Here is a 144,179-nt window from a genome sequence, read left to right on the forward strand (position 1 = left end):
CAGGCAGTCCAAGATGTAGATGAGATTGTTTCTTCACCAGAACAGATTTGGAGAAATCACAATTATCCAGTCCATCAATTTAAATCTTGTGATGTGAAAAGCTGCATTTTTGTAAGAAACAAAACATTGTTTATTATAAAATGCAGCTTTTAACTTCAAAAGACATTTACTGATGGACTGGAGTGGTGTGGAATACTTGTGGATTATTGTGATGATTTTCTCAGGTGTTTGGACTCTCATTCTGACGGCACCCTTCACTGCAGAGGATCCATTGGTGAGCAAGTGATGAAATGATACATTTCTACAAATCTGTTCCCATGAAGAAACAAACTCATCTAAACCTTGAATTTACCTGAGGATAAATAAATTATCAGCAAATTAAAATTTGTGGATGAACTTTTCTTTTAACGTTTAAAAAGTATTGGGATTTTGGTAATTAAAAAAAAATAAAATAAAGAACATCTATGGATGTATTATTTTGACCAATTGTGCTTTCTATTTTCAACGGAATTTAATTTGGGATGCACAAATTTTCTCTTCTTGTCAAATTTGTATAATGCATAGTATACAGATTAGGATGCAGACAAACAAACCAGAACTCAGTCCTGGTGTTATAGTGAATCTAACCATCTGACTTTATAGTTTATAGGCTATAAAGAAGAAAAGCCAAAATGGGAATATTCAGGTTTCTGGCATAATCTGAAACCATTTAGATCTGTGTATTGCGAGTTTAGAACAGTTAGAGATTTCAGTACCAGATGTATATTAATCAACATAGTTATTTCCCAGAGTCAAGTTCATGGAACCTGAAATGAAGCCAGACAGGTTCTAGAACACTTTTGATGCAAATGTTCTTTGAAGCATTCTGATTCTAATATGAAACCTTGTGAAATATTAAATGTTCTAGAATATGGGTTTTCGTGGCATACTTTTACCACCTTCACTGAAAGAGACAATTATTGTTCCTCCAAAGTCGTTTGCAGTAATTCTACAGTGCACTTATATTTTACCCATACAAAGGGGATCTTCTGATATATGAAATGTTTAGTTTCCTAGATGTTGGATTAAAAAAATAAAAAATAAGAAAATGGATCCGTATGTTTACATCATAATTCAAAAGAATGATATAAAATAACTTTTCAAATATATGTAAAATAATGGCTGACACACAAACACTCTCATTCACACACAATCTCTTTGCAGTTCTGGGTTTTTGCAGTGTGTAAATATTCTCTAGTTTAATCAGTGGACGCATTTGTTGCACTATGGGAGTGTAACATAAGCACATTGGTGTCCAAGTGTGTGTGTGTGTGTGTGTGTGTGTCTTTTGCACTCAGTGTTGCAGTCTTTACCTTTTCTAGTATTTTTATTTTAGAATGTCAAAAAAAAAAAAAAATGAAAAGACTATGCTTATTGTATCACTGTTTTTCTTTTTAATCATTTACAGGGTATGACGGAAATAAATACATATGTTTTTGCATATCACTGTTATATGTCTGGTCATTAACATTTTTGCAGAAACTGTGATTCCTTTTTCCCCCGGGATACTTTGTTAAATAAAAAAGTTTAAAAGAACAACATTGTAAATATATTTTGTAACATTATACATTTCTTAAAATGCATACATGTTAACAACAGAAATATGTGAGAATCTACTAACCTTGTCTGGGCAAGAATTATTCCATATTTCATCTCCAGTCATAACCAGAGCAGGTGTGCCAAATCTGCTGAGATGCTACTCGCTGACTAAACTTTATTCAACAGAAAGCCAACAATTTTACTTATGCAGATGTGTTGTCTTACCCAGTAAAATTACAACCATCCTTTTAGAATTAGGATAATCTTGCTAATTAGCCTTTTAGCATACTGATTTTAGCATCAGCCTGCTGGTTAGTCTGATTTAAGTCACATTAAATGAAATGCCTGATTGAATAGCAATGATGATAAGCCCAGCTTTATGTCACTAACACACAATGCATTATTATAGAAGTGTTTTAAATTATGTAAAAACTTTACATATTTTAAACCCATATGATTTATAGCCTATATAAATTATTATATCAGTTTATCCACCAGGAGCGTACATTTAAACAATGTTACTGCTCAGTACACCTTTTAAAGGAGTAATTAATGTAATGTATTTAGCTTTTAACCGACGAAGGCACGTAGGCTACCCATTTACTTTCAATGTATGCATGAGTTTTCTTTTGTATAATGTTTTGGGGCATCAACACTGCCAAAATGGAACACAAGATGGCACTGTACTTTAAACGGCAAGCTGTTATTCTCAATATCGCCTTAGAACAGAAAGATGCACGTTAAGGGCGATGTGTGCGCTAGTGAGCGTTCGTGCGTGCAATCCAGTGCAGATACGACCATCAGGTGTAGGTTACATGGAAAATATCCTGTCAGCAATCACATACCAGCATGCACGTTAACAGCACACGCTTATTTCCCTCCACAGACCGCCTGTTTCCACTGTAAATGCAGAAGGTGTGTGCGCTGTCCCATCAAAAGTGCTTAAAGAGTGTGTGTGACGGCCGCTACCTCAGGGCAAAAGCCTGTTATTCACTTTATAAGAGCATTCCATCGCTTACACCTCCAGCAGGAGAACCTATTATACATTCTTCCATATGTTACCTCTCTTTCTCATCCTCGCTTCCTTTCTTTTGCTTCTGACCTCTCATTATAAATTCACAGCAAGTCTGTTTCTGTCCCTTTCTTCTATTATTCATCTCTCTTTCATTCATCACTCTTCCCATTTTTTACTTTTACTCCCCCTTCCAAGTCCCCAAAAGGAACCCAGAAACCCCATGTGATGTAAGTGATAAAAAGTGATAGAGTTTGGGGCAACGTGAGGCAAGGGACCGTTTGCCCCCTCAAATTTCAGTTCTACTCCTGAACCCACTGACCCCCTCATACTACACCCACACACACACACACACACACCCGGCGGACTAATCCAGGCATTTATAGAGGCATAGCTAATCATTCCACCCCCATGAGATCACCTCACTACCACCCCTGTGAGTGTGTGTGGATGCATTTGTGTGTTTGTCTTCCCCTCGAAACTCAGAGCACCACGCAAAGGACACAGGAAAAGACACGACGTCTCCCTAAAACAGAGCACGGGACCTCCAAATGAGCCGTAGACTCCTGTATGAGTGAGACTATAGAACAAAGACATGGCTTATTCACTGAGAATTGCAGAATTCTGGGTGTTCTGCAGAACAGACACATTATGAAAACTATCTGTACTGCATGGATACAACCTCACATTTGTTTTCCAAGAAAAAAACAAATATTTATAACAAGCTAAATTTAACTTGAATGCAAAATTGCATAAGATATTACTGAGACTTTTCAAAGAGATATAAGTGATTTGAGTAGCAAATATAGTGAATTTTGTCCTGATGAGTCACAATATCTCTATTTAATGTCATTGCTGTCAAAGAGAAATTGTATATATAATATAATAATTATATAATATATGAGTGTATGAGTGGTGTTTGTAGTAAATGTTTTGTTTTTGTAAAATGTTTTTGTTTTTGTAATTAATATGATGTTTTTAATTAAATTCATTTGAATTATTTATTTTTTTCAATTTATTATTTATTTGTATAATTGCAAATATCTTGAATTGTTAATATTATTTATATTTATTGTTTTATTTCATATTTATTTTGTTTACTTTTTTATTATAACGAATAATACTACAGTAACTCACATCATAACCATTAACAGGCTACATTTATTTCACAGTAAATCTAGACTTTAAACATCCACTAAAACTGACCTTTGGTTAAAAGGAATTGTAAAGATGACTCAAAAATGTAACTGAAAAGATGGTATGATTAGCAACAACATTCATACATTTTAAGCTTCTTAATTTAATGTTTCAATTCAATGATATTGCTATCAAAGAGAAATAATTTAGATATAAACAATTTAGATACAATTTCTAATTTGATCATTTTCATAATGCACTTTGTCTTTGAGTTGGTTCCTTTCTTAATATTCTCATTCAATTGTAAGATTTGTTTTTAAGCATAAACCCTACAGTGTTGAACTGTAACCTCATCAGATGCATCGAGTTTGCTTTTTTCGAAATATAATGTAATATACAAAAGACATTTTATTTTTATAAAATGCAGAAAAATAGTTAAGTTTATTTTACATTTCTTGTAATGATTAACTTTAATCCTAACCACAAAATGCAGTTGTTTCAACCTCACTAAAGGACATTTGAACTTCAAACCGGCACTACAATTTACCCTGGGACCACCTGGTTTGCAACAAAATTAAAATTGAAGTGTCTTAAGTGTCTAAGTACTTCTTAACCCACTGTAGCCACTGGTGTGAACGGCTAGCTGAGGAAGGGCTATAAAACAAATCAACTCTGGACAAAAGTCAGTGAGACAGTGAGCATGTGTGCATGAGTAAAACGATTGAAGCAAACACTAAAGGTTTTACTTCCACTCAAACAAGTCTCTCTGTCGCTCATAAACACAGACGGACACTTACAAACAAAAACACTCAGCATTGCCAGCCAGAGAACTCTGTCCTTTGTAAGTCCTGTCTGTCATCTGTTGGCGAGCTCCCTGCCACAACATCACATTTTATTAGACAAAGCTGACCCCCCTCACACACACCACACACACACTGTTGAATGGTCTGCCTGCGCTTTGATCTGTTAGGCTGTCAGTGCCACTTGTCCAGGGTTATGGGTGGAAGTAATGACCACAGAGAGTTCCCTCCAGGAAGGGCACCCCTCCGTCCCATCCACACACACTCACATCAGCGGGGTCATACGGGACAATGGGGTCAGCCCTACCACATCCACACATTTCGACTTCCAAAACATGGAACTGACTCCCTGTGGAAGAGGCTGCAGGCCGTGATGAGGAAACTGGTCAAACACTTCCAGACACTGAGCATCTCATCATTGGATGCTCTAGGTATACGTTTTTACCTTCATACTAAAACTGCAATCTAGAATTGTCTATGCTTTCAGTGAAATCAGGAATGAAAACACGATGTAGAAAAAAATGGATGACTGTTAGTTACTGAAACAAAGTAATCCAATATTATTTAGATTATTAAGATTAAAAAAAAAACGAATTACGAACGAAAAACAAAAAAACTAGCTACAATAATTTAAAGCAATATGTTTTTTAAATCAACTCATTTTGATCAATTCCAATAATAATAAAAATAACAATAAATGTTGCTAACAATATAGGCAATAACTAAAAAAATATATATTAATACTGATGAAAAAAGGTAAAGACTAATCAATTTGATTATTTTAAAACACTAATACTGACCAATACCATGATTTAAAAACGCTTATTTTGACCAGTTCAATATTTAAACACATTAATATTGACCAAATGCAAAAGCACTCATTTGGTCCAATACCAGTTATTTTTAAAAAGCACTAAAACTGACCACAAAAATTATTTAATAAAAACTGATATTTTGACCAAAATGAAATTTAACATCAATAATTTTAAAAAGCACTAATATTGGCATAAACATAACATAAATACTGACCCATATGCTATTTAAAAAGCAAAAATACCAATAATTGTGAAAAGCAGGAATATTGACAAATACATTCATTAAAAACACTGCTATTAAAATATAAAACACACAAATGCTGACCAGTACCAATCATTAAAAAAAAAAAAAACACTAAATGATAGAGTGATAAATAATTAAAAAAGACAAATACTGACAAATATGATCATTTTAAAAAAAGAGTAATATTGACTACTACCAATACTTATAAAAATACAAATTCTGACAAATACAATAAATTAAAAACTTAAAAATATGACTCTAAAAAGCAGGAATATTAAACAATATTGGGGAAACTAATACTGATCGATTACATTTCTGCCAAATTCCATTTCTTGGCATAGCCCCCACTGATAAACTCCTAAATTGTATATATAAACTTGAATTTTCAATGAAGTTGCTTTGCAACAATGTGTATAATGAAAAGCGCTATACAAATAGTACTGTATATGTCCATGAATATTTCATGTTTCTCTTCTCTTTGACTTATGAAAACTGCAGTTTTTCCAGAAAAGACACTTTCTCCCAGGAGAAAGATCTAAGCAGGAGTCTTCAGCAACTGCTTTCACGGAGAAACAAATGAGATGTCAACTTTTCTCTTTTTCCATTCCTTTCTTTGTGACCTTCTTTTGTTCAACAAGAAGAATCTACTATTTCAATATTGTCCCTTTAATCTCTATACTGTAGCTTTTACCATGGTCAAAATCTTCTTACTGGTATATTTTTAGCATTAGCCAGAAAAAACACTCACAACTATCTATTTTTCTTTTATGCCAAAAATCATTAGAATTTTAAGTAAAGATCATGTTCCATTAAGATATTTTTTAAATTCCCTACCATAAATATATCAAAACGTAATTTTTGATTAGTAGTATGCATTGCTAAGAATTCATTTGGACAATTTCAAAGGTGATTTCTCAGTATTTAAAATGTTTTGTATCCTCAGATATAAGATTTTCAAATAGTTATATCTCGGCCAAATATCGTCCGATCCTAATAAACCATACATCAATGGAAATATTATTTACTCAGCTTTCAGATGATTTATACATCTCAATTAAAAACAAAATGGACTCTTAAGACTGGTTTTGTGGTCCGTGGTCACATTTGTCCTCAAAAGCTCTGTGATTCATGTGTTGAATTACAGATATTAGAAAACACAGACACACCTTCACAAACACACATAAATGACTTGTTCCTGGACTTTCCGTATCGGTCACACATACACACCCCCACCCATTGGATGCTCTAAAGTAGTGTGTTATGTAAGAGCATGTGTGTGTATGTAGGTCAGTTGTAGCCCGTCTCCACACGGCGTCAGACTGTGTAATGAGTCCTGCTGTTCTGTCTGTATTGGGCATTACATCATCCCAAGCTAAGCGGCCACACACAAACAGCTCTCCAAACAGACTTGCTCATGTCTGCTGCACATTCATACGTTCAGTAAACAGGACAGCATTTGTTGTTTTACCTCTGAAAGAGTAATGTTTGCTTTTAGGCCTCGATTGGTGATTACGCCCTGACGCACAAACGACAAGCAGTCATGCCCGCATGCGTGTTAAGGTTTATGTGTATTTATTAGTAAGAATCTGTAATGAAGGTTGTTGTGTGTGTTTGCGCATATATATGTATGCATGCATGGCTACTTTGAAGCAAAACGCATGAAAATGAATGTCAGAATTAGGGTCAGGGTTCAGAGGTCATAGGTGATGGGGCATGGCAGGTCTTTGATTAGTGTTTCTATTTGAAGCACCATATGAAAACACAAAGGAAACTCACACATACACACACACACAAACACATTCTTTTCATTGTGGAAGAAAATCACTTAATAAACAGTTTCATATAACTGGCAGCAGTCTAACGCTGCCCTGTTTTCAGATGCTTGTTTGTTTATTTATTTTTTATTCTTTTAATGATTTTAAGATGCTGTATGAAGTTTCAGTGCTATTAGTGGCAGTGGAATTGCACAAGAAAACATAACAAATATGTACTCATTATTGAATTTGCAGTAATACATATGTAAAGTGCACGTTTTCTCAGACACACATGTTCCAGACAGTATAAAAATCAGTAAATGTAAAAAAAAAAAAAAAAAAGATAGATAGAAAGAAAGAAAAAAAACCAATTTAAGCAAAAATTCTAACATTTACATTTCTAAGGGAAAAATTTACCCAAAACTGAAATATTGCAGAAACTATACTAACCTTAAGGTTTGTTTGAGTTTGTTTCTTCATTCTTCAACACATTTGGAGAAATTTCGCATTTCATCACTTGGTCGCTTATGGATCCTCTGCAGTGAATGGGTGCCGTCAGAATGAGAGTCCGAACATCTGATAAAAACATCACAATAATCCACAAGTAATGACGCAAGTACATCAATTATTAAAACTACATGCTTATCTATTGCTTTCTCCAGTGAAAAAGTTTAATCTGAATCAGGAGAGAAATATGCAACCCATTCTCACTCCAAAGGCGTCAAAAACCGAAGCATGGTCAAGCGCCCCTAGCGTCACTTTTATGACGCCAAATGTGCCTCTCGGCGTCGACTATCGAAGCACTACGACCTTCATTGCTTTCAGTGGGAAAATTTTGGCGTCAGAATTCGACACGAGGACATGAGATGTTTATCGCTATGAAATCACGTTCAAGAAGTCTCATTCAGCACACATCGCGCGATACTTGCTATCAGTTCCACAGTTTGGGTGAGTAGTCGTATATACGCTCTTTTAATGCCTTTTATCAAATGTATTCTGTCTTCTTTATTAATCAGATTAGTGCCATATGTTTAATCGCTGTATTATATCGGTCATCCGCGGCTGTCTTTGAGTTTTATTGCGTTTAAATAAATGAACACAGCTGCTAATTAGTGTGATTAAACTCTATCTGTCACGTGACGTGCCATAGACCTTCGATCCGTTTTATATTATTATTAATTTCAGGATCAATGATGTAAGTTGTATTTGTAGTAAAATCATGGTAATCACGACACAATAGTAATAAATGAAATGTGAAGTTAAAACACAGTAAATGGGACATTAGTAACTGTAACTGTAGTTTTACTATGATATATTAATAATCAATACAACAATACAATAATCACCAAACCAGCTATGTTTGTATCACTGTAATGTTAGTGTTTTTATGTGCTTTTATATGACAGATATCACAGTAATCATGTGTTCTGTACCATGCTTTTAATACCTTTTAATGTGAATCAAAAAAAAAAAAATCAAATTAAAAATAAATAATAAAACATGTATTTTTCCATCTTGCAGTTCATTCATATCAGTTTATATATATATATATATATATATATATATATATATATATATATATATAAATATTTTGCTCACAGATCATTATTAACATTCTGTATATAATTCAATTTTATTTTATCTCCCCTTTTTTATTATTTATATTTTTAGCTGAAAAGACGTAAAGGCAGTCAGCCCAGTGGTGTTTCTGGAGAGGGATTCCTTCAGAAATGGAGAAGACAGAAAGCTGCGGAGGCAGATATTTGCAGCAGTAAGTCTGTGATAGTTTGTCTCTTTTATCAAAAATTCCTGCTGTTATAATTTGTACAGCATTTGTTGTTTCTTAAACTGTTGCACTGTCCAAATACCCACACTTGCCATCTTTTCACTTGACCACTTGATTACTTATTTTAAGTCTTTCCTGTATTTGGCCTAGTGTTCGAGTGAGCATGATGACCACGAGTGTGTGTCGAACTTTTCATGACCTGATGACTGTGTTTCCCAATCCTGATCCTGGAGAACCCCAGCACTGCACGGTTTTGGTGTCTCTCTTATCTGCCTTGGACTCTTCACTGATGAGCTGATGAGTTGAATCAGGTGTGTTTGATCAGGGAGACATCTCAAATGTGCAGTGTTGGGGTTCTCCAGGACCAGGATTGGGAGCCACTGCCTTATGGGACACTTATGTGTTTAAAGAGATTTTTAATATCTAATTATCAATATTTCACATACTGTACTAAACACATCACAGTCTTAATAATCCAGTTTAACACTTGTATGATATTGTACAAGCCCCAGGACGGTCTCATCTGACACTATCAAAAGAATTCATATGACTATAGCTTGTTATTAATTACTTGCTTTCAATAATGGATTCATTTAACATTTAATTTTACAGCATCTTTACAGAGGCTGCTTTTATGGTCTAAACAAAACACAGTGTAATGTATAAGTTGAATGTAATGTAATATTTCTGTTTTACAGGATTGTTTGAGGATAACACTGCAGTTCTCCATCATGCACAAGGACTCACCTCGTTAACTCTTTATCCCCCACACACACAGATATGGTCCCTGGATCAGTGATTAGACTTTGCAGTGGTTTGATTTTTGCAGAAGATGTAACTTTGTTTTATTTATAAGCTCATAATGAATACATTACAGAACCAGTGATGAAAACAATAGTTAAAAATAGTATTTTTCGTATTGATAAAGCATTTTGTTCTCTTTTTCAAGCTTCATACAGTGAACTTTTTAGACTTTAATTAAGAGTTTTAGTAAAGGAGATATTCATACACAGTCATCCCCTAGCTCCAGTCATGAAGTGAATTCATGATGTTATTGTCAAAGCTAGCAGGTGTTTGTTTTCCTGAACACTTTCTCTGTCTTCCATTGTTCAGACAATCAGTGTTTATTTGATGCTGTGCTGATTGAGTTTTATAGATGATATTGCACACTTGACATGCATGTCTTCATGGTGTTTTTTTGTGAGTTTGAAACATTTACATTGTGTTGTATAACATTTTGGTCAATTTATTTTTTTTAATAAAATTGATCTTTTTCCAGTGTTCTCTGAAAGACATACTGTATTTACTGTTTTGTTTTTTAATAAAAGCATTTTCATTTGCATACTGAAAATAGTTAATGTTTACAACATAACTGCCTTTTTATTCTTTATGGTGGCAAAAACGAGCTTGGTGACAGAGGATGCAGTGTAGTAATTTGGGCATGTTGTCTTTAAATGAGTTTGACATATCAATAAATAATGGAAGATCCTTACAAAAATATGCATGTTTATTATGCTTTATGTATTTATTTATTTGTTCATTCATTCATTCATTCATTTATAATTTCTGTTTTTATTCCTAGGGTTCAAATGGTAGAGAATGGTAAATCACAGAAACACAAATGTGAACAATTTTAACTTTAAAACACAATGTAATATACAATGTAAATTTTAGAAGCACGTCATTTGATTAGTAAATATATTTGTCTTTGGTCAAAAAAAAAATATACAAATCTTAAAAATGTGTCTTATATTTAATGAGAGGAATCTATCTGTTGGATACAACTGCGACTGCTGGGCATGTGCACATCAATATTGCCCAATTTTTGTCAAGCTGAACAACGGAGGAAGGTGAAGACGTTAATAAAACAGAATCTAATAAGTAGCAAGCTAAATCTATTGTTAACCGAATCTATCCTTTCAGCCGAAAAACGAAAGACATCTGTCATACATGGATAAGGAAGTGTGACGCTGCTGCTCAGCTTAGATGCCATTGGCTATGACTTTTCAGGACAGTCTGTGGTTGGACTATTTTTTAACCCATATTAAACAGCGCATCATGTTAAAAAGTATGTTTTGCTCCTATCATCACATTAGTAATATATTAAGTCAACAATGAAGTGTTGCTATCTTGAGAAAAATGACATCTTTAGCGAGATCCTAATCCTAACCCTAAGCATAACTTCAATGAACTACAAAAACAGCCCCCTAGTGTTGCCTTTCTATAGATAGAACGACGGAGGCTTGTGGGTAATGTAGTTTAAAACTTTTTATTAACGAAACTAAATAAATTATTTATTTTAAGGTAAACTGGATATCTAAATATGTTTATTGTGCAAACCTCTATGATATATTTGAGAGGCAGGCTGAAATGTGGTATTTTACAGTGAGCAATATTTAAAATGCTTTTATGCCAGCTTTCCACTTATTTCTGAAAACTGAGCTCAACATTATTTTATCAGCATAGTATAAGTAATAATCCTGCCCATTTTCTCTTTGATATGTTAATTGGACTCTGATTTACAGCCATTTGAAATGTACAGTTTTGGGCTCTTCCGGGGGGTGCTACTGGGCCCCTGGGGGTAGCAGGGCAGTAAAACCTACATATATGTATTCTCCTCATCATGAACAACAAACTGAGCTGAGTCACATTTATATCTGACAGTTTTCACAGTCCTCTGTTTTCTATTCTATTCATCATGGCTATTATACCTTTTGACAGGACATTGTGAGGCCATCTGATGAAACATGGAAAAATTATAAAGAAATGATTTAATAATGAAAATAATAGATTATTTCTTTGATTTTTGAAGTAAATGGCAAGAAATATAATGGATGAACCTGCAACAACTTGCCATTATCTATTCCCCACTGTAAAGCAGTAATCAAGGACAATGTATACACATTGTGATACTTCACTATTACACAAGGACAAATTCATGCAGTGCTAAGAATATTAATTTATATATATATATATATATATATATATATATATATATATTAGCATTATATATAACTAATTAGCCGAAATCAGTGTAAAAATGTCCTCCTCACCCTCACCTTATCTTGCTCCTCAGGTGCTGGACATCAGTAATGTGCGTGCTCTTGGTTTTAATGCAGTACAAGATCCACGTTGATCATTCCTGCTACATTCTCAGTTATCCGTCAAGTGCTTGTAACAATAAAGCCCATGGCACCATCTTGTAATGCAGAATAATTAATCTTGTAACTCCCTGTATTTCACAAAAAATGTGCATATTTGTTACTAAAATATAAAAAAATTACTTTCTGGTGTACTGATGTCCCAGATGTTATTAATCCGATCAAAAATGTTCATGTCTTAAATAAAAAAATAATCCCAATAATTAATATGTCGTTTTTCCAAGTCTAAAATAAACACATATGAGCCTACCTAGTAAAATGATGTATTTACCAAGAATCTTCAGAACACAATATTCACCATTTTCATTTTATTGAAGCATAGACTATAAAGTTGATAAAGTAGCATCGAGACAAATAAGATTCAATGAAAATAATTATCATCAAAGATACATTAACCTCATATATAAATCAGTTCACACAGATGAGTGATGAAATGTCCTTAAAAGTCACACAGTCCAATCCAGTCAACTGTGATACAGATCATGTGATACATATAAGACATGTGATACTGTTTCAGAAAATAATGATTCCCATCATCACATCTAAACTGGTTTCATCTCCCCATCGTGATCTTCTTCTCTCGTGTCTGGAAACAGTTTGTGGTTGATGTCCAGCACTGATGAGGTGTAGCTTGTTCTCAGCCAGATGATCTCTCAGTCCTAAGATCCCAGACCTGGTCAAAGTGAAACAAACAATGCAGAAGAAGTTGTTTAATGGACAGAGAGCGCAGCTTATGTTCTGTGTGGTTTTAGCAGGGTGAGTAACTATGACCCTTGTAGTACTGTACACTTACCATTCTTCAAGCTGTTTTAAGATCTTTTGAGAAGCTTTTCTCTGAAGACAATTTACCACATCCTCTTCTTTCACTCCTTTCAAGAGCATCACTTGGTCAAAACCCCTCATTTGGCTGATGAGATCATCTGTACAAATAAAAATACTGCAATAAATATGTCATTCTGCAAGAATTAAGAAAAAGTTACAGAAGCAAAGGTCTTGCTCATGAGACATTAGCATGTGTAGTTCTCAGAGACTCTAGAATTCATCTGTTGTTGCAGTAAATGTGTTTTTTTCCTCTAGAATCTTTCTCCAAAGTTCCTGACTTCTCTCACAAATGTGTTTTAGTCTGTGCAGTGTAATGCCTGGCTTCAAACCAATCAACTATCAATTCACAATTAATAACATAACATTTACAAAACAATGAAATAATGTCAATTGGTGTTTATATCAACTAAACCAATTTCATGACACTTGTCTGCTAATAAAACAGGTGGTGTGTTTTTAAAAACATAATATTAAAAATGTCCAGTCACACTTTGCTAACATGCTGTAATTGTAATAGTATAAAACGAAATCAAGGCTGACATGACCAGTTCTGTGAGAGATCATCATAAAATGTTGTATAACATTGCTTCAACACACACATACCAGAGGACTTCTGTTTGTTTGAGCTCAAGATGGCCATCTTCATTCCTCATCCTGAGCAAATCATATCCTTGGTCTTCCTTCTCTTCTGTGAAACAAGATAATCTCTACTTACTCTCTGTGCAATTAATATTGCTCATTAAACATAATTAAGTTAATTTAAAGTAAGATTCAGACCAGAGCATTTTTGGAGTAAACAAATGTACCTGGGAAGAGCTGATCATGGCAAGATTCGCTGAGACTCAGTAATAGCTCTTTTAGGTTTTAGGAAGGTTTGTGAGGGTTGGCTCTTAAAATAGCTGTTGAGCTCGATATTTTAGACCTGAAAAAGAAGAACAGCATTATCTGGAAAAAATCCTGTAAGACAGAAGGAAGGACATATTATTAATTACGTGCAGCTTGTACATTACACCTCTGTAAAGATGCTGTATAATTAAATGTTAAATGAATCCATTATTGAAAGCAAGTAATTAATAACAAGCTATAGTCATATGAATTCTTTGATAGTGTCAGATGAGACAGTCCTGGGGCTTGTACAATATCATACAAGTGTTAAACTGGATTATTAAGACTGTGATGTGTTTAGGGATCATTTTTAAGACTTTGACCCTGTCCAGATACCCACACTTGCAGTCTTGGCCACTTGAGAGTGTGTGTACGTGACAGTGTGTGCACAAGACTGTCCCCGGTCTTAATAATGCCAAAGCACAGCGTCCTTAACACACACTAAACCTCTCCAATACTGCTCTGGAGCGCTATACAAAGCTTAGTGTATCCCATCATGCATCATGTTTTGGAATAAATCGTCAGACTTTTTGCCGAGATCTCACAAGAGGTCATGGAAAGCTGTCCAATGTACAGTATGTGAAATACTGATAATTAGATATTAAAAATCTCTTTAAACACATAAGTGTCCCATAAGGCAGTGGCTCCCAATCCTGGTCCTGGAGAACCCCAACACTGCACATTTGAGATGTCTCCCTGATCAAACACACCTGATTCAACTCATCAGCTCATCAGTGAAGAGTCCAAGGCAGATAAGAGAGACGCCAAAACCGTGCAGTGCTGGGGTTCTCCAGGATCAGGATTGGGAAACACAGTCATCAGGTCATGAAAAGTTCGACACACACTCGTGGTCATCATGCTCACTCGAACACTAGGCCAAATACAGGAAAGACTTCAAATAAGTAATCAAGTGGTCAAGTGAAAAGATGGCAGGTGTGGGTATTTGGACAGTGCAACAGTTTAAGAAACAACAAATGCTGTACAAATTATAACAGCAGGAATTTTTGATAAAAGAGACAAACTATCACAGACTAACTGCTGCAAATATCTGCCTCCGCAGCTTTCTGTCTTCTCCATTTCTGAAGGAATCCCTCTCCAGAAACACCACTGGGCTGACTGCCTTTACGTCTTTTCAGCTAAAAATAAAAATAATAAAAAAGGGGAGAGAAAATAAAATTGAATTATATACAGAATGTTAATAATGATCTGTGAGCAATATATATATATATATATATATATAAACTGATATGAATGAACTGCAAGATGGAAAAATACATGTTTTATTATTTATTTTTAATTTGATTTTTTTTTTTTTTTTTTTGGATTCACATTAAAAGGTATTAAAAGCATGGTACAGAACACATGATTACTGTGATATCTGTCATATAAAAGCACATAAAAACACTAACATTACAGTGATACAAACATAGCTGGTTTGGTGATTATTGTATTGTTGTATTGATTATTAATATATCATAGTAAAACTACAGTTACAGTTACTAATGTCCCATTTACTGTGTTTTAACTTCACATTTCATTTATTACTATTGTGTCGTGATTACCATGATTTTACTACAAATACAACTTACATCATTGATCCTGAAATTAATAATAATATAAAACGGATCGAAGGTCTATGGCACGTCACGTGACAGATAGAGTTTAATCACACTAATTAGCAGCTGTGTTCATTTATTTAAACGCAATGAAACTCAAAGACAGCCGCGGATGACCGATATAATACAGCGATTAAACATATGGCACTAATCTGATTAATAAAGAAGACAGAATACATTTGATAAAAGGCATTAAAAGAGCGTATATACGACTACTCACCCAAACTGTGGAACTGATAGCAAGTATCGCGCGATGTGTGCTGAATGAGACTTCTTGAACGTGATTTCATAGCGATAAACATCTCATGTCCTCGTGTCGAATTCTGACGCCAAAAGTTTCCCACTGAAAGCAATGAAGGTCGTAGTGCTTCGATAGTCGACGCCGAGAGGCACATTTGGCGTCATAAAAGTGACGCTAGGGGCGCTTGACCATGCTTCGGTTTTTGACGCCTTTGGAGTGAGAATGGGTTGAAATATGCGCAGACCAAGCACTCTTTACAAGCTAAAACAGTTCTAAGCATTTTAGTATTTTAGCTGGAAGCAATGATTTAAAGTTAAAAATGCCTTAAAGTTGGATTTGTTTAGGTTTTCACGTCAACTTTTCATTTTTGCATAAACTATTCCTTTAAACATTTAAGGGGGGGGGTTATTTAATACAAGCTTCAAGAAATATATCAATGTTGAAATTTAGGAGTAAAAAAAAGCACACAAGCACTTGTGTGGGCCTATATACTAATAAATCATGATAGCAAACACCAAAATTTATTAACAGTACTTAACAGTTTTTGTGCAACTGCTTGAGTAAAGAAACATAGTGAAACCATTGTGTTTTAGTAACTTGCTGACCGTGTCCCTCCAAGGGTTGCGGTCCTGCATGCATTAGTCCATTTATTGAATTCTAACTGTGTATTTGTTTGTATGTGTGTGTGTGTGTGTGTGTGAGGGTATGCTGGAGAAAGTGTCTCCACCAGGAACGTGTTAAAGGGTTAAAGAGCCGGACTGTGTTGTTGGCATGGAGGTTGTCGTGGTAACAGGAGTGGAATGTTGAGACCCGCTGTCCCTGGTGGGGCCGAACTCAGAGCAGCCGATTGTGTGTGTGTGTGTGTGTGTGTATGTGTGTGTGTGTATATGTTACTGAAGTGCGCAGGCCAGGGTTAACACATGCCTGGCGGTCGTCCTGGAATTCGTCCCACCATCCCGAAGGACTTAAACACACATACTCATTGATATTGCATTCATAACACATATACACTTACAGTTTAGGAAAGAAAGTATATTTAGTATTTCCTTTTGTACTTTTTAATATACTGTACCTTCCTTGAAAATAAATAAATAGAGATTACTTACAAAGTTAAAACATATGCAGAAGTTTTTTTATTTGATTTAGTTAGTAATTACCTTGCTTCCACTTATTTGTGTATTAAAAAGTTTGGCTAATTTAGGTTTTAAACGTCCTGCTTTAATTGTTTGTAATTCCACAGATTTTCCCAGCACAGAAAATATGAGACAGTCCACAGTCGAGATTAATCATGTCGAATAAGAGTCCAAAAACAATCCCAAAACAATCCCATAACAAATCCAAACCATGCAAACATATCTAGGTAAAGATAGGGAATTATTAAAAACAAACCAGTGATTTATGTTATGTGCTTTGCTGTTTGTGTGTGTATAGACTATTGCAGATTCTGAGAAAACATGAAAACAAATCCAAATTTCACTGCATTTTCTAGATGAAAACATATTGTATGAAATATCAGATTTTCTATTAAAATTTGAACTCCAATCTCTCTTTTATTTTTTACTTTTACAAAGACAAATGATCATACACTGTAAGAAGAGATATGTTTGCAAACTTTATCACATATTTACTTTTGATTTGGAAAATATGCAAACATTTCTATTATATTCCTGTAAAGATTTAAGATTTCTATTGAAATCTTGAACATATGTTGATCATTATTCTGAATATCACACCATATTCATTTTCCTCATACCACAGAATGGCAATTATACAGATTGCAATTATGATTAATTATGAAAATGGCATCCAAAAACAGGTAAATAGAACACAAATATAAAAAAGATGTACAAAGATACTGAAACAAAATAATAATCCTAATATATTTACATACAGCTATAAAACATTCACCATGTTCAAGTGAGCTGCATTACTCCGGCAACATTGTTGTTTGCTCTATTCTTTGTACTAGCTCCTCCTTTCCCTGAGGGCACCATTAAATGTTTCCATGTTCCTTCTTGTTCTCATGACACTTTTTTACCTGTCATAAGCAGAAGAGCTTGAACTGAGAATTGCTATTGGCATGCACTGCATGAAGGAGAATGTAGAATAAGCATGATTCTTATTGCTAAAGACTTAAACTCCATGAAATCAAAAATGTTTTTGTTGTGTTGTGTTTAGACCTTGTTTTCTGTGACTTTTAGACCTCTTCTGTTAGTTTGGAGGTCAAACTAGTGTAGTCTTAAAAGGTTGTTAAAATAAAAGTTCATACGCTTCAGAATATACGCATGTAAAATCGATGGTTTTTGTCTTCCAAGAAAAATGGACCATAATATTGATGATTGTTGTATACAGAAATGTACAAATATTTTCCAGCGGAGTGTTCTCTAGAACACTAGCATTAGCAAGGACATGCTTTTTACTGATAAAGCTCACCCCAAACTTTCTGTTTTAATGGGAAATACATCAATACGGGAAAGAAAATCACATTTACATATATCTTTACTTTTAGTAATTTAACAGACACTTTTATCCAAAGCGACTTACAAATGAAGTTTGGCAGGTCATTCCACCAGGAAGGGAACACTTAATGAAAAAGTCTGTGAAAGTGACTGTGCCTTTTTGAGATGACACGATATTGTGTAATTCATTTGCAGAGTACAAGCTTCTAGAGGGACATAACTCTGAATTAATGATTTTAGGTAAAGGGGTGCAGAGCCAGTGATGGTTTTGAAGGCAAACATTAATGCCTTGAATTTTATGTGAGCAGCTGCTGGTTCAGTGCAAACTGATGAACAGAGGTGTGACATGCGTTCTTTTCGGCTCATTAAAGATTAATCTGGCAGGAGCATTTTGAATTACTTGGAAAGGTTTAATAGAAGTGGCTGGAAGACCTGCCAAGAGAGCATTGCAATAGTCCAACCTGGAAAGAACAAGAGCTTGAACAAGCATGTTCTCAAAGAAAGGGCCTGATCTTCTTAATGTTGTATGAAGCAAATCTGCAGGACAGGGCAGTTTTAGCAATGTCATCTGAGAAATTCAGCTCATCGTCAATCACAACTCAAAGGTTTCTAGCTGTTTTTGAAGGAGTTATGGTTGATGAGCCTTATTACATAGTGAAAATTTGATAAAGTGATGGGTTTTTGAAACCACAAGTAGTTTTGTCTTAGTCAGGTTGAGTTGAAGTTGATGGTCCGTCATCCAACAAGAAATGTCTGTTAGACATGCTGAGATGCGAGCAGCTATTGTCGCATCATCAGGATGGAATGAGAAGTAGAGTTGAGTGTCATCAGCATAGGAGTGATAAGAAAAGCCATGTTTTTGTATGACCTAACCTAATGATGCCATGTAAATTGAGAAGAGAAGTGGTCCAAGAACTGAGCCCTGAGGCACTCCAGTAGTTAGATGTAGTGACTTGGACATCTCACCTCTCCAAGATACTTTGAAGGACCTATCTGAGGGTAAGACTCAAATCACTGGTGTGCGGTTCCTGAGATGGGGTTGACAGGAGAATCTGGTGGTTCCACATATCAAAAGCAGCGGACAGATCCAGCAAGATAAGTAAAGAAGATTTGGAAGCCGCTCTTGTCAATAATAATTTAAATATCATATGTGTGTGTGCTGGTACTGTATGTGCTCATGGTGCTCACCAAGGCTGCATTTTGATAAAAAATACAGTTCAATACACTTGGCAGTTTTCTATTTTAATATATTATAAAATGTAATTCATTCCTGTGATGCAAAGTTGAATTTTCAGAATCATTACTCCAGATTTCAGCGTGATATAATCCTTTAGAAGTCATTCTAATATGCTGATTTGCTGCTCAAGAAACATTTTTTTTTATTATTATCAATGTTGAAACTAGTTGTGCTGCTTAATATTTTTGTGGAAACCATGCTACTTTTTTTCAGGATTATTTGATGAAAAGGACATTCAAAACATCAGTATGGAATATACAGTCTTCACTGTCACTTTTAATCAATTTTATGCATCCTTGCTGAATAAAATTAGTAATTAATTTAAATCCTACTGTAAACTTTTGAACAGTACTGCATATACTGTAATCTGAAAACTAATCTAAAAAATCAATCTACAATTTTCGTGCTATTTATATATTGATTTATCTCATGAAACTAAACCTATCCAGTGTATGAAACAAAATCTTGCTGAAGTGTTTTGCAAGCGTGTGATATATAAAAGCATAGCTTCTGCTGGCCTGGCTTACCCATCAGTGACTCAAATTACCCTCATGCCGTTTGACCACAACCGTCAATCAAATACACCCACATGCTTATACTAAAATTCCCATCTCTTTCTTTCTCTCTGTCTCTCTCTCTCACACACACACACACACACACACACACATACATACTGAGGTGTGGAATGTGGTTTGTGATCAGATCAAAGACTTTACACTCTCCCTTAACAACACACAATACAGTGCTGTATGTGTTCACTCATATTTCTTTACTTTCTAACATCATGACCCAGAAAACGCAAAGGTCAGTAGATCACATCACACTTCAGAGCCGTTATACAACACACAGGCAACGTGTTTATCAGAGCATGCATGTAGATAAGTTCATGAAATGTCAAAGGCAGTGTAAAGTATCCCAAATGTCACTGTGCGTGTGTATATGTTTGTTTGTGTAAGCTCAGACTAAATGTTAAAGTAATATTTAGCTAACGATATACAGCAACCATAGTGCCAAGAATAACAGCATGCATGCTTTCAGATACACTCAAATGCGTACACTGTGATTTCAATCTCATGCCTAGCTTAGTAAAGGAATCTTGATGACATCACTAGGGCACAGGTCAATGGTTCTATTGCGTCATAACTCGAAAGGCAACAACAGCCTCACTTGTGGTTTTGTAACTTTTAACAGTGGCTACTTATGCCTGTGTATATTATAATATAAACAAAACTAGCTTATGGTTCAATCCAACGTCATTATCCAAGTTACATAACAGACACATGCATCAAACATAAACAGCTGTGAATGTGCAGATTTCGGTTTTAGCTCTAACTATTACTGACGATCTCTTTCTCTCGCCCTCCTATTCTGTAAGCAATTGTGTTTTATTGTGTCTTGGGATTCGGTTGCTTGTTGTGCCATGTTGCATCCAGTGTAGACACCATAGATCACTGATCATAGAGGATGATACAAAAAAAAATCTCTTGCCTAAAAGTATTTCACATGGTGTTTACATCTTATTCTTAACGGTAATGGAGCCGTTACCATCGAGGACATCACTGGCATTTGTACTGCAGCACAAACACATTCACACAGATGATTTACATGGCCTAAACTCACCCTGTGTGCCCGGTAAATCTCAATAGCTCACAACTGCCGAGGAATCCTTTGACATTACAGGTCTTGGGTATTAGCAGTAGTACAATGTTCCTTCAATGACCCTAAACCAACTAAAAGGACACATATTCAGTAACACAATTTTGTGTTACTGAAATATTTAAAACAAAATATAATATTATTTATGAAGAATTACAATCATATTTTGTAGTTCAAAGGGCTTTCTATACAATGAACGTGTTGTACGTGTTTGTAGGGTAAACATTTGAATTTGGGTAGGTCAAATTTAGGCTAAAATGCACAAAAACGCCCCAGAGTTTAAGGGGTTAAATGAACCATAAGTCTTGTTTATGGTCCTTTCTCAAATCTGTTCCCCTTTAAAATGTAAAATATTAATAATAATAATAATACTGATCAAGTGGAAGTAATAAAATAATTATTTGTTCATTGGACTACCATGAGATAGCCAACAACATTTTATTCAAAAGTGCATTAAAAATGTAGAAAAAAAATGTATGAGGTGCAAGTCATGTACAAAACTTCAAAGTTTATATTGGTGCTGTACACCAATCCTTTCTTTCAAAATTTGAATGACCTCTGTGTGCGGTTGCCTTTTTATCCCTCGTGATGAATTAATTTGTCTAATATGTCATACAGCAGGGGTTTGAGGTCAGACGAGTCTCCAGCTTCACACAGGATATCTTGGATTAAGCTGGATCATTTTGTTTCTCTGACCCTGAAAGGTGAAAGAACATCCCGTCTCTAATGAATAAGCGTCTTTTCAAACCCTGTCCTCAGTGCAATACATATTACCTTTTCAGACTACGCACTAATCCAGTGTTTACGACTTGAGCTGAATGCTCGCATTCTACAGCGTATCCCATACCTAATCCGAGTCACACACGCTGAAACTGAATTACCCCCGAAACGTCCCGCGTCCTGCTTCAGATGAGCGCCGCATGACCGCTGCAGTATTTCTGGAATGTTTGTACCCAAAACGTGCCTGATTAGGATCCAAGTTTACTGAGCTATATTTAGAGACAAACACACAGAAAAGGGAGTTTGAGTCAAAGATCCCGTATGGGGTTGAGGGGAAAACAACAGTGAGCGAAAGAAACTTCGCGACCCACCCCTCCTCTTCTAAAACCACATCTAACGTCCATTCAGAGAAAAGCAGCAGGGAAATTATTGGCGTGTGCGCAGCTGTTTCAACTCGATGTATCAAAATGATTTAAAACACTTGACATCGTGGGCTCGGCTTCCAACCAAAATTGTTTTTGTGCCCACTATTGAAGTGTACTTTGAAACTAGCGGAGGCCTGCCTGCAAATACGTCTGATAATTCCGAAGATTGATGTGGCTGCAAACCGATCGCTCCAAACGTTTTGATTCTTAAAGCTTGCTAGGAAGCTAGCTGTCAGTGCAGAGATCGGGCCTACAGACACCGCTCACTCAAAGCTTAATGACTGTTTATCAGTGGTTTCGGCCTTACTGTTAATGAAAGGGTGGCCTACCACCTCAAGAGCCTTGTCATCTCCTCTTGGCCTCTGATAAAAGCACCCGACTCCCTGGGCTTTGATCATTTTACCCAAAAAAAGCTAAAATGTAGGACTTGGCAGTCAAAGATGCTGCACAACAGACTTTGTCAGACCACTTGTTGTGCCTTCAGGCTTGAAAAGCGTTTTAAGAGGCCAGATACTTGGCTGAATTAATGATGCGTTTGGTGTCGAGCCTCTGAGGTGACCCACCGACTTACTGGAACTGCCCCCCCCCCACACCCTTTCACATTTAATTAGCAATAAGCACATTGGGAATTCTTTGGAATTTCGGTCAGATGTACTTATATGTGAAGCCTGACCCTGAAACGGTCAGTTGCTCATAGACATGTGTGCGCATGCAAGCATATGGTATAAACGTTCTCCTCTCCGTCTGAGTTCAGTGCTACCCTTCTCAGAGTTAGATAAGGACACATCTGCTGAGTATTATCCCCCAGACTGCCATGGGGCCCCTTTATACATCAACCCCTCACATACTGCACACACACGTGCATGGACACATGGATACACCTCCTTGTGGTTTTCTTCCACACTTCCAGTCTTTGCTCTCTCCATTTCATTTTTGCTTCCAGTGCACTGCTCTACTTTAATCTGCACCTTTGTCTCTTTTCAGCCTTGTTTTTGGCTTATCAGGTCTTCTGATAGTTTGCTACCTTTTCTCTGTTTACTTTTTATCTTTCATTCATATCTCTTGCCTCCAGGCCTGCAGGCCCAGGATAGACCTGGCCCACCCAAACATGAGTTTGACCCAGCCTGACAACCACCTCCAACTCTTTCAAGAGACACTGTACTGGTGGTGATGCAATGAGAGAGAGAGAGACAGAGAGAGAGAGAGAGAGAGAGAGAGAGAGAGAGAGAGAGAGAGAGAGAGAGTTGAAAACAGAAAGATGATTTTTGACTGTGTTTAGTTAAACAGTTGGGACCCTCTGCTCTCTGAGTGCTTTAAAACTGGTTTCGGCAGAATAAGTGTGAACTCCTGTGATGGAGATGAAACGTTACCACAGCAAAGCAGAGAGATCCGCTTATAGCACCCTACAACAAAGACAACACTGAGAACATGCGCTTTAAAAAAGCCATTGTCTGTCTGCATGTTCTGGTATTGGACCTCAGTCATTCTCTCTGCCTAATGAGAGACCATGACTACATGTCTGGCATTCCTGTCAGGCAGCTACCTGGTTACCTATAAACACTTTATAAACCAGGTGTGTATGTGTCTGTGAGGAGAAGGGGGGTTTATAGACTTTAAAAGCTTTCTTTGTTACTGCATGCCAGCTTCAATGTTTCAATATTGCTCGTTGTTCTTTGTCAGATGCATTTAAACATTTTTAGCCATTAACCGTCCTGTGCCATTTGTGCAACAAAGATAAATAATATCGCAATTTAATGATGACAAAACACTTAAACTGGAAAATGTGTGAATGGGCTTTAAACAAATGCATAGCAACACATACAAAATACAACCTAGCAGCTGCATAGTAACTCACTAAAACCATCCCATCAACAAAATCCACTCTGTAAGCCACTAGCAAAAAGTGAGACCCTGGCAACCACCCACAACACCCTAGCAAGTGTAGTATAAGTGAATATCGCACATTAACCAAGCCATTTAACAACAGTTATCAATTAGTCTGAATTGCATCAGTTTAGCTTCTATTCATAGTTGTTTTAATATGTCGAAACCTGTGCATCACTAATCTGAAACAGAGAAAAGCGAGTTTACTGAGGCTAACTGAGTTAAAGTGGGGTATATGAGGACACCATCATCAGTGAGAGCACTCACAATCTGGGCCGGTGAAAGCAAGGACACTGCTTTCTCATGCGGGACTTTTTGCCAGGCAGCATGTAACAAATCTCATTAAATACTAAATACAATCAGGGTAAAATCCCAGCAGCTAGCAGGTTAATTGACCCCAAACACACACACCCAGAGTAAGGAGATCCTTTTGTCTGCTGCTGGCCAGTCACAGAGCTCCTGCTGAAGGAATGTCTGTGGAGAACTCCATTGATGAGGTACGACCTCATGTCCTTCTTTGCTTCTCCACATTCTGAAAGACTTTCCATATGCTGCAGGCCTCTAGAGTCCAGTCTACATGCCACAAATCCAGACTGTCCCGTTGAGTACCTGAATATGGAAACAAAAGCCAAGATGTAGTAAAATTCAATTAGAGGACAGACATACTGTATAGGCAAAAACATTATTCCACCACCATTTAAAAGTCATCTTTAAGATTATTATTTATTTTTCTTTTTTTATGTTTCTGATAATGCTTATCAAGGCCCCATTTCTTGGATCAAAAAACCAGTAGAACAGTAATATTGTCAAAATATTTAACTTCAAAATTACTGTTTTCCATTTTAATAGATTTTGAAATATAACTTATTCTTGTAATGCAAAACTGAATTTTCAGCATCATTACTCAAGTGTCAGGATTCTTCAGAAATCACTATAATTTGCTAAATTTGCTGCTTAAGAAATTATATTTTTCTGGATTCTTTGATAAATAGAAATTTCAAAGCATTTATTTGAGATTTAAATATTTTGCCACATTCTAAATGTCTTGACTGCATCAGTTTAATGCATTCTTACTGAATTAAAGAATTTATTACTTACTAAAAAGCTAAATTTCTCAGACTCAAAATTTTAAATGGCAGTGAAGCTTATTTCAAAAAAAGCACAAACCAAATACTTAGTACTTAGAATACAATGAACAATACCTTAATGACAAGTAGCACCTGTCTTCTAAAGTTGAGATATTTATCGCATAAGGCTACAGGAGAAAAATATATATGGTTAATTAAATCAAATCTGTGCCAATAGCACATATAAGTAAATAAATAAATAAAAATGCATTATCAATTACTAATATATATATATATATATATATATATATATATATATATATATATATATATATATACATACACTCAAAGCCATACTACATTGTGAATATGATGATGATGGAATGGGCTGCATCAGTTTACAATAAAGCCACTTGTGTTGGATGCATTGTGTCATAAAGAGCACAGGAAACAACAGGTTCAGAAAAGATAAGCGCTTCTACTTTATTACACTTCAAGGTTCCAGAAGATACCATTCTTCTAAATAGGGGGAGGGGAGGGGTTTACACAGCCCTCTCCTTACTGCTTGTCATTTCATTCAATTAAAACGAACATATTTGTTTACAGGTGCATACATCCATTCATCTGTATAAACACTCACATTGTTTACATGTTTCAATTCATTCATTCATTCAAGAAGACCAATCATCTGCTTGCTTTGAGTATGCATAAAACCAAACATCACTGGTCAGTCCAATATCCACCAATCATTGGTTTTCATTTCTACAGTATTTACAAAGGAGAACAAGTTTGGTTGAGATGTTGAAGGTTTGGCCACATAATCGTGGGAAGAGTGATGCCCCACACCCTGTATCGCAATACAACCGCGGGGTGCTAAATCGACAACTGCAACCTATCGAATGACAGGTAACCTTTAGAACGGCCTATCAGGTTTCAGGAACACCACTGTTACAGCCAATCAGAACTAAGGAAAACACAAGTGTAACAGGTTTCCAAAAGCAATTCCATCCAAAGTTAGTGGGGGAAAAACGGAACTCCCTGATGTGCATGATTCATTAATAAGCATCATTTAAAAAATTAAGGAAACTCTAGAGAAGCGTACCATTCTCTTAAAAAGGTTGGATTACACATTTTACTATAAAAGCAAATATTCCCCACAAAAAGATTGCGCATAAGAACAGTAGACACATTTTAAAAATATGTTGAGATTATACAGGCAAAAAAAATTATAAAAATTGAAACACCAACCTTGAAATGTTAAATACTTTAACTGTCAAAAGAGAACCAACATTTCTATTCATTCAATAATTTACAGATTGTTCATCATATATTTAATTTCAGCAGCAAACATGAGACATTGAGTTTATTTATTTTTTTACTTTTTTTTTAAACCGGTTACTGTGAACTTACCATCGCCCCAGCAAGAGTTATTTTAAGCAAAAATAAATCTTATGAAATTAAAGATAAATCTGCAATGAAATAAAACTTTAAAATAGCAACTTTGACTGGCTTCCAAGGTTTAACAGCAGAATGCTTAAAAAAAAAAAAAAAAAAAACTGCACTGCTGCCTGTAAAATCGACTGTTTACGTGAACTCTTACAGCAATTGTTCAGTTTGATACAATCTGATCAGAAATGTTAGTTCAGTCCTGGGATTTACACACCCATGAATGTGAAGCTCTTTATTGAGCCCAACCAGGACTGTAAGGCCTCATTTGTGACGATAATGATAGAATAAATAAGTAAAAGTCCGCCCCTCATCATTCACAAAATCTCTGTATTGTTCATCAGGTAATCATTTAATGTAAAAATTTAAATTATGGTAACCATACCTGTGCATATATCATTGAAAACTAAAAATTAAGTGAAAGAAAATTTGTACCAAAATGTATATATAATTTTTTCTGTGGATGGGTTCTGTTTGCAAGCCAAAAAATATCTATGAGATATGCTTTAATTACATTAGCATGGAAACAATAAACAAACAAAAAAAAGGTTTTAAATATATAATAAATGTTTTTAAAAAGAAATGAAATAATTTAAAAAATGAATAGTACCAAGATGATTCATAGTTCTGTTTGGAAGCCATATATACTCTATATGAGATATACATTCATTATTAAAAATCGTTTATTGATTTTTGTGCTAAAAAAAAGTTTTTAATAATAAAATAAAAATAGAAATAAAATGATTTAAAATAATAATAAAAAAATAATGGGGGTGAAGTTGTGGTTGGAGGCCAAAATAAACACCACGGGATATAATCTGACTAAGTATGAAATGAAACATGGGTTTGACAGACATCACATTGTGTGTTTGGCAGCATGAGGGTCAGTCATGGCTCACAGCTCACAGTGCTGAAACACAGTGTGTGTGTGTGTGTGTAAACTCTTGTAAAATCCTGAGGTGATGTCGGGGGGTGTTTGAGGTTCTCTGTACTGAGTGTATGAACGTGTCTAACTGAGAGCTGTATCACAACATGTAATTCCAGATGGAATGGAAATATCTGGCAGAACTGACAGAAACAGGTACAATCAACACTGTTGGGGACTGTCGTACAAACCCAACACAATATGGCTGCTTCGTAAAGCATTCCTGTACCAAAAAAAAAATTGTCGTACATTGGCTACTAGTGAAGTAACATCATTTACATAAATATTATTAATGGAACATTGCTTGAGAGGCTACACTACTACTGCAGTACCATTGGCCTTTATCTCAAAAGGTGCCGTTTTACCATGTTTGACGGTAGAAATTGATTTGTACCGAGTCTGTAACAGTTGGACAGTAAAGTCTGGTAATGTCTGAAGAGGGGAGCACAGCGAAAGTCCGCTTGAGAGAGATTTATGGTTAGTGGAATCCAGCACTTGCTTGATCCGGATACGTGATGCTATGAGGTCTGATTGTCCATATGGTTTTGGTAGCGTCTGGGTGATAATGTGGGTCTGGAAGGTTAGTGAGTTTATCGAGGTCCGGCTTTTGGTGAACAGGGAGAGATGTTGAGTCTTGACGCTTGAAGATGCGGCGGCTTTATACTCTTCATTCTGGTGGAAAAAAGGAGAAACGAACGTTAGTCAGACGATCAAAAGCTACAGACAACACAAAATAAACCCGAAAAGCACTATTTAGAGTAGAAACACACTGTTAATCTGCTTTTTTAGGAACACGCTCGTCTATAGCGTCCTCTCACACACAAAAACAAAGAAATCCTCCCTTTCTTCGTTTACTTGAAAACATCTCTCCTTCTTGGATCCTTCTTTCGGCCTGAGGAGTAACTGACCTTGACAACGGTTGATAAACAAGCATCATTGTTTCCCTGGAAACACTCAACACAAATTTGAACAGCTTGAGAGGAGCCAAAAGTTTATGACATCATTGCTTGGCACAAACACAGAGAGAGAGAGAGAGAGAGAGAGAGAGAGAGAGAGAGAGAGAGAGAGAGAGAGAGAGAGAGAGAGAGAGAGAGCACAAGACCTGATGCAGACAATCTGCTCTCTTTCTGTTTGCCTCTCTTTATCCATTCAAAAGTGTACGTGAGCCTCATCCGAAAGTGGCGCTCCTGACTCCTGCCCTGTTCAATCGCACGTCTAATCCACTCAGACGCACACAAACAACTGCAAGCTCTTCCCATTATATAACACTCTCACTGACTGTGATTAAAAGATCAGAATGTAGACAGGAAGCATTAGTGCACACACACCTGTTCACCATCAACAAAGTGACGGCATTAAGACGTCACTCATATGTGCTGTAATTCTGGGCTTATGATTGGTCGTGACTTCAGACACGGGTTTAAAGTCGACATGAAAAGACATGCGCATTTCTAATGTGATGTGAAACTGGATATTTGATAACCAAAATTATGCGGTCACTTTAACTGTTGCTCTGTGAGATTTTGCAGCCGTACCAGATCATGGACTCAGTGAGTGGAATTCAAGACCGGACTCATTCAGTTTTTGTGAAGTGAATCAAAAGATTCATTAAAAAGATCCAACTGAAAAGAGTGAGCCGCACATACTGTAAAGCCTTCTTTGATAGTACATTTGCATCTTGCATGCTCTCCTCCCTCATCTTTTTATTTATGCATCACAGCAGAAAGAAAGAAGTACAGAAAGTAAATGAGGTCAACTGTGACGTTCACTTTTACTAAGTTTACAAGTGTTTATATCCGTGTACATGTGTTCCTGTACAAACCGCTGCCCTCTTTCCATCCAGCTGACATTATTCTGACACCAGCTGGACCCTGGAATACACAACCTTGCCTGTATCAGAGTGAGCTTATTTGTTTAGACTGGTCTGATTATGTGCCCAAACCTTTTACCTGAAGCTGTCGTTGCTTTGGACACAGTGGTCATGATGTCATACATGAAAGAGAACGAGCCATTACAACACGGAACGACTGACATGATTTGTTATTTACATTCAAAACAAATACAGATTTAATTCCTCACTTAACCTCTGAAACCAGTTCTGGGGTACTTTTCCATTACTTACTTTAATTGCACACAGAAAGCATGACAGTAGGCCCTGTGATGGAGCCGAGGAGAAGTAGGCCCCAGCACGGAGCTCGTGGTCATGATTAGGCCCCAGTTTAAATGTACGGGAAGGACCAGGGCTGAGCTCAGAGCTGAAGAGGCAGTGGCTTGAGACAAACCTCAGCTATAAATACAGCGCTGTGCAGCAGCAGAGCAGAGAGCCGCAGGTCTAATAGTGCAGCGCTGAGAACATGAAAGCCCCCTTACATCTCTGCAGCAAACCCGACGTCAAGCGTTTTTATAGTGCAGACATTTTTAGGGCCTCCTTTCTCTTTACTTAGAAAACCAGACAGATGGAGAAAATTGCAGAGGGTGAAATTATAAACTGCCGGACTGTGCAAACACGTAGCGTGGGAAAAAAGAGAGGGAGCACCACTCAAAAATGCCGCTACCGGATGTCACAGCATCCCGGAATAAGGGGCAGGAACTACTGGTAGTATTCTGCATTTCCAGAATTCAGATTCTAAAATTCTGTACCAGGAATTAGCGCACCACAGCATGCATGATGTGTCAATCCCAAAATAATCTTTATGATGTCAAAAAAGACAAGACTACAGAACTATATAGCCATTCATCTATGAACTTGATTCCAGTGTATGTTGCATCACATATGAACAAAATTGCAGAATAAGAACATGTTCTATGTTCCATGACTTGACCAGGTTGTCCGGTTATATGCCTTTTAACATACAAATATCTGTCAGACATTTTACACAAATGGAAATCACAGAATCCACTGAAATGCAAAAGTAATACCATGACTACAAATATGTTTTGTCCAAGGTGGTGGACTAAATTATAAATTTACTCTACTCAATACTGAACTCTAAAAAAGATAAAATAATAAATAGCATTTCCATATAATTTAAAACGTACTTAATGAATAATGTACTTAATATACATATATATATATTCACACACACACACACACACATGCATACATACATACATACATATACACATATATATATATATATAAATAAATTAATTCAACAAGGATACATTAAATTGACCAAAAGTGACTGTAATTACATGTTTAATGTTACAAAAGATGTCTTTGTCCAATAAATGCTGTTTACCAGAATAAATTACATTTTAAAATATATTTCAACAGAAAAAAAGTTATCTTAAAATTGTAATAGTATTTCACAAATATTACTGTTTTTGCTTCTTTCAAAACAGTAAAAACTTCTCTACTCCAAACTTTCGAGTGTAGTTATACTAAATAAAAATATCTATTAATAAAGTACCTGGAAAACACCTTTTAAAAAAGGTAAAGTGTGTAATTTCTCTATCACAAGTGTCACAAAACTGAATTACAAAAATGATGTTTCCAGACAGGTTATCCCAAACCAAATCTCACACCATTGTCTAAGCTCAAGTTATATCTGGCCCAACTGGGGTACTTAAACAGACCATTTCCATTTGGTGCTGCGAATGACAACTGATATCTCATGCTTCACCTTCTACATCCCCTCTTACACTTCACGGTTTTCCATGATCGGGACTGTGGGAATATTCAGGTCTCTTTACAGCACTGATAAAAAGATCAACAACTTGACTTTCCCAAAGCTGGGACGTGTGCCTTTTTCAATGCCGCCAACATATAACATGCATCACATGCATGTGTTAAAATAAGCACATGTAATAGAAGCCCGCATTACAGCGTACTGTAACATCACACACCCCACACTACAGTAAGTTATCTGCACACTCATACAGCGTCTGAAGCAGTGGGATTTGGAGCTTTACTCTGCAGAGAACCTTATAAGGCCGCGAGTGAGGGGTGGTGCTCATCCACCATGAGCTCAATGAACTAACGTCATTCAGCCTTGTAACACACACACACACAGGCATGCTGTGCCAGGACCTGGGAGAGTGGAGACATTTTTAGCCCGCTGAAACTTCCACACACATCCATCCCCACGCGCTGCGAGGGATACTGTTACAGATGTGTGCCACAGTGTGTGCGGTGATTCGGCTCAGCTGACGTCAGTACACAGGTCATATTCGCTGAGCGAGAACATTCAAACGCTGATGCCAACACACATACACACACACACACACCACAGGCTCTTGTTGAATCCCAGACTTCTGAAGTGAGAAATGCTTATTTAAAGAGATAGTTCACATTAAAAAAGTACTAATTGTCATTAACTCACCCTTCCAAACTCATAAAACTTTAGTTAATCGTTAAACTTAAGCGGTTTTTAGTGAAACCTGAGAAAGTCCTGGTAACCAAAATGTAAAAGATTCAAAAAGGTTATAAATAGGGATTCACCAATACATAGGCCCACAAACGATATCGGTCGATAAAAGCAATTAACCAAACTATTTCAATTGGCTGATTGTTTAAAAAAGCTGAGGATCAGGGTAGGGCTGTGCAAATAATCAAATGGGATTGTCATGCGCATCTCATCGGTAAAGTCAGTTCTGTGATTGGTAGTAGATCTCCAGAACATGCTTTCAGATGGAGCGGCATTTACACACAGAGCCGTAGTTCATTGACAAGCTACGCAATATTGTGTTTAAAAATGGAATGCGATTCATTGGCGAGATGTGGATTTAAAAAAATATATATATAATATAAAAAAAACAAACGCATTCCATTTTTTGCACAGCCTTAGATCAGGGACGATTATATCCTGTAAATCTAAAGGGGAAGAGAAACGAGTCTGAATGTAACTTTTGTGTGAAGAAGACCTTGTGTAGAATTTAGGGCTGTCAAATGTTAATAAAATGATTATACAATCTAATTTTAAAAAATAGCTCAGTTAATGCAGGTTCAATTTGACCCTATGAATCACCCATAATTCAAGCCAAGGCTTCCAGGTCAGTGTTTTTTTCTCTTCACTGAACATTATTTACAGCACAACTCCCATCCAATAGTCATAAAAAGCTTTGTGCTTTGTTACGCTGATAAGAAACAAAATATGTGCTCTAAAATTATGTAAATCTTTATCACAAATTCAAACAAAAAATGCCATTTTGATGCTCTTAAATGTGGCATGACAGATCGCTGAACCCATTTAAGACATTTTCTTTTTTTTACTGCAATGCACATCCAATGGACACTTTACTATCCCATGAGGCCAAGGGAGACGCCTGGTAGGTGAATGACAATGAAAACATAGCGAATACAGTACATCTGGATTAAATTCATGCTATATAGAACATATATTTTTAGTAATTACCACTCAAAGAGAATGTGATTTTGAATGCAGCCCATATGTGTAAGAATGTATGTGTCAATCATTGTGCAGATGTAATAAATAACCTAATGTAATATTGAATCATATAATGAAATCATATCTCTTTACAAGACTTGGATAAAATCACTCGAAACATATGGATGTGTTTATAACCTTTTTGGAGCTTCTAAGTTTTGGTTACCTGGACTTTCATTGGAGGAACAGAAACCTCTCAGGTTTCATAAAAAAATATCTTAATTTGTGTTTTGAAGATTAACTTCATGGGTTTGGATCAACACAAGGGTAAGTAAATGGCAGAATATTCATTTTTGGGTAAACTCTTTAAAAACCAAAACACACTGACAACCCCCCACTCATACAGTAACAAAACGATGACTAGGAACTTCCCGGCTGCCTCACGATTGGGGAACTTCACGCTCCCACAGCACTGGGGGAGACACCACACACAAAACCACATCAGAGGTTTCCACAACACACCATGAAGGAACACACCAATGCAGAATTTAGATGCAGTTTGATTATCAGAGAAAACGACTGATAAAATGAAAAAAAAAAAAAAGGTTGAAAACATTCCGAAACAAAATGGGGATTAAAATGTTGGTGTTTGTGACAAGCAAACACATTGGTGCAGCCTCTTTAGGGGCCAGAGAAAAACAAAGCGGCTGTATCAGCTCTGTGTGTGTGATGTGGAAGAGACAGTCTGTGCCAAATACCATTCCCTTTAGCAAAGGAAAAACTTCCATCTCCCACACACACACACCAGATGTTTTGCCTACTTCAGCAAGTTGAGACACACACACACACATTGGGTTTCTCCTCCCCTCACCGCCGCACTCATCCTAGGAGCTGTAAACTACAAGACTCACAGCAGATTTTCCCTCTGCCCAAGATGGCCATCCACCGCTGGCCTCTTTTGATATGGATGTGAGGTGAAAGTGGCCGTTGCTGTTCGTTGTCTCGGACTCCAAGCATTTCCTCGGACGTGAGAAACGGCGGATCTTCAAAAGAACTTATCAGAGGAGGCTTATGGAGACCCACTTCACACTGCTCACAAAGGCTCTCTTTGGTTCGGTCACACTTTGAACATGGTTACATGTTTTGATAGAAGAATTTTTGAGGGGGAGAAAAGATATGACTTATGACCTTCACAAAAAAACATGGTAAAATTAAGTTCTTTTGGATATGGTATCCAAGCTACTTGCCACTGTATTACCATGATACGGTGTCCAAGAAACATTGAAATATTATAGTACTTGCACATTTAATTATCACATAAATACCATTATATTTGAATCCAGCAAATATATATATAGTTAAAGTAGTAAGTTAAGTTATATATCAAAGTAATATTTGATACATGTTCATGTTTTTGGACATGGTGTACAATGTTTTTAAGGCATTACCATGATGAAATACTAAGGAATATATTAACATACAAGGATATTATCGTTCAATGCCACAGAATGTTTTTGTGAGAAAAGACTTTGAAAGTGGTAGCTGATGTTCTAAAGAAATAAAGTCTTTGGACTGATACAAAAAGTACCATGTAAATACCATATTATGCTTAATACCATAACAGTAAATATATACAGGATTTGTTGAAGTTTGGCATACATGGAATTACAAATATCTTAAAATACCCTGTGAATGAGAATATATGGTTATGACACTACCTTTAACAGCTGTTTATAAACATCTAAATAGCTAAAGTCAAATCTCACTGTAATTAGCACAAACTGGGCTGTGTGCAGCAGAAATTGAGAAAAACAAATATTGAGTTATGTGTGGTTAATGAAAAACGAAAAATATGTTAAATCAGTTGAATAAGGCCATAAAACACATACAGAACATTGGTTCCCGGGACTTTTGAGAACTGGAGCTTGAAGCCTAGAATTGTTTTTTCTAAATTATGTGAAAATCATTTTGTTTACTCACTCACAGAAAACAATATATTGATTTAAATTTTCAAAGACACTTTTTGTTTGTAAAATTCATATGCGAGTAGGTGTCAACTATCATGAATATCATTGTGATTTACATCTGAGAAGACAAAGGCCCGTTTATTTAGAATATATTTCATTATCCCACAACATAATTTAATTATATTTATATTCTCTTGCGAGAGCAGTTAAACAGTTTAGGAACAATCAAAGCTGACTTTGAAACTGATTTTTTTGCATCATTACTCCAGTCACACAATCCTTCAGAAATTCTTTTAACAATCCGATTTTTCTACAAAAAATTTACATTTATTTGTTACATTTATATTATTTATATCAAGCTTTTGAATGGTATAGTAGTGTATGTTGTTATTGAAACTTCATAATGTTTCACTTGATTATACATTTAGTCAGGAATAATAGTTTGGAAAAAGTCTAACTAGTAAAATGTTTACACGTTATGTGAAACCTAATACAAGTATATAAATAAATAAAAAGAGACTTACTCATGTTTATGATCACTGCTGAATAAAGCGCTTCATTCTTTTTTTCTGAGGATATCCAAATCTCAAATCCTGCGGTAATCCACATCACATCTTTTTGGGGTGAATTATGTCTTATTCCTTTCATCGCGAAGCAATCAGTAAAATAAAAATAAAAGAAGAACAGTCTCGCTGCGTTGTCTTCAGTTGTGTGGGCGTATTCAAGCCGCGCGCTTCAGTGAAACATTATAATCTGAATAGCGTGTTCAGCATGGTCCCATCAGAAGATAATGAAGGGAGACATGAAAAATGGAGATTGCGTTGTTTTCATATGGATTACTTTACCACAGTCATTCTTTTAGAGATCTTGACTGTAATATTTAGTGGTTGGACGATATATCGGCCAATATTTGGCATTTTGCAAATATCAGCATCGGCCAATAAATTTTTCTGCTTGGCCAATGTGTTCGAGGCCTGACTTTTATTTGACGGCGTGCCTGCCTTTTATTTTTAATACGCTGAGAACAGTACATTCTCCCTCATTTGCTCAGTCTTTGTATGACTAATGAACATTTAATATCACAAACCTTGCCTCCAGCTGTGAAATCTTGTGAAGTGTGCATTTTTATCCAGCATGATCGCGTGTTGTCTGTATGACGGTCGGTCCATGTTAATTGAATGCTTTAAACGTTAAACTCGTGATTTCAAATTATGCTGCGCTTTATGCATTCGCCCACTGTCATATTCATGTCATCACTGTGTGCTGTAAGTAAAATGAGAGTTACCCTGGCTTTATTTGAAAAATATGATTTCCAATGCACACAAAATTCCCAGAATACTGAGTGCCCTGTTGGTTACTGTGTTTACTTCCTTTTTAATTATAGTTTTATTCAATATTTATTCAATATTTATTCTATTTTTATTCAATATTTATTGTTTATTTTACAAATTTATTTGTAATCCACTGTCAAATGATTTCAAATATGTCAAATATGAATACATTTTTTTCAAAATAATAATCAGTTTTATTTCAGCTTTCGCATGATGTGCCCTTAAACAAAAGGCAACGGATAACAATGAGATTGAACACACGACTCTAAAACCATGTTACACAGGGGGTGAATAAAAGAGAAAGATGAAAATAAAAGGTAGCCTGCTTGAGGCGCAGGCATGCCTGAGTGGACTCACTTGATAAACTTTCCACTGACGCTCTGACCTCAGCGACAAGGTCAGACCTCTGACCTCACACACAGAGAGAGAGAGAGAGAGAGAGAGAGAGAGAGAGAGAGAGAGAGAGAGAAAGAGAGACCTATAAAAACTCATACAGTACGTAAGCCTCTCTGTGAAACATCCCAGAACATCGTTCGGCTTCATGCCAAGGTCATATTTACCGCCAGAAATGCAACACAAGCAAAAACAAATTTCAGTCTGTGAGTTTGCCACAGCTTCATTTGGATGGCGTCTACTATGTTGTTGTGGGGAGAACTGAGAGGAGAAATGATTTACTGCCACCCTCTAAAAGCAAATATACCGCCGTAAAGAAGAATTCAGAGTCGTAAATATCGCACATCACCTAAAACAAGCGCTCTCGCTCACACTGACGACTTCTCCTGTCATATCTTTATGAACTCTCTGTTCTTGCATTGGCCTTGCCCCAACCCTGACCAGAGAGAGAGAGAAAGAAATAAAAATGAGTGAGAGAACGAGTGTGTGTGGCTGGGGTGAAGTGAGGACATGAAGCTGAAGGATCCAACTGGGCCATGAGGAACTCGTCCAGACCAACGGAGCTGGGCGGAGTGGAAGAACAGTACTGCTTCTCTCTCAAACACACACACACACGGGCTAAAATACAGATCCAACTTACAAACAAAGACTCAGCACTTTTGCTCAACAGGACTACACAGAAATATGAAAGACACATAGAAACACATACTAGGGATGTCAATATACTAAAATGTCAGTAGTCAAAACTATAAACAACAATTAAAGCAATCAATAAATCATACAGGTTTCATACTTTTCTGGACCTTGACAGTGTAATTTACTTGGCAGTTAATGGGACGGTCACAAGCCTCCCGGTTTTCATCCAAAATGTCTTAAATTGTGTTCCGAAGATCAACAAAGTATTTACAGGTTAGGAACGACATTGGGATAGGTGATTAATGACAACATTTTCATTTTGGGGTGGAGTATTTCTTTAAAGCATTGAAGCATTTGACATCCTTACATGTCTTGACGAGCACATCTAGCATTGTCAAAGAACAAAGTTTTTTTTAAAGCTACAGATAGAACAGGTTCCACTTTTACCTCATCAGTCCAGACATTGTGATCTCCTATAAACAGACCCATTTGTCCCGTTCAAGAGACCATACCGTTTCAACTTGCGGCTGGCACCTATCAGTGCATGACAATGCAAAACACTCCACTTTCATTCAGTCAGTTCAAATGCCTGTCAAGCATCGGTGGAATAGCGGCACAGATCATTCCCTTACAAACCCATGGCTTACGTCCACCTGTTCGATGCCAAGTCTCGTTGGTGGGGGCTTGAACACTCTGATACCTGGCCAAGCTCACCACATCCTTCCATTCTGACCCTCACCCTAAATAGTCAGCAGCACATTAGCAGTGCGAGTACTCTGTGTGAAATTACTGACACACTTAGAATGACTTTGAAGAACAAAACGGGATGTGGGAGTTTATGTGGTTCTATCTCTGGCGGATAAAGCTAAACGCAAAGCTCTGATGTGGAAATGATACAATAACCACATAAAATTCAACATTAATGAGATGAGCAAGAAGAGTAATCACAAGGATATTGGACTTCACAACACTAGACAGAAACGGAGATGTATTGTTACTTTTGTCGACATTTCTAAGAAGGCAAAAACATTTTGTTCTCCATTTATTTCAATTGAAATGAAGAATTCACTCCAAATTCAAATCCTGTCATTACTTTCTCACCCAAAACTTGTACAACATTCTTCAGATGAATATATATCTATAAAAACTTAACGTACGGTGCATATCAAACTGAATGAAGCCAAATTATATCTTTGTGTGAAGAATATTTCACAATTTCGAAGCTTACATTCAATGAGTGCTGCTGCTGACATCAAACCCTGGAAGTCTAAATCAGTTCCTGTGGTAAACATATTTGGACATTTTGTTTTACAACATAAACTGCACACACTCATACAATCTGATTTTTGTAACCGTATATGTACTTTGTACATCTTAATTTCTACTTTTGTCTTTCTTTCATGGAACAAAATCATATATGTTTGAATTTTGAACTAACTTTTTCATTTAAAGACATTATTCAATACAAATTCTTAATTATAGTTACACGCGATATCAGATACAGAACTATTAAGTCTAAAGACAAAATCAGTATGAAACTAGACAGAAGTATAATAGAATACTTCAAATAGAGGAATCCATGCATTTCACATTACTCAAATATTTGTCATTTCGTTGGCATTTGTGCTCTATAGCATCTGCCAATATTTGACCTTGGGTACTGTTAACAATTTGTATGGCTGAAAGAGGCAGGTTAACCCTATTAAGCAAACATTTTACTTGCTGTCTTAAAACACTTCAAAGCAAAAACTAATTCTTTGTGCTGTATGGATATAGATGATAGGGTTGTTCTACATGAAACACTGATTGGAGAAATTCTGGTTCCTCTTATACACAGCCTTGATCAGTTAATCTCTTAAACCCTCCATATTTCTCTCTCCTTTTCCTGCTGTGTGCCCCTTTCTACCTCTCGCTTTACTTCCTCTCCATCCCTCCATATCTCTGCCTGTGTCTACTTTAACAAGCGGCTCTGTAAAACAGGCCCAAAAGCTGCGGTTACATTCCAACTGTGGAGCTACTCTCTCTCTCTCTTCCTCTCCCTCACACACACACACCTCATTTTCCCGTTCACACGCATTCCAAGGATCTCATCAAAGAACAGAGCACCAGACCTGCCAACCTCCTCCCACTACTGATGACCTTGACAGCGATCTCTAATTTAGCCATTTTCATGAACATGCATCCTGCCTGATCTCTCTTCGCTCATGTATCAACTAGAGATTTTCATGAATTTCTATATCCAGCTGTAATATAAGGTCATGATCAATTAATTTAGCATAAATTCAGAAAATGCACTATTAATACTGATCATATTGAGGCATTAGAAAAGATTTAAAAGTACATAAAAAAGATGCATAACTGCATCATTTGTACTATAAACATGAATAACAGCAGCTCAAAATGTGTCATTTATTGAGGAAAGGTGTGCTTTTACTTTACTTTTAACTATACATTAATAACTAATATGTTTGCCTGGTCAAGGATAAAGTATGGTGATTATTTTAAAACAGAAATTATAAAATAAATAAATAAACAGATTTACATTCCTTGGGATGATTTTCAGAATATTTCAAACTATTGGTGTTATTATTAATAATTTTCTGAAGGTTGCTACTTATATTTTTTATAAATGTATATGTGTTACAAAATTTAACAAAAAAGGTTCAGAAATATATATAATATTGGCATTTTCTCTTAATAAATATTCAGACATGCATTTACACTACCATTCAAAAGTTTGGGATCAGTAAGATTTTGTTTTGAAAGAAATTATTTATTCAGCAAGAAAGCATTACAATTTTTTGACAGTAAAATGACACTAAAAGACATTTACATTGGTGAAATATATTAAAACAGAAAACTTATTGTGGAATGTTATTGCAATTTAAAACATTACTTGTCTTATTGTATTTTTCTATTTATCAAGTAAATGCAGCCTTGGTGAGCATAGGAAACATGAAACAAATCTTACAGGCCCTAAACTTTTGAATATTAATATATAATTTGCATTGATTTAAAAATGTGAACATGAAATTATCATTAATATAGATTATAAAAATTGGGGTACAAGTGACTAAATCAGCCATTCATAGGCTTCAAATTAATCGATGTCAATTAAACAATAGCCTATATTCAACTCAAAACATATCCTGAACTGATGCTTTCGTACTACCCCGAATACCCAGGATTTCTTTCTTATCTGATCCCAAAGCTCCGCCCCAACCGATCATGCTGCTGCACAGTACTTGGCACTTCAAATCTCCTAAAGGATGCAAGAAAGGGAGGGAAAGACAACAAAGAGGAAAACGTGGTTGAATTGGAAAAGGAGGGAGTGAGAGGGAGAAGGGGACAAGAAGCCACTCTGAAGGGTGACCCCATCACGGTGGCCTGAGGTGGGCTGGGCTTCTAATCGTCTCACTCTGACCAAACCCACCAAAGAACTCTATCACCCCGCCCCACCCCACCGCTGCCCAATCATAATGTGGCTTTCTGAAGCCCCCGGCATCTCAGTCTGTGGCCCCTTAATTCACTGTGACATGGGGAAAAAGCACTGCGGCAATAGCATTACCATAGAGATGGGTGGCACTGGCACGGAGCCACACAGAAGCATGCCATGAGCAGAACATGTGTCAGAGGAGACAGATGAAATCAGGAACTGGAGCTTTAGATAGACATCCTGCCAAAACTGACAACAGCACATGCAATAAATGCACCAAAAGTAACCCCTGCATCAAGAACTACATCACAAAATGCACAAGTACAGGTGAAGATAAGCATAGATAGTAAGAGGAAGCGTTTCCGTTTTTGCAGATGTCGACATCATCAAAGCTCGTCTCCAGAGGAACACAGGGGGCTTTACTAAGGCGCGTACACACACACACACAGGGCTTCCCAGAGTCAAAAAAAAAAATAAAAAATTGTTACGCAACACTGAAGCCCCTGTGCTCTCTCTCACCCCCCCTAAATATCTCAAGCCAAGCTCAAAACACCCTCACACAAAGCGACCAATCCAAGCCAAGAAAGCATATGGGTACAGGTTCTCACCCCATCAAAACAAACGCCTCCTTAGACCACACTAGGGCAAATTTACTAAACAGTTGCGCAGAAACAGTCTGACTGAAATGATAATTCTGTCATCACTTACTTATCTTCATGTTGTTCCAAACCTGTATGACTTTCTGTGTTCAGTGCAACAGAAAGAAAACATCTCTGAAAATGTCTCTGTGTTTTTAGACCCCATTGACACTGTACGTAAAAAAACTGTATTCTTACAGAATAACAAAATAAATCATGCAGGTTTTTTTGGATGAACCATCCATACCCATATCCTCATTCATTTTAGTGAAAACAACATCTTAATGAGCTAAAACAACAAAGACAAATAAGAATGGATGCGAATAAGAAAAGCTATTAGCAATTATTTCATTTCTGTTCACACATAACAACAGGAACAATGTCTATAAATCTATCCATATGCTATAAATTCTTAATAAATATGAAAAAAATGGCATTGTCGTCTATAAATAAATGTGCACTTTAGTATCCACCTAGGTTTGTCACTTTGCACACATTTTTTTCTGAAATTGATTACATTAATGTTTTGTTCCCTTAAATGAAACTGGTAATAGAAAATACTATCAATAGTAGTAGCATTGTCATCACTTGGGCAAGAAGTTTAAATGCATCATGGGAAACCCACACTGCTCTGCTAAAACTTGATATGCAATCATTGGGATACAAAAAAAATACAAATAAAATACAAATAAATTCACATTTCGGAAAAAAAAGAAAGGGTGGAAACCCTACACTTGCTGAAAGGCAAGTAAATAAACTAAAACAACGGTAATACTCAGTCAACCAGGCATGACACACAAACCCTTGGGCAAAGTGGAGAATGCACAGAAGTGGCAGCTCTGTAGACTTCTCACAGCATTTGCTTAAAATCAAAGACATGAAGAGTTGACTCACATACTAAGTAAACTTCCATCCAGGAAAAAGACATCCTAGAAGCTGCTTAGTGACTCACAAATACATATATGTGCTGTTTTTCCTTTTGTTGCATTGAGAACAAGTGTAGACATGCTAACCCTTTCTGCCTCCATTCACAAATATGTCCATTTATCAGCCTAAAGAGGGCCCAGTCATCAGTGGGAGGAAATCTAAACCCCCTCACCTCTCTTCTAAGATTTCAGAAAGGGATTTTCCACCAAAGACTCAAGCTACACAAACAAATGGGGGCTGTTTTTTATCATTAATAACATGATATTCATGTTAACAGTTGGCTTGATGACAAAAAGACACTAAGAAATGTATAGCTCACACATGCCAATACTCAACCATTCTTAAACAAACACTTGGTCTTACCTTCTCTGCTTGTGAGATTGCCTCTGTTCTCACCCGATTTCCGGAAGTTTATACTGGCGTAGGCACTGAGCTCTTCTATACCTTCGACAGCTCCCAGCTCCACTGGCCGAGATTGGAACGCATTCCAGTCAGGAACATGCTGCTCTCCATTCTGCACTAGGTCCAGATCAATGTAGTTCAGGCCGTTCTGGTCATGGTTTGTTAATGTGGGAATTGTGCCTGAAGAGGTTTCCCTTCGTCCATTGGTTACTGTAGATGCAGGAGGAGTGATAGAAGTAGCAGAGGCCTCACCAGGTCTTAACCACACATTCTCGAAAGAGGCTGAGCTGTGGCGCTTTACTTCACCTGACTGACAGGTGGCCAATGTGTCAGCTGACCCTCTGGTTGTTGTGGAAGCAAATGTTTCTGAACTGTGTCGCCGTCGACCCTGTGGGTCAGCCCGGATTACTTTAGCCCCTTGGTTTCGCCCAGAATTGGAGTTTACACGTGTGAATGCACTAAGCCCTGACAAAGGGCCGATCAGAGACGATCTCCCTGAGGCACCACTTAACGCAGTCACATCATGATTGGGTGATACAGAACAAGAAGGGGCATCATCTCCATCTGGCAAGTCCTTGGTCATCAGCATCATTTGAGTATCAGGAAAGCTAGTGCAGGATGCTAACTGCATGCTAATGTAGTCACGGTCACATGTACTCTCACAGGGCAGTGGAGGGGAGGATACAGAGTTTGATGGAGTGATTATGGCATAGTCTGAACAGGAAGTGGAAATCTGCATTTCTGGGCACAAATGCCCTGTCTGCGACCCCAGCTGCATGTTCATGTACTCGGATGATGAAAGGTCTGATGAGGCCTCAGCATCACTTCCAGAAAACCCAGGTGGGAACAGCGATGCTAAGCTCGCCGAAAACACCTTGTCATTGAATTCAATGTTGACATACTCGCCAGGACTTTTGGGCTCAGCGGGGAAGGGACTCTCACGTGTTCGTGGAAGAGTACTTGCTTTGCTGGTGTCCAGTGACAGCCGTGTTGGACGTGTCAGCCTCCCGTTGCCCTCTAACCTTTTGGGTTTGACAGCAGACTGCTGCGAGTTGCCTTGACCACCCAAGCTGTCGCTGCTTGCTGAAGACGAGGAAGAGTCTGCATATGCCAATCGACTCGAGCCTAGTGATATCCGAAGAGAGCTCTGGTCCTGCTTTCTGTTGGCATGTTTGAAGGAACGGGGCAAAGAGAAGTAAGCGTACATTGGCCTGGGAGGATCTTCTACAGGGTTGAAAAAGCAGTCTGGAGGTGTACTGGTCGTTGAACAACTAGCTGAGGACATGTTTATGTAGTCTCCACAAGATGACACTTTACCTTCCATACTCTCTATGGAGAGCTTAGGGTTGATGCCATTAGTCCAGATCTTGCCATAGTTTGTTGTGCCATCTGGAGAGCAGCTGCCACTTGGTGACATCATCATGTAACCATTAGAGTCAACATGTGAGTGTTGCCGGGGGTTGATAATTTGTTGTGGTGCAGACACACTTTTTGGACTCATGGGCATGTAGTCACTGCTTTTCACTGTTGGGGTCGCAGGCACAATGCCTGGCAGCATGGGCATGTATCCGTCATCTTTGAGATCTGGTCTACTGTGGTCTTTAGCTTGTGAGGTGTCTATACCTTCCTCTGGGTATGAATGTGTAGGCATGAAGGAGTGCCTGTGGGTTGATGACGATGATGATCCAGAGTGGCTTCTTGGGTATGTGGGCATCATTACAGTATATTCCTCTAGTGATGTAGCAGATGATTGTGAGGGACTCTTTTGATGGCATGGCATTGGCGGTGATGCACCAGAAGAATGCGTTCGCTTCCGGAAACATTTCTCCAGCTCTGGCTCCTCCAGTCTTGATGCCGTTCCCCTGGATTGACTTTGCAATTGGCTCCCAGTGCCAGGAAGAGAACCAGGCTTGGCCATGCAGATGTAGTTGTTTATCTCCTCCTCCCTGGCAGGTGGCGTGTGGCCGAGTGAGTCTGGTGTCACGCTACGGAAGGAGCTCCGAAAGTCGCAGGGGCTAGATCCATATTCATCTGAGGAGATGAAACCGCCATCACTTGGTGATCCAGATATGGAGGCACTAGAGCGGCGTGGAAAGAGGCAGTCAGATGTGGATCCATGGCCGCTGGTGCTGCTGGATGACAGGCTGATGGGGCTGATGGCTGAGGGGGAGCACCGTGAAGTGGGCGTAGGGATTGATCTGCTGTGATTGAGTGGCGGGTGAAGTCTGGATCCACCCCTGTGTCGCTGCGACTGAGGTCGGGATGTGCTCGGACTGCCATCAACAGACGCAGGTCTGGACATGGTGCCCTCCCCATCACTGGACGCTCTCACTCTGAATGAATGGCTGTGTTTGCCAGGTCTAACAGGAGAAGTGGTCGTCACACTCTCTGCCCGAGAGCGTCTACCTAAGCCAACTTGACTGGGGGGAGGATTGTTGTTATGATGCCTCCTTACAGGCACTGAGATAGGGTTTGAGCAGTTGGAAGATGATTGACTTTTGCTGCGTGGCCTGAACTCCTCACTCATGGCTTTCATGGCTTCTAATATAGTTTCATGCATGTTCTGAGCCACAACCGAGTCATCCACTTGCATCCAAAACTCCCCAGGCCCGGTAACGGCAGATCTCCCAACTTCAATGAAAAAGAAATTTTCAGAGTGACCACATCTCCTAATGTTCATCAACTGCAGGACCACAGCGGCTGCATCAGAATTGAGTTTCACAAAACTGATAGTCTTATTGGTGAGGCATAATCTGTAGACACCTATCAAGTTCTTAGTGTGACCCAGACCCTTTGGTTTCAAAATAACCTGCCAGACCTCTTTGAAGGCAGGTCCCGGCATGGCTTCGCTGTAATTATCCTCGCCATCTCCATGGCTCGCAGCAGTTTCGTGGACCTTACCTCTGTTATGAAGATCAACCAGGGCTTGATACCATGACTCCTGCTCTACCTCGCTGTCAGCAGCGATGGCAAAATATTCATCCTTGGTGTAAAGAGCGACGAGATGTTTGTTTTTAGAATCCGCTCTTTTGTTGATGTTAAAGCAGCTCTCCAGCGGAATGGACTTTTTCGGTGCTCCAGACTTGTGTCTCCACTTCTTCTCGTTTTCGTAGTACTCCAATCGGGACGGTCTGGAGGCGCTCGCCACCCTCAGTACAAAAAACCTTTTGTGCATGCTTTTGGGTTTCCTTAAATAACCCACCTTTTTCACGTCCGAAAAACATCCTTGCACCGTGGTCGGACTTGCCATGGTATACAAAAAATAAACTATAGAAAAATTGCAGGATTGAAAGTCAAAGCGTTATGCATTTATCGACACTCTTCTTCAAATGTGAGCACTGAGATAAAAGGGGTTCCATTGAGTGAAAATTGAAAAATAGCACTTAAACAAGTCACTTTTATGCGCTCCGTCAAGCGCTTCAATTATAAAAGTTCATCGACAACGTAGTAGACTTAGATTTGTTTGTTTTGTTTTTTTTCAGCAGCATTACATTGTTACAAATAAGTTTAAATAATCTATCGGACATCTTCAAAAATATTGCAAGTACCGGAAAGCACCAGGTTTATGATGTAAAAAAAATACAAAAGTGTGAAAATGACAAAACAGCGTCATTTTCAGTCAGGAGATCCGAATGCATTATCAAAACAAGCGCAGTCAGCGGCACACGACCCCGTTTACCCCGGAGATCAAAGCGTTGTCTGCAAAAATCCCAAAAGTGCGATTAAACAAAGCACGAGCGCAACGTATGCATCTGACCGTTATTTACAACGGAAACGTACCAAATCAATTCGAACCGCTGAATAAGTTCCTCCTAAAGTCGCTGAGTTTTCTTTTTTTGCGAAGCCGTAACAGACCAAAACAAGGCACCACTCGTGTATGTTTGTATGGAGGAGTCCAGACTGGGGGTGTTGCAGCCTAGCATGTGACGAGACAACTAAGAATCCCGCCCCTTTAAGAACTGACCTCGTTTGATTGGAAAAGATCTACTGTCAATCATCATGGGGGCTGTGAGAGACATGTGATTCAAACGTACTGGTGGGGTTTTGGATTCTTCACAGTGACTCGACTCTTTCGAATTAGTTCACTAAAAAGATTCATTTTCGCGGATTGTTTCAGCGAACTTTTCTGCAGGATGCGTCAGGAAGCCAGTAAGAGAACGATTCGTTTACTTAAAAGATTCATTCAAATGAATCATCCACTATAAGGTTTTAGTTAGAGGTGGTGATGAAAAGACGCCATGTGAGAGTAATTTATAAAACACAAAATTGTCAAATAGAAAGTCGGTCATACTTTACAGTGTTGAAGTTACTGTCTATTTACAAAGATAAATATAGCGAAATAACAATATGTACTTCAGGTGTAATTGCATAGTGGAGGTGCGCGTTATACTTTGAAGTACACAATGTTATTGTTATGATTACTATGGGGATTAATTATAGTTAACGTTACATAATGCGTGTAACATGCAGTGTAATGAAAAGTGGAATTATTTATTTACAGCTGGCGGAGAATCGGAAAGTTAACTGTCTGGTAGCCTATTTATCAACAACAACAACAAAAAAAGAGAAAATATATAGATATTTATTAACATCAATAATCATTTGAAACGAATCCTACACTGCAAAATGTGGTAACATGCAACTGTTACCTTAAAGATTTATTTCTACCTATTTTAATAATTAAAATGACTGATCTAAATGATAAAATGAAATTCGGATAGATAGATAAATATTAAATAAATAAATGTACATAGGAAATTCATATTTTATATATATATATATATATATATATATATATATATATATATATATATATATATATATATATATATATATATATATATATATATAAACTGTAAATAGGCATTTCTTAAATATGATTCTTCTTTGATCCGATTAAGAACCTTTAAGGTTGTATCCAAACTTAAGTATGTAGGATCCAAAATCCAGTAATAGTATTCTACACATTCCTTGTGTTTTATTCCCTATAACATCTCTGACAATAACATTACACCTTTGAAAATTAATTTAAATTAATTTTGTAAAAAAGAGTAGGCTTTAAATTAAAATTGTAGCTAGCATTTGTAATTCAGTAATTCAAATGCTCACTTAAAAAGTAATTCAAATGGCACTTTAAGGACATGTATAGCTGAAGATATAAACCTGCAAATTGTAGTTTTCTGTTTTAAGAACGCAATGAAAATCTGTTGCATTCATTGAGCAATACTGCCACCTGCAGGCAAAATACAAGGTTGAAAACGTATTTTTGTTCATGCAGTTATTTTTTGTAATCGACTATAACTTGTAAAACGTGTTGTATTCATTACTGCTTAATTACGGCTGTAATAACATTACAGAAACTGAAATGCAATAGTCAATCTCTATGAATAGGTTGCAATATAGTGCTTATTGTTTTATGTATAACCTGAGCTTAAACATTACATTGATTTTTTTCCTTTTCCTCACATAGCTTTGGATGAGGCATTTGCTGTTATAATAAATGTTGTGTTAAAATAGCCATACGGTACATTCTAGGTTATTTTTACGATAAATAATACTTTTATCCTATTATATATAATAGGTTCCACAACATAACATGGGGCCTATTTCTTATGCATTAGTCATCACGTGGACTGTATTCGTGGAATTATTAGCCAGTTAAAATGTATGGAAAGGTCATACGGTTCACTTCTCGAAAAAACTACAAACGTCAGCAGCGATGAGGTCACGCGACCAGAAGCCCACATTGCATCACTTCCGTGTTAACCACCTGACGAAACTAAACATGAAACCAGAAACGAAAGTGAAATCTGGCGTGTTCTGTTGATAGGACTCGGGAACTTTCCCTTTACTCATACTACACCAACATCCATGGAGCGTCAACGATTCCAAACAGAAGCTGTTATTCAGATATTATGGTAAGTGATAAAAACCTACACAGTAATTTTGCTTTTCTAGATTAGTAAATTACACTTAAAAATAAAGAGCCTTAAATGGTGGGGCGTCGAACTCAGTTCCAGGAGGGCCACAGCCCTGCAGACTTTACCTTTCAACCCTAATTAAACACACCTGATCCAGCTAATCAAGTCCCTTCAGGCTTATTTGAAAACTACAAGCAATGTGTGTAATTGAGTTTGACAGTGCATGCATGATGTTAACCAGAAAATTCTCTTTAATTGACAGTTTAGTATGGATAATATATTATCATTATTTATTTTTTCTATAAAGAAAGAGATAGATTTCTCGTTTTGATAATTTTTTTTCTTAAAGGCTATTGTGTGCACTACTTACCGTCCATGCTTGATAGTTTTATTGCCAAATGAAACAAAATAATTCTTGTTATGATGTAAAACCCAATTCCAACATTGTTGAATTGAACTGCATTTAATTACCCTATGAAAAAAACGTTAGTCTATATGTTAGCTTTGGTGCTAACTATTTGCCAAAATATTTTTTGACAAATTGAATAAATACACTTAAAATTTAAACATTTTCATGATCAAATATTAATGACTCATCCTCTCTACATTTTAGTCCTATCAGACGCTCTCAAGAATAGAAATGCCCCTCCCCCAAAATCACCAGCAATTGGCTAGTCAGATGTCAATCATGCGTAATAATTGTACATTGGAATGATTCTTAACTAAATCCACAATATTTATGAGCGACAAGTAGTCTGTCAAGAAATGTAAACAAACTTTTATAATACTTTTGATAAAACCCTGCCTCTGTGTGTGTTTGAAGATGATGGTGATTGTGTATTTTAGATGCTAATACTCTACTGTGTTTTTTAGATGCGCAATAGACAAAGGGGATCCAATCTTGGCCTGCTCCTACTGGCCTGTCAGGTTTTCCAGCTGGGAATCGACAACATCCCACCTGTCACTCTTGCTGCGCTGGGTCTGAACGTCTATTTGTTCCTGTTTCCTGCCAAACCCCTCCTACAGGTACATGTTATTGTAACAAACTTCCACACCAAAAATGGGTCACATCTGCTATCGAGTCAATTGAGTTAAGGTAAAGGCAAGTTGTAGAAAGTTCTTAAAGGGTTTTCTGGATTGTCTGTTTCTGTTTTGCAGACGTGTTTGAGTGTTCAAGAGGCATACTGGCACAGAGACTGGAGTCGTCTGCTGCTGTCACCGTTTCACCATGTTGACGACATGCACTTATACTTCAACATGGCCTCTCTCCTTTGGAAGGGCATTCAGCTGGAGAGGAAACTGGGAGGCGCCTGGTTTGCGTATCTGCTGTCTGTCTTCTCTCTGCTCACCGGATTGGTGTACCTGCTCCTGGAGACAGGACTGACACATGTGACAGAAGACTCGTCATATAGTTTACAGTGTGCAGTGGGCTTCTCGGGTGTGATGGATCAGGATGGATTGCATACGCTTTAAAATTATTGTTTTCTATTATAATATATATTTAAATATAATTTATTCCTGTGATGCAAAGCTGAATTTTCAGCATCATTAGTCTCAGAAATCATTCTAATTCTGCAGATTTTTTATACAAGAAACTTTTTTTTTTATTGTCAAGTTGTTGATTCTTTGATGAAAGAACAGCATTTATTTAAAATAGAAATCTATTGTAACATTACAAAAGTTGGTGGTAAGAATAAAATATGGAGCGGACTGATTCATATATGTCTACTAAGAAATAATGGTTGAAGCTGTTGATTTATTGATTCATTTCAGGTGTTCTGTTTGGGCTGAAGGTGGTGAATAATCATTATCATCCAGGAGGGGCCACATACATCATGGGGCTGCTCATTGCTAATCGCTACGCCTGCTGGGTAGAGTTGGTCCTCATCCATATCATGAACCCTGGGTAAGCATGAAACACATTTCAGAGATGCTAGAGTAATTGTATTATTATTATTATTATTATTATTTTATTTGTAGTAGGCCTAAGACCTGATTCACAGTTTGTATTAACAGACATTCACACATCTCTTGCAGGACGTCATTTGTCGGACACCTGGCTGGGATTCTGGTTGGTCTGCTCTACACTAATGGACCACTAAAGAGTCTCATGAAAACCTTTGCAGGTAAACACAACATTTTCAGTGTTTATTTTTAGTGGTTGACTGATATGTGTTTTTTGATAGCCGATGCTGATATCTTGGAAAGCAGGAGGCCGATAGCCGATATAAAGCAGATATGATTTTTTTCAAATGCCAAATATCGGCCGATATATCGGTTGACCACTATTTATTTTATAAGTGTGTTTGACCTCTTTGTAACTGCACTATGTTAATATGCTTATACAGTGCCTTTCAATAAGTTCAGTTCAGTAATTTAAGTAAATTAATGCTTTTATGACAGTGACAGTAACAATATTTATAATGTTTATAAATTAGTTAAAAATTGATAAATATGCTACAAAAGATTTATATTTCAAATAAATGTTGTTCTTTTGAACTTTCAGAGTCACGGTTTGCACAAACACATTAACTGTTTTCAACACTGATAGAATAAAAAATATGTTTCTAGAGCAGAAAAACAGCATATTAAAATTATTTCTGAAGTATCACGTGACACAGAAGCCCGGAGTAATGATGCTGAAAATTCAGCTTTGTATCAAAGCAATACATTTTAAAATTAAAATAGAAGCATAAGAGACTTTCAAAATCATAAACCTCTAATTCAGGAATGAATGCATCCAGCCACATAAACAGCCATGACTATGTAATTTCAGGCTTTTTGGCCTCTGATGGACATTATGGAAGGCAACAAACATACTTCAACTCATCAGGTAAACAGTTTTGCTCTTTTTGTTTTACATGGAAATATTCATTTAGTTATAAAGACTGCAACCCAATTTAAAATTTCTATTGTCCTAGAGATGGCTCTGAGAACCAATAAAGATTGAGTGATTTAGGGATTGTTAACTAGACCATTGTAGCATCAGTCTGTCGACATCCTCATGATCTATAATGTGTATGTCTGTGTTCACAGGATACAGTGGATATGGCATGCCGTATCCTCCGAACCCCCATTATGAACAGCAGTCATTTATTCACAGGCAGTATGGCGCCCACTACAGGGAGCCACATGACACAGCAATGCCCTCTGCACCATCCCAGCATCCCTATACAGCAGGACTGTCAGAAGAGGAACAGTATGCAGCAGCTGTCAGAGCCAGCCTGAACGACAGAGGTTAGGTGGTCAAAATGGCCAGTTTCTTAAAAAAAAGAAGGCTTTTTCATAAACAATTTTGTAAAGAAAATTATTATATTTTTGTTTTATTTGTACATACATAGAGCAAAACAGCAATAGATATTTAAACGTAAAATATGAACAACATTCTTTGATTAATATCAAAGATTTAGATGAGTTTGATTCTTCATGGGAACAAATTTGGAGAAATGGGGCATTACATCACTTGCTCATCAATGGATCCTCTGCAGTGAATGGGTGCCGTCAAAATAAGACTCCAAACAGCTGATAAAAACATCACAATACTCCAAAAGTAATCCACACAACTCCAGGAGAACTGTTCCTTTAATTTTTTTTTAATTTTTTTTTTAACAGTACTAGATTTTACAATGTGTAACATTGTTATTTTTGTTTTGTAGGTATTCCTATTCATGGGACATATACCCAGTCTAACCCAACTCCTGAAGAGATCCGCTGGCGACGACTTCAGAGATTTAGACAGCTGAACAATTGAAGAACGTAACACATAATGATAATACTACTAGATTGTTCACATCAAAGAGAGCACTAAACAGCCAATTCAAGCTAGCGGAGAAGATTCTGTTGACTGGATGTGTCACCTAATATCTTTTATGATGTCACCAGTGTGAGGTTTCAAAGACTGTTGGCTGTATTTCTCATTGCACACATTTGTATGCACATTTGTTCTTGCTGTAAATGCTTCTCTTTGCATTAACGTCAAAAGTTGAACATTTATAAATTGAATATCCATGAACAATGGCTGTGGATGTGCCTTTATGTGTGACCTATACTTTGTTTCTTAAGTATATTGTTGTAAATAAACATAAATCATTCTTATTATGGTGCGTTCTTGCTGGTTTTCCATTTGTTCCATCACATAAAATATTTAGTAAACATTAAAGATGATTGTAATTACAAATATATAATTAAATTCAGTTTACATGTATTATTCAAATCACTGTGTAAGAGAGAATTTAGATGCATAATAATCCATTTTCATAGTACATACACAGTACACTTCTATTCACATAAAATAAAAAACATTACTTGGCAAAAATGCTTTAAATTAATGAAAACTGACAGTAAAGATACATACAATGTTACAAAATATTTCTCATGTTTTCACCTATACTTAAATGACTAACTATATCAAAGGCACAGAAGTGGTTTATAGAAGATCTAATAATGGTAACACTTTACAATAAGGTTCCATACATGTATGTATTAACTAACATGAACAAACAATGAAGGTTCCATACATGTATGTATTAACTAACATGAACAAACAATGAACAATACTTTTATTACAACATCTATTAATCTTTGTTAATGAAAATACAATTGTCCTTTGTTATTGTTAACAAGCACAACTTTTGATTTTAATAATGCATTTGTAAATGTTGAAATTAACATAACTGATATTAATAGATGCGGTAGAAGTGTTGTTCATGCTTAGTTCATGTTAACTAAAGAACCTTGTTATAAAGTGTTACCGATTTAATGGAAAGTGCTGAAGGGACATTCAATTACCAGTGTATTCTTGCCAAAAATCTGAAGGTTTTAGAAATAATGATATATATGAACTTCCACCACTGTACCACTAGTGAGTGTACTTTATTTAAAGTGCTCCTAAAACTCAAGATGAAAAAAAAAAACAGAGTAAAAACAATAAATGATGTAGTGATGTGAAACCCAATGCAGTTTTTTTTAGGTCTCTCAGTTGGGTGAGTTTATATTCTTTTTACCCTGGTATTATTGCGCGTTATACAAATATCACAATTTATTAGACATTTAATACACAGTATGTTGAACCTAATTGTTAAAATGTAAAAATGCACGTGACACTGAACAAGATCTAAACTTATTGGGAAAGAGTTTTGACAATCTGTGTTATCCTTATGTGTGCATCCACGCTCAGGCATAACAGTACAGTAATCAAGACATTAAAACATCCCCAAACAGTGAATTTCATTTCTTACCACAAAATTAGACTAAAAGAATAACTTATTTTATAAGGGAACGTTTTTCATTCACTCTTAAATTTTTAATTTCCATCCAAAATAGAACCAAAATAAAATATCTCTAGCTAAATAAATACTATTGACATTTCGTAAAAATATAAAGCTGTTCTGTCAACAGTGCAATCTTATGTACATACAAAAGAATATATCATGTTCAGAACAAAAACTGCTTAGGACCCCTTACATGAACTGTAAAATACTGAAGGTGTTAGTTACATTTAATAGTTTGTGTTAGTTTAGACATATATATAAACTAAACAGTGTCCAATAATGAAGAATGGGACTGGCAACAGACCTTTCAGAACACCAGAAGTAAGAAGAACTATTTTTATAGTATAAACAGTACTTAAAAAAAGTAACTGATTTGATTATAATAGAAGTGTAGTAACCATGTTTTATTTTCATTTTTATGACCACAGTTTTACTACAAATACCATAGTTAAACTATGGTTCATGTAGCAAAATCATGGCTAATTTGTAACTAGAATAACCATGATTCTTTGGTTTTATTTAGAGTAAAACCACTGTTAATTTTCTTAATGGACATACTGATAACATTGCTTGAGATGTATCTCTCGAATGACTAAATTTTCCTTGTTTTACAAACCAACAGCTAAAAAAATGTTGTCTTGGTTTCCTCTAGTTCCTTAATTCAGTTAAAAGAGTTAAACAGTAAAGGGGTTCGGCAAAATGCAGGCAAAATATCAATTGTCTATTGTTAATAATGTAGCAATATTTAAAGCACAGCACACACAGAAGCCACTTTCAAACCAAGCAGCTGTTTCCCTGAACCAGGAGCAAAATCTGCATGAAAAAATCTTTAAAAATGATCAAAGAAATTCATTAATTTGTTAATATCTATACAGAAAAATTTACTGCATTTACTGTACACTGACAGCAATAGCAATTTAGTTATCTGCAGCTAGCAGACGGTTCTATTAGATTTGACTGGATCATGTGAGTTTTGTTCTCAAGGTTCAGTATCCCTGCTTTGTTTTGCTATAAAATGGTACCATAGAGCTAAACTAGCATTACAATATAGTGTTGATAATGTTTTGATGTGCACAAACATAATACTTGCTTATACAAGGAACTAAAGAGAAAATGAACATTGGTGTACTGAGATTTGTGCAAATGGTCTTGGTTTTTGCAAGAACCAACATGTAATAAAAATGGGAAGACATAAAGAAAGTAATGTTAGACTGAGCTATGTGGGAACAAATCCGGTGAAGGAAAAAGTTCACAGCTTGTAGTTGAACAAAAATGGTCACAGATTATGTCCTTTTTATCGTCTCCAAAATAAGTGACCAAAAGCATCTCAATCAATTCCACTCCAGTGACCTATGGATGTGCATTCTCAGTGCAGTCTTTTTTTTTTTAGAAAACACAAGAGACTGTTTTAAGTCACGCAGACGCTGCATGTGCTGATGCTATCGAGCTGGTTCTCTTCAGTGAGAACAGTACTGTAAGGAACAGAGTTAAAGGGCTCCATGTTCACTCTAGTCAGCCAGAAACTGTAGAAGGTGGGGGAATATTGGCACGTGCCAAGCGGACCTTGGCACTCCACAAACGGCTGACTGTGGAATTCCTGCAAACAGCTTCCTGTTGATGCCAGAGACGGTCCCCCTCCCTCGTCCCCTGATCCTGTATGCTGGAACGAAGAAATAAAGTTGCATCATGTTAATTGTTCAAAATGTAAAGAGATACACAGTACCATCAAAACATAACACTGAATATCAAAACATGCAATATTGTGAAATGTTTTTACAATTTAAAATAACTGTTTTCCATTTTAAAATATTATGATATGTAATTTATTTCTGTAATACAAAGCTGAATTTCAGCATGATTTCTCCAGTCTTCAGTGACACATGGTCCTTCAGAAATCATTCTAAAATGCTGATTTGTCTAGAAACAATTCTTAACATTACTAAACATTATTTTCATAAAAAAAAAAGATCAGTGTTGAAAACAGCCTAATATTTTGTGTGGAAACAGTTCTTTTTCTTTTCTTTTCCAGGATTAGGTAGAAAACTTCTGTAAAATGATTCATGTTTTTACTGAAAGTATTAATTTTCTTACATACTGTACATAGACTAATGTTTATAGTTTATTCTGACTGAAAATGATATCAGCATGCTGCAAACATAAAAACTAGCTATGCTAGCATAATAAATCTTGAATGGTTCATGTTTAACCAAATGTCTTTTTAAATATACATTTTAACACCAAATGTTTTCTTTATTTAAATGTATTAGTATAAAGAAATTTACTTCACCAAAATTAGGTAATTTAAGGCATTAGGAATGCATCTAAATGCCTAAAAAATATGATGAGTCGTACTTCTCTTCCCTTACCATAAGAAATGAATATCCGACCCAGAGTGTTCTCCAATTGAATGGACACTCTGGTGTATTCCCGTCTTGACTGTGTAATGTAATGGCTGGCGATGACACCTCACACACCACACACCTGCTGATGTGTGGTTGAATTTCCATCCCCCTCAGGGTGGAATTCGAGGGAATTGAGGCGTTTGTAGACAGCCAATAAGATTTGTCGTTGCGGCTGGCATAATCACATCCATTCATATTACAGCAGGAGAATGGTAGTGTGCTGAACATACGTAAACAGGAACCTGCTTGGCCTGGTGAAAACACACAAAAACACGTTTGAACATTATTGTTATCTGTATTGTGTATTGTATTGTTATCAGGGTTATTATAATTAACTAAAACTCTAAACTGAAAGTTTTATTGTTGACTGAAATAAATATGATCTTTTTATATTTCAGCTATTGCCAAAGCAACACTTCTCATTTTCATTTAGTTTAACTTGATGCACTAAAAAAAAATAAAATTAAAACTGAAATAACAATTAATTAAAACAAAAATAGAAATATTTAAAAGAAATAAAATGACAAAAAACACTTAAAAATTACTAAACTAATTACAATATATATTTTTTTAAAGTCCCACAAGATATTCTCAAAAACATTTTCATTACATGAAATAAACATTAACTGAAATAAAATTAAATAATAATAATAAATTTTAAAAAAATCACCAGTTGATTTAACTAGTAAAATTTTTTTTTTTCATTTAATCCACACAAAAAAAATAAAAATAATAATTGACACACACACACACACACACATACATATATATATATATATATATATATATATATATATATATATATAAAGAAATGACAACAAATAACTAAAACATTAACTGAAGTTATGAAAAAAAAAATAATGATATGAAATAAAACAAATAAAAAATAATAGTATTTCAATGATACTAAAATAACTGGTTATTATAGCTCTGTTTCAAAACCTAGTGAGCTTTACCTAGACAGCATTTTATGGAATCATAGCTGCTTTTGAGTGTGATTGTGTTTATTAGCCACATACCCAGGTCTTGTATGTGTGCTCTTTCCTGAGCCTCCAGATATAGTAGACTGTAGCCGTTCCATAACTCTGCTAGACCCGAAGGACAAGTGGGCACAATCTCAGACTGGCTGTGTATCACCAAAAGGAAGCCAGAGGAAGACGGTCCAGGAGGACCCTCATCACCAACTGATCCTTGTGGTCCTGGCATGGAAAAATAAATTTATGGACAAATGGTTGGGTCGATGTGAGTCGCTCTGGACAAAAACATCTGCTAAATAAATGAATGTAAATGTAGTGGATGAATGATGGCAGGAGGAAACAGGATACAGCAGTGGCACGCACAGTTGAGACAATAATTACTGTAAGTTGTTAACAATATACAAAAACACACCCTGAGATCCTTTTGCTCCTTTCTCGCCGATCTCTCCAGGGTTTCCAGATAGTCCCTGTGGTCCTTCTGGCCCAGTAGGTCCAGAAATCCCAGAATCTCCTTTTTGTCCCTTAATACCTGAGCAAAAATAGGCAGTGTTCATCCAAACACAAACAATTCTGCTCATTTACTTACCCTCTTTTGCACTTCTGCACGTTCAAACATTAAGATTCTGACATCAATGTATACACACACACTTTATTACTTATTATATACACACATTATTTTAATAGCAGTCTTGGCATTGAAGAAGTAGTGTTATTTTGGTATTACCATATTGACCCAAATATAAGACGACCCTGATTATAAGAAGACCTCCCATTTTTCAGATGTACCTTTTTGAAAACCAAATATATTTTTTTCTCTCTCTCCTTCTCTCTCTCTGTAAAATTAATTTTTTCTTACATTTTTTTCATATTGCATATTTTTCCTATTTTCATTTTAGTTTTAAAAGTATGTTAAATACTGATAAAATGTACCAAAAATATAATATAATACATTTAAAAATATACACTTTTTGATATACCATAAAAACAACAGGTAGCCCATTTGAATTATATTAAATTTAGTTCATCCATCTCATAGTAGCCTACCAAAATTTTACTAAATGTAGAAGTGAAATCTTTATATAAATTTATATATATATATATATATATATATATATATATATATATATATATATATATATATATATATATATATATATATATATATATATATATATATATATTAATTCTTTCCTATATTAATTTTAGTGACATACTGTATATACAGCTTTAATACATTTTTAATTCACTGAAACTTATTTTCACTGAAAACAAATCACTTAAAAAGGGCTAGTCATTTTCACAAATAATAAAAAAAAGTATTTATAGTAAAAAGTATTTCAATAATCTTATAATCTATAAATTTATGGTTTTCATCTAATATTTACATTTTATTTTAATTTAATCAATTTCAGTTATTTTGAATTTAGTTAACAATAACACCTCTGCCAAGAATGGGAAATGTTTCATTATCTTATGAAAATAAACATGCTGGGATTAAATTGAACTGTACCATTTGGACCCTCAGTACCATTAGGTCCATGTTCACCAGCTTCACCAACCGGGCCAGGTGCACCAGGAGCACCAGGAGGACCCGGAAGAAGGGGACAAGGAGTAGGGGGAATTATGACAGTCCCAGGGTCTCCTTTAAGCCCTACACATAGAAAGATATAAGGTATAAATCATAACTTTTCTGATTCATAAGATGGTCAGCTTGAGGATCTGAAGGCTTCAATGACCTGGGTCCCCTATGTCTCCTTTTGGACCACAGAGTCCTCGGGGGCCACAATCGCCTCTGGTGCCAGGGAGTCCTGGAAGGCCCATAAGTCCACATTGTCCTCTTTCACCTGTGGAATAATAATAATAGAACAATCCGAATGACACAACTGTGAACTTAAAGTGGCTGCAGGAGCCTTTTTCATGCAATTATATATTTGTCCATTGTGTGGTGCTCTTGTATGGTATATTAGGACATTTGGTGAATGAGACAACAGGTAACAGGTGTGCATTGGTAGTAGGGAAGCACACAGTTTTTGACTGTTCAGGATCATGGTAATACAGTAGATGCTGACCATGCTTATTGAATTAGATGTGTTAGAATGAGCTGAACAGTTTGTGCTGAGTCTAAAAGGTACAGACTTGATACTCACATTCTGTGAACTAGAAAATGACACCACTCCTATTACTATTACCAGCAGCTTAGTGAAAAGCTAATGCAGTGGCCCCAAAACATTTTGGACTCATAAGCCAAACTTTTAATAAAAGCTGTTTCCTTTACCTTTTGGACCTTTTAGTCCTTCGCACCCTGGGAGGCCACTGAGCCCACACGATCCTCTTTCTCCTTTACACCCTGGGTCTCCTTTACAACCTGGGTCACCACAATCCCCGTTCACTGTGAACACACAGCCTGCCTCTCCTTGCTCTCCCTTGGGCCCTTCAAACAGCAAAACATTCACCATAAACATACAGTAATACACAATTCTATTTATAAACACGTAGCCTACATAGGCACATTACAGTTTGTCTTCCTGATTTGTATCAGTGCTATCCAACTTAGACCTCAAATTCTATTCGTACGCAACATTTGTGCCTCCAAATGTCCACACACACCTGGAGGTCCATCTGGCCCAGCACAACCCCGTTCTCCACAAGGTCCATGTTTAGGAGTCTTACATTCTGGACCACGACAGCCTGGAGGACCCATTGGACCAGGGTCTCCTATTAAAAACAAGAAAAGTAGAAAGACAAGGCAGTGTGGATTAAAGTAGATCATGAAAATGTGATTGTGGTGCCTGATTTACAATCTACAATTCTGCTTGTTAAGACATTGAAATTAGCCAACAGTATCATAGAAACAAAATGCACTACCATTCAAAAATGTTCAGTCGGTATATATTTCATTGCCGCATTTTTATGAAACTGAAAGGGAAGCCTCCTGTACAGTCATACAGCAATCGTCACTATTAGAAATTATGAATTGAATAGGATTATGAGTTATGTACCTTGGCACCCACACTTTCCATTGGGACCTCGAACACCTGTTTGTGATGGGCCTCGCAACCCTGGGTCTCCTGGAGTGCCCTTGTCTCCGGTCAGCCCTTTATTGCCCCTACAACCGTTTATACCCTGTCCTGAAGGACAATGAAAGAGAGAGGGAATGACAAGGATGTTTTCAAGCTGGCAATATCAAAACCAACTTCTGACAGCACAAACAAATTGCGAATGAATCTCACCTCGACACCCCTTTTCACCGTTGTACCCCTCCAGGCCGTCCAGTCCATGGAGTCCTGGGGGCCCCGGAGGTCCTGAATATGATTTTTTTTTTGTTGTTTAAAATTTATATATGATTGTTCTAGTTTTAAAATTTATGTCAGCATCAGTTTATTTGAACATAGCATAAGTATTCAAACCTCTAAGGCCAATCCTTCCTGGGTTTCCCTTAGGGCCCGGGGGACCTGGACATCCAGGGGGACCTTCTGGACCATGTCTTCCACAAGGACCTGGGGGCCCAACGACTCCTGAAAAGCATAAGGTGCATTAATATAGGTTTAAGATGTTCATACACAGCTATGTGCATATGTTAATTTAGAGCCTGATGTATCCATTTAACAATGGGTATTTTACCTGGAGGTCCAGTCAGGCCATTGTTTCCAGGTGGTCCAGGTGGACCAGAGCATCCCCTAGGCCCTTGTGGGCCAGGGTCACCGCAGTCTCCTTCACCACCAGGAGGAGCTATTGTGAAGAAAGAGAATGTTTCTACAGCTCTATCAGTTTCCCCATGCATTACTGTATTATAGAAATATATATTAAAGTACATGAACGAAAGAGGACAATAGGATGAACACTACCTGACACGCCTCTGTCTCCACATGGCCCTATCTCACCTATTAGTCCTGGCTCACAAATAGATTCACCTTTGTCACCTATACAAGACAGTACAAGAAGGTTTTTCAATAAATATAACTTCAAAGGAGAGTTGAATGTGCAGATTGAATATAATGGGTCATATGTTGGAATATGTACACATACACTGTTCAGAGGTTTGGGGTCAGTATGACTTTGTTGACAGTAAAAACTCCTACTTTGTTACAAAAGATTCTATATTTTAAATAAATGGGGTTCTTTTAAACTTTAAAAAACTAGCATGGTTTACTCAAATATTAAGCCGCAAAACAGTTTTCAACATTGATAGTGATAAGAAACATTTTGAAGGGTTGTGTTGGTTTGAGTATGCAAGGTTTCAAGCATTGTATTTTACCTTTAGGACCATCAAACCCAGGGAAACCAGGGGTTCCTGGCAGACCACACGATCCAGGATCACCCTACAAAGAAACAAGCTTTAATGACTACGATTTACATATAGTTATAGTTCATTTACATAAGCCGTGTTTACCTACACATATATATATATATATCTGTCAGGACAATCAAAGCAACAACAAAATTCAAATAATTTGACAAAAAGATTCATATTTAAAAAAAGACCTTCCACTCACCTGATCACCATTATCACCTGGAAATCCCACAATTCCCTTTGGCCCACGCTGCCCACGTGCACCAGGCACACCGCACAGCCCAGGAATGCCTGCCGGTCCACACTGGCCACATTCAGACCCAGGAGGTCCATTACGTCCCGCACACCCAGGTTGTCCAGGTGGACCTGGGTCCCCCTTATTACCTGCAAGTAAACCACAAGAACTGGTGAAGTTTTTTTTTCTCTCCCAAGGTTAAAAACCTTTATAGGATTTGAGTATCTGTTATAGATTTACCCCTTTCTCCACAGAAACCATTCTCTCCACCAGGTCCAGGTGGCCCTACCTGGCCTTTCAATAGCACTGGAGTTATGTCTCCCAGAGGTCCTGGAGGTCCAATGCATCCTGTGAAATACAAGAAACATTTAAGAACGTATATTTAATACATTTAACTGCCATCATCACATTAGAACTGACCTAAAGCATGACAATATAGCATTTTATAGTGTTTTAAAGTACCTTTCTGGCCCTTGGTTCCGTTTACCCCTGGGCAACCTGGATATCCACTGAAACCCCTGATGCCTTTCGGTCCAGGAGGCCCTAAAGGGCCAGTCCTCCCTTTGTTACCAGGACAGCCATCTTGACCAGGACATCCAGGCAAACCTGAGTTGCAATACCACATGAAAACTGAGAAAACCTCTTTATATCTATTTCTAAATAGTTATAATGTACATACTGTACATTTAAATGGGAATTTGATATAACACACTTCAAAAAAATATATAAAATATTTTAGTGTTGAAACTAATGTCCACATAAATATAAACAGTATACAGTACTTTGCTCAAAAGTTTGTATATATATATATATATATATATATATATATATAATGTATTAACTATTAATATTAACACAACAATAATGACATTTAATATCAATATCATTAATAATAATTATCATTTTTGACATTAACAAATTAATGCTTTTATTCAACAAGAATGCTTCAGTTTCACAAATCCAAAAATATTTCCTCAAAAATATTCAGCAGCTGTTTTTGGCTTTTTGATAATAATATGAAATATTTATTGATCGGCAAATCAGCATATTAGAATAATTTCTGAAAGATCATGTGACATTAAAGACTGGAGTAATGGCTAATACAGCTTTGCATCAAAGGAATAAATGACTAAATAAATGAAATTCAATTATAAATGAAATTAAAATAAACAATTTTTATTGTAATAATATTTCACAATATTACTGTATTTTGTATTAAATAAATGTGATATTGAGCATAAGAGACTTCTTTCAAAAATGTAAAACTAAAAACTAGCATTGACGGTAACATCCATCTTAACTGTACATTTGTTCCAGTTAAGCAAAATGTTGCAAAACACAGTTATGCAATTTGTTTAAATGTCACATGACAGATCACATTTATTGAATGAAGAGCCGCTCATCAGACCTGTGGAAAGATTCTTTACCCTTTGGTCCAGGGCATCCAGGGTTTCCACAGTCCCCTTCGAATCCTGGAGGTCCCTGAAGGCCTGCACATCCTTGATTGCCCGGGGTACCAAGCATACCACATTGTCCTTTGGCTCCAATGCATGAAGATCCTGGCTCCCCGGGCGATCCTTTCTCTCCAGGGCACCCTAACACAGAAAAGTGGCATAATTATGAGAATAATCTTAACAAGCCTCTGTTCATACAGTGGTCTCTACTCACCTCTTGGTCCAGTGAAGCCTGGTGGTCCTGTATTACCAGGTGGACCAGCTTGTCCTTTGTCACAGTGCTCTGGTCTCCCACCTGGGCAACCAGGGGCTCCTGGTGTACCATCTATTCCGTTTTCCCCTTTTCTACCAGGAAAACCAGGAACTCCACATGCACCTGCAGAAAAAAATTAAAATAAAAAAGATTAAAATTGATTATACTAGTATTTACTAGGATATTTTCAGATATTTTCAACCATTATTGCTGTTTTCCAGATATTACTCAACTCTCAGTGTCTCAGTGTGGTACCTTGCAATCCATTTGGTCCAGTAGGTCCAGGGACACCTTTAGGGCCCTGACATCCCTGAATTCCAGAGGGCCCTTTCGGTCCTGGAGCCCCTGTAATACAGTCGCCAGAACACCCTTTCAGACCCTGGCATCCACGATTGCCAGGTGTGCCAGGAGAGCCACAAACACTCTGGCCATCTGGGCCAGTGTCACCAGGATCTCCTGAACATCCAACTGGACCTGCAGATGAGATAACAGGGATATTAGATTTTTGTAATACTTTCTAACTTAATGCGCTCTAGTCGAGTTGATAGTGAGGATATATCATGCAGGTACAGAATAATTAATAAATGCATGCTGAATAGAATAAAACCTTGTATGCTCTACCTGTAAGACCTGTTACCCTACAGTCACCAGGGTCTCCAATCTCTCCCTTGGGACCACATGGTCCATTCTGTCCGATGCATCCTGGATTTCCAAGCTTACCTTTCTCACCTGGAAGAAAACATGAAGGTTTTGGTCATATGCAGTATCCTATAACTACTCTATCATCAGTGTCATGATATTTCTACTTTAAGAATTGGTCCCCTTTCAATTCATATATTTGTAGTTTAAGAGAAAGAGGAATTTAGTCAAAAAAAGATTTACTTCATTAGTTCAACATACATTTTGCAACAAAACATCAACTGCATAAAGTATGATCTTGATATGTAGAATACATTTGGAAGTTAAGAAATAAAGACCATATTGATTTCAAATTTACAACTATTTCTCTAATTTATCTTATTTCTCTAAACTAAGTTTATTTTGTCAAAGGTCTTAAAATTCACACATTTTTGCACAGATTTTGTGACCACTAAATGTCCATTTCATCGTTTTCAATTAATTTTATTACCATCAATAAAATATCCACATTTTAATCTACTGATTATATAATTTACCAAGTTATAACCACAAAAGTGCAATCTATAATTAATCAAACTAGATCTAGAATTAAAATTGGCACGCAATGAGCAAAAGTATGTAAAATATAATACAATTTGTAAAAGACTTTGAGGTAAATGTACACTTCTAAGGTACTCTACTCTTATTCTTTCAGTTGTGTCTTTTTTTCAACCAAACTGAGAGAGGTCTCACTCTTTCATACAAAAAATATTTCAATATATATTTACCTTTACAACCAGGCATCCCTTTGCAACCAGGGGCTCCACGTATGCCAGGTCCACAGGGCAGTGTATCACCTACCAAACAAAACAATTTGAGATGTGCTCAGTTTTATTTTATTTTTAAAGAAATTATTGCCGACTTTTGAATGGTAGTGTGCATTACTCATCATTAACAGATTTCAACATCCTTTATACTGATGCTGGTTTTCAACATATTGTATAACTGTACAGAGCTGAAATAGTGGCTGGATATCAATTTATCATAAATTATAAACCTTACTCAGCTTTGTGACTCTTACCTTGAACGCCTTTAGGACCAGGAGGTCCCGTCTGGCCTTGAGGTCCTTGGCACCCTTGTTGCCCCCGTCGCCCAACTGACCCCATCATATTCGGGCCAGGAAGACCAGCTGGACCTCTTACACCCCTCACACCAGCAGCCCCTGGACACCCCCTGTCACCCGGTGGACCAACAATACAATCTCCCTGGGAAGGATTTTAGTTTTTTTTTAAAGAAACTAATTAATGACAGCAAATTATTGTTAATATAAATCATCTTAAACCATCCTAAAGGGAAGGTTCAACAATGACCTGTCCAATAACATGTCATTGAGTATTACAGGATTTATTTATTCATTAATTTAAAATTTTCAATGTTGACTGATACTTAGGTCAGCCACTAAATTTTACCACAGCTTCTATATAATATATATATATATATATATATATATATATATATATATATATATATATATATAATTTCATAATTGTTTAAATGTCTTACCATAGGTCCAGGATCTCCAGGGGCACCAATCTTCCCATCAGCTCCTTCCCTCCCACTACATCCTGGTTTTCCACATGATCCAACAGATCCTTCATCACCTTTATCCCCTTTAACATAATGCAAAAATGTCTTAAGTTCTGATAACTGCATATCAGTTTGTACGTAAAATAAAGATGAGAGATTTGATAGATAACTTAAGAAAAAGAGAAGAAATACACAAATTCTGACAATGATTGGGGATAAAGAAACTGCATTATAGTTGAATTAGCAGGCATTTAACATAACAGTTAAGTCTGTGTTATAGTATCAAACTTATACTTAGATGTTAGACCATTGTGAGTCTTAAAATGTTTACGAAATTAAAATAATCTATTAAGGGCAAATATGTTTCACCCTTTCTGCACATCATCATCACATCTCCTTTCTCTCCTTTAGCCCCTCTGACACCTATGAAGCCTCTGGGACCCTGAGAAACAACAACAGACACAAACAAAAATAAGTACACACACATACACAAGTACCATACAAAAAAAAAAAAAAAAAAAGAATTCTACATTTATTTCAACCACGTTTACGTACAGCTACACCTCTCAAACCCATCTTTCCAGTGGGTCCAACATCGCCAGGAGGACCCTGACAGCCTGTTTTCCCAGGACAACCAGGGACACCAGGAGGCCCTGGAGGGCCCGGATCTCCTGGTAAATCACCAAGTGGGTCACATGCACATCCCCCATCAGGACCTGACAGGAAACACAAAGAACATAAGTGCATGTGCTTATACTTGGGTTAGAAAAGATGCACCCTTTGCTGTCTTCTAATGGACACTAATATACACTACACACAACGTTATAGTTGGGACAAAAGAATGAAAAATATTCAGCACCATGGACAGCACAATATAAGACCTTCCTCTGTTCAATCATTAAAAGATTTTGGCTAACTTGATAATGCTTTCATCTACAAATGAGATACATGTTTAAAAAATTCAAGAGATAAAGTATAGACAGTAATACACAGTATAGTACATTATGTACACTAAAAATTTTTGGACAATTAGGATCAATGTGAAATTTTTTTAAGTATTCTTATTATAAAAACTCACCTTTTCTTCCCTGAACACCTTTTAATCCAGGAGGCCCTCTATATCCACCCTGTCCAGTTTCTCCACGTTCACCAGTCAGGCAGTAGTAACCTGTATCACAGACCCAAACTCTCATCACAGTGTATTAGTTGTATTTCTTAAGAATGATAGTGTTACTCTCAAAGTTGCGTGTCTTACATATTTAAGGTGTGATGTTACATGCTTATGGGTGTAAGATAAATGTATGTAGCATGTGACAGTATAAACATTGTGCTCACCACAAACTGTTCACTCGAAAGACACGACGAGACAAATGTTCACACCGTAACAGGATGGACACACAAAAGACAACATGCAAACAGGCAAACAAAAAATAAGGATGAAAGGTTTTTGAAGGGCATACAATAACTTCAGTGTTGATGCACACTTATGTACATTATCAATAATGTCAACAAATTGAGACATAGGTTAGTGTGTCTACACTAAACATGATAAATGTTTTATTAATATTAAGAACAAATTAAATAAAAACAGCAAAATATTTCAAAAGACATCTTCAGAAAGGCAAATCAAAAAGTCAACAAAAACATTATTGGAACTAAATAAACATGCATGCAGTTTATACAGGTTTGTACAGATAGTTTCAATATGACAATTCGTCAGGGCTGATTAAAACAGAAAATGTAACAATTTGAATGGGGAAAAAATCCACATCTACTCACCAGAATTCCCAGGATTTCCACATTGTCCTTTGGGTCCAGGGCAGCCCGGTTTTCCAGGTTCCCCTAGAGGAAAAGAGATTGTATGTTAATAAATTATATTACAAAACCATAAAAAATATCTTCTTCTATCTTTTTTTTTTTTTTTTTTACATTTAAATTGAAAGAATGAGAAAATAGTACACTACAGTAAGAAAGTTTGGGATCCTAAAGTTTTTTATTAATTGATTTATTAAAGAATGGATTGATTAAATGCAAAATAAAAAATAAAATAAAAAAAACACATTTATAATGTTACAAAAGATTTATATTTCAAATAAATACTGTTCTTTTGAACTTTCTATTAATCAAAGAATTCTAAAACAAATGCATAATGACAAAATATATTGCAGAATATCGCAATATATTTAAAATCACAATAATATTGTATTGTGACACAAGTATCGTGATAATATCGTATTGTGGGGCCTCTGGTAATTCCTACCCATAACATGCATACTTATCCTATTTTGGACAAAACTACTGATCTTTGAATACGATTATTAATAAATCCACAAAGACCTACAGCTTTAGTGTCCCTCAAATCCCAAAAATGATGTAATTTTTCATATGATTAAAGCCAAAAAACTGTAATGAAAAAGTACCGTCAGTTCAAAACAAGAAAAAATAAATAAAAATAAATGTATTACTGGCCCTAACATGTCAGTCACACAAATAATATAATACGTCTTTCAAATCATTAGAATGTCTATTAAAATTAAATATTTTGGCAAGCAAACAAAAAATCTGAAATATTACCATTTAAGAGTGACCCGCATAGGTTTCCTGGGTCACCTTTTTCTCCTTTCAGTCCATTAAGACCTGGCAGACCACATTCACCCTCTGGACCTAAAAGCGGATCAGAGTTAGAAAGAGAATCGAGAAAAGAAAGAAAAACGCACACTAAGACGTCTAAGACAACACTTATGATTTACAATATATAAATAACATACAAATATATATAGATAATATTTAAGATAATTCACACCTGTTATACATGCTCCTGAATCACCAGGGGGTCCAGGTATACCCGGCATCCCTCTATCCCCAGGAAGTCCCGCTGCACAAGGAAGCCCACGATCTCCAGGTGGTCCTACAGTACACATAAAATAAATACACACAATTGAATACTTTTTAAATGAAATATCATATATACATTTTAAAATGATCTTGTATAATTTAAATGCATATTATACATTTAATATATAAAAATATGATGTATAAAAAAGATATATCAAAAACCCAAGCAGACCTGCCTCATCTGAAACTCTCAATATAAAGCATTCTAGTTTGCACAGCTAATTTAAGTAAAGTGAAATGCTCTTCAAGCTAAATACTGTACCTAACCACATACCGTACAGTACATTTCACATGTGTTTGTTCTAATCTCAACTCCATTACCTATCACATGGTTGTAATAGCACTCTGGGTTTCCTTTAGGTCCGGGGTCACCTGAGCAGCCCTGTTACATATTCACAGTTGCAGTTTCAGCAGACAAATTACAATATACTGAAGGCAACTCTTTCTAAAAGAGTTAAAACTCTGATTAGTCAGAATCTGTGTCTGACCTTTGGCCCTTGGATGCCACATAGACCAGGAAGACCAATATCCCCACATGGACCCTGTATATGTAAAAACATAACATCAGAATTGACATGCAGTTTAATTCAATGAACCATTCATTTCAAAATACATAAGTCATTATTAATAATAATTCTGAAGGATTATGAAGTGTACTTTAGGTCCTGGAGAGCTTCTTCTGCCTGGACATCCAGGAAGGCCCTATTGTTTAAAAAAAAAAAAAAATACAACAACGCATATAACTGAAAAGTAAATAAAGAACGAATATAAGAGTTTTGGTTATAAAATTTGAAAAAATAATTTTCTGTCTTGCTTTCAAAATTGCTTTTTACTATTACATGGTTTATAGTCTTTATTGTTGATTTGAGGTGTTATGTTCGGCTGAATTGTGGTGTTGGTTTGTAGTGACTTAATTAATATGGAAACTAGTGACGAATCTTACTCTGGGACCAGAGAGCCCAATTATGCCTTTCTGTCCTTCTTCTCCCGGCGGCCCTTCACAACCCTGAAAACACATAGATGAATGTAAAACCATATTAACGAGCTCCAACTAACACAGATCACATATCAGGGCTTGATAAACTGATACATTCAAATAAATATACCGCAATACTCACCTCTGGCCCAGGTACCCCACAAATTCCTCTCGGTCCCTTTTTCCCCTATGAAAAAAGTTATAATATTCCACCATCATTTAGTTCTTGGAAGCTGCCTGGCATCCTTATAAAACCTCAACTACTGAAAACTCATTTCACATATGCAAGTATTACCTTATCGCCTTTTACACAGTCTTCTGGGTTAGGCTCCACATATTCAAATGGACCTGGTTCACCCTGAGGACCGTGGTCGCCCTGTAAGAGAATCAAGACGATGTTGTTAAACACAAATTCATGTATGATGGAAAGCTAATACTGTCATGCGGGTTACCTCATCTCCTTTCGGTCCTGGTAGTAACCTTCCTGGGTCTCCCTATGGAGAAACAGAACAAAATATCATCCAAGAACATTTATAATAATCTAAACGGCTTCATATCATGCACAGGTAGCAGAAGTGAAGCAGAAGCAGGAGTGCAAATGAAAAAATGTGAAGAAATCTAGGGCTGCTGCTGTACTTAAAAACCAGGTTTTCAAGCATATAAACTGTAAACTTTAGATAGAGAATCTTAAAATTCAGGGTAGTACATGCAAAACTCACCGGTGGGCCTCTTCGACCTGATAATCCTTGTAAACCCTACAATAATACAAGAAGAAGTAGACATTAAATTAAATATATATTAATATATACATAAAGATAATTTTTTTGCCATAACATTTAAACTTTTATGCCAAAACTGCATAAAAAGTCTCAGAAATGTGATAATCAACAAAAAACTTGTCATAATAGTATGAATGAATCAAAAATGGTGCTCTTTTGAAGAGTAATTGCTTTTCTCACCATAAATCCATCAGGTCCCATTTTTCCTGGAGGACCTCCTGGGCCACATAAACCTTTCAGTCCCTTTTTGCAAATGCAAACACAGACACACACAAACAAGCCTAACTAAGCAATAAAACTGCGCTAGTAAAGATCACACTAAAGTAATGCATTACAACTCATAAAAGAACTATTTTTTTGCACCCAGGACATACGTGTGGTCCAGAGATTCCAGAAAGTCCATCATCACCCTGTGAATGAGGTTAACAGGATTGTTGAGCATAAAAAAATTACAAAAACATTTCACTGTTTAGGAAATCAGCTGTGATTGCTTTTATATGAAACAGCACTGCTCATCCTCTGGACTGCATGCAGAATTTTAGTCAGCAGTAATAAAATATAAACACATAAACTTAATTTTTGGCATTACACTTACAGGTGTACCAGGAATGAAAGTTAAACTTGTAGACGTGTCTCCTTTGGCTCCTTTTAACCCAGGTAGTCCCTGAAACAAGAAAAAAAAAAGTGTCATGGACGTCATTTACTGCGGCAATGAACACACAAATTGAACCCAGTCAACACAGAAGATAAAATACAAATAATATGAAATACAATTAATATTGTAGAATAATTGCGTGTGAATAATAAAATGCCTGTAAAGTTTCTCATACCTTGGCTCCTGGGAGCCCGGGTCGTCCTATCTCACCATTCAACCCTAATTTCCCTCTGGCTCCGTTACAGCCATCCTTCCCTGGAAACCCAGGAGGACCACCAGGCCCTGGATGACCCTGGAAGATATAATTTCATATATTATGATATAATTTACAATAAATAAAAAAAAAATACATTTCACACATGCCTTATATATATACATACATACATATATATATATATGCACATACACATATATATTTCATACTAATCACTCATTACACAGAGCATTTCTGTTGTTGAATATTGTATGCAGACTGTCACTTACAGGCACTCCATCTAATGCAGCATGGCCTTTTTCTCCTTGAAATCCCTAATACAAAAGAGTGCTTGAATCGAGGTCCTTGTATTACATTTAATAAGAATTGTGTATGGATGAATATATACCTGGTCTCCTTTCGGGCCGGAGACCCCAGGCAATCCTACGGGTCCACTTCGACCCTTTTCACCATTAAGTCCTCGGGGGCCAGGCAAACCCCGAGGCCCCTGTGGGCCCTGCTGACCTAACACACCAGGATTCCCCTAGAAAACAATGAAGGTGAAGTTGAATTTTAATATAATGACATTATAGTAATACTCCATCCAACTCAACACACTCAGAAAAAAAAGGTACAAACTTAAAATCTTACTGACCCCAAACTTTTGAAGTGTAATGTATTTTTACGAAATAACCACAAGGGTGTGACAAAACATCAAGAACATATTACATTAACAGTGCTGTTGTGTTTCATCAGATACTGCTCTTAGCTTGATTGTGATTGGTCATTGATGTCAAGTGCTCTCATATTGTTTCAGAGTGAATTGACATTTATTTTAAGTGCTTTCTTAAGTGTTCTGAGTGTGACTGGTCAGTAGCTGTGTTGTATATTTTTGTATGTAATTGTCTATAATTGCGTGTACTACATAAAAACAACTGATTGTATCGCATCTAATTAGTGCTATAAAATTATATATTCGTTTAAAAAATGGAGGCAAAAAATGAAAAAATAAGACTATATACACTTGGTGAGAATGAATTTGTAATTTTCATGAGTGACTAACTATTTAGAATAACTGACTGAAACAACACACTGATGGGAACTAAGAACACACACACGCACACACACACACACACACACACACAGATGGGAACAGCAGTGGAACATTAGGATTTAGCAGTGTTTATACTCACACAGCAAAAATCCTCAAAAAAGTTCAGTTGCAAACGTGAAATTTTTTAACACTAGTTAATTACCTACTGCATACTTTTTAAAAATAGAATGTAAAACATTAAGCAACATCATAGTAAAAGATTTTTTTTCAAAACTTCATTTATTTGATCATAAATAGAGCTAAAAATATATATATATATTTTTTTAAATGAAACTGTTTTCTAATGGAATTACATTTACATTTAATAATTTAGCAGACAATAATCTATCCAAAGTATCACCAATTATAATATTTCAAATGTAATTTATTCCTGTGATGTAAAGCTGAATTTTCAGCATCATTGCTTCAGTCTTCAGGGTCACATGATACTTCAGAAATCATTCTAATATGCTGATTTGCTGCTTAATATTCTTTGGAAACCGCGTGTAGAGAATTCAGAAGAACAGTTTTTTTATGTAGTTTTTTTTTTAATAACATTATACAGTAAATATCTTTACTGTCACTTTAGACCAGTTATCAATCAAATTAAATCAATGATTTATTGCACTGTAAATAAAAATATAACTTTCCTTCTTTAAAAAAAAAAAACATATTAACATAACAAATAATTGAGCCTTTGTTAAATATGACATTAATCATCAGTTCACATGTGTCCACAGGTTGACAACAATTGGACATTCCCAAAACATGATACAGTGTTACAGAAATGACAGTTATAGGTTGATTGCGGTTTCATTTTAAACCTCTTGTAAGGAGTTATGTATGCTCTATGGATGACTTTGAAATGGATAAGACGATGAGACGAAGTTTTTAGACATTAAAGTTAGATTAGACCACACCCTCTCCCACTCGACTGATAAGTAAAATCTGTTAGTTCATGATTCCAGATATGTTTAATAGAAAGAGGCTTTGCAGTGTGATCATTAATTTACTATATATTAAAGAAACTGATGGCTGACCAGAGGATGGTGCGATCAAATCCCACATAAGATGAGAGGAAATAAGGGGATGCCCAGTGAACTCCATAGGCACTGAGAGCAGAACATAACTGAAAAAAGACAAAATATAATAATGCTGGTAAACAAAAGTCCTTGGTTATCATGTAAGTCACCGCAAATGTGTATGCAGTGTATTTTATGTGCCAGTAAGTAAAAATATCTTGGAGCCTATGTAGTTTAACCTTGTCAGCTTCCATAAGTCTCCGTGATGTTTCCATTTCAATTAAGTTGAAATTACAAATAATATAATTAAAAAATTTGGTACAGCCAATCCTCCTGAAAGTATAGGACACTGCAAAGTGACAAGTTTTATTCTGGGTCATTTACAATTCCAGATAGACTGGGAAAACATGGAATTGATCTCCTTAAAGTAGCCTGGAAGGAGGGGAAAGAGGCAGCATAGAAAAAAGAAAATTAAGCCAAGGTAACAAATTCATTTTGATGGTGGCAATTTTGCCTCGGAGAGAAACTTTATGATTATTCCATCTTTGAGTATTGCTTCTGATCTCGACTAAAATGTCATTACAATTTTCTCTAAATATGGTAATACCCAAATAAATGATAGAATCTTTAATGATTCTCATTATATATGATCCAGCTGTGATGGATATGTGCCATAGTATTCTTTAAAGGAGACATCAGATGCAAAAATTCACTTTTACATGGTGTTTGTATAGAAAAGTATCTTAGCAGTGTGTGGTCACAACCACCCTACAATGATAAAAATCAATTCAATCCTTTTTAACCCCCCAAAATCTTAAAGTCTCTATTATCAAGCCATTTAGATTTTCTGAGCAATATGATGTCATATTGATTAGGCCCTGCCCACTACCGCTGACGGACTGTCCACCATTATCTCCACGCTTGAGCAGCTGTAGCGACATTTCTCATAAGAGATGCACACATTTTGTAGTTTGCTGTAAAACTGAACCGCTTCTTTGAAAACTTGAAACCTTATAGGGTAATGCCAGTACAATAAACTGGAAAATTATCACTAATTATGCAAATTGCATGCAAATACTTACAAGCCTGCAGGCAGTATATAATGTGGTGAGAGCGACAATTGACTCAGAATCTAAGACTGAACACTTGCACTACCGATCAAGAAGCAATCACGACAGCCTTCAAAATGTTTCTTTCCTGCTCTCAGGGAACCAAGGTTACGACAATAACCAGAGATGTTCCCTTTCGAGGGAAGGTTCTTGTCAGTGAAAAGGACTGGTGAAAGGGGCTCGCGGCTTTCTGGTGGCAGTGGGCCTCATCCCTCTGAGGCCACAAGCAATGATCCTCAGAGTCCTCAAAAAGATCAGACTACGTTTTTTCCAACTCAAACCAAGAGCATTTCAAAGGTGAAGCAATTGGATTCATAAGAGCAAGAGATTTGCCTGTCCGACTTTATCTATTTTTTTTTTTTTTTAGTTTTTTCTTTCATTGTTTTTTGGGGTTTTATCATGGTGTGATGAGTGGGGCAGGGCCAAGAGCCATGGGAACGAGCGAGGCCGGTGGAGTAACTGATAATGAGTGACAACTGCGCCACTCACTGGTGGAGGAGCATCAGGCCTTCAAAGATGTCCAGTAGCATCGCATGGCACTGGGAGTGAGAGCCCTTTCAGCTGATTGAGGACAAAGAGGACCAAATTGCTCATGGATCATTGGAAGATGTCGCTCTTGCAAGGCGCTTTGATCCCATTCTTTATTTATGGCAGTGTTTTTGGGCAGAATTATGAGAGCCCACTCCATTGGTTGAAAAGCAACCCAACACATGGATGGTCTCAGGTTGCTCATATTTCAAGCATCACAACTGTTGTCAACATTGATTATAATAAGAAATGTTTTTGGAGCAGCAAATCAGCATATTAGAATGATTTCTGAAGGATGATGTGTCACTGAAGACGGAAGTAATTATGCTGAAAATTCAGCTTTGACATCACAGGAATAATTACATTTTAACATAGCCTAAAATAGAAAACAGTTATTTTAAATTACATTAATATGTCCCGATATTACTTTGTTTAACGTATTTTTCATCAAATGCAAATGCAGCCTTGGTGAGCATAAGAAACATCTTTTAGAAACATAAAACAAATTGAAAAGTGAAAAAAAAGAAAAAAAAAAGAAAGTAGTTTAGTTACTCGTTATCACAAAACTATCTTGTCTGGTGTTGAATGATGTCAATATGAAGATATTATATTTCATATTGATTATGATGTCATATTGTCCACAAAGTCAAATTCATGTAATGGACTTACCCTCTCTCCTTTGTGGGGGAAACACTGGCAGACGCTGCAGTCTCGACCGTCGCACCTTTCTGTCTTGTCTCCCTAAAATACAGAAATATATTTTCAGATATGAAATGAAACATACTCATACACATGTAGGCTCATATACACTGTGCATTCATGATGGAAACTCACAAATGATCTGTATCTATATTTGAAACTTTTAGAAGTCAACATTCATTGCTTGTATTTAATGCCTTCCTTAGATAGCACATGTATGTAGACATGGCTGGCGTAAGCTCAAATGCCGCTATAGGCAGAGCACGATCGTGCCGCCCCCACCTCACATTCACAATTAGGGATCCTTAAGGTGCATGTAAAAATAATATTTTTTTATCTAAAAAATATTATTACACTAAAAAAGCTAAATAGTCTTAAAAAAGCTAAACAGTCTTAACAATCAAGCAGTTTAGATTTTTTTAGAGCAAAAGGACGCCATACTGCCGGAGCCCCGCCCACAATGGACTGACTGACTATCCCTTTTAGCATATCTTTGCCCTCTTTGGTTATACACTGTCCCTCATTTTTTCCGCGCTCAAGCAGCTTTAGCGTAAACAAAGATTCGAAAGCAATGCAGGTGTTTTACAGTTGGATTTAAAAGTGAACATAAGATCATCACAATCTCCCGACATGAGAGACACTTTGGATGCTGTGGGTTAGTTTTGTTTTTGATGGTAATGTGCCAATGAATACACCTAAGTTAAATTTGTTTATGTCTGCTCAAATGTTTACTCTAGATTGCTTTCTGAACGAGGGACACTTCAAAGCAGGTTTTTCTTAATGACCACATGACGCACAGAGAGGTACAAAATCACTTTCCAAACTTTAACATTCACTGTTCCTCTATGGTTGAATGATATTTCCAATGTACCTGGACATCTCAGCCCTTTGCAATATTCAAGAAAAAGTTTTATTTTCCATGAGCAGTACTTCACCAAAAAAATTTTCTCACAATCAGGCCATCCAAGAAATTTTGCATTACATCACTTGCTCATCAATGGAGCATCTGCAGTCAATGGGTCAAAATGAAGACTCCAAACAGCTAATAATTATTTTAGCCATTTATTTTCAGTAATGCTTTAATGAGAGTTCACTGAATAAGTACTGATGTCCAATTCAATAATTAATTGTTCTTTTGATTCAAATCATTTCAGTGAATGTTTCAAGAGAGTTCACTGGAGAAGTGATGCTTGATTCAAAGATCAATCGTTTTTTTTAATCAGATCTTTTCGGCCAGTCTTTCAAGAGAGTTCACTGGAGAAGTAGTGACGTTCAATTCAAGAATAACTAGTTCTTTGCATTCAGTGATCTGATTTGATTGTTCAGTAGAAGAAAAGATTATAAGAAAACAAGATCTTTAATCGTTTCTATAGATTTCTGGATCCCTTATGCCATCATAGCTCCTTTGGATCATGTGACACAACTTCAAAGGCAGCTCTATACCAGTGAAATCAAAAGATGGGCGCATGTAAAAACAAATATTGCTTCCCCGGTTAACATTTTTGTTTTGCATCAACACATGATGACTTCATCAGTACCTCGATCTCACAATCAAACTAGAGGGGTGATCACACTAGAAATGATGCCTCACTGCCTGCATAAACAGCTGATTTCTTAATGTGTGGTCACGTTTACCATTTTTCTGCAACATTTTTTTTTTTTCAGGTGAAATCTAGTCATTTCCTCTCAGATTCCCAAAATGGACATAGTGATTGTAATGAAATAAGATGGGAAGAAGGTTATGTTTCAATGCTTTTATGTTTTCTTGCAAAAGTATTGCATCTGCCTGAGAACTTTTGCACTTAAGCTTTCATTTCCTTGTGAGTTCGTTAGCAAAACTTTTGTTCCCCTGACAGACTTCACATTCACTCCCAAATTGTATATATATACACTGTATATTATATAGTATAATAATATGAGGTTGGAGAAAAAAAAACTGTATTTCAGTGCTTTTGCAAGCAAACACATCATTTATTTTCTGAGAGAATGCTAAGTTTCTCAGGAGAATGCAACACTTTTGCAATAGAATGCATTTTTTGGGGGGAATGCAATATTTTTGGCCACAGAACACAAACACATTGAAATATAATTTTTCCTCGAATCATATTTGTTTTCATCATCATTAGGTCTTCCGTATTTCAGTAGGAATCTGAGTGTTTGGGAGTTTTCTGAGACAGCAATGTATTGATGTATTGGGCCCAAAATTTAATACGCTTTTTTATTTGAAGATATATGAAAACATTTTAACAAAGTTACTTGCACTTGCAGTTGATCAGCAGTTTCTAGCCATGCAGCCTTTCTCTCTGATTTTATAACAGCTGTACCTTTCATGAATTAAATATGAAAATAAATAATAGAAATCAGACTACATTTTAACTGATAAGAGGAACACACATTTAACTCATTTAAGGATGTATTAGCCAGCTTACATTTGATTTACGGTTACTGCTATGATAAAAATACACTCATATGTAGGATTAAAATTCAACATGTGTCACAGTTAATGTCCAACAACAAATATTTTAGCAGAATGCATATTTTATTAAAAATTATTGCGCTATTATTCTGTTGAGTTTCATCTGTTTAGTAGTACACAATGTCTTAAATGCATTAAACAGCACAAATATTCACAGTTTTTTCCATTGTGGATCGACTTGATCCATGATTGACACTAAGGGTTGCTTAAGAAAAAGCATGCACACTTTAATTCACGCTTTTCTTAGCATCTTTTATAAATATCTTTTTTTATGTCCCACAAAAGAAAGAAAGACTTGAGGATCAGTACATTATGACAGTTTTCATTTTTAGGTGACCTATCCCATTAACATGTTGGAAAGCTAAAGACAAAATATTCTAATAAGCATAAAAATATGCAGCACATACAATCTCAACTTTTATAATGTCCATCTGAACTTTGTAGGAAAAAAGCCTGACTGGGCCAGCAGTCTTATCTTATCATTGTGAAACCATTAAGACAACTTTATGAAGATAATACAAGGTAATACTCACCCCCAATGCTGTGTGTATGGTCATAAGTGCAAATAAAAGCCTCCTGCTGGAAAATAAATGAATGAGACATATTGAATAAAACATAAGTAATCAAGACAGAAAAAAAAAAGAAGTTAGGAGGCTCTTTTGGAGACATATACAGTAGTACCATTCAAAGGTGTAGGGTAGGTAAGATTATTTAATATTCTTGAAAGAAGTCTCTTAAGCTCACCAAGGCTGCATTTACTTGATCAAAAATACAGTGAAAAAAATTATATTGTAAAATATTATTACAATTATAAAAAAAACTGTTTTCTATTTTTATATATTTCAAAAATATAAAATGTATTTCTATAATAGCAAAGCTGAATTTTCAGCATCAGTACTCCAGTCTTCAGTCTCACATGACCCTTCAGAAATCATTCTAATATGCTGATTTTCTGCTCAAAAAAAAAAAAAAAAAAAAAATTATTCTTATTAATACTGAAAAAAAGTTGTGCTGATTAATTTTCTGTGAACTGTGACACATTTTTTCAGGATTATTTAAAATAAATCTTTTATAGCAATAGAATTTATTGCATCCTTGTTGCATAAAAAAAGAAAAGAAAAAAAAAAACACTTTTTAATGGTATTATATGCTATTGTCTATGTGTCATGCTCATAAAAGCAACATTACCCATGCCAGGTGATAGCAAACATAAATGCTGCCAACAGTGCTTAAATTAAATGTTTCTGATAAATGTGTTATTAGCAGTAGGGATATAATCAGCTGAATAGGATTTGTTTGATTTGACTGAATTATGTTAAATTTCTAAAGACTGCCTGCAAACAAGGATGATGGGAATACTAGGGACAATGGGGACTCTTACAAGAAAAGGTGGCTGGTGGAGGCATTCCGGTGGGGACGTGACATCTCAGCTGCACCTCAGGGCATGTGCTACCTGTTGATATATCCACTGCCTCAGAATGGTATGGTCAGAAATGTAGCTATGACTCCTGATGTCCCCACGGACAACTCATCCACCTAAGGGAAAAATCAAGAGATGGATGGATGGATGGATAAATCGCTGCATGCATATATTAATAAATAATGGTGTGAAAATTAGGTAAAGGCAGACAGATATACATTTAGATGTTACAGATATAATGTTTATATCCAGTGGCGGACAACACGGCGGGGATGAGAATGAAAGAGACTGAATCAATACAATTGATGGAGCTGAGAGAAAAAGTTGATCTTTCAGGATGGCTTCTTTTTCATGGCACACAAGACACAGACAATGACCAAACAAACTAGACAGCATGACAGACAGATGTATATACAGGAGATATAATCACATTAAAATCATTACATGCATTCATGGCTGAATTTACCATACATCGGCATCACGTGCAAGCTATTACATTCTCATACTACTTTCTGACCATTGTTATTATTGCTAACAAACTGTTATGGCGGATATAATATTTCCATATGTGTTGGCTATGAATTCAAATTGTTTTCAAAACTACAGCTGATCTTAAAACTGTAAATTAATGTCAAGTACAAAGAGTCCTGCTGTTACCCATCCCATTATCTATGGAAACCTGACAGATATATACATTTTGTCTGAATTTAATGTGGTACTCAAATTATTAAGCCACTCACTTTAAAAAAAAAACAAACAAAAAAAAAAAAACATTTCAATTCAAAATGGTAAAAATCTAGGAAATGTATGCATAATAGCAAAACAATAAATAAATGAAAAAAAATCTAGGAAAGTCATACAGAAGTACAAAAACATTGGCTAAAAATTCTAAACACACAACAGACGATGTTTGTGCCAACTGTAACAAATATGGCCAATACTGTCCCATTTTGTGCAATCTTTATGGGACCAGTAGAAGTACATTGAAAAGTTTTGCTCAGCCATGATGAAGTAGCTGACAAATTTCTGCATATGTTATATATCAAATGAAACAAAAAAATCGGCTCATTTAGCCCTGTCATTTAACATCACAAATCAAACTGCATCAACTTCTGCTTTATTAACTCAAAATTGTTTCCGCGACAAAAGTCGACCTCCTCACCTGCTCCCGTAGTGTCCTGCGCCACCGCAGTTTTACATTAACGCGCAAAATACAAATCCATAAATAGAAGGTGCACGAGGAAAACTTTAAACGCCAAAATTGCTCCGGTGACCGCTGCGACTCCGCTATTCATGACGTTATGGGGTGTAAAAAAATTACAAAGCAGGTAGGCTACTGCAGAATATGGCAAATATGATGTTCTTAAGGATTCGGTATAAAAAAAAAAAAAAAAGGTAAAGTCCGTTTCACTACAAGTTTACGATTTATTTCTGAGATGGTCGCAGTGCGTCTTCAGGTGGCACCGAAGGCAGATCTGGAGATCTTGCTGTTCCCTTCAGGACGCCTGCATAACTTGATCTGAGATAGTTGCCGATTGGACCGGTGGGAATTGAGTCATATGGGTGTCCCTTAGTTTGCATTGCTGCAAACCCTGCATGACAAACTTCTGTGGATGTTTTAGTTTTTTGTTTTTAATTACTTTGCTCAAATTAGGGCTATATTTATTTTTCCCATTTTGAACTAAATCATTTAGCATTAATTAATGCCAAATTGTGTATGACATTTTTGATTAGTTATAATGTATATATTTATAATTAATATAAATGAATAAATAGGGTCTGACATTAATTATAATCTATTAATTCATCTGTCTAATAATGTCTAAAATATAATAATTATGTCTACCAAGCTCTGATAATGTATGGAATATTACATTAACAAAAGACAATACTATGTTCTAAACCTGCATAAATTCTTTCTGCTGAACACAAAAGAAGACACTTTGAAGAATGTGGGTAACCAAACAGCTTCTGTTCATCAGTAAAAAATAAAAAAAGTCATTGGGGAAAAGTAACTCTTTGGTTGCCCACATTCTTTAAAATGTCTTCTTTTGTGTTCAACAGGATAAACAAATAATTCAACTTGTGGGTTTGTAAACGATGACAAACTTTCATTTTTGGGTGAACTATCCCTTTAAGTCAGACAGTCCACCGTGAGCAACTAAATGATTATCTGCAAACTGCACGTTCATCATTAGCTACTGGACAGACACATTGAGAACTTACCCACTCAGCCCTACATCTGGAGAGTCTTCTAAAGGGCAGATGTGGGCTCCTATCCGCGCAGGTATGTTTGAGCTCGGGCTTTAACGCGCGCGTTTAACTTTGAATAAGGGATGATTCCGTATTTTAAGGGACGGGTGGCAACGGCAAACCTATCTGTAGAATAATGAGAAAATTGATTCTTGCCTATCGCGAGCCACACTTTTCGGGATAACGTTTCTGGACTTCTTACTCCTGCGCAAACCAAAGGGGTGAGTTTAATAAATGACTGTCTTCTAAAAACGTCATTTTTTTAATACTAATCTTTTTAATGAAGAAGAAGTAGAGAGGTGGAGAGAGGACTGAATTATTTCATTCATAACTTAACTAGCTCCGGATTTTAAAGATTGGTTTTAGATGTCTTGGTCCATGACAACAAAGACAGCAGATATGTCAGAGCACTGTAGTGAACTATTATGAAAATATAGCCTAATATTATAAACATATGTGCTTTTGAATTATGCGGGAGAGTTAAACTATAAACTAAGCGTTTTCAAACAATATTTCAGTGTCCGCAAAAGTCAGACTCCACTACATACACATTCGCGTAGAGAAGCTGTTTATCATATTGTTACACATTTATTTATCTTAATTATATGACAATTTTTTTTTTTTAGAAATGTATTTTATATTAGCCTGAGTTGTGCTCAATAGTGACGTCAAAGCTCCCACTTCACAGATCTTACTGTAAGTCGTAGTGTAGCCTATTATGTGAAAATGTCAAGAGCTTCACTTCTCCGATGTGTTTTTTCTGTTACCTAATTTTTGGACAGAATGAGGCTCAGTGTTTTTGCAGTTTTGATTGGCAACATGTAACGTGATAATATACAGTAAGACTTTTTCACCGACTCTGTGTTGACTTTGAAGTGTATAGCCAGAGACTGAAGGTCAAGATCACTGGCAGCTTTCATTGGCCACTGAAAGGCCAGTCAAAGTTTGTTTTCTTCATCGTCACGTTTCGAGTTGTGGAAATGTCAACACAATAACAGACCGGGTGAGTAAACTCTCAAACATATTTTTAAAGAGCAAATTCCGCAAACTTGAAATATTTCACATACTTTTGAAAATCCAGCGTTTAGTTTATCCTGATTAGTGCGGTCACAGTTGTCTTTGTCTTTGACACAGTGGCTTTCTTCTTCCATGAGGGGATTTGGCGATATGGTATGTTTGTTTCCAGGCGGAACGTTAAAGAATGCGACACACGTCTCACCAATCCAATAATGAATTCAACATTCTTGAAGTGTTTCAAGTAGAATAATGCGTTATTATGTCCCGACTGGATGCAGTCAACACATGGCTCATTCGTAATTGTTTTTGTCTTGTCTTACACTGGATGGCTGGCCAATCAGAGCACACCTTGCTTTTCTGACTGTGTCTCGGTTTCCATCTGGTTTGTATCCTCCACTTTCACTTTATCCTGACAGCATTTCCATTGTGTTGTGTTCAGTGTAATTGTTTTTGTATTACTGTCAATCAGCTTCCATGGGCATCTTAATACACAGTATGGGTTACTGACAGTCAACTTGTGAGTTTCTGTTGATACGAGAAGACATCTGTATGATGACTACAGGGACTTCACAGGCAGATGAACATCAGCTTGAGTATTTCAGACAGGTATCAGATAGATGCCAAGATCACCTGCATTCTGACACACAACACTCAATCTTTATGGTGTCAGTCTCAGCCTGTCTGTGTGTTCTGAGACTAGTAGGGCATTTATGAATATTTCCTATTCATCATGGCACTGCTCTTAATCTGGGCTGGACAATACAACTAAAATCTGAGAAATATGAAAACACAATATAAGAGAGCACAGGATAACCCAATATTATTATTATAACTAGATAAAAGCTATTGACAATAGATGTTTTTTTTAAAGCAGGGACTACATAAGCAGGGAATGATTTGATGGTGCTTAATTATGTAGAGATTTAAAAACAAAAGTTAAAAATGTAAAAACAATTCAAAATTTGATTAAAAGCGATTTTAGTGAACTAAGGATCGGTGAGATGTGATCGAACGTCTGTCTGCTTGTCCTTGTAGCAGCGTTTTAAACCAACTGTATAGGTGAATTAAATAGGACTGGCTTATACTATAATATAGGGAATTACAGTAGTCTATATGAGAAACAAGTGAATAATCTGTTCAAACTGTTTTACAGAAAGTAGATATTTGATTTTCATTAAACACCGTAAATGGAAAAAGCTTGATTTGACCACTGCACTAATTAGTTTTTAAAAACTCAGGCTAAGGTAAAGAAAACACCAAGATTTTTGGCACAAGGTATAATCTAAGAAGAGAGATTGCAAGTAATGGGCGCAGTCCTCATGTACTTTAAACCAAACAAAATGATTTAAGTTATTTTTTTTTCATTTAACACTAGAGGATTCTGCTTTAACCATAGCAGACATGCCATGTTTCTCAAATATAGCACCCATCAGTAGCACATATAAAGAAAATAAAACTGGGGCATGAATTGAATATGTATGTTTAGAATATGTAAATCAGATGTTTGTACACAGCAAATGCTTTCCCGATGAAGATATCTTTAATAGATAACTTGCAGACAGGCATGTGCTATCTGGGATTATTACAAAAACATAAAAGATCACTATCTCTGAGATTCTCTTGAAAAATAGATCGTAGACCTCTTTATCTTGATATAAAATCGACAGATCACCCAACCCTTCATGCACGGTAAAACCCTAACAAACCCAAACAGATTGTCTATCACACAACGCATCTAACCAGCGGTATGCAGAATCTACAATTTCTGTAGAACTGCATAGATATATTATATCTATACGTCTGAACAATGTCAGACAGATTCGGTTACAGAGAAACAGTTCTAGCCAAATGGTCTCTGAGATCATCAGGATCATCAGGAAGTATATTTTGTTGTGAATGTGAGACAGACAGCTCTACCCTGTGTATTTGAACTTTGATATCAAATCGACAGTCTACTCCTGTGAAACAATTAGAAGATAGTAAGATAATAACAAGAAAATAGTAATTTTAAATATTATTTCACAATTCTGTTTTCAGCAAACTGGAGCAGGAATTGATCCCTGTGACACTCCACATGCAAGTGGGCATGAGGACGAAACACTAAATCTTCTATTTGTTAGAAAAGATTGAAACCATTTTAACATCATGCTCTGTTACCCAACACAGCTCTCTAACCTGGAAACAGGGTATTGTAATGGACCGTATCAAATGCAGAACTTAAAAATAAAAGCACCAAAGCCACAGCATTGCCTTTATCAGTTCTTAGTATCAGTACTCTTGTTTCTTTTCTTCTCTTTTTTCCTCCTGTCTCGTCAAATCTCACTTCATCTAGTTTCTTTTGTTTATGAAATTGTTTTGGCCTTGCTTTTTGAAATAGACAATTATTTTACAAAAGATTGACAAATGACTATTTAATGCAAGACATGCTTTGTACAGATATTTTGAGTATGTTGGTGTGTGTGCTCAGTGTTTACCTGTCAGAACGTGACTGTACCTGAGTACGCTTGCATAGAGGCAGTGCATCTGCGAGCACAAACACATGTATTCTGCAGGCCCCTTTGAAGCTTCCTGAAGCCCCCAGCACATGTGCATCAGGACTCAGATCTCTCAGTAGGCCACATATTTCATTGCTTGTGGCTCTGTGTATTAAAGTCTGTGTCATGTCATATCTTATCTGCAGTGTCAGCATAGCACACAAGTATGAATCCAGATAAGTAATAAACTTTGTTAAAATTGATAGTTGTGTAGAGAGACAAGAGAGCCAAGAGAGCCAAGTATGGTGACTCAAACTCAGAATTTGTGCTCTGCATTTAACTAATCCAAAGTGCACTCTCACAGCAGTGAACACACACAATATTGTATGTTAGGTTTAGTGAAGGAATGGATTTAACTTACAACAAAGTACCATGCTTTTGGTGACACCATGTGATGGCATCAGATGGTAATGTATGACTTTTTTATTTGAACACCATTCTGAATATTGGCATTATTCAAATATCATGGCTTTAGCAAATTTGCCATTGAGTTCCCAAGGTTTCCAAATAACACAGTACAAAGTACCATGCAAAGAACAACTGATAGCATCACTGTATCATGGTACCACCAGAACTTTTGTGTAAGGATTGGCGAAGTAATGCTACTCCAGCATCTGGGTAAAAATGTGCAAGGGTAGAAAGACAAAAACAGTTTATTTGTGATACAGAATCACAGTTGAATCCCTGTAATCAATGTTGATTCAGATAAGGAGTATCAACAATCATTGACATGATTTTAGCAAAGATCTCAAAGGATGCAAGGTTTGAATGTGTGATTAAAGAAAAGGGGTTTGAATGAAACTCGATGTTAGAGTTCAACCAAAAATGAAAATTCTGTCATTGTTCTGACAACCAAACAGTTGTTGGTCCCCACTGACTTCCGTAGTATAGTAAAATACTATGCCTGTTAGGAGGACCCAGAATTATAATAATTTAGACAGTATAGTACACAGGATGAAAACTTGATTAAGACAGTTGACAGTTCTCACTATATCTCCACTTGCCTGTTATTGGAACCTTTCGCTCACGGAATAAGTTAATAATGACTGATTGCATCCCAAATTACACAATTTGCTTTAGAAATGTCACTCATTGCATCATTTGCATAGTTAATAATTGTAACGAGTGGGGTGGGGCCGAGGGACGTGGGAACAAGGAGTGAGGCCGGTGTAATGATTGGAGATGAGCTACACCTGCGACCCACCACCGGTCTCGAGTCCCACGTAGGAGATCTAAGAAGGATATAAAACTGGAGCAACAACAGTGAAGGACGAGAGAGGACCAGGCCTGGGCTTCATTTTATGTTTTGCTTTTTATTTGTGCGCATCAGTCGTCCGTGAGGGGCTGTTGCGCTGTTTTGTGTTTATTTTTAAATTAAAGTCTTCATTTGATTGTCGGCCGGTTCCCGCCTCCTTCTGCCCGATGATTATGGAGTCTTTATCTTTACAATAATGCTAATTTTCTTTGTCACTCTTGCTTTGTGACATGGTTCTCCATTATGCTAGAAAATGCATGGATCACCACCAATTTGCTCATGGATCATTGGAAGAAGTCACTCTTGCAGGACGTTTTAATACCATTCTTTATTCATGGGAGGGTTTTTGGGCAGAATTGTGAGCCCACTCCATTGCTTGAAAAGCATCCCAACACATGGATGGTCTCAGTGTGACGACTGGTGAAGGAGGAGCTGGAAGCAAGTGCGAGTTTAAACAAAGTTTTAATGAGAGGTGGTAAACAATCAAACTGGAACACAAACAACGCTGGCAAGGAGATACTGTCCGAGATGGTGGAGGGAAGTGATGAGTCCAGATGGAGGTGGTAAGTTGGCAGCAGGAGAGGGTGGCACAGGAACTGCGGGGAAGCGAGCTGAAGGTAAGTCGTGATGCTTGTGGTGGTTGCGAAGAGTGGATGAGGTTCCGGGGAAAGACATGGACATCCAAAATGCAGAACACAACAGAAAACAAAGCACGGTTAACAAACATGAAACAACACTCTCACAAACACAAGACGTGAGACAAGCCATTATATAGAGAGAATAATGAGTGACAGGTGCTGCTGATGACAATTAACGGAGATGCCCACAAACTAATCAGTGCAGACGCGTAACACAGACTTCACCCACAAAGTGCAAAACCCAGAGATCGCGGTTTACCAACCGTGACACTCAGGATGTTTCACTGTTGGCACAACGCAGGACTCATGGTAGTGTTCACCTGTTCTTCTCAGAAAATTTGATTTTCCAGTAGTCCCAAACAGTTGGAAGGGAGCTTCATTAGAGAAAATAACTTTGCATCAGTCTTCTGCTGTTCAATTCTTGTACTTCCTGCAGAATTTCAGTCAGTCGTTTTTCTTGGAGAGAAGTGGCTTTTTTTGCTGCCCTTCTTGACACTAGGTCATTGTCCAAAAGTCTTGGCCTCACTGTGCGTGCAGATGTTCTCACACCAACCTGCTGCCATTCCTGAGCAAGCTCTGCACTGCTGGCGAGGAGACCGTCCTGGCACTTGCTCGACACTCTGAGACGTCCTGAAGACTTCTTCACTGCAGTCGAACCCTTCTCTTTGAAGTTCATGATGATCGGGTAAATGGTTCTTTCAGTTTCAGCATTCTTTGTGCATGAGCGTTTGCTCATCTGCAAAACATCTATAGGATGTTTCCTATGAGATGTCAACTATACATTTAGAAAATGTATTTAAAATGGTTTATGATTTAGAATATGTAAAACTGACCTCATTAAGATGTCTATCAGATGTTTGTACACAGCAGATGCTTTCTGGATGAAGCGATCTTTCATAGATAACTTGCAGACATACGTGTGCTATCTGGGATTATTACAAAAACATAAAAGATCACTATCTCTACAGTTCACTTGAAAAGTAGATTGTGGATGTCTTCAAGATTGATCTTAATATAAAATCCTCCAATCATCCAGTCCTACGTGCACGGTAAAACCCAAACAACCTGAACCTAAACAGATTGTCTATCACACTGCATCTAACAGCGGTTTGCAGAATCTCCCATTCACCAGAACTGCACATATTATATCTATACGTCGGCACAATGCCAGACAGATTCAGTTAAAGCGAAACCAAGTTACCCAAATGGTCTCTGAGATCATCAGGATCATCAGGAGGCATATTTTGTCTTGCACGTATGTGACACTGACAGGTCTACCCTGTGAATCTGATCACGTGTACATGCATTACAGAACAATTCTGTCACTGAAAAAAATGTAAATAAGTTATTATCGATTATGGAAAGTCTGGAAGAGGGATAAAACAATAAAATGTATACTGTAATTTTATATTACAATAGAAAATAGTTATTTTAAATAATACAAATATTTCACAATAATACTGTTTTAATGTTTTTTATCAAATAAATGCAGCCTCGGCGAGCATAAAAGACTTAATTAAAGAATGAATGAGTTGATCCAAACATTTCCAAAGCAATTTAGATGTGATTAATAGATCAATAGAAAAAAAAAAAAAAACTAAGTCTGTTACTTTTATTCAAAATGATCTAGTGGGACATAATAGTGCTCAATTATCATCTTCTGTTGTCATCAAAGTAAGCATAGCTTTGCTGTTACTCACCATACCTTGCAAAGACTGTATGAATCTATGATCTCGTGAGATATGAGGTCATGAACCCAGGCCCATCTTTTAATTATGGAGTTCAACCGTAACGATGCATGTTCATTCACAGAACCAGAGGAACTCACAGCATTCCTTTAAGCCATGGATTTTATCCATTTCATGATTAGGTGATTTCATTTAAATCATTGGTGCCTATCTTTTGCCTACAGTCAGTTACTCAGAAATCCCAATGACAAGATGCTACAAATCCACAAATGATAAGAATTTTTAATCAATATTTATTTTCTTTTCATTTATTAAGTATGAGAAAACCATATAGTACTATTCTATCTTTAAATGCATGCATGCAGTCATGGTGTTATTTTGCTTGTGTTTTCCTCTCAGTGGTGTGTTTACAGAGCAAAATCAGGGTGCAACTATCAATGAATTAAAGGACAAAGGGTAATAGAATATGCAAACATATACAAACACATGCAATCATATCCACACAGAAATGACAATGTCTTATTATGTCACAAACATTGCTTTGTGACTGCTTTTATCCTTACAGTGTGTTCAGTTCAATACACGTTTATTTGTATAAAGCTTTTCACAATACAAATCGTTGCAAAGCAGCTTCACGGAAAATTAAAGTTTCTACATTAAATTTAGGAGTAGCTTATGCAAAACATCAGCAGCTGTGAAAGTATCTAGGGATCGTAAGCATAAATGCTGCCCACTTCTGGTGAACGTTTCTGGTGCAGAGGCTTTGGCATTTGCCATAGACTAGAATGATGTCAGATTTATTTGTATAGCGCTTTTCTCAAAACACATAGTTTCACAGCAGCTAGAAAATCATAATGTTAACTTTCATGATATACAAATATAGTTTGAATTTAAGTTAAAGGAATAGCTCATCCAAAAATTGTAAAAATGTGCAGAAAACTTGAATGAATCTGATGCTGGTTAGTAGACACTACAAACTGTTGTGTAGATATAGAGTTGCATTGAACAATCAGATTCGGGACAGCAGACTTTTGCTTATCTGGATCTTTTAATCTGATACAACACCGAAAACAGGCAGCCTCCGAGTAAATTGCCCTTATTGTTGTCTTCCAAAAAATGTAATCAGAAAATGTACACAGTTCAGCATGTGCTTTCAGTTTCACGTTCAGAACAAAAAATACAAACATAATTTGAAAAAGGGGTAAAATGGCAAAGAGTGATAACACAGGTAAGCTAAATAACACTACACACATGAATTGGGATGGAAATATGAATATAAGGGTTACAATAAAGATTAAATCAGATTATCAGCGTTTGAAAAGAAACCTGGTGTTCCTCTCCCATGCAGTTACAAAGCAAAAGAGAAGAGGAAGAGACAAAACAGAACACCACAACAATTAAAGGGAAAACACTCATATTTCAATATTAATATTAACATTAACACGTATTTAACAGTACATACAGTAATTTATATTCTTGTTACACTCAGGCTATTCATAATGTAGATGAGTTTTTTTCTTCTTCAGAACAGATTTGGAGAAATTTAGCATTACATCACTTGCTCACCAGTGGATCCTCTTCAGTGAATGGGTGCCACTAACATATTTGTTTAGAAATGTATTGGACAGGTTTCCATGTAAGCAGTACGATCTGTGTATATTTCTCTCCTGATTCAGACTAGATGACATTTACACTGGGAAAATTTATATTTTTAATAGAGGATTTGTATTTTAGCTGAAAGCAAGGGTTTGAAGTTACTGTAAGATAAAAAATTGATTTGTTATGAACAAACATGCAGCTTTTCGCTTCACAAGACATGATTGATAGACTGGAGTCGCGTGGGTTACTTGTGGATGTTGTGATGTTTTTATCAGCTGTTTTGGACTCTCATTCTCACGGCACCCATTCACTGCAGAGGATCCATTGGTGAGCGAGGGATATAATGCAAAATCACAGTATCACTGTATCCCTAGCTACAGACCACTTATCAACGATATAAGTCACGCACACGCTGCTCTGTTTGTGTCCACCTGTTTGTGTCTACTTCTGTCTATACTCGTGTGTTTGGCATACCTGTCATGGTATGTTCTTTGCAATACATGCTAGGGTTGAACATGGGATTAGATAAAGTCCATGGAGCTATTTTGCAGACATTCCTCTGTAAGATTTTTCCGGTCTCTTTGTTCATAAACATCTGTTGATTGTTATACCTGTCATGGTATGTTCTTTGCAATAAATGCTGGGTTGAATAGGACAAGATAAAGTCCAAGGAGCTATTATGCAGACCTTCCTCTGTAAGAATTTTCCATTCTCTGTTCGTAAACATCTGTTATTCATCATATTTACAGGTTGTGATTCAGTGGAGCCAGAAAAAAGGGCTTCCCCCATCCAGCAACTAGCTGTGGGGGCGGGACTTCAGTTTAGACATCATCTAATTGGACAATCATTAAAATGTCAATCATCACACTGATAAGCATTCCACTTTGATTTTAAAATTTTTATTACACTCTTTTACTAATTTCTTGTTAGTTTACTATTTTAACGGACTATTTAATTATTTCCTTTCTGTAATTAATTTTCTAAAGTATACAGGGTCACACACACTCAACTCAACCATGGAGAAATATTCTATAATAATAATTGCAGAGAAACCACCACTCTAAAGGATTTATAGTTATGATAAGATATTATCAGATTTGAAAATGTGAATCAGTCTTATTTTAAAAATATTTATTAATGTACCGTGTGATATAAAAACTTTGCAAACATTTCAGTTACAACATGACTCTCTTCAGTGGCAATTGTTTTATGAGCAAATATGAACATGTATTTTCCCTCTTTTTGAATATTTAGGGCCTGAAGGGTGTGATGTTGTGGCTCTCTGTCCCAGGAGACCCGGGTTGCCCTGGAGAAGTGGGCGAAAAAGGAGAACCAGGAAAACAAGGACCTAAAGGGTTACAAGGTCCAAAAGGTACAATGCCACAAATACAATGCTCTGATTTTCTCTTAAATGTTATGATTTCATCTTGTATCTTGTAATTGCAGGTAAATGCGGAGCCTGTGATGCTTTTCAGACAATTTGAACATTTGGACAAATTTAGCAGATTATAGGATTTTTAAAGAACAAAACCAAACAAAAATAAAAGATTCCCTCTCCTGTCCATCACTTATAAATGTGTTTTTCTCAAATCAGGTCAAATCAGAATTTGGGGTGGCTTCAGTTCAGCTACTTCTCAAAAATATTTACATTTTTAGTTAATTATAAATGACTTTTATATGTGGGAATAATACTTGTAGGCCATTAGATTTTTTTTTTCTGGTTAGATTTAAGCATGCATTGAGAAAAAGAGGATCAATAATTAATGAGTTAATTTAGTAATTAATTTAGTATTTAAAACAGAAACAAAATAGTTAACCTACTTATTTGTTTTAACATAAATCCTTCAAGGAATTCACTAAATGTCCTGATTCAAATACAATAGATCCCTGCTTAATTATTTTGGATGTGTCTGAAGTGATTTGTGCAGCTGAAAGTGTAAGGTGTGCATATTATTTGGACTATGATTTTCTTTATTATACAAATAATATACAAATGCTTGATTAAACAAAAATATACAAATGCTTTATTATACAAATACATAGCTCTGCTTGCTATTGGAACTTTATTCAAAAAAAGAATCAAAATAAATTTTCAAAGCTTATTTGAAAATGTTTTGGTGATGAGGTTTTGCTTGTCTTTTTTCTTGTACTAAATGAGTTAAAGCAGAATTGGCTAAAAGTGTGATTTATGTGTGCATATGAATCACACATACTGTTTTGTGCTTTCATAATTGAAAAATAATAGAAGTTTAGTGATTAGTGAAGTTTAGTACAGTCTCTTTTTTGACTGCAGTGTTTAATAGCTCGAGTAATGTATAACTGAAAATGTTGTAATGGTTTAAAAAAAAAAAACTGATTATTTCCAACCCATTCTCACTCCAAAGGCGTCAAAAACCGAAGCATGGTCAAGCGCCCCTAGCGTCACTTTTATGACGCCAAATGTGCCTCTCGGCGTCGAATATCGAAGCACTACGACCTTCATTGCTTTCAATGGGAAACTTTTGGCGTCAGAATTCGACACGAGGACATGAGATGTTTATCGCTATGAAATCACGTTCAAGAAGTCTCAGCACACATCGCGATACTTGCTATCAGTTCCACAGTTTGGGTGAGTAGTCGTAAATACGCTCTTTTAATGCCTTTTATAAAATGTATTCTGTCTTATTTATTAATCAGATTAGTGCCATATGTTTAATCGCTGTATTATATCGGTCATCCGCGGCTGTCTTTGAGTTTCATTGCGTTTAAATAAATGAACACAGCTGCTAATTAGTCTGATTAAACTCTATCTGTCACCTGACGTGCATTAGACCTTCGATCCGTTTTATATTATTATTAATTTCAGGATTAATGATGTAAGTTGTATTTGTAGTAAAATCATGGTAATCACGACACTTACAATAGTAATAAATGAAATGTGAAGTTAAAACACAGTAAACTGGACATTAGTAACTGTAACTGTAGTTTTACTATGGTATATTAATAATCAATACAACAATACAATAATCACCAAACCAGCTATGTTTGTATCACTGTAATGTTAGTGTTTTTATGTGCTTTTATATGACAGATATCACAGTAATCATATGTTCTGTAGCATGCTTTTAATACATTTTAATGTAAATCCAAAAAAAAAAAAAAATCAAATTAAAAATAAATAATAAAACATGCATTTTTCCATCTTGCAGTTCTTTCATATCAGTTTATATATATATATATATATATATATATATATATATATATATATATATATATATATATATATATATATATATATATATATATTTATTATATCTAAATATTTTGCTCACAGATCATTATTAACATTCTGTATATAATTCAATTTTATTTACTCTCCCCTTTTTATTATTTTTATTTTTATTTTTAGCTGAAAAGACGTAAAGGCAGTCAGCCCAGTGGTGTTTCTGGAGAGGGTTTCCTTCAGAAATGGAGAAGACAGAAAGCTGCGGAGGCAGATATATGCAGCAGTAAGTCTGTGATAGTTTGTCTCTTTTATCAAACATTCCTGCTGTTATAATTTGTACAGCATTTGTTGTTTCTTAAACTGTTGCACTGTCCAAATACCCACACTTGCCATCTTTGCACTTGACCACTTGATTACTTATTTGAAGTCTTTCCTGTATTTGGCCTAGTGTTCGAGTGAGCATGATGACCACAAGTGTGTGTCGAACTTTTCATGACCTGATGACTGTGTTTCCCAATCCTGATCCTGGAGAACCCCAGCACTGCACGGTTTTGGTGTCTCTCTTATCTGCCTTGGAGTCTTCACTGATGAGCTGATGAGTTGAATCAGGTGTGTTTGATCAGGGAGACATCTCAAATGTGCAGTGTTGGGCTTCTCCAGGACCAGGATTGGGAGCCACTGCCTTATGGGACACTTATGTGTTTACAGAGATTTTTAATAACTAATTATCAATATTTCACATACTGTACATTGGACAGCTTCCCATGACCTCTTGTGAGATCTCGGCAAAAAGTCTGACGATTTATTCCAAAACATGATGCATGATGGGATACACTAAGCTTTGTATAGTGCTCCGGAGCAGTATTGTAGAGGTTTAGTGTGTGTTAAGGACGCTGTGCTTTGGCATTATTAAGACCGGGGACAGTCTCGTTCACACACTGTCACGTACACACACTCTCAAGTGGCCAAGACTGCAAGTGTGGGTATCTGGACAGGGTCAAAGTCTTAAAAATGATCCCTAAACACATCACAGTCTTAATAATCCAGTTTAACACTTGTATGATATTGTACAAGCCCCAGGACGGTCTCATCTGACACTATCAAAAGAATTCATATGACTATAGCTTGCTATTAATTACTTGCTTTCAATAATGGATGCATTTAACATTTAATTATACTGCATCTTTACAGAGGTGTAATGTACAAGTTGCACGTAATTAATAATATTTCCTTCTTTCTGTCTTACAGGATTTTTTGCAGATAATCCTAATGCTGTTCTTCTTTTTTAGGTCTAAAATATCAAGCTCAAAAACTCACTCAAGAGCCAACCCTCACAAACCTTCCTAAAAACTAAGAGCTATTACTGAGTCTCAGCGAATCTTGCCATGATCAGCTCTTCCCAGGTACATTTGTTTAGAATATTTTTTTTAATCAACATTTACTCCTCAAATGCTCTGGTCTGAATCTTACTTTAAATTAACTTAATTATGTTTAATGAGCAATATTAATTGCACACAGAGTAAGTAGAGATTATCTTGTTTCACAGAAGAGAAGGAAGACCAAGGAAATGATTTGCTCAGGATGAGGAATGAAGATGGCCATCTTATGCTCAAACAAACAGAAGTCCTCTGGTATGTGTGTGTTGAAGCAATGCTGTGTTATACAACATTTTATGATGATCTCTCACAGAACTGGTCATGTCAGCCTTAATTTCTTTTTTTACTATTACAATTGCAGCATGTTAGCAAAGTGTGACTGGACATTTTTAATATTATGTTTTTAAAAACACACCACCTGTTTTAAGAGTAGACAAGTATCATGAAATTGGTTTAGTTGATATAAACACCAATGTACATTATTTAATTGTTTTCTAAATGTTATGTTATAAATTGTGAATTGATAGTTGATTGGTTTGAAGCCAGGCCTTACACTGCACAGACTAAAACACATTTGTGAGAGAAGTCAGGAACTTTGGAGAAAGATTCTAGAGGAAAAAAACACATTTACTGCAACAATAGATGAATTCTAGAGTCTCTGAGAACTACACATGCTAATGCAGTCTCATGAGCAAGACCTTTGCCTCTGTAACTTTTTCTTAATTCTTTAATTTTTATTGCAGTATTTTAATTTGTACAGATGATCTCATCAGCCAAATGAGGGGTTTTGACCAAATGATGCTCTTGAAAGGAGTGAAAGAAGAGGATGTGCTAAATTCTCTTCAGAGAAAAAGCTTCTCAAAAGGTCTCAAAACAGCTTGAAGAATGGTAAGTGTACAGTACTACAAGGGTCATAGTTGCTCACACTGCTAAAATCACACAGAACATAAGCTGAGCTCTCTGTCCATTAAACAACTTCATCTGGATTGCTTGTTTCACTTTGACCAGGTCTGGGATGTTAGGACTGAGAGATCCTCTGGCTGAGAACAAGCACATCAGTGCTGGATATCAACCACAAACTGTTTCCAGGCACGAGAGAAGAAGAACACGATGGGGAGATGAAACCAGTTTAGATGTGATGATGGGAATCATTATTTTCTGGAACAGTATCACATGTCTTATATGTATCACATGATCTGCATCACAGTTGACTGGATGGGACTCTGTGACTTTTAAGGACATTTCATCACTCATCTGTGTGAACTGATTAATATATGAGGTTAATGTATTTTTGATGATAATTATTTTCATTGAATCTTATTCGTCTTGATGCTACTTTATCAACTTTATAGTCTATGCTTCAATAAAATGAAAATGGTGAATATTGTGTTCTGAAGATTCTTGGTAAATACATAATTTTACTAGGTAGGCTCATATGTGTTTATTTTAGACTTGGAAAAACAACATTTTAATTATTGAGATTATTTTTTTATTTAAGACATAAACATTTTTGATCGGATTAATAACATCTGGGACAGCAGTACACCAGAAAGTAATTTTTTTATATTTTAGTAACAAATATGCACATTTTTTTGTGAAATAAAGGAAGTTACGAGATTAACTATTCTGCATTACAAGATGGTGCCATGGGCTTTATTGTTACAAACACTTGAGGGATAACTGAGAATGTAGCAGGAATGATCAACGTGGATCTTGTACTGCATTAAAACCAAGAGCAAGCAAATTACTGATGTCCAGCACCTGAGGAATAAGATACGGTGAGGGTGAGGAAGACATTTTTACACTGATTTTTGCTAAATAGTTATATATATATATTAATAATTAATAATTAATATTCTTAGCACTGCATGAATTTGTCCTTATGTAATAGTGAAGTATCACAATGTGTACACATTGTCCTTGATTACTGCTTTACAGGTGGGGAATAGATAAAGGCAAGTTGTTGCAGGTTCATCCATTATATTTCTTGCCATATACTTCAAAAATCAAATAAATAATCTATTATTTTCATTATTAAATCATTTCTTTCTAATTTTTCAATGTTTCATCAGATGGCCTCACAATGTCCTGTCAAAAGGTATAATAGTCATGATGAATAGAATAGAAAACAGAGGACTGTGAAAACTGTCAGATATAAATGTGACTCAGCTCAGTTTGTTGTCCATTATGAGGAGAATACATATATGTAGGTTTTACTGCCCTTCAACCCCCAGGGGCCCAGTAGCACCCCCCGGAAGAGCCCAAAACTGTACTTTTCAAATGGCTGTAAATCAGAGTCCAATTAACATATCAAAGAGAAAATGGGCAGGATTATTACTTATGCTATGCTGATAAAATAATGTTGAGCTCAGTTTTCAGAAATAAATGGAAAGCTGACATAAAGGCATTTTAAATATTGCTCACTGTAAAATACCACATTTCAGCCTGCCTCTCAAATATATCATAGAGGTTTGCACAATAAACATATTTAGATATCCAGTTTTCCTTAAAATAAATAATTTATTTCGTTTCGTTAATAAAAAGTTTTAAACTACATTACCCACAAGCCTCCGTCGTTCTATCTATAGAAAGGCAACACTAGGGGGCTGTTTTTTGTAGTTCATTGAAGTTATGCTTAGGGTTAGGATTAAGATCTCGCTAAAGATGTCATTTTTTATCAAGATAGCAACACTTCATTGTTGACTTAATATATTACTAATGTGATGATAGCAGCAAAACATACTTTTTAACATGATGCGCTGTTTAATATGGGTTAAAAGATAGTCCAACCACAGACTGTCCTGAAAATTCATAGCCAATGACATCAAAGCTGAGCAGCAGCGTCACACTTCCTTATCCATGTATGACCGACGTCTTTCGTTTTTCGGCTGAAGGGATAGATTCGGTTAACAATAGATTAAGCTTGCTACTTATTAGATTCTGTTTTATTAACGTCTTCACGTTCCTCCGTTGTTCAGCTTGACAAAAATTGGGCAATATTGATGTGCACATGCCCAGCAGTCGCAGTTGTATCCAACAGACAGATTCCTCTATAATAAATATAAGACACATTTTTAAGATTTGTATTTTTTTTTTTTTGACCATAGACAAATATATTTACTAATCAAATGACGTGCTTCTAAAATTTACATTGTATATTACATTGTGTTTTAAAATTAAAATTGTTCACATTTGTGTTTCTGTGATTTACCATTCTCCATTTGAACTCTAGGAATAAAAACTGAAATTATAAATGAATGAATGAACAAATAAATACATAAAGCATAATAAACATGCATATTTTTGTAAGGATCTTCCATTATTTATTTATATGTCAAACTCATTTAAAGACAACATGCCCAAATTACTACACTGCATCCTCTGTCACCAAGCTCGTTTTTGCCACCATAAAGAACAAAAAGGCAGTTATGTTGTAAACATTAACTATTTTCAGTATGCAAATGAAAATGCTTTTATTAAAAAACAAAACAGTAAATACAGTATGTCTTTCAGAGAACACTGGAAAAAGTGTTGTGACCAAAATGTTATACGACACAATGTAAATGTTTCAAACTCACAAAAAAACACCATGAAGACATGCATGTCAAGTGTGCAATATATTTTTAATATGGAGCGCTATTTTTAACTATTGTTTTCATCACTGGTTCTGTAATGTATTCATTATGAGCTTATAATTAAAACAAAGTTACATCTTCTGCAAAAATCAAACCACTGCAAAGTCTAATCACTGATCCAGGGACCATTTCTGTGTGTGCGGGGGATAAAGAGTTCACGAGGTGAGTCCTTGTGCATGATGGAGCTACAGCTTTATCCTCAAACAATCCTGTAAGACAGAAAGGAAGGAAATATTAAATGACATTCAACTTATACATTACACTGTGTTTTGTTTAGACCATAAAAGCAGCCTCTGTAAAGATGCTGTATAATTAAATGTTAAATGCATCCATTATTGAAAGCAAGTAATTAATAGCAAGCTATAGTCATATGAATTCTTTTGATAGTGTCAGATGACACCGTCCTGGGGCTTGTACAATATCATACAAGTGTTAAACTGGATTATTAAGACTGTGATGTGTTTAGGGATCATTTTTAAGACTTTGACCCTGTCCAGATACCCACACTTGCAGTCTTGGCCACTTGAGAGTGTGTGTACGTGACAGTGTGTGAACGAGACTGTCCCCGGTCTTAATAATGCCAAAGCACAGCGTCCTTAACACACACTAAACCTCTACAATACTGCTCCGGAGCACTATACAAAGCTTAGTGTATCCCATCATGCATCATGTTTTGGAATAAATCGTCAGACTTTTTGCCGAGATCTCACAAGAGGTCATGGGAAGCTGTCCAATGTACAGTATGTGAAATATTGATAATTAGTTATTAAAAATCTCTGTAAACACATAAGTGTCCCATAAGGCAGTGGCTCCCAATCCTGGTCCTGGAGAAGCCCAACACTGCACATTTGAGATGTCTCCCTGATCAAACACACCTGATTCAACTCATCAGCTCATCAGTGAAGACTCCAAGGCAGATAAGAGAGACACCAAAACCGTGCAGTGCTGGGGTTCTCCAGGATCAGGATTGGGAAACACAGTCATCAGGTCATGAAAAGTTCGACACACACTTGTGGTCATCATGCTCACTCGAACACTAGGCCAAATACAGGAAAGACTTCAAATAAGTAATCAAGTGGTCAAGTGCAAAGATGGCAAGTGTGGGTATTTGGACAGTGCAACAGTTTAAGAAACAACAAATGCTGTACAAATTATAACAGCAGGAATGTTTGATAAAAGAGACAAACTATCACAGACTTACTGCTGCATATATCTGCCTCCGCAGCTTTCTGTCTTCTCCATTTCTGAAGGAAACCCTCTCCAGAAACACCACTGGGCTGACTGCCTTTACGTCTTTTCAGCTAAAAATAAAAATAAAAATAATAAAAAGGGGAGAGTAAATAAAATTGAATTATATACAGAATGTTAATAATGATCTGTGAGCAAAATATTTAGATATAATAAATATCTATATATATATATATATATATATATATATATATATATATATATATATAAACTGATATGAAAGAACTGCAAGATGGAAAAATGCATGTTTTATTATTTATTTTTAATTTGATTTTTTTTTTTTTTTGGATTTACATTAAAATGTATTAAAAGCATGCTACAGAACATATGATTACTGTGATATCTGTCATATAAAAGCACATAAAAACACTAACATTACAGTGATACAAACATAGCTGGTTTGGTGATTATTGTATTGTTGTATTGATTATTAATATACCATAGTAAAACTACAGTTACAGTTACTAATGTCCAGTTTACTGTGTTTTAACTTCACATTTCATTTATTACTATTGTAAGTGTCGTGATTACCATGATTTTACTACAAATACAACTTACATCATTAATCCTGAAATTAATAATAATATAAAACGGATCGAAGGTCTAATGCACGTCAGGTGACAGATAGAGTTTAATCAGACTAATTAGCAGCTGTGTTCATTTATTTAAACGCAATGAAACTCAAAGACAGCCGCGGATGACCGATATAATACAGCGATTAAACATATGGCACTAATCTGATTAATAAATAAGACAGAATACATTTTATAAAAGGCATTAAAAGAGCGTATTTACGACTACTCACCCAAACTGTGGAACTGATAGCAAGTATCGCGATGTGTGCTGAGACTTCTTGAACGTGATTTCATAGCGATAAACATCTCATGTCCTCGTGTCGAATTCTGACGCCAAAAGTTTCCCATTGAAAGCAATGAAGGTCGTAGTGCTTCGATATTCGACGCCGAGAGGCACATTTGGCGTCATAAAAGTGACGCTAGGGGCGCTTGACCATGCTTCGGTTTTTGACGCCTTTGGAGTGAGAATGGGTTGTTATTTCTGTATGTTTAGTAAAGGATCTCAATATATGTACAGATTTTAATTGGCCAAATTATACTTTTTTCTTGTTAAACACTCCATCAGTCCATAAATAAAGATCATTGTGTTTGGATGTGTAGTAACATTGCACTACTTGACTAAATAATCTTTTGGATGACATGTAGCTCTTTTGATTATGGCATGTATTTGTACCAAACATTTACTGAACAAATACAGCATTGAAATAATCACATGTGCAACTTCACTGCCACTTCTCTGCATACTGAATGACATTTCAAACTCTAAATCTCCCCCCAGGATGAGACAATATAGTTTACATTGATATGCTGTGATGTTGATAACACCAATAAAATAAAATAAAATAAAAATAAGGACACAAAGTGCGCTGCTGCTGGAAAAGTGCATGATCCAGGTTGTTTTAAACATGAGAGGTCCTTCATAAGTGCTTTGAACTAAATCATAAACCATCATGTCATGACTGCTTAAGGGTGACCACAAGATGTCAGGCCAGAGTCTCTTTTGAATACCTAATGCAAATATTTTTGTGTGAATTTCCACTAGCAGTTTGGCTTTGAAAAGTCTCTAAAAACATTAGTTTATAAAATTCACTCCTTTTTTTTAGAAAGTGGTGATCTCATAGAAAAACAAGTTAAAGTTCAAACTGGATGTGGTATTACTGGAACATGACTTCATGTTCAAAGGCCCCAGTGCCACCTTCTCTCACTAAGAAAGGAAATGTAACTCTCCATAGTTTTCTGGTTCTTTAATGGCATATATATATATGGTTTCATAAAGAATTGTAACATCTGTAGGAATTTTACATTGCACAAAAGGTTGTTAACAATGGAAGAGGGTTCTTTAGATTATTAAAATGTTTTTCACTCTTAAAAAAGGAAATGGTCCTGTTAAGAACTGTTCACTGAAATGTTCTTTGGCATCACTGTGAAAACCCTGTTGAAAGCTTTATTATTTAAGATTGTAGATGCATTGTTATGTTGTTGCTAGGGTGTTCTGCGTGGTTGCTAGAGTATTTATAGGTGGTTGCTTGGGTTTCGATAGGTTGCTAAATAGTAACTTACTAGCCAAAGTCAAAAAGGCCTACCACTTTGAAATTCTTCAATTCTTCTAATGGTTTCTTTATGGCATCACTCCACAAACCTTTTAGAATCTTTATTTTTAAGAGTGTAGATGGTTGCTTACTAGCCCATATTTAAAAGAGCCCAATCCCAAATCCCATAAATTGTATTCTGGTCTCAAAATATGGTCTGAGAAATTTAAGATCCATATGAATGAAGTGATACTTGTCTTAGTATAATAAAGTATTTTCTCCTTTAAATATTTATTACGTTTGGGTTTTGCTTTATAATGCATATCACACCTGTCACTTTATTTTTCATCAATGCTTTGAAACCTAATTGAGAATTCACTAATAATTAAATTCATCAATTTATCTCTACAAAGCAAATAGAAGATGTTCCCAACAGCACAAATGCTTGTACTTCTTGAGTTAACACTTCAGGAAAACACACATTATTGTCTTACTTCAGAATCAATTAAGTTTCTAAAAGCTTTTATTATTCACTTCTGCCACGGTGTGTGTGCTTCAGAGCGATGGAGACGCACACTCAGGCATTTCTCCGTTGTATTTGCTTTAAATTAGCTGAACAAACCCGAATCCATTCAGTCTAATGCTTTTATTGTAGCCCCCTTTGTCAAGTCGCAATTTGTTCGTTTGCGTTATCTAAATGAGAGTGTTTCCCATTAGTGTGGGACCAGAAGAATCTAAATGCTTTATGACATCACATTCCACTATCACCCAGCAACCTGGGCAGCTGTCAGTCAACCATATGAGTGGAAGGAGAGTTTAAAAAGAGCGCTTGGTTTTTCCAAGGGTCCAGAACCCGAATCACAGCTACAAAGAGTCACTCCGTGAGCAGAACACAGAGGTTTGAGATGAGACTGTGTGAGCTGCACTGTTATTTGGCCCTGTTGGGTCTGTCCCTTGTGCTGTGTGGTCGCTGTGCTAACTCACAGCTAGAACCGGACCTGGACTTCCGCCATCACAGACTTCTGCAGAGAGCAAGAGCGACTGGACAGGCTACACAGGTGAGTCTCAAACGAACATTGACAAAATATGGCTTGTATTTATCTCCTGGATTCTAGTTTTCCATTGTCTGTATGTTCAAGGCTGCCAATGAAGCTCACATTCAACTAGCTATCAATTATTAGTTATGAATAAAGGATTGTCCCTCCAAAAATTGTCATTTACTCACCCTCATGTCACCCCAAACAGATACAGACCCAATTTCTTCTGTGGAACACAAAATAAGCATTTCAACAGTCTTTGTCAGCACGTTCAATGTCAAAGGAGTCCAAAACAACACTGGACCCCATTGACTTTCATTGTATGGATAAAAAAATTCTTCTTCGTTCTGCAGAAGAAATAATATCAATATAATTTTAGAACGAGGTGAGGGTAAGTAAATAATGTCAGTTTTACATTTTAGGTGAACTATTGCTTCAAACAAAGGGATTACACGTATTTCAGTTTTAGGTTGCTGGAATGCTCAGTTTGTTTAATGCGCTAGTTCACTCTGCTTTTAATAGACATTTAAATGGGAAACTACTACGATCCTCATCTAATTCTATAGGAAGACATCATTCCTTCCAGTCCCTCTTTCCCTCAGTAATGTAGCCCACACACATTTCTAAATGACCCTCTTGTTTTTCTCATTTACGTCTTTGCAAAGTAAATGCATTATATTTTACTATACAGGAACGCAGAGTTAATGGAATACATTTAATTCTAATCAAACACACATTCCACTATAAATACAAAATGGCTTTTCTCTTTTAGACTCTCTTTAGACCTCATGTATACGTTGATCTTAATGAATGTGCATGATTAGTTTTACTAGACACTGAAATGTTGATCCCATCACGTTTTAACATTTTTCTCAGGACTTTACAAAGGGAGACGTCGAGAAACTCCTTTCCCTGCTTTCCATCCCTGAAATGGAGATGCGCGAGAAAGGCCTTTCAATGGCAGGCGAAAGCGAGGACCTGCGCTTGGAGCAAGAACGCTCGGCAGAAAGTTCAAACCAACTGCCCACCCGGGTACGCAAAGAGGGATGCAAAAACTTCTACTGGAAGGGCTTCACTTCCTGCTGAGGCCCTCGCTTGAAGTTATTTAACATCCTCTCAAATCTCTTGCTAAGCTAACCGCTGTGGTCAAACCACAAGTTAATTGGTTCTGTCAGTCAACTGACTCAATGTAAGTTAATAAAACACAAAATAAAAGAAACATTAAAATAAAAGAGCATTTTGTTGTGGATGATGTGATGGTGCATAGCCTACATTTATAATGCTATCTTTTCTCTGGACTATATTTGTGTGGGAACATTAACATTAATGATTTGTGTGTGTATGTGTGTGTGTGATTGTTTATGTAATGTCACAATGGTGATTAGTGGTAATTGACAAGCATTAGGGATCATCCGTTCTATTAAACATGGTGAGAGGCACGACACACCAATATGATTAAGAATGACAGATGAGTGAGAACGACGAAAAACAATCTGTTCTAAATGTTTGTGGACAACCCCCTTCACCTTTCCGCCATTAAAAGCCACGTGTCCGCATCTCCAGATGAGCATGCATTGCTGAAGGAACATCTATGAAGGGAACAAAACTCAAGCATCATTTGCTCTCTTGGTCTCTCCGGCGCACACACTTCAGTTTGATGTGTTCTTCATTAGCATGTTATTGGCAGTGAAAACAGACACTGCTCCATGACTCCAGCTCTGTCCCTTGAGGCTCGCGCACGAACGCGCAGACAGGGTGGAAAAGGCTGTTAGTCAGATGTAATTGTTATTTAATTATGGTCCTGAAAGCACCGCAAATATTTCGACAGATATGGACTGTTTGATTAGCAAGCCTGAGAAGAGACTTTCATCAGGCATTATGAACGGTTCTCTGCTGCTGTGTTTACCGAGTAGACATTTTCACAGTGTGTGTGTGTGTGTGTGTGTGTGTGTGTGTGTGTTTACGTGTCATTCTGACACTTATAATTTTAATGAGCTTGCATCAGAATAACCATATGTGCATACGTATAATAGATGTGTTTGTATAACAGTACTTGTTTGGGGAAAATGAGTGTGAATGTTCTCATAAGAATAATAATGATAATATTAATAAAGAATCTCTTTAACATTTTTACCTTCTTCTAGTGGAAATGACTTTAAATTGAGATCAAATGAGACTTTTGTTGAAGTATCTTGCTTTTCAGATGCTTCTCTAAATGACCACAGCAATTGTAATCAATTCCCAAACTGGGCTCAGATACCATGAGATATTCAACATAAACTTAAATATTTCCCATCACATTCTAATTTATTTGTGTAGAAAACTAATAAATGTAAATTGAATGTGATATAATATCATGTATTCTATAATAATATATAATATCATAATTACATATATACATACACACACACACAAACACACACACACATACATCTTCATAATTCCCCTCATCCAGCTAAAACAACACACTAATATCTCACAATCCCTGTTTTGAGGAAAACAATAGGCCTTAAGCATGAACTGAGTGTATCTTCACCGTCCACACAGCTCTAGCAAAGCCAGTGACGTGTCACGCTCTCTGAACAAAAGACTCATTACTGTGATTCACGATCCCCTCAGCATAGTGAAGGAATACAGGCACACAGCCAAAGTTATTGAAATTCATTGCAGTGCAGCTTATATATGGTATTTTGTTACTTAAGTATTCTTTATTTCAGTGTGGTCAAATGGAGATACACTGGCTACTGTGTCTGCAGCTGTCAATCAAAGAAGTTAGTGAATGTAATGAGTCATCGTGTCAGCTGGTTGATTTTTTTTTTCTTTATCCGCTCTCACTGTCTGCAACGCAACCAACTCTTACAGGTTTCAGAAATATTTGTCCAGACTTCCAGAATCAACAGTTACTAAAAGTCACTGTACATGATGACAGCATATGTTTCACAGCCATAGGTCACCATGCAGTGTTTAGTAGCTTGCACAATTGTTTAATTCCTACATGGTCTAATTGCTTGAGAGGTGCTTTTTTCAGCCAAATTCAGAAGCATGGTTTGAAAATGTATTTATACAACACTTACATGATTACTGTACTTTATAAATATAAAGTCAAAGCTAAACGGTGTGACATTCAGTAGGATTAGAAAGAAAAATTTTAAAGAGAGGAAAATAGAAGAATTATGGGGGATTCAATAAATGATGTAGTGAATATGTAATCATGTAACTTATAAAAAATATAAATCTATACTGTAACTGTAATCTGATTATGAGCGTTGTAAAATGTAATAGGCCTATACTCTAATCACGAGTAGGCCTGATTTATTTTTAAACTGATTACAAAATACAGATTACATGTATTCAGTTTCTAGCTCTGTTAGTCATTTATTATCATCATTTTTATTATTATTATTATTATTATTATTATTATTATTATTATTATTAATCACTATATTTTTGTGCTATTATATTTATTCTTATAATAAATAAATAGTACTTGTAATAATAATAATACCTGTAAAAACAGAACTTTGTGTTATGTTCTCATTTAGATAAATATTTTGTGTCTCATTTAGATAAATGTGTGTGAGTGAGTGTGATTATGTACATGTGTGCATGGTCTTAACGGAATCATTAGTCTGTGAACGATGCAGGCAGTCATCAGAGCATTATTCAAATGACACAAATCACAATCACTCATCCATTTGAGAGACACAGCATGGCTTCCTAAACACAGTGTGTGCATTTGGGTGTTTATGTGTGCTTTGAGGAGACCAGCATGCTGTCTTCACACACTGAGCTGGCCCATTAGCCTTTGAGGCCTTAAACACTCCCTACCATTCATCCCATTAAACTCCATTTAACATTCTTCCCACTGCTAGGCCACCTATCAATATCTCTCTGCATGTGTGTGTGCGTGTGTATGGTTTCATATGCTCTGATGCAGATGAAAGCTGACTCAACTGATGACAGACAGTGACTTGGTCAGAGGTCTATTACATCGCACCTCAGCACTCATGCATATGGGCATACATATATACACCACATATATATATATATATATATATATATATATATATATATATATATATATATATATATATATATACTCACCCTACACTGGTTACGATGTACGATTTTTATTAACTAAAAACAATCATTTCTTGAGCCATTTGTTTGAGCATCGGGTATTACACTGGTCGCACTCTATAGTTTTCATTAAACAAACCGGTTTATAAGAGTCATTTGTTCGAGAATTTTGTCTACACTGGTTGCGCATATATAATTTGGCGTGAAGTTGAAGATTCATCAAAGGGCAGCGCCAGCTGACAGCGAAACAACACTGGTACATGGCTTTTATCTGAATTGTTCCGTGTTTTATCTGCATTTCCGAAGAGAACTTCAATTATGCATCTTATTTGAAAGTTTCCTACCGCAGCAAAGTTCTAATGATGTCCTGTATCTACTAAGAAAGTGTTCAGCGCAAGGCAGTGAGAAGCGTCGCCTCCTAGACATTTTACACAGACATTAAATTAACTTCATTACCAGTACACTGCACCATCAGCACGGAAAAGAACATTAGAGAAATGAGCCGGCACAAATATGTCCACTTCTGCCTCTAAATCCCCATTTAAACTCGCTTAAAGTTCTACCTCCTCTGTGACTCATATGGAAAATTACTGTAGGATAAACTGAAGCCAGACTGTACACTCAACTGTTTCAGCTGTTTTCCTCCATCATTTAAATACTTTTATTTGATGGACTCTTTTATTGTGTTGCATTGTTTTTGTAGTGTATAGAAAAATTGGGTCATTGAGGGTCAGTAAGATTTTTTTGGCCCAATGTTTCTACCATGACATGAAGCAACGTACACCGATACAGAGGCTTAAAATTAATTAATTAATTCATTCATTCATTCATTCATTCATTTACACACACACACACACACACATATTATCATGCTGGTGGGAGCATTTAAGATTAACATTATGAATTAATGCTTTGTTTTTGAATGACCAGTTCTCACTAATGATGAATCATAGTGGAAATATACATCAAACTAAATATTTTTCATGCAGTGTTCTGTATTTAAAGAGAGTTCACCCAAAAGTGAAAATTTGCTAAAAATATACTCACCCTCAGGTCATCTAAGATGTAGATGAGTTTGTTTCTTCATCGTTATGTATTATTGGATTCATAATTTGGCCAGAAGTGACTCGTTGTGATTTGTTTCTTACAAATATGTAGCTTTTCCACTTTTGTTGCTTTTCTACTAACAAGATGGAGTTGTGTATTATTGTTATGGTTTTCTCAGCTTTTTGGATTCTCATTCTGACGGCACCCATTAACTGCAGAGGATCAATTAATGAGCAAGTGATGTGATGCTAAGTTTCTACAAAACTGTTCTGATGAAGAAACAAATTCATCTTGGATTGCCTGGGGGTGAGCAAATTTTCTGAAAATTTAGATTTTTTTGTAAACTATTTATTTTATGCTGCTTTGTGTAATCTTTTTTTTTTTTTAAATATATATTTAAGTAAAGACTGTTATTTTTCTGATTTATTATTTGTATGTTTTTGTGTTGGTCCTCTGAGGCTGTGGAAAAATGTGTCTGGGTTCTTTTCGTCATCTTCACACCAACAAATAAAACTCATTAAATCACAGATGCGTAAAGCAGACTTGGTGATACATCTATGTTAAAATATTGTTAAATCATAATGCTGTCCTATGGGAAAACTAGATAGAAGCTATTTTTGTAAAGGAGATATAGAAAGAGGAGACCGCCTAACTTTCATTGAGCAGATACTGTAGTTGCTGTAATATGCCTTCAAACTATTGAAAATGCAGTTTGAATAAGGTGTGTCACGACTGTCATTTCCATCAAGGTCAGACATGTGTATGGCTGACAGATGTGTTAACACACAGACTGATAGGTCAGCTGGTATCCGCACTAGAGCCAGATAAAGGCTAAGTTGTGAATGTATTGAGATATGGAAATATGGAATTGATTCCCTGTGATCTTGGTGGTCATGCTGTTTTGCGAAAGTGTTTGGGAATGGATCCCCTGGATGTAAGTATGTACTTGTTTGACGTGCCTGTTAAAGACCCCCTGTGGTGTAAATCTATTTTTTAATGTTGTTTACATGTCTGTCTGGTGTTTTTGATATGCTTCAAGGGAAACCATGTGCAATTTCATCAGTCAACCCCATTGTTGGGTATTTTCTCTGCAGAATACCAAAGTTCTTGTTTCCTAACATCACAAAGATGTAACCAATCATGTCAGCTTTTCATATCATGTTGATTTCTAGAGAGTAGCTGTCTGAGATGGTGAACAGCCAGGGACATTTGTGTAACATTAGCAACACATTATTAGCTGTTTCATAACAGGCCAAAGGCTAATGTTATCAATTATGTGTCCAACGTTTTAGAGAGTGACCCTCAAAATGCAAAACCGACTTAAAAACAACCCTGTATAATTCAATCTTCCTCTACTTCTTCAGAATCACTTTATGGTTCAAACATGCGTATATGGCTTTTTTTAATCCAATATTGCCATTTTCTGTTTTTTAGCATTTAATACGAAGATTAACTAAGTTTAATTGGAGCAGGTAGTCTGAACTGGTGTGATTGGTGCAGGCTGGGACTAATTTGCATATTCATGGTTTCTTGTATAGGCCTTATATAGCACCGCCCTGTTCTGCACTTCTTGTCTTCTGTCTTTCATATGATAACTTTCATTTACTCTACAATAAGTAAATGCACTTCACCAGCTAATTACTATTCAACAGTGATGCTATAGATCAGGTTTATCCAAAACTGGAAGTTCCTGGAAGTCTACTGTCCTGCAAAGTTTAGCTACAACCCTAATTAAAGGGATAGTTTACCCAAAAATGAAAATTACCCCATGATTTACTCACCCTTAAGGCATCCTAGGTGTATATGGCATTTTTTCCTTCAAAGGAATATAGTCGGGGTTATATAAATGTTGTGGCTTCTCCAAGCTTTATAATTGCAGTGAATGAGTGTTATTTTTCAGTAGTCCAAAAGAAGTCCAATAAAGTGCATCCATCCGTCATATTTGCTCTGGGGGTCAATAAAGGTTTTCTGAAGTGATTTGATGCATTTTGTAAGAAAAATATCCATATTTAAAACTTTATAAACAGTAATCTCTAGCTTTCACTAACTGTCATACATGTGTTTATAATAGAATGCTGCTTTGATGGATGACGTACTGTACAGTAGGCGTATAAGTTCCAATAAGAAGTGTCTCATGCTTAAACAAAGAAGAGAAAGCAAAACAAAACACGGGTCATGAATTAGAAGTACAAAACTATATAGATTAACCACAAAAACTCAAGTTCAAAGATGAAATTCAAAAGATGGCTGCGCACTTGTTTCTCTGACGGATAAGGTTTATCTGTACTAAATGAGGTAAGGAAGTAGAATTAATATTTAAAGCCATTTAAAGGGATAGTTCACTCATAAATGAAAACTATTAACATTTTTGGGTGAACTATCCCTTTAAGGCATGAAGGTGTTTTTTTTAAATATGTCATTTCGATTATCAGTGATGAGTTTTAAGGGATAAATTTAGTGGGAATGTAGAATGATGACACAATGCGATTTGACGCCTTTGCAATTCATAGAGTATTAAAACCCTCAGAATGGAATATGTAAGTATGACTCACATTCAAATAAATATGTAAATCACAAAGGTGACCGTAGGAAGTGACATCATGGCAAACTGTGTCTGATTGTAGCGACAGCTTCAAAAGGAACTAAATAAATTAAGCAATAAAGAAGTGAATGTGATGAAAAACTGATAATTGCGTAATTTGTTGAACAAGCAAAGAAGTTTGGGGCTGTCAGCCGATTAGCATGAATTTTGCATATGAATGAATAGCTCCCGAAACTGGTTAGGTTTTCTTTTTCCTGACAAATTTGTGTTATTTGAGCCGCATACTGTAAAAACAATCACAGTGGTTAAATTGCAGCCTATTCTTTGTTGCAAAAACGGAGATGAAAAGTTTGAAAGCAATTTATTTCGAGACGCTCAGATCATTTTGACCTGCTCAAAGACATTTATACACACACACAAACACGCACACACATATATACATGAGAGCGTGTTCTCTCCGTCTGAGTTGAAGAGCTGATTAGCAGTGTAAGGGTGAGTAGACGGGTTCGACTAGGCTGTGTTTAAATATCAATGCTGAATGATTCCACTGCCAGGTGCTCTTTTCTCTCATCTCTGCCTGACTGCTCGTCACTAAATACCATTGATTCTGCTATTATACACATGGGGTGTACCGCTTCACAGAAGTACCATTTATTTGTTTGAGACTGTGTGAGTATGTTTGTTGAGCCTGATGAGAAATACAGTAAGTGATGTTGTATCATAGGGCAGGTGTCTGAAGCTCAGAGATTTCAATGCACAGTGAAAACTGTGAAACTGTGAATGCAGTATATAAAAGCTTTAACTTTATAAATGAAAGAGATCGAAAAAGATGTGCATATGAGAATGTAATGTAATTGCATGGGTTTTTATAAAAGGTAGCTACTGTATATTTTTCAAAGTTGAAAAATTTTATGTTTAATAAACACACACACACACACACACACACATGTTTGTTTTTCTGAAAAGTGGGGACATCCCATAGGCGAAATGGTTTTAATATTGTACAAACAGTATTATCTATCGCCCTACACCAACACTAAACCTAACCCTAACCCTCACAGGAAACTTTGTGCATTTTTACTTTCTCAAAAACACTAATTCTGTATGGTTTATAAGCGTTTTGAAAAATGGGGACATGGGTTTTGTCCTTATAAGGCACCCTCTCCTTGTAACACCTGTGTCATACCAATGTCATTATACAGAGTTGTGTTCTGATATGTCACAAAAACAAGAGCGCACACACACACACACAAATCTGTCTACCATAATGTCAATGTTTTTAAACTCATATTTCATACTTAATGAGCTTTGATGATAATTAAATCAATCTAAACAAAGATGTACTTATCTTAGGCTCTCTGGGTTTCATTTATTAATAACACTGCCATTAAAAAGCTCATTCTCAGATAAAGATTTTCCATCATTTAATAAATGAGTGTTGTGCTCATGGGCTTCTGAGCATTAAACCCACTCACCTGTGAAGTTACCCTCACAAAATTTCCAGTTCATAAAGGATTTGTGCAGATTTGTACATATTCATGATTTTTTATATACTTTATAGATGTAAAAGATGATGTCATAATGTTGATGCTGGTATCGGGCATTTCATGGTCTATCTCATAATGCCTATGAGAGAAAAAATAAATATACAGAGAGAATGAGATGAAGCCCTAAAACGTAAAGTTGACCTTTAACATAATTAAAAGACTTATGTGTTTGTTTCCAGTTTGAAAAATGTATGACCCACTCACATTTCTCATGCTTAATTCATTTGAACTTTGCTCAACTTTGTGTAATTTCTAGAAATGAGCCAGCATTATTAAAAATCTTTTGATGGGGACAGAGATGAGAAGAATGGATGATAGGAAATCTAACCAGAAAGATTTGATCATTTCATGAACCAAGAAAAAGTACAAACAGATCACACCAACGCAGTGGAACAGATTGGCCTTAATTTCACTCCAGTAAAGATCAGAAGCTTATATATTTGCTGTTCTGTATAAATTACTTTTATTATAGCTATGTGATTTTGATTAAACAGATCAAAGAGATACTCTTCTGAAAATATAAAAATCTGTTTTGTGCTGTTGGGCTAATTGCACAGGTGAATAGACTGCATTTAATTGTGTTTGAGGTGATTCTTCACTTGTTTGCTGTGAAAATGACAGGTTCTCGGTTCACTTATGCTTCTGTGAGCTTGTGTGTGTGTGGCTGCAAGTCATTTCACACTTTCATACACAAATTTCCACGCTTTATATGTGTGTGTGAAAGTGTGGAAAGAGAAAATGCCAGCGGAGGAGGACGAGTCGGCGAGGTGGATGCAGGGCAGGGTGAGTAATTCCTTCAAGTCTCTGACAAGCCTGAAACTTGACAGATGAATTTAAGAGCATGCAATTCAAATCAAAGTGTTTATTTATCTGATCTGCATCCACCTCTCTTTTAATCTCCACCTTTCTTTTTCTTAATCTATCTTCTAATTCACGATCTAAATCTTTACAAAAAAAAATTTTTTTTAAGTAAGATTAGATAGATTAGATAGACACACAAACACACACACATGTGTGCTCTTGTTTTTGTGACATATCAGGACACAACTCTGTATAATGACATGGGTATGACACAGGTATTACAAGGAGAGGGAGACTTTTGAGGACATAACCCATGTCCCCATTTTTCAAAACGCTTATAAATCATACAAAATGTTTTTTTTTTTTTTTTTTTTTTTTTGAGAAAGTAAAAATGCACACACTTTTCTGTGAGGGTTAAGGTTAGATGTAGGGTTGGTTTAGTGCGATAGAATATACAGTTTGTACAGTATAAAAACCATAACGCCTATGGGATGTCCCCACTTTTCACAAAAATAAACGTGTGTGTGTGTGTGTTTGTGTGTGTAATTTCTAATTAAAATAATATAAATATATATTTTAAATTAAAGATATATCAATAAAAAGTGTGAAGTGTGTGTGAATAAATTCATTATTGTCATTATGTTGAATAGTTTTTATTTTTTTAATTTTTTATATTTAATAATTTACAATTTATAGATTAAGATCTTAAAATCTTTACATATATACACCAGAGTAAACATATTCATTCATGCCATTTCCTTCATCTCTCTCTCTCTCTCTATCTCTCTCTCACACACTATCATCCTAAGCCAGATGGCCATCCAGTACTTCATCATCACATATAAATGTATCTGTAGTAGCACAGTGGGTATGTGTATATAGGTGACATGACTTGGTGATTATGATTTAAATTTAAACCGCTGGACAGATGAATGGAAAGGTGTTTGTGGACAGGCCAGGCTGCCTCTGCGGGATGATGGACAGTGTGTCCAGATTGCAATGGCCACCTGGAGTCCCACTGAGTACCTGACCACAGTTTGTATTACTGTATGTATGTTTGACAGAGGTTGATGACCTTTCCGGTAAAACAGATGAGCCTGTTTAGCACGTCATTAGTCAAACATCTCTACGTTTCTAAAATTCCCAGTTTCCTCGAAAATCACTCTCCACAAATTCCAATTCAAGCTACAAGCAATTTAATTGAATACGCTCTGCAGTGGCTACATCATTCTGAGTAGTTTTTAACCTATTGCTTTTCTGTAGTTCCATTGTAATCAGTGACATTTACTGAAGATGCTCTTATTTGTTTATTTCTGGAGTGCCCATTAGCAAAGATGTTTGGCTAGATGTGCTCGCCAAGCAACTGGAATTGAAATGTTTGGGAATGGGAGCATAACTTTTCATGGTTATATTAAAACTCACTGGTAGCTCTCTAGCTCAAATACTAAAAAAAAAAGACCCCTAACTCTCTGATATTTTGGTCAGTAGATTCAGCTCATTTCATCCTTTTACACCTTACTTATCATTGTCATGCTGGTTTAATAAATGGTCCCTTTAGTGGATTTCCTTTGAGTTGTCTTGATGCACATTTTTCTCCAGCTCATTTTGTCTTATTTAACCTGGCTGAAAGGAATAGTTCACTCCAATATTAAAATTGTATTTAAATTTACCCACCTTCAGGCCATCCAAGATGTCGATGTTTTTTCATCAGAACAGATATGGAGAAATGCAGTCACCAATATATTTTCTGTAGTGAACGGGGTGCCGTCAGAATGAGAGTCCGAACAGTTGATAAAAACATCACAATAATCCACAAGTAATCCGCATGACTCCAGTACATGAATTGGTAAAAGTGAGTTAATAAAAGTGAAAAGCTGCATACAAAAATCCATTGTAAAGCATATTTACTTTAGACTGTCACTTCTGGCTAAAGGAAGTCCATCCCCTGTTGTCTTCTCACATCAAAATCCAACAACATGTTTGTTTAGAAATGTTTTGGACTGGTTTCACTTATAAATTGTGTTTAATCCTTGCATGTTTCCTGATTCAGACAAGATGACTTTGTCACTGGAAAAAGCAATATTATGGTTGGAGGACTCAACATTATGGTTTTATTATTATGGTAGCCAGAAGCAACAGTTTGAAGTTAAAATGTCTTGATGGATTTGTTTCTATCTAACACACAGCTTTTCACTTCACAAGACGTTAATTGATACATTGGAGTCATGTGGATTACTTGTGGATTATCGTGATGTTTTTATCAGCTGTTTTGGATTTCAGGAGGTCTTAAATTTGGCAAAGGAAAGACAAGGATTGCAATATGGCTTAAGTGATGATTAAACTAAAAAATTATGATTTCATTAAATAATTAAATAAGTCACTGCTGTGCTGTTTTATTTTTATCTAACGTTGCAAAAGCGCCTCCTGCTGGCAGAGAATGAATCTACGTTTTCAAACAGCTTCTGCTGTTTTTGTTCAGACCAATGTGGAAATGAACCCATGTTTTTAGTTCAGCAAACAGGCAAAGTTGTAAATGTGAACTTGTGGATCAAATATATATATCAAAACAATTAAAACAGAAGACAGACAAAATATATTTAGATATTATTTAATATATGAATTTATTGATAATAATTGTTACAATTAATAGGCTATAATAATTTGTAATTTGAACTCATCTGTTTTCTTAAATGAGAACATTTTGTACATGAACTGTAAATCATGTTTTTGTTTTACAGTCATTTTACAGTTGTGACTGTGACGGCACCCATTCCCTGAAGAGAGGATGTATTGGTGAGCAAGTGATGTAATGCTAAATTGCAATGAAGAAACAAACTTATACATCCTTTAAGGGTATATACATTTTTTTTTTTTGCTAAATTATTCCTTAAAAGGCCTAAGTGTAGGTTGCAACATCACGTGAAAGTCATAGGTTTTACGTAGAAAATAATTATTTTTGTGTTCTCATTCATGTCTCAGGACAAGTTATAAAGTGTAATACTTAATGTTAGAAGTTAAAACAAGCATTAAGTTTGCCAACTGATGCAGCTGACTCACAATCAAACAGAAAAGTGACTGGGGAAGCAGTTGACTGACTGCTGTTTGAAGCCCAATTCTGATTAGCGATTAGATTTATTAAGCTAAAATTTATGCTGCATTGTATGATTTCAGCCACTCAATTTAAACCTCAGTATAAAAATGCATTATAATGAGAAAGTCCAACATCAGCTTTACAGAGAAAAGAGAAAATGAGATTGTAAACTTCCTTCAAAACCCAAGCTTTAATTACAACACTACAGGTTTCTTAACCCAATGCAGAGTGCTTGGAAAGGATGTCTGTATCTGCAAGTGTTGAAGTACTTAAACTTATTTGAACTCTTAAAATGTACATTAATGTATGAATTTTATTGAGGCAAAAATATAAAACCAGGCGGCATCTTCAAATAAAATAAGCTTTTCTTTTTGCTTTTTTGCAATAACTTTTAAATGTTTTCAAGGTGAAAATGAACATCCCAAAATTTCACTAAAAGTGTCAAAATGTTCATCTTACATTTGTAAAAAGATTTATTTGAAAAGTGCACCCTTAATGAATTTTATAATCTGCAACAAATTATGATTATCTCAGAACTTTTGTATTAATGTATTTATATATTTTGCTGTTTCACCTTTGAACAATACTGCTTCTTCTTTATTTATTTATATTTTTTTTTTTGTGAAATTATTATTTCTTTTTTATTTCTTTTTTTTTTTTTTTTTTTTTTTTGAATGCCACTTGGTTTGATCATATCAATGCAAATAAATTCCAAATACTTTTCAGGCCCTTTTTTGTATAACTGTGTGTGTGTGTGTGTGTGTGTGTGTGTGTGTGAGCATGTTTATGTGGTTTATGAGGACACAAATTTGTATAATGACATGGTTATGACATAGGTAATACAATGAGGAGGTGATTTATAAGGACATTTTCAGTGTCCCCGTAATTCAAAAGGCTTATAAATCATTAAAAATTAGTTTGTTTTTTTTAAATCCCCATAAACCACATACCAACATGAATGCCTATGCAGTTCGGTGGCCTCTGCCAAACTCTATAGCACTAATAGAAATCTCTGCCATTAGCCATGTCTAAATATGTTTGTAGTCTCAACCGGCAAAGGCTACTGCATGCGCTCCAAGCACACTTGACTGCAATTAGCTTTAAAAAAGAAACGGTTGTGAAAAATACTGCCGCTAAGGGTTAGTCTGATATTAATTTGCACTTAACAGCGTGCGCAGTGTGCGAAAAAAATAGTTACTAAATAATTGTGCTTTGGATGCGTATCAAGTCACCGGGTTCGCAGAGCGGCTGCCATCGTCACACCGTCCCTACGGGTTCAGTGGAATTAGCGCGAGTTCTCCTCTAACACATCACGTATCAGAAGGCGCGCGCGGCGTGGATCATGGCTGGCCATTACCATCACCTAATCGACGGTTGAGTTTTGATTAGAAGAGTGGAGCGACCGAGAACCCCCCACGGAGGAAAGAGGCAAACAGATCCACTATCCGCCCGGCCCGAAGAAAACAGTAGGACACGAGGCTCTTCTCGGAAAACCTGACGTCAATGCGCACACGCATTAGGCAGTGTGAACCAAACCACCGTCAATGAATATCTTTGCCCTGGGCGAATAGGTTTTGATAAAGCAATATAACAAGAGCGTGTTATGGCATCAAGTGGTTTTACAGGCAGACCAATTGTGCGAAATGCTTTAAAGTTCAATAAACAAAAATGTAATAGGCCTATTAAATTGTTAAGTAACTTTTTAGAGACAGTAGGCCTATTCAAGTTAAGTTCCAAACAAACCCCGATAGGTTTGAACTAAATCTGTTGCATTTATGATTCCAATTAAACGTTATTTTAAATGATATAATATCACTATTTTGGTTCCTGAATGAATCAGTAGTTTGAGTGAATCGGTTGAGTGACTGTTTTTTTTTTCCCGGAATTAATCAACACTTGTAAACGAATCGGTTGAAGAATGATTAAGTCTCACTCATTAAGATTCACTTAAGCCACTTGTCGCAGCCTTCCGGCTTAATTGTGTAACTTGCACAAGTAGTCACTGAAAAATCCCCACATACTTCTTGTTAGATTCGAGGACAGTGAATAACTGTATACTTATCTTTATATTCTGAGGGTCTTTTTTTCATAACCTATTATATATTGTGTGATATATTGTGATCGTCTCTCCCTTTCATTCACACTCTGAGCCTAAAACACAAACACATAGTGGTTTTATTATGTTAGTGAGGACATCTCAGATGCAGTGTTATAGGATGATGATCTCAAAAACCCTATACTCTGTTAATGCTATATTTCCACTTCAGCAAAACTTGTGCAAGACTCTTAGTCAATATACTATATTCTAACAAACACACACAGACAAAATACAGTATGTGTGTGGGGTTGGAGTGACGATTGCAGGTTAAATCGATCATTAATCCTTTTCACCTCCGGTAGGATTCACGCTCCTAACCGGTGTCATCTTTTTCACTCAGCATCACTCGAGCGCACGCGGAGGAAACCCCCTCTCCTTCTGACGTCAGGCGAATCGTTTATAAAAGGCAACTTTGCAGGAATGAGCTGCAACAGAAGGAGCAAAGAGATAGAAGAGGCGAGTTACAACTAGCGCAGCGCTACCCAAATCAATACTTTCAAAGATGCTTTCCACGCGTATCCAGTGCGCACTAGCGCTCCTGTCCCTTGCGCTCGCAGTCAGCAGTGTCTCAGCAGCACCGACAGACGCCAAACTCCGCCAATTTCTGCAGAGATCTCGCCTCAACCCTGCTGGAAAACAGGTAAACTAATACCTACATAAATTACTAGTTTTAGTAATTGTATATGCGTTATAAATGACTATATTGAATCATGAAATGTCAGCAAATGAACTAAATCACTGTCCATGGTGCTGAAATCTACGAAAGCATCTGCATCTTCAGACTGAAGTTCTACAGTTCAGGGCGTTTGAACTTGCACAATGTTGATTATGATTAATAAAAGCTCACCCAAAAAATAAAATAATGGTCATGCAAACATCAGGAGTCAGAAAAGGCAAAAAAAAAAAAAAAAAAAAAAAGTTATATATTAAGTGTTAAACGCGTAAGTGCATCGTAGCCTACATATAAAATGGAAATAAATCCAGATAATTCGTTACGTTTATACAGATAGCAAATGGCGGTTGTCAGACAGTCCGACTTAAAAGAGCAAAATTATGAGTTGCAAACGTCTGCTTTTATCAACACAACGCTTAAGAATTCGATGCAACCCAGTCCCTTAATTTCGAGACAGTCATTTGCTTTGTGCAAACTTCATTTCGATTTTTCTTTATTCACTTGAAAAAGACAAATTAGTTGTTAATATGTACCATTTAGGAGTAAATAAGTTACAAAGGTGTAACTTGTAGCTTTTAGGGCAGTGGTTCCCAATCCTGGTCCTGGAGAACCCCCAACTCTGCACATTTTAGATTTTTCCCTATTTAAGCACACCTGATTCAACTCATCGGCTCATTAGTGAAGACTCCAAGACCTCAAATGTGTGTATCAGATAAGAGAGACACCAGAAACGTGCAGTGTTGAGGGTTCTTCAGGAACAGGATTGGGAACCACTACAGGGTTCCAACTCAGTAACAGCTTTGTACCTTTGTTCGCATTTTTTGACGCACCTTTGCCAACACTTTCTCTTAATTTCTTCAGGAACTTGCCAGATACACACTTGCAGACTTGCTCTCGGACCTCGTGCAAGCAGAAAACGAGGCGCTGGAGCCCGAGGATCTGTCCCGCGCTGTGGAGAAAGATGACGTCCGTCTGGAGCTCGAGCGCGCCGCCGGTCCCATGCTGGCACCTCGCGAGCGCAAAGCGGGATGCAAGAACTTCTTCTGGAAAACTTTCACGTCGTGTTAATTTTTCACCACGAACCGTTTTCTTTTGACCTATTCTATTTTAATCCTTCACATTTATTTTTCCCGTCTTTCCTGCATTCTTCATCATATCTAAACTGTATATAAGAAAATAAAAGCGATTATATTTGTCGTTTAACAACGATGAGAGCTCTAATTGACTGTGTTTTTCAAGGCTATTGATGTGTCATCGGAAAGAATGTTTTGCGGATGTGTGCGAATCTGCTTTTAATTGTACTTTAGCAGATATCACTATTTTTAATTGTTTGTTTGAATAAAATCTATGTTTCAGAGCCAATGCATAATGCAACTTTTTCCCACCAATGTAAACACACAGAGACTTCTTCATACAACACTGATAACACTTATTTTATGGTGTGTAAAAGCCAAAGGCATGGGAAAGAAAGTCCAAGAGCTCTCTTCTTTCCAGAAGTTTATTTATTTATTTGTTTTTATTTTGGATGGCAGGTGTGAGGTTGGGAGCTAATCAATAAGGCTAAATTTAATGGTAACCTGCACTGTGTGGAAATCTTTCAGTCCCATATAAGAGCCAAAGTGAATGTGAAAGATGCAGAGAGAAACTCTGTCTGGCAAATGAATCACAAAGGCTCTTAATAACCTTTCGTTTTCAGCATTAAGAGATTCAGTTAAGAAGCTCTCAAATAATTATGGGTTTGTGTGTGTGTTTTTCTGCCAGTTGAAAGGTCCTTTTCCAACTGTGTGTGTATGTGTGTGTGTTAGGCTTATCTCCCTGTGCAGCCTGGTTTGAGGTTGAATACAGATTGTGAGATTGACGGAGACCAGCCATCAGAATTGAGGACCACCGTTTTATATTATGAACGTGTCATCAGCGTTTTTTTACTTTTGACACATATATGGTCACTGCTCTTACTGCCCTCATTCTGGGTATGCGCAGTTACATTTAAAACACATCATTATCATTGACATTTACAGAAAATAGGCGATATGAAGACAGCAGATGCAGTTCACTCTGTGGTTGTTTTACTGTCTCGTTTTCTTCTGGTCCTTCATCCCTGACTGCACGCATCTCTTTTAAATGTATCTACAAAGAAAACCATGTAAATATAAACTTATATTTATCAGTTTCATGGGTTGTACTTGAGAAAAATCATTTTTGTCACCAATTGGTTTAATGTTACTTTGCAGCTCAATGATAATTTTTGCAAAGCTGTATGAAGCCAAGTAAAGTGTGTGTGTGTGTGTGTGTACTACTAGGCTTCATAGCTCTATAATCTCTCATTTCCATAGACAGGTCAGAAATTCATATTCAGTCATGTTGTTATAAAAGATAAGAACAATTGAGCTATTAACTTTACACTTATATTTCCACTCTATATTATATAGGGCCTATTTTAAAATGATATATATTTAGTTTTTATATAGATAATGAATATGCATTTTTCTTTATATTTCTATTAAATATTTTAATATAATACATTTACTGTACAGGTGTGTGCATATGAATGTTGTGGCAACAGCCTTCCGTTCATGGGGTCCATATCCACCCACCCATGTATAATCTCTCTATTTCAAAAGACGTCAGTAAATATACCACTCATACAAACACACACAAAGACAAAAAATACCCTTTTAAACGGTTCACATTTTCATGCCACGCGTCTCACCAATCTTGACATCACCCTCAGAGCTTTTAAAGTGATTAGCAAGCCTTCAATGCATTTCAATGTCAGTCTGCAGCATCTCCATTTATTACAGCTAATTAAAGACTTTAAAAGAAGATTGTCGCATTTAATTCAATCTACAATTGCCAATATTACATGGTAAAGTGGCTAGTTTTTTTCTTTTTTTTTGGGGGGGGGGTGGTTGGTGTTTGGTTGAAAAGGTAGGCACATTTCCGGGGGCAACAGGTGGCGTCGGTTTGTTCTTTCTGCGTGTTTGATATTTCCTGTGGTGGCATTAATAGAAAAAGAGTTTAAACAGCCCCACCTGATCTCTCTGCTTAATGACACCACACTTTAACTTTCCAGAAAGAGCGAGGAAGGTATGTGTTGGTGTGAGTGAGTATGTGTTAGTCCTCTGTTGTTTAATAGTGTGTATATATGTATGTGTTTGATTTACTTTCTCTTAGACATACACTGTAAAAAATAAGTGTAATTTTAACTGTAAAATTTTGTAAAAACGCGACGGAAAAAAACTGATAATAGGTTAACAGTAAGTTCCCGTACTATATACAGGGAAAAACTGTAAAAGATCTAACAAAGCATTTAATGTAAATTTACAGTAAAATTCTGTTAATTATACAGCTTTTAGAAGTAAAAAAAGAACAAATCAATGTATAATTTACAGTCTAAAACTGTAAACTGATATTCCCAGAATTCCCTGCGTGACACTCCACGTTTGAAAGTATTTTGTTTAAATAATCATGTTTTTAAATAGTTCTTGTTATCAGTTATGTACATTTGAGCTTTATGTTACATCTTCTGTTGCTTAATGAAAGTTTTTTGCATTATTTAAGTATCACGTGTGTTACCATGATGGTGTTTTGTGTTTCCATAAATGTGCACCTTCTATATGTTAATATATACTTCTGCTTGTGGTGAAGCTACTTGTGATGAGCTTTGATACTTCATGTGGCTTTCTCTTATACAGTACCATCTTTATTATTATGGTGGTTGTCAGTATTTTCAAGGTACAAAACAGATTTAATTTTGTGTGTTGTTGAATTTACTGGTTTATATTCACATTTTCTTGTTTGTAAATTACAGCTTTATATTGTAAAATTAACAGTTTTTGACGTAAATGTGTTTACAGTTTTCTGTATTTTTACAAAATTATTCTGGCAACCACAGCTGCCAAAAAGTTTTTGTAAAAACAACAAGAAATCTTTTACAGTGTATGGTAAAAGAGAAATGGAAATGAAAGACAGCATGAACTGTACAGACGTTATGAAGACCGCCACAGAGAGAAACACAGAAATGTTTTGTTTAAACACTGTTTAGTATCTCATAAAAGTGCAGTATGCACAAGACAAAAAACATAGAATCAGAAATTCTTCAACACTGCTGGAGCTTCATATAACAACTCAAAAACAAAGTCAATATTCGTTTAATGACGTATTATGGCTCCGGGTCCATTAGACCCCAGTGGTTGAACAGTTCTCCAGGAGAAGATTAACTGGTGTGTAAACAATGTGTTTTCATTATGCAGTTTTGCTCTAATTGTCTATATTTTGATTTTAAATTGCACTGTGTAATGTCTGTAATATGTGTGCATTTTGATTTCATACATGGGCGATGATGACGATGATTATTTTGAGTAAACAAAGACATTAGCATGTTCATTCATCCAATTTACTGTTATTTACTGACTCTCTCTCTCACTAAACCAATTCCTTGTTTTGCTTACTTAAAGGGATACTCCACCTGTGTTGTTCCAAACACGTAAAAGCTTAATTCGTCTTCAGAACACAATTAAAGATATTTTGGATGAAAACCGTGAGGCTTGTGACTATCCCATATATAGACTGCCAAGTAAAATACACTGTCAAGGTCCAGAAAAGTATGAAAGACATTGTCAGAATAGTCCATCTGCTATCAGTGGTTCAACCATAACAAAGTTATGAAGCGACAAGAATACTTTTTGTCGCAAAGAAAACAAAAATTGACGACTTTATTCAACAATTTGTCTCCTCTGTGTCTCTCCACATCACTGTAGCGCCATTTTGGAGAACATCCGCTGAATGCAAACAGCTAACACTCTTCTGTGTCAGCTGGACTGCACGGATACGCTGTTTTCATTCAAATCAAAGCTTATACGCATAGAAAACATCCTTTTGACGCAGCCGTCACAGAAGAGTGTACGCTGCTTGCATTCAGCTCATATTCTCCAAAATGGTACGATGATGCAGAGACACAGAGGAGACGAATTGTTAAATAAAGTTGTTATTTTTTGTTTTCTTCGCGTAAGTATTATCATTACTTTATTACATTCAGATTGAACCACTGATGGCAGATGTACTATTCTGAACATGTCTTTCATACTTTTTTTGGGCCTTGACAGTGTTATTTACTTTGCAGTTAATAGGACCGTCACAAGCCTGCCGATTTTCAACTAAAATATCTTAAATTATGTTGGAAAGACAGGTTTGGAACGACATGGGGGTAGGTGATTAATGTCAAAATTTCAGTTAAAGGGGAGTATCCCTTCAACTTTGATTAAGTTGCCATAAAAACAACATCGCCGCAAAGTGGTGATTATTATTTACAACTAGACATGTACATTTTCTGTAGAAAATGTGAGTGGTGCTTGCCAGAGCAAAACTCAGCACTATGTGGTCGCAGAGGTGTTCTGGGTGGTTGCTAGGTTGTTGCCAGGCAGTTGCTATGTGCAATGCCATAAAAATGAATTTGATAAAATGTAGATATTTGCATTCGCCTGAGAATAACTCAAATTATGCACAGTGATGTCCAGGACACAATGAAAATTGGAGAAAAGAATGTTTATTATTATTATTATTATTGTTATTTTTTTATAATTATTTTATATATTTTAATAATGTTATGATATATGCTTTAGAACACTTTAGAAATTGCTAGTAGATTTCACAAAGAAATGGCAAGTAAAAGATTTAATTAAATCTGACACTTTGAAGTAGAAAGAATGAAATACAATTTTCTTCCAATAATCTTTGTTTTATTTACAACTTCAAAAAAAATAACAGTGTAAAAATTATATAAAATAATATTCAATGTTTTAATGTCACTCTACAGCCTTGATATTAAAGTGATAGTTCATCAAAAAAAAAAAAAAAAAATGTATAAGATAATTTACTCATTATTCCGTGGAACACAAAGAAGATATCAAAACTACATACAGTCTTAATCAAACTCATAACCTCATAACTCATTCTTTGTTATAAAAAAACAATATATATATATATATATATATATATATATATATATATATATATATATATATATATATATATATATATATATATATATATATATATATATATATATTGTTTTTTATAACAAAGAATGATTACAGATTCTTTTCTAGGTGAACTATTGCTTCAAGTGTTTTAAAACTCTGAATACCTTTTAACATGGCAAACTTTGTCAAATCCATTATTTCATGCCCAAAAGCACTTGACAGCATCTTATAAACAACTTTTTTTCAAACATGCATGCTAACACATATACGCTCTTTTTTTCTGAATCTATTAAACGCTGTTTCTTGAAGGGAGGTGTGTTCCCTGAAACATGGGGAGATTAATTTAGTTCCCCGTCAAACTCAAAAGCATTCTTCAGATCTGCTCATGTTCTCGCATCCCGGAGCAGTTTCATGTCTCTTTTGGGGATTCAGAACTGATTCAAATTTGAGTTGGATTCCTCTCTCTTGAGAGCCAAAACTGCCGGTATCAGAATAATTGGATGCAGGTGTGAAGAGAGCGCAGGCCTCTGAGTCTTTTTGGGGGAGCAACCAACGTAAGAGAGACCCCAAGAGGAAAACATCCAAACTTAGAATTTAAAAAAAGTCAGAAACAAACTCAGAGAATGACACACTGCTGTGTGAATGATGAGAAAAGGCCTTTGGCTGTGTGAGTTCTCATGGAAAAACACATAAGTGTCTTAGAGTGTTAAACCGATCTTTCGCCATGCTTTAATAATGCGAACAGATAAGCATTGTCTGTCTCATACACAACACATGCAAATACACAAAGTGCAATCACGAGCATCTAAATCTATGATGGGTTAGTAATGATGTCTACAGAGAGCTGAAAACTCAATCAGAGCCTCAGCAGGTGTGTGTGTGTGTGTGCATATTTGCATGTGTAGTCTTTACAAATGCGACCAGGTTGGTCTGCCTGCGTTTTTCTCCATCATTAGCAGCTCTCGGGGGGGCAGTGGCCTGCGGGTTGTGTGTGCTGATGACATAGCACCCCTTGCGCTTTCTCCTAATGGGATATGTTCCTCATAACTCATTAAATCTCTTTTCCTCTCTGTGAAGGGTGTGTGTATTTATTTCTGTAAACTAGCCTTTGAAATCTCTGAGATAAGCTTGACACCCCCGCTCTATAGGGCTTTTCACACTTGAAATAGTTAACCCTGGGTCATTCTAAACCCTGGTAAATGGAATCACGGGTTATCTTGCTTTATGTTTTACAATGCCTATAATGTTAAAAGTTAATCCTGGGTATTCATAAACTGCCATTGTGATTGAAATGATAAAAATGACATACATTTCATTTCTCTAGCCTGCCCATCTATGGTATTTCCCCAGCAAATCAAGACTCGTTTCAAGTCTTGTCAAATGAAACATTTTCATTAGCTGTATTTACATACCATTTGCATATCCATTATCGCAGCTTACTTAAAAGCATTGTGGGTAATAGACAGCAGCAGCGCCAGGCTGGAGATCCTCATTTCCGCACAGTATGTGTTAAGGAATGGTATACGCTTAACCGATAAAAATTAAGACCATTTTTACAAGGATCCACTGAAGTGACTTGTTTATTTGTATTTCTCTTGGAATCAATTACTGACGTAGCCAATGAAGCCTCTTTCTGACACAATATATATTGACACACAATTTAAAATGCAAAATCTTGAATTGACAATTAATGTGATCTCACAATTTTTTTGCACCTATAAAAACCTATTGTTTTATTTGTGGAATACCTGAACTGAATTTAACATCAAATGTACATTGTTCAGCACACACACTTACATGATCTCAATATATAAAGCCAATCACAGACCAACAAGAGGCTTATCCTGGATCTGCCTGAAGATGATTGTCTCTGATCGCTACAGTGATGAGTGGACCGGGGTTGCTGGTGAAAAGCATTATGGGAGCAGATAGAGATCAGGCAGGACGTGCCTCATGACTTTATCTGAAGGAGCACAAGGATAAGATCATCAGATATTCTTTCTCCTAATACTTATCATCATTATCTTCCTCTATGCCTTTTTCCCCGAGGCCTCGGACAGTGATGTGAGGTGCTGCTGTGCTTGACCTAGACAGAATTATGGGATTCAGCAAAGAGGCTGAAAAGGGTAAAAGAGGTGAACATCTCCACTGGGGCACACTGAGACTTTTATTAGCCAAACACACAAATGACAAAGAGAGAAAACTGAATCTGTTGACTTCCAACTTTTAGTTGATGAATGGTGTTCATCTCAGCTGGAGACGGCACGTTTTTTTTTTTTTTTTTCAATAAGCCTACATTTTGGAAATATATTTAATATATATAAAAATCGATAGTGAAATAAAAAAAATAAAGGATTAACCCCTTGTATTCTTTTGTAGATCTCTTTGTCCTGAATTGATGTTTTGGGTTTTTGGAAATAATGGTAAAATGAGAAGTCATATTTTATCACTTTTTCCTATTTAGGATCATGAACATGCAAGCTATTTTTCAATACACTAAAGTGCATTGAATATATATATATATATATATATATATATATATATATATATATATATATATATATATATATATTCAATGCATATATATATATATATATATATATATATATATATATATATATATATATATATATATATATATATATATATATATATATATATATATATATATATATATATATAATCAATTTTATTGTATTTTATGTCAGTTTCTCAAACTCCTAAGGGTGTTTTATTTACATTAATGCATTTAAGCTTTTATCTGAATAAGTTTGCCCTACACTGATGGTCTTCATGCAGTAGATGTATGTTAATTTCCCCATGGCGTGGCCACTGTTTGAGCTTGAGGACAGTACACAGAATAAGTGCTTTTCCACACTTCTAATGTATACAATGTTAAATTAAATTACATTAATGCATTTAACAGTGAATTCAGGCTATCAATTTTTACCTATCATGTGTTTTAAAATTAAAATATAATGCAATGTTAAAATGTTGAAAAAAAAAAATTCTACATTTGTTCTAATGCTTTTTATAAAAACGACATTATGTGAAAATATTTTAAAAAATAGTTTTAACTTAATTTTTTTATTCTTATTTGTATTATTATTATTATTATTATTATTATTATTATTTATATATACTATTTTACATTATTTCTTTCATATTATACTTTTTGGTCAATTATATTGAATCTAACTAGGATACCATAAAAATTGTACCCAGAATTTAAGCGTAAATTAAGCAAACAAAGGACTGACAGAAAGAGAGTGACATTTATGTAAACAAGTGTTGGATGATGTCACGTTTTCCTGAAGGGTGAAAAAGAGGCAGGCAAGGAGAAGTGTGGAAGATAAATGACAGAAGAGGTAAAAGGTGGGAGGGGGTGAAGGGTGAAGGATGAGGTTCCTCTGTTCAGTCTCCATTGTTGTGGTGCTGTTTGTGTGAAGGAGGCATTACCCTCACAAACGAGACAAAGTCCTTTAATTCAGCCATTCAAGCAGACAATGCAGCCACTGCTGCAGGAGACTGCTGATAGAATGCCTCTTTAACCCTGAAGCTTCCTACACACACACACACACACACACACACACACACGTAATCAAAACATACACAAACATTATACATCATACTTACAAACAAATCACATCGCCCACTCATATCATATTTATATATCATAAATTAATGTCTCACACATTATCAATATTTGATTCCAGAATGTTTGTATTTGTGTGTTTGAGTAGGCTACCATATGCTAATCATCCATTTGATCATCTTTATTCTCCAAAGCTGTGGTAATGAATGCCTAAAACCAGATATTGAAAAAACCCAGCATTTTCATCATGGCCAAGAACAAACCCATCATCTTTCACAACTAAAAAGTTCTTGTGACTGTTGACGAGAAAACACTTCACCTGTACTTTCACAGCCACTGACACACACACACACACACACACGGATTGGGCTGAAAGATCAACTGGCTGATAGTGTTTGACAGGCCTAAATATGTGACTAATGTGTGATTCATTTCATAAAGTCAGTCATGACTCAAAATGAGAAGAATATTGAGCAGAACTGTTTACCGTGTGTGTGTTTGCCTGCTGTAGAGTCATTTATCTTGGATAGTTATTGATTAAAGTATTAAGCTTCTGATGGAAACAGGGTCAGTTTAATGTGTGGTAAAATAGATTAAAGATCTTTAGACCTGCACACATACAGCTCATTAGATGCAATTAAACTTTAGCACTGTAATAAGAGTAATTAGCTTTCAATGGAGTTATTGGAAATAAAGTTTTCTAAAAGTGCCCCAGGTCGGACTAAAAGAGATAAAGTAATACAAAGACATATTATAAACACAATGAAAGACAGGTGTGCATATGTGTAGAGTTGGACATTTAAAAAAAAAAAAACGTATTTGCTCTAAGCGCGTATATTTTCATTATAATATAATATAATATATTTATTATATTAAATATTCAATCCCAGTGTGTATTTACCTTCACTCTAGTAAACAGCAGTATATACTGTAAATAAGTAAGATTATTCATGAAACAGTACATGAACAATATCCAAGTTGTCTGCTGTATTGTGTGCATAACGTATGGGCACAACTTCAACCTGTTGCCAATTACTATGGCAATTACTGCAAACTCATTAGACATTAAGGACAATGTAAAAAATACCACAATATCACTAAATGTGTCCTGAAATCACACTTGCCTCTGCCACAGGCTCTTACATGCTTACGTGTTAGCCAATCAGAGGACTTGATGACGAATTCTTCTCCTTGACATGAGTTAGGGGCGGGGCTACATGTTCAATGGTAGTACCTGAGGAACCTGCTATAATTTTTATTTTATTTTATTTCAGACACAGGTCCATATAACACAACATATAGTATAAAAAAGAGATACAAAAATACCTAAAAAATCCATAATAGCCTTTAGAATATACAGGCTATTACACCAGTGTCGTCTAAGCCTGGGATTGTATCTATAACAGCTTTTGAGAGGACTGATTAGGGCTTCGATTATATGGTTCACTGAATTGTCCAGTCACAAGATGGCACTCTATTAGACACAAACAAATGACAGGCACTATGCCACCTAGGGACACGGAGCAGCAACCTAATTGCATCATTGTATGCTACCTTTAGTATACAATGATATAGCTATAGATTAGCTATATATTAGCACAGGTTTGATTAGGGTTGAAGCTAAACTCTTCAGAACACCAGCCCTCCAGGACTGAGTTTGGGCAACCCTGGTTTAGCAGAAATCGCTTTAATATGCTAGCTCCTACAATTAGAGTATGACTCTTAAGCCCAGTCCTAGACTAAAATGTAAATCTGAGCTGTTTCAACTGAAACAAACTTGCACTGACTGATCTCAGTGCATGTCAGTGTATTTGTTTTGTCTTAAAATGCACACCAGTAAAGCTTTCTTCTAAAGCATGTTTATATAAATTACTTAAATGTCCTAATTGAACTATAGCCTAATCCTGGTTTAGGCTAAGCCCCATCTATGAAACTTTTTTCTCTCTTCCTACTTTGTCAAGTTTTCTTTTTCAATGTTTCAAACATGTTTTTTTTTAACCATCGTGCAATTTTCTTATAAACATTTATGAGAAGTAGGCTAATCTCACAGTGACCAGTAGTTCGCTCATGAATATTAATCTTGCAATCCTGTGTTGTGTTATAACTTTCCTAAAGCATCCAGTCACGATAACTAATTAAACTTCATGAGTCAAGCAGTCAGCACAGTAAACGGAAGCTTGCAGAAGTGGTCAACACTTCCCTCTAGAGGTCAAAAGGCTAACTGCACTCCATTCCATTGTATTGACGCTGTCACCCATCCACTGCAATTACCCAAGACAATCTTACAGTGACAGCTGCCATTTAGAAGACATTCTTTATCTAGAGTGACAGTGCTATTATTCTATCCTCCTAAAGCACATGGGGTTAAGTGCCTTGCTAGTAATGCTGGATTTTGATCTTAGTTACTCACTTATAATGACCTGTGACTGGACCTTCACCCATCAATGATTAGGCCACATACAACCAAGTGATCTAATTTTACAAAGTTCATATTTACAAAGATCATTTTGCCTTTTGTACCCTTTGCTCTTTTGCGTTTTCAGTGTCTCTCATAAACTCTCATTGCTTTTCTCACACAGCTCATTACCCACCCATCGACTATAACAGTGTTGTTCTAACAGTCCAATTACCTCTCTCTCGCTATATCTCACACTGAGAGAGAAAACAGCAGGATATGGATCTTTCTGGAATTAAAGAACTTCTGGTTTAAACACATTAATCAGCTCCCATCATCTACAGTGATAATCTATTAGAAATCTGGATTAGACACAAACATACACGGAGGTGACCTCAAACAAGGACAGAAGTTAGCTGCCATTGAACACATGACACAAAATGTGATTTGAGAGCTAAAAGATCATTGAGGGCTGTTATGAGGTTTATAGTTTAGGTTATATATGTGTGTTGTAATATATGTAAGTTTTTCTAACTGTAATCTTGGCTGACTAGCATAAATATCTTGAAATCATATGAAATATGATTATAATATAATCTAAGCATGTCAACATATGGCTTGAGGCTCTGGAGGCCCCTACCAATACTGGCCACACAGGCCCAGTCTATACTCCAGCTCTGGTCCTAATAAGAAAGTGACACAAAACCATGATACATATAGAAAATGAATGCAGATATACGTCATCCAAATCCATCACATACAACAGTTTAATTAATCTACACGCGTCTGTTGTTGATAAGACAGATCTGAATATGAACGCTTTCTGTTCATAATATATTATTTTGTGAGCATCACATACTGAGACGGGAACATGTTTGGCTGTTTTTTATTTGTTCAAATGCATAGATATAATTTATCCTGCCATGATGTCTTTCTCTTTCTGCAAATCGCTAAGTTGTTAAAAACGCCATCCACGTGTTGTTGTTATTGATGTTTATATTGAAATGTGGCGTCTCTTTTGTAGCTGCGTGAGAAAACAAACTTCCACCCCGCCACGAATCCCGACTCACACACACACACACACACACACACACACACACACACACACACACAGAGTCCGTGGGGGAGAACTCATTGTAAACATGCAATGTGACTTGTGGAGAAAAACTAGAGTTCAGAAGGGAACGCAGGACCTTTCCAACGTACAGAGAGAAATAAGTCATGGAGCTTACAAGGTGAGAACTTTCTTACACTTCTTCAACATTTCTTCTTCAGTAGGGTATAGCCTGCAGATTCAAATTAAGTGGTCTGAGACGTAGCGAAAATCAAATCAAATGATAATCTTCAGCAAACAGCTCGGAATAAATGATTAACCATGACGTATTTAGTCAGCGTGGGGACTATTCCTTTTACGGGGTCGACGTCATTTAAGAGTAAAGTTATTTATGTCAGAATTTTCCCGCTGAAATTGTGTGTGTTTTTTGTATTTTAAGAACTGTACAGTAGCTACTGATGCTGTGGTTACCACTTATTTATGTTTGCTTGCGAATATTGAGCGCATTTGAACAACTTGTCATCTATATCTTTGGTTATCAAGGCTTTACTGAACACTAATTATTCCCCCTTCAGCTAACCCCCCCCCCCCCCTCTCCCCCCCCCCCCCCCCCCCCCCCCCCACCATACGCAGATTCTTACAGGAATTAGCCTAATTCGATTTGACGGAATTAAGCTCACTTAATGGAATATTTGACACATTTTGTTTAATCTTAATGCTTAATGTTTCAAATGTTCAATTTTATGTTATGGTTTAAATAAAATGCCTTTATACACAGTGTCATTGTGATCTTGGCCCAGTGTGTATGGCCCTCGTGGACTCAAGTCATCCACCTCACAGACATGTATGGGACCATCAAGTCTCCAAACTTTCCTGAATCCTATCCAAAAGAGATTGATCTACAGTGGAATATAACTGTGCCAGAAGGATATCAAATCCGACTCTATTTTATGCATTTCGACATTGAGCCCTCATACTTGTGTGAATATGACTACTTGAAGGTAAGTCAATATTTACAGATTTTCTCAATCTCCCTCAACTACTTGTGTAGTACTAGTTGTACTACTTATAAATGTTACAAAATAACATTAACCGTACCAGATTTTCAAAAGCAAGTGATAAAATGCTGTCTGGTATAGATCTTAATTAAATGCCATATTAAATTTAATGTGAGGCTGTGAAGGAAGGTCTTACACTCTGTAAAATGGCACACACCATATTGATGATTATGCCATTTCCATGAATCACAACTTTTTTTTTTAAAAGTAGAGTAGAATCTTTGTCTACTGAACTTATTTTATTATTTTTTTTCTCAGAAAGCAAGACTTGGACCTTTGTGAATGTCTAAAACACATACAGTAATAGTATTTTGCCACATATATGTTTGTGTTTCAAAAGTTTAAATGACCCATGGTGGTGTTGATTTCAAAAGATTTCTTCATTTCCGACAGATAAAGAGCAGCTCGATCTGTCTAGACGCACTATCAGACCTTTTATTATAAGCATCTTATTTCCAGTCTCAGGATCTCATTGTTTAAATGGGTAAGAACGGGTGAGAATAGGGTTTGACGGACAGGTCTGTGGCAGATGCCCTGGTACCCTGGGTGGATGGAGTTAACAGCATGTATTTCACAGGAGCCAGTGTGTTACCCCCCTCACCACAGGGGGGCATATTCATATTCAAATACCCTCAGTGGGTGCCACAGCAACCTGCTATGGTAACAAGCCATGCAGTGGACCAAAAACCGGATGGCTGACAAAAAAGGACACAGACAAAAATCAGATACACATAATGACCGTTACACACATATCCATATAAATGCATTTAGGGATTTAATGTATAGGGTTTTTATGCATTCTGTGTGAGATTGCAACAAAATGCAGCATGTCCTGAACTTGAACTCTTTTGTACTTTTACATGCGTTAATAAACTACCTGCTTTTGCCACCATTTTGCTTGAGGTGTGTCTGGTGAAATACTGTGTTGTAGGGGTGTAACGATACGCGTATTCGTATTGAACCGTTCGGTACGACGCTTTCGGTTCGGTACGCGGTACGCATTATGTATACCGAACGGTTCGTTGGAGTAATTAATTATATTTGAAAAAAAAAAAAAGAGAGAGAGAAAGAAATATAATTATATGCGTTCAACAAGGTAGCCCAATAACCCAAACAACGTAACAGGCAACGCCCCTGACACCCCCGAAGAAGAAAAAAACACCATCTTATATGTTTATGTTAGGCTACTCAGCAGGCGCTCGCTCACTCAGTACGCGCTGAAGGCTCGTTGCAAAATAGCCAATGCGTTTAACAGACTAGAAATGAGAAGATCCTCCAATAACCAACAGGTCTGGTGTTTGGGTGCACTTTGGATTCCCTTTAAGCTATAATGGTGATGGCAAGAGAGTGGTGGATAAAAAAAACAACGGTATGTCGCATCTGCAACACGACAGGGTACACCAGCGGGATTACAAAAAAAAACAAAAAAACAGCGGGAATATCTGGGATATATGCGTCAGTACTATCTAGGAAAAGACGAAAAAAAGGAGAAACATGCACGCAGCAAACTATCCCTGCAGCATTTAGACACTATAGCTTACAGGGAATCCAACCCAAACACCAGACCTGTTGGTTATTTTAGGATCTTATATTTCTGGTCTGTTAAATGCATTAGACATTTTGCAACGAGCCTTCAGCGCGTGCTGAGTGAGCGAGCGCCTTAGGGGCCGTTCACATATCGTGCCTAAAAACGCATGGAAAACGCTAAGCGCGTCTTTCTCCTGAGGCGTCTGTCTTTGCTAAGCAACAATGACGTGCTCTCTCCATGAGACGCGGAAATTTCAGCGAAGGATAAATGGATTTGCAGCTCTAAAAATCGCTTGCAGTAGCTCTGCTACTGAATTTATTTCAAAATTGCAATCCATATACAACTATGATCAGCTGTTCCTTCATCTTGGCTGAGCTCTCAACGTTGTTACGGGAAAGGATGAAGCTGATTGGTTGGTTCTTGTCACATGACCCGCGGTGCGCTTGCGGCATTCTGAAAAGTTGAGATGTTTTTACATTTTGCTGTATCTAAAACGTATCGAACCGAACCGAACCGAACCGAACCGTGACATCAGTGTATCGTATCGAACCGAACCGTGAATTTTGTGAACCGTTACACCCCTACTGTGTTGTTAGGATTCTTGCATCGGCTTAAGCTTGTCTTCCACTTATATTTGTTTTTAATTGCTATATCTCTTGAATTCTTTGTGTGTGTGTGTGTGTGAGGATGTTCGTGTATTGTGCTCAGGAATTAATTGCCTATGGACATCTTTGGTAACCGTAGGTTACCCTGCGTTCAGTGACATGGGTAAAGTAAACACTCAAGCTGCGAGCCAGATAAGAGACAAATTTAGGGCTGTTTGTGTGAATATGTGTGTGTTTGTGGGAGCACAATGAAGACTTGGCTGTGGTCTTGGTCTGCAGTGTTTGTGTGAAAGTCTCTGGTTTGATTGACAGTTTGCCTGTCTGCTGAGTGTAATTGTGTTCATGTGGTTGCCAGTTTTTGTGTACTTTGTGCAGATATTTCTTAAATTATGGGTTTGGCAGCATTCTTTTGGGTAATTTGTGTGGGTATGTCCAAAGCAAGAAGCTGGGAGTGTTTAAATTGTGTGGCTTTTTATATGTTCATGCAGGTACATTTAGAATATGAGAACAATTTCTGTCCTCTGCTTGTGTCATTTAGGCCTACTCACCCTCATGTTTGATTTACTTCTGTAGAAAAGGGAAAATGCTGTGTAAAAAACAGCATGAACATTCTGTACAACATCTCCTTTTGTGTATAAAGAAAGACACAAAGTCATACCAGTTTGTAACAGCATGAATGAATTTTAATTTGTGGGTGATCTATTCATTTAAATTGCATAGTTGCACAGAAACCTATATTTTTGTACCTATATTGTTAAATATATTTACAGAATCTTTCAAAAGTTGATGTTGGTAAGATGTTTTTGGAAGAAGTCTCAATAAAACTGGATTCATTTACCGTATTTTCAGACTATAAGTCACACTTATTTTCATAGTTTGGCTGGTCCTGCAACTTATAGTCAGGTGCGATTTAATTATCAAAATTAATTTGTCAAATGACCGAGAGAAATGAACCAAGAGAAATGAACCAAGAGAAAACATTACCGTCTCCAGCCGCGAGAGGGCGCTCTATGCTGCTCTGTGCTCCTGTAGTCTACACTGAAAACACAGAGCGCCCTCTCGTGGCTGTAGATGGTAATGTTTTCTCTTGGTTCTAAATAAATGCGACTTATAGTCCAGTGCGACTTATATATGTTTTTTTCCTCATCATGACGTATTTTTGGACTGATGCGACTTATACTCAGGTGCGACTTATAGTCCGAAAATACGGGTAATTAAAATTGTAGTGAAAACATTAAAATCATTGTTTTCTATTTGACTATATTTCCAAATGTAATTTTTTTTTCCATGATCCAAAGCTGGATTTTCAGCATCATTACTCCAGTCTTCAGTGACACACGATCCTTTAGAAATCATCGTAATATGTTGATTTGCTGCTCAAGAAACATTTCTTATCATTATCAGTGTTGAAAACAGTTGTGCTGCTTTATATTTTTGTGAAAACTGTGATAGATTTCTTTCAGGAGTCTTTGTTGAATAGAAAGTTCAAAAGAACAGCTTTAATTTGAAATAAAAGTCTTTTGTGTTAATTCACAAAGGTATACTCAGACACTGAAGAGCTGGCCGTGTTTTGTGGAAAAGAGAATACAGACACAGAACAGGTCCCCGCTGGTGATGTCATCATGTCCCCCAGGAACGTGCTCAGTGTGGCCTTCCGTTCAGACTTTTCCAATGAGGAACGCTACTCTGGCTTCGAGGCTCACTTTAGTGCGATTGGTGAGTGTTTGGAGTAACAAAACCATTACATTTTCCCTCATCCTATTTCTCTTTATTCTATTCTCTATTCTTCTTTCTGCAGATGTAGATGAATGCAGAGACCGGAATGATGAAGATCTTGCCTGTGATCATTTTTGTCATAACTACATTAGCGGTTTCTACTGTTCTTGTCGTTATGGGTTCCTGCTTCATTCTGACAACAGAACTTGCAAAGGTAACATTTCAGAATAAAAAAGTTGCTATATTTTCCATGTTTGTCCAGAAAAACCTGTTGGATGTTCCTCCATAACAGGAACTTGCCTGTTCAATACATGTTGTAATTCACGTCAGCCAAAAAAAAAAAAAAAAAAAAATAGGGCACTGCCAATGGTGCCTTCAGACTATTTTCACTAAAATAGAAGTTTGACCCATTTTCTTTTTCTTCTTGGTGCCAAAAGGTGGCATAGTTTAAACATTATTTATATGTGGCTTGATGAGGAAAATCCTTTAAATCTCCTAATACTCCTGAAAATGTTGGTTAGTTAAGTTCATGTCAAAACTAAAGAGATCAGTCCTTTTGTATGTGTGTGTGTGTGTGTGTATATGTGTGTGTGTGCACGTGCATGTGTAAGTGTGTGAATGTGCACAATCCTGTCACCTAACACACTTATAAGTGCACACTAGCTTTATACTTAGATTTAACATCAGTATAAAACACAGACTTATTTGATTACAAGTATGAAAACCAAAGGCAGTATAGCTGTGTAGGTGGGCACTTGTCAAACATTTGCTCTAAATTGCATAGATTTTTGTAATAAATCTTGTACCATTGGATTATCCAGGATTAGTTGCTGGAATTCCTAATTATAAAGCAGTACTTTAGGAAAAACCTTGCAGCAGGTTGATTTAAAACCACATTATGTAAGTCAACTAATTACAAATATACACATATTTATATAATGTTGGCTCACGTAGAATTAAGCAATTTTATCTTGATTTATGTTGCTGTAATGTGTTGTAGTAGTAGTTCATGTGTGTGTTGGAGTGTGTCTGTTTTATGTCTAGCCTTTGCCCCCTCCTCAGCTGATTGTAGCTAAGCAACAACGACTAAATATTTACATTGTGGTGGTCGGTGAGATGTGGATAAACTTGTGAACTTCAAACACCCGATTAGAACGGGAGCAAGTATAGCAGCTTTCATGCATTTCAGTGCAGTGCAAACATGTAATTCTTATGTTTGAGAAATTTGTAGCTGAGTATTTAATGAGTAGAAAAAAAATCATTGTTCAGTAATTTTATGATCATGTGTGTGCACGCCACTTTTGGTTGCTGAACTGAATGATAGTGAATTATATATATGTGTGTGTATGTTTGCAATCATTGCAGTGGAGTGTAATGAAAGCGTGTACACAGAGCGCTCTGGAGTGATCACCAGTGCTGATTTCCCTAAACCGTACCCCAAAAGCTCTGACTGCATGTACCGCATTGAGCTGGAGGAGGGTTTTCAAATCACTCTGGAGTTTGATGACACCTTTGACATTGAAGACCACCCTGAAGTCACCTGCCCCTATGACTTTATCAAAGTGAGAACCCTACTGCATATCTGTGATTTTTTTTTGTTGTTGTATTTTTTTATTTTTTATAAACACATATACGGTTTAGCCATCATCATCATATAGAAATATTAACAGAAAATTCTTGAAATTAGTTAATATATTTAGTTTTATTATTAACATAATATAATATGTCACTTAACATTACCTTTACCTCAGGAAAGCCATTCAATGTCCATAGCTTGTTAGTTAGTTTTTTTTTATAATAGCATTTTTTTTTTAAATAACTAATAATATGCCTTATGGTCTATTTAAATGTTTACATACAACTTTATTTGATTATTGAATATTAAATAAATTTGATCAATTAATAGATTACTACATAAATGTTTTTGCTGCCGGTTTTTGGCTAAATAATTTTTTTTATTTTCAGTGTTTCGTAAAAAAATAATCATAATAATTTTATATTATGATAAATAGTTAATATGCTTTTAAAACACTGTTAATGAAGCTTTAAAACCTTTGTGAATCATTTGTTTCAAACCAGTGATTTCGGAGTGTGAATTAAACCACCAAATTGGCATTATTTCAGTAAATCAATTGAAATTTCAATGGTGAACACATGAACTGTTGTCTGTATGGTGTTTTCTATATGTCTATATATTTTCATGACACAACTGTATTATACAAAGGAAGAATTATAGTTCAGTCTTTTATTGACCTTGATTAACCAAGCATTCCATAAAACAAACACTTTAACACATTAATAAAATAATGCATATTATACAGATTTAATGGTATTAGATTAGATTAAATTGCATTTAAAATCTTTTTTATAAAACATTTGAAGTTGGTTTGAGCACTTTGGAAATGCAAATGATGTTGCACAGCAACTGCTTCAATTGAGTCAGTGTTTCAAAAAGATTAATTTCTCTCATCACTTCTGATAAATATTGACAGATTTAGTGTAAAAGATAAACTTTGTGATGATAATGATGCTTTATCCTCAGATTAATGCAGGAGACAAGGAGTTTGGCCCGTTTTGTGGTGAGCAGTTACCAGGGAAGATCCAGACAGGAAGTAACGCAGTCAGCGTCCTGTTTCACAGTGACAACTCTGGAGAGAATCTCGGCTGGAAACTCACTTACACCTCCACTGGTCAGAGACTGACCGATGCATATTCCTGCTAAAAAATGAAATACATCATTTTAATTTCTTTGTGTATATGGTGCATTGGCAGAGATGCAAATGTTGTTATCTTCAGGTTCTGAATGCTCTCCTCTTGCGGCGCCCCTCAATGGACACCTGGAGCCTCTGCAGTCTAATTACGTCTTCAAAGATCACATTATGCTGACCTGTGACCCTGGATACTCGCTGAGACAGGTCTGGGAAAGGTTGCCATTCACTTGTGCTGATAAAGCCAGTGACTGACGCGAGCCAGTTGAAACAAATCAGTACTGTTTTTCATCACACTCACATTCTCTCTTACAGGGTGATAAAGAATTTGAGCACTATCAGATTGAGTGTCAGAGGGATGGGAAATGGAGCAGTGACGTCCTGCTGTGTAAAAGTAAGTCTTTTAACAGAGACTCTAATTCTGTTTTCCTCCTGTCTTTTTTCTCACTTGCCCTTTCTTTCTCTTTTCTTATTCTGCTCCTCCTTGCTGTCGCCAGAGAAGGAATCTCAAAGGAGGCATCGTTCCCTACCAAGCATTTTAACCAATCAGATACTGAGTTAAAGTCTGAAGGGACTGCCTGGTAGTCAGTCACCTTTCACTGCGAACTACAGCCCCCATAGTACATTGTGTATGTAGAGATTGAAATATACTCTATCGATAAAGCTTTTTCATTAAATTTATAAAATGTGACAGTAACGACATTAATATTGTTACAAAATATTTCAAATAAATGCTGTTTTTTACTGTTTGTTTCATTTACTCACCCCCACTTGTTCCAAACATGTATGTATTTATTTCTTCTGTTGAACACAAAGAAGATATTCTGGAAAATGGTGGGAAAATGGTCCAACATTTTTCAAAATATCTTCTTTTGTCAAATCTGAAAGTGAACTACTCCTTTAATGCCAGGCTTAATGTTTTTGTTATATTACTGTAACTAACACAGCTTTGTGTTTCTTTTTCATACTCCAAAGCATGCAGGTATTCTTCACGCATATTTTAAGTATCTCTTGGCAAAGATGAAATCTTAAACGTCTGTATTTGTGCTAACTTTGCTTCCCAGTTTACTTCTCATATTAAGCCTAGTCCTGGACTAGATCTGTATTTTGTTTAGGTTCATTCAGGCCTAGCCTTATAACTGTTCTTATTCAGAATTTATTGTAGTTTGAGGCTTGGATCTGTTGCGAAAAAAAGACAAAAATGCATTTAATAATAATAATAAAAATAAATAAATAAATTGATGAATGCAGAGTTAAATAAATAACACTCAATTCAGCTGTCTATGAGTAGGTAAGATGCATTTTTATTTATAAGCACAAATTTGGAAAATTTCACAGCATCAAAAGCAATCTGTCAATTTTTTATTAAATATTTTATATTGCATTTTGTTTCTACAGCTAATACAAACCGTCTATGATAAACATTATCAATATAACATTTTATCCTTCATGCCCAAGTCTAGTTTTGTTGTTCTGCCAGTGAAAGTGGTTGTAAAGGCCACATTGAGTTTATGTATCAGAGAATGTCCCCATCTACTGGTTATTAATGTCGATTCATAAATCGGGCTTCTATAAAATAAGACAGAGAGCATGTACATGTATGGATTTGAACGTGATCTTTCATGAGATATTTTTTTAATATATATTTATGCATCCCTTAATCAGTAGTGCACAGTCTTGTCACTATTTGATTCATTTTAAGACAGAAATACATACACATAAATGCCTACCAAATGACTACCAAACTGCCTCACCTGTTGGGAACGGACAACACATGTTGAAGAGTGGACACTTACTGTTGGGTATGACTGTGATCTTCACTATTTAAATGGTTCAAGTGGTTCATCCCTTCCATTAACAATCCTATCATTATATGCATGGCATGTCCTACTGTAAATTCCACCAATCACATTTGAGAATTCCTGTAATTATAATTCATGATTAATTCTTAACATCCTGTGAATCATACAGTTTTCATCTCATCTTCTTCGAATAAATCCTCCCATCTAATTCATTAAACAAATAGTGGCATGCTGGCATTCTGTCAAAACTGTACTTTTTGTTACTTTTATATAAAATATAATTTCTATATTTCTATATTTTCTATATTTATATATCTTTTTTTTTTTTTAAGAAAATAAAACATCCAAGAACTAAAGAAAAGAATGAAATTAAAATATGAATCAAACCAAAATCGTCATCCAACGAATCCAAAAATAAATACTATAGCTCTCTAACTCAGTTTCTTTCTCGTTATCTCCTTTAGTGGTCGACTGTGGTCCAGTGGATGTAGTTTTGGGTGAGGTGGTTTTTGAGAGCTCTGGAAACAGTACTGTGTTTGGATCCAGAATCCAGTGCAGCTGCAGAGACTCTCGCCAGCTCAACAGTGAGTATTTCACTGTCAGACACTGATGCATTTAAGTCAAGTTATAATAATAGATGTCACTGTGGATTTGACTGTGATTGTCCTTACAGACACTTACACCTGTCATCAGAGCGGGGAATGGGTGAGTGAGGACGGGACACCACTGCCCTCCTGTCTAGCAGGTATGGTGTGTTACTCATTTTAAAATCTCTCGTGCATTAATTAATTACTTTTCTGTTATGTTTAATCACTTTATTATAAACAGACTTCATGTTCATAGTTTTGGATGGTTCTAACCTACATGACAGTATCTGCCACTGTTGTTTCTGTACTGTAGGAGATTTAGAAAGAACCTTGAGTACCAATCCCGAATCTCAACTTCCTACTCCTCTAGCAAACACTTCTCTTGGTAAGACTCAAACTTAGAATGTAAAGCTTTCTAATAGACTGAAAAAAAAAAAAAAATGATTTTCATTCAAAATCATTACACAGTTCATAACTGACTCGACTGAGACTTGACTGGGAACAAATATTGTGAGTTACACATTAGGTTCATGAGACATCATTCTGTTTACTGTTTATTGACAAGTAAAGATGCAACTTTGTTTTACTATATATATATATATATATATATATATATATATATATATATATATATATATATATATATATATATATATATATATATATATATATATAATACATATTAAATATATATTAAAGGCAGGGTAGGTAAAAAAAAATATATAAAAAACTTTTTTTCCAAATTTGTTTAAACTTTATTTATATATCAATACATAATTAAAATGTAAGTACTCTGAAAAAGAAAGTATAAAAATCGAGTGTCTGTAGACCTCTCACGACTGTTTTAAAGACAGCTCATTATTTCCATTCACTCCACCCCCTCCCTTCTGGGCTCCTTCCAAAGCCACGCTATAGCTATCATCTTGAGCTAGGCCTATAGATTATTTATCGTCTCTACTACGGCTCGCTAAGTAATGTTATGTTAGCTATATTATGCAGCTACGTGTGCTAATGACACATGCTTCATGAAAAAATAAACAAAAAAATATGTATGATCAAAATACAAAAATAAAGATTTACCTGTCCAGCAGAAATAAAGCCATCAAGGAGTCACTTTTCAGCCCCTTGAGTTCCCTCAGTTCTCGCATCGCTGGAAAGCCACGCCGATATTAACTCACGTTTTATTTCTTTGTTTATCCAAAGACTTTTTGTTCATTGCCTTTTCTTGTACTGTTACTGTCTTCCTTTTTTTGCCTGGTTTGCCTTCACTAACTGCATAGGCCGGTACTGTGAATTTTGCTTGCTGTTTCTCTACAATTGTTTTGGTATTCCTAGGATCCGTGCCTCTTGAATTCCTCAAATCAAACGTACGCGCGCAAGTGGGCAGTTCATGTGTGGCAAAAGTGTGGTTGCCATGGTTGCGAGAGAGTGACAGTCGCCTAAGCCAATCCTATGTTTCGTCCCGAATGGAAATAATGAGCTGTGTTTAATACAGATTAAACGGTCTAGAGTCACTCGATTTTTATACTCTTTTTATCAGAGTACTTACATTTTAATTATGCATTGATATATATATAGAAAGTTTAAACGAATTTGGAAGAAAGTTGTTTATACATTTTTTACCTACCCTGCCTTTAAACTAAACACTACTTTTCGAAGGTTTGAGGTCAATAAATAATAAACTTTCCCTTCATCAAAGTACAACAACTGTTTTTATCCAGTTATTCCATAAATTTGTCAACTAAAAAATAAATATGTCTAATAAAATGTTAAAATTTAGCAGCCTTATCTTTTTTTTTTTTTTTTTGGTCTGAGACCCTGGGGGTCTCTGTTTTTGTTAACTCACTTGTATTGTTTCTAAGATTCTTACTCATATCCAACTTGCACATGTCTTTGTTTCAGCATGTGGTGAGCAGTCACAGCTCTTCCCAGCCCAGCAGAAGCGAATCGTTGGTGGGAGAACAGCATCTCCAGGTCTGTTTCCCTGGCAGGTTCTGCTCTCAGTAGAGGACATGTCCCGGGTCCCCAAGGTCTGCTTGTTTGGCAGCGGTGCTCTCCTCTCCTCAACTTGGGTTCTCACAGCCGCTCATGTGCTCAGA

The 144,179-nt window shown here is 36.1% G+C and overlaps 6 protein-coding genes and 2 long non-coding RNA genes across 16 annotated transcripts in view; 5 read left to right on the forward strand and 3 right to left on the reverse strand.

Moving 5' to 3' along the window:
* Positions 1-12,676: 12,676 nt before the first annotated feature.
* On the reverse strand, positions 12,677-16,086 carry LOC128028974 (uncharacterized). Of its 3 annotated transcripts, none has more exons than XR_008187276.1 (6): positions 15,831-16,086; positions 15,031-15,130; positions 13,916-14,066; positions 13,713-13,797; positions 13,081-13,207; positions 12,677-12,960 (listed from the first exon to the last, which is right to left on the reverse strand). It is a non-coding gene; the product is annotated as an uncharacterized LOC128028974 (long non-coding RNA). The 3 variants fall into 3 exon arrangements; XR_008187277.1 differs by having other exon boundaries at positions 12,681-12,960; positions 13,916-14,031; XR_008187275.1 differs by lacking the exons at positions 15,031-15,130; positions 15,831-16,086 and having other exon boundaries at positions 12,709-12,960; positions 13,916-14,563.
* Positions 16,087-25,757: 9,671 nt separating this feature from the next.
* On the reverse strand, positions 25,758-46,658 carry LOC128028964 (insulin receptor substrate 1-B). Its single transcript, XM_052616372.1, has 2 exons — positions 42,692-46,658; positions 25,758-28,342 (listed from the first exon to the last, which is right to left on the reverse strand). The coding sequence occupies exons 1-2, from the start codon at positions 45,978-45,980 to the stop codon at positions 28,338-28,340; spliced, it is 3,294 nt and encodes a 1,097-aa protein (XP_052472332.1). The 5' UTR covers positions 45,981-46,658; the 3' UTR covers positions 25,758-28,337.
* A 1,821-nt stretch (positions 46,659-48,479) lies between these two features.
* On the forward strand, positions 48,480-52,746 carry LOC128028970 (rhomboid-related protein 4-like). 4 transcript variants are annotated; one of them, XM_052616382.1, is made up of 9 exons: positions 48,480-48,648; positions 49,525-49,677; positions 49,810-50,089; positions 50,425-50,557; positions 50,689-50,777; positions 51,428-51,484; positions 51,688-51,888; positions 52,056-52,201; positions 52,308-52,746. In XM_052616382.1, the coding sequence occupies exons 1-8, from the start codon at positions 48,646-48,648 to the stop codon at positions 52,175-52,177; spliced, it is 1,038 nt and encodes a 345-aa protein (XP_052472342.1). In that variant the 5' UTR covers positions 48,480-48,645; the 3' UTR covers positions 52,178-52,201; positions 52,308-52,746. The 4 variants fall into 4 exon arrangements, with proteins under 4 accessions (XP_052472342.1, XP_052472344.1, XP_052472343.1 ...); XM_052616384.1 differs by lacking the exon at positions 52,056-52,201 and having other exon boundaries at positions 51,688-51,893; XM_052616383.1 differs by lacking the exon at positions 52,056-52,201.
* A 1,034-nt stretch (positions 52,747-53,780) lies between these two features.
* On the reverse strand, positions 53,781-79,692 carry LOC128028831 (collagen alpha-4(IV) chain-like). Its single transcript, XM_052616161.1, has 44 exons — positions 79,545-79,692; positions 78,697-78,742; positions 75,658-75,729; positions 71,646-71,780; positions 71,527-71,571; positions 71,219-71,335; positions 70,984-71,052; positions 70,763-70,798; positions 70,062-70,103; positions 69,905-69,985; positions 69,752-69,796; positions 69,577-69,639; positions 69,122-69,175; positions 68,955-69,015; positions 68,542-68,646; positions 68,313-68,402; positions 67,518-67,580; positions 66,817-66,906; positions 66,294-66,454; positions 66,108-66,180; positions 65,715-65,821; positions 65,233-65,416; positions 64,940-65,008; positions 64,155-64,262; positions 63,789-64,007; positions 63,495-63,656; positions 63,254-63,421; positions 62,289-62,432; positions 62,067-62,174; positions 61,794-61,975; positions 61,556-61,619; positions 61,146-61,220; positions 60,922-61,029; positions 60,708-60,815; positions 60,531-60,602; positions 60,300-60,428; positions 59,908-60,015; positions 59,576-59,731; positions 59,037-59,144; positions 58,811-58,951; positions 57,713-57,829; positions 57,343-57,522; positions 56,288-56,574; positions 53,781-55,581 (listed from the first exon to the last, which is right to left on the reverse strand). The coding sequence occupies exons 1-44, from the start codon at positions 79,586-79,588 to the stop codon at positions 55,330-55,332; spliced, it is 4,848 nt and encodes a 1,615-aa protein (XP_052472121.1). The 5' UTR covers positions 79,589-79,692; the 3' UTR covers positions 53,781-55,329.
* A 3,240-nt stretch (positions 79,693-82,932) lies between these two features.
* LOC128028975 (uncharacterized) lies at positions 82,933-85,029 on the forward strand. The gene is made up of 3 exons (XR_008187278.1): positions 82,933-83,235; positions 83,323-83,459; positions 84,891-85,029. It is a non-coding gene; the product is annotated as an uncharacterized LOC128028975 (long non-coding RNA).
* Positions 85,030-102,975: 17,946 nt separating this feature from the next.
* On the forward strand, positions 102,976-104,404 carry LOC128028972 (somatostatin-2). The gene is made up of 2 exons (XM_052616388.1): positions 102,976-103,193; positions 104,049-104,404. The coding sequence occupies exons 1-2, from the start codon at positions 103,041-103,043 to the stop codon at positions 104,256-104,258; spliced, it is 363 nt and encodes a 120-aa protein (XP_052472348.1). The 5' UTR covers positions 102,976-103,040; the 3' UTR covers positions 104,259-104,404.
* Positions 104,405-118,788: 14,384 nt separating this feature from the next.
* On the forward strand, positions 118,789-120,420 carry LOC128028973 (somatostatin-1A-like). The gene is made up of 2 exons (XM_052616389.1): positions 118,789-119,018; positions 119,913-120,420. The coding sequence occupies exons 1-2, from the start codon at positions 118,881-118,883 to the stop codon at positions 120,117-120,119; spliced, it is 345 nt and encodes a 114-aa protein (XP_052472349.1). The 5' UTR covers positions 118,789-118,880; the 3' UTR covers positions 120,120-120,420.
* An 11,676-nt stretch (positions 120,421-132,096) lies between these two features.
* Positions 132,097-144,179, forward strand: part of LOC128028965 (mannan-binding lectin serine protease 1) — a 13,710-nt gene continuing 1,627 nt past the window's right edge. The window contains exons 1-12 of one of the 4 annotated variants that reach the window (XM_052616373.1): positions 132,097-132,257; positions 132,855-133,077; positions 136,806-136,983; positions 137,066-137,197; positions 138,349-138,545; positions 139,526-139,673; positions 139,780-139,898; positions 140,007-140,085; positions 141,958-142,077; positions 142,167-142,238; positions 142,394-142,465; positions 143,983-144,179. The exon at positions 143,983-144,179 is cut by the window's right edge and continues 1,627 nt beyond it. In XM_052616373.1, coding sequence (XP_052472333.1) covers positions 132,244-132,257; positions 132,855-133,077; positions 136,806-136,983; positions 137,066-137,197; positions 138,349-138,545; positions 139,526-139,673; positions 139,780-139,898; positions 140,007-140,085; positions 141,958-142,077; positions 142,167-142,238; positions 142,394-142,465; positions 143,983-144,179 — 1,551 coding nt within the window. In that variant the 5' untranslated portion in view covers positions 132,097-132,243. Of the gene's footprint in view, positions 132,258-132,854; positions 133,078-136,805; positions 136,984-137,065; positions 137,198-138,348; positions 138,546-139,525; positions 139,674-139,779; positions 139,899-140,006; positions 140,086-140,188; positions 140,437-141,957; positions 142,078-142,166; positions 142,239-142,364; positions 142,466-143,982 lie in introns of those variants that run through there. The other 3 variants (XM_052616374.1, XM_052616376.1, XM_052616375.1) reach the window with 3 other exon arrangements.

Source organism: Carassius gibelio, chromosome A15 (assembly GCF_023724105.1).
Source record: "Carassius gibelio isolate Cgi1373 ecotype wild population from Czech Republic chromosome A15, carGib1.2-hapl.c, whole genome shotgun sequence".
NCBI classification, from domain to species: Eukaryota; Metazoa; Chordata; class Actinopteri; order Cypriniformes; family Cyprinidae; genus Carassius; species Carassius gibelio.

What these genes read in the sequence shown, in the direction of transcription:
- LOC128028964 (XM_052616372.1), bottom strand. Translation starts at nt 45,980, where the DNA reads ATGGCAAGTCCGACCACGGTGCAAGGATGTTTTTCGGACGTGAAAAAG.
- LOC128028831 (XM_052616161.1), bottom strand. Translation starts at nt 79,588, where the DNA reads ATGTCACGTCCCCACCGGAATGCCTCCACCAGCCACCTTTTCTT. An exon ending in ACTGTGTAAAAGGCGATAAG is followed by an intron (nt 69,797 to 69,904) that starts GTAATACTTGCA and finishes CTTTTTTCATAG; the next exon opens with GGGAAAAAGGGACCGAGAGG. An exon ending in CTGGAGATCCTGGACCTATG is followed by an intron (nt 65,417 to 65,714) that starts GTAAGACATTTA and finishes AATCCTTCCCAG; the next exon opens with GGAGATTGTATTGTTGGTCC.
- LOC128028973 (XM_052616389.1), top strand. Translation starts at nt 118,881, where the DNA reads ATGCTTTCCACGCGTATCCAGTGCGCACTAGCGCTCCTGTCCCTTGCG. An exon ending in TCAACCCTGCTGGAAAACAG is followed by an intron (nt 119,019 to 119,912) that starts GTAAACTAATAC and finishes TAATTTCTTCAG; the next exon opens with GAACTTGCCAGATACACACT.
- LOC128028970 (XM_052616382.1), top strand. An exon ending in GTGTGCAGTGGGCTTCTCGG is followed by an intron (nt 50,090 to 50,424) that starts GTGTGATGGATC and finishes GATTCATTTCAG; the next exon opens with GTGTTCTGTTTGGGCTGAAG. An exon ending in AGCCAGCCTGAACGACAGAG is followed by an intron (nt 51,889 to 52,055) that starts GTTAGGTGGTCA and finishes TTAATATCAAAG; the next exon opens with ATTTAGATGAGTTTGATTCT.
- LOC128028972 (XM_052616388.1), top strand. Translation starts at nt 103,041, where the DNA reads ATGAGACTGTGTGAGCTGCACTGTTATTTGGCCCTGTTGGGTCTGTCC. An exon ending in CGACTGGACAGGCTACACAG is followed by an intron (nt 103,194 to 104,048) that starts GTGAGTCTCAAA and finishes CATTTTTCTCAG; the next exon opens with GACTTTACAAAGGGAGACGT.